Below are 140036 nucleotides of genomic sequence, written 5' to 3' on the forward strand. Positions count from 1 at the left end.
AGAAATGGGCTTGCAAAAATAAATAGTGCGGGTCACATGAGTTACTGGCTCTTGCTGGGGGGACGGAGTGTTTACACGAGGGCCTGGAGGCTTGGCTCTGCTTTGTGCTGGCGGGAAGGGTCCTGGAGGAGAGGCTGATCTCCAGTTAATTGAGGTTCAGCTGTTGTTTGGGAGGTCTGGCTCTTCCCTGTGATGTTGCCTTCTGCTGAGGACTTTGCCCTAGGAATTGGGTGTCTCTGGGTGTTCTCTGCTTCCCCAGACCCCGCTTTAGCTGCTGGTGAATGGGTCCAGCGTGGCCATGCCCAGAGGCTGCCTGGGTCCCCCCCAAACCTCACCTGGGGGTCCCACACCAGGGGGGTCCCTGCCTGGTGCTGGGGGGGAAGACCCTCAGCATCGCTGGCTGGGAGCGCTGCCAGCATCTTCCCTGCTCTTCCCTTAACAGAATTATTTGGGCTTCCCCCCAGGGGTGCCGGGAGAAGGGCAGCGCTTGTTCCTGCTGCCCGATCTTCCTTTTGAAGCCCTCATCCCCCTGCACAGACATCACAGCCACCAGCCCGCAGCTAATCGTGATGCCACGCGGGCAGCTGGAGCCCAGCTCGAGCACCAAAGCCTGCCCAGCTGTCATGAGGGCAGGGGGAGCAAATGTGCTATGGGGACAGAACTGATTTCCCTTAATGCCTCTTTGGGTAGAGCAGCGTCTCCTCATCCTCTCCCTGCCCATTGCAAGCTCTGGCCCCAGGATGCTTTTTTGGGGGGGGCAGCATCAGTCAGAGAAAGGCCCCCAGGTGCTGCTTCCTTGCAGGAGAAGCTGTGAAAACTTTTATTCCCTTTCTCATGGCCGTGGTGTCGGTAAGAAACATCCTCTAGTAAAACAGCATCAAGAGAGGTAAAGCCCAGATCTTGCGGTTCGCATCCTCACACCCTAACCTTCTCCATCCCTAAATCCAACTGAAGGGCTTCCTTTATAGCACGAAGCGAGGCCCCAGGATTTCCTGGCACCAGGCACGTTTTGTTGGCCCGGAGCTCAGCAATGAGCCCGTCCGATGGTGTCGGTGATGCTCCACGAGCCGCTGCCCCCCTGCAGGTCACCCTTTATTCCATCAGCTGTGCCAGCAGAGCTCCGCTCCCTGCCTTGCTCTGCAAAGACAACCGGGAGGTGTTAAGTGCTTATAAACGGAGCATAAACACAGCCCTGCTGGTGTGCAGCCTCGAACCTGTTTAGCACTTTCTAAAGTGCTTCAAGAAAGCCACTTCAGCTCAGCGCAAGGTTTTGGGATCCAGGAACCAGGAAGTCTTTAACAGCCCTGACTTCTTGCCTGTTCCCCCCATTAGGATAAAGCTAACGCAGCCCAGGTGCATCTGCGGAGGGTTTGGTTCCCCGTCCCAGAGCAGGGGCTGCTCTCAGATGCTGTGATATAAACGAGCATGATAATGATGGAAAGCAAATCCCAGAGGGCAAGGAGGAAGGGATGGCAAGGAGACAGCAAGGGGAGGATACAGATTTTTATTTTTTTTTTTGCATCTTCTGGGGATGTTCAGGTGACCAATTCCTCCCTTATCCATTAGGAAAGCAGCTCCAGCTCGGGTCTGAGGTCCTTTGTGGGGCTGAGCACTTCTGGGCTGGCTTGGAGCAGAGCCATGGTCCCTCTGGATAAGGGAGAGGATGGATGGGGTGGCTTGGCTCTGGTTTGCTCTCCAGGTACCAATGTAGCTGCTGGTGCCAAAATCTGTGTCGGAACCACCTCCAGCAGCTCTGGTTTGGGTGTTTTGCTGCTTCCTGTACAGGCACAAAGGTGTTTCCATGGCTTTGGAAAGTTCATCTGCCTGCTAGCAGAGCCTGAAGTTCTAAATGGAGTTGTTGGGCTGCTCCCCAGTGGGGTTGTTTTATCAGTTTTGAGGACTTAAGCTCTTTTCTGGAAATGCTGGGGCATCCTTAAAGATCCCAGCAAGTCCTGCTTTGGGTAATACACTCATTTTTTAACAGGTTTTTCCTTCTGCTACGGCAGCATGGGTAAAGCTTTCTCCTTCCCCTGCTCTTTGGTGACTGGTGTGATAATTGGGTCTAAATTGATTCAAACCATTTCCTGTAAGTCCCCAGGGAATAAATTTCCCAGATCAATGGATGCCACTAGCAGTCGCTGGAAGCTCTGCTGCCCTAAGCAGGGCTCGGAGGCGGTGTTTTATTTGAATCTGCCATGCCTCCTGCTTGAAATATTATTCCCTGTTTGAGCAAGGACCCCAGTTTTTCCTGAGCTCTGATGCTTTGGGCATGGATTTCTGTGATCTGGTGATCAGGACGAGGCTGGGACTTGGGTCACCGCTGGGTGCAGGAGCTGCCAGAACCTCTCCATCCCCAGCAGGTGGTGGCAAAAAGGCTCCGATTTGGGGGTGGAGGTGCTGGGGCCAGATGCAGGGTGTTTGGCTGTCTTGGGCAAAGCTTTTCTCTCTCTTGGAGAGTTTCTGCTTTCTTCTGGGCTTCCCCCCACCCGTGGCACAGCTTTCCCTGCTCTGGATAGACCTGTTGGCCTGGCAGCCAGGATTCATTGCTGGGAGTCCAGCCCATCCTTCAGGTCATTTTGGTTGTGGAAACAAATGGGCATCAAGTCCTCTTTTCCCAAAAATGCTTCAAAAGAAGCAAGAGGCTTCTGCCTGCCCTTGCTCACATTTCTAGGTGTTTTTTGCCTGCTTTTGCTGCAGGCATTGCCCCTTTGTTTGGATCCACTGAGCTTTCCCAGGGATACTTCTTGCCCTACGAGGTCCCTGCTGGAATCTCTTGGAAACCAGAGATGCTTCTGGGTGCAGAAAAGCTCCTGGCTTTGGCACGGACAGCGAGGGCTGAGCATCACCCCTTGGAAGTGCTGCCACTTGGCTGCTCCCAACCACATCCCTGCAGAGGGGAAGGGTCCTGGGCTGCACCTCTTGAGCTGCTCCTGCAGCTGAACACCAGCCCGATCCAAATTAACCTGGGCAGGAAGAGGATCTGGGCAGATTTCCATCCTGGAAAGGAAATAAATCCCCGTATGCTCGTAGCCATCAGCCCCTGTCCAGCTCGATCCAAGGCTGCTCTCTGCCGAGCTCGGACCTGCAGCTGAGATTTATCGGTGCTTGGACGCAGCTCTCTCCTGCTGTGTGTCTTCCAGGGGCAGCTTAAAAATGATTTCTTGCCTTCGCCTTCTCACCGGCTCTGCGGATGGTGTTTACTAAGTGTATTTTAATGTGGTCACCTTTCACCTCCTGCCTAGACGGGTATTGATCCACTATAGATCCCAGGGAAAGCTGCGGAGGGGACGGGGGCTGCAGCCACCCTGGGGCTGGGGAGAGGGGAAGGTGGCAGCTGGGACGAGCACGTAGCAGGGCTCAGCACGATGAGGAGGATCAGTTCCTCGTCTCACAGCCCTTTTTGCTCACGGGATGCTCTGCTGGATGGCAGTGGGCATAACCACTTGGGAAAATCCACTCGTGGAGCTGGTTTCTCCAAGGTTTTCCTGGAGGGTCAGTGTGTTTCTGTGCCCAAAAGATCTGCTGGAGATGTTTCCTTTATTCCTCAGGCAGCTTCCATGGGCAATATTCAGGCAGAATTTGTGAACTGGCACAGAAAAGCAGCTGTGGGGTGAGGACAATGCATGTGAAGGTGCGGGGGTATGGGGATGACACCGAGCATGGCGATTCCTTTGTGCAGAAAGCTGCTCGCTGCCTCAAAGCTGGGCAAATGGGTTCAGTCCCACTGTGTGCTGGGCAAATCATCCTGTAAAGAGCAACATGCCAGGCTGTGGGAAGCCCTGGCTCTCCCAGCCCTTGGGAGCAGGGGCAGCGAGCAGCTCAGCCCAGCCCTGCTCCGTTTGCTGCCGAGTAAGAAACATCTGCAGCCGTAAAACCCAGCCTGGAGAAAGGGGACCTGCTAATCTCAGACCCGAAATTGGGAGCGGTGGGAGGGAAAAGAGGGAAAAGCTGAGATGTCCCAGCTGTTGCCTGCTCTTTCTAACGTCACGGGGGCAGGCGTTTGTTTGGGGGAGTGGGAGTGATTTGGTGTCTGAGCTCTTTGCTGTCCGCAGGGGCAGGTGGAGGGGAGCAGCACAGGCTTTTCCTAGGGGATTTTTCCTCCGTGTCCCCTCCAGCCCTCTCCTGCGCCTGCCCTGATGACACAGCTGGATTGCAGCCCCTGTGGCCCATCCTGCAACTAATTGGGGCCAGAGAAATTTCTTTCCTGAGCTGCCTCAGCCCTGCTGCAGGCTCTCACGGCCTCAGCTCCGATCACGGCTCCGTGCTGCAGGGAGCCGGCGGGGAATGCAGAGGGCAACGCTCCGCAGCCCGCCTGCTAATCCACCCCAAATAAACAGTGCTCAGCAGTGGCACGGGAGCAAAGCCAGGCTCCTGCGGGGACGGGACCGACAGCCACCCCACAGGGGTCCCAGAGGCTTTATCCCCAGGGGGTGAGCTCGTAGCAGGGTCCCTGTCCCCACAGCATGGGGCAACTCCTCTTGGAGCACCCTGGAGCCCTGCAGTTGTTTTTAACTTCATCTCCCCTCTTCTCCCTGTGGAGGGAGAGGAGGTGGAAATGTTTTTTATTTTATTTTTTTTCCCTTTATTTTTATTTTTTTTCTTTTGGAGCTTTTAATGCTGTTGAAAACGTGGGGCTGCAGTCGCCCAGAGGGGCTCGGAGCTGGTTGGGGGTGATGGGGAGAGGCAGCTCCGCGGTGGAGAGGCAGCGGAGATGGTTGTGGGATGGAGAGAGAAGGGAAAAGAAGGGATTGAGCACGCCGCAGCCACACACTGGAGCATCCCAGCCAGGCAGAGGTGGCCGCATCCTGCTCTGGCTCCCAGGAAAGCCGGGCAGCACGACAGCTAAACCACGAGGTCGTCGGTGCAAAGGCAGCGCTCGTGGCTAAACTGGCTCTACGTTGGTCAAAAATGTTCCTCCCTCCCTCTTTTTTTTTCCTTTTCTTCTTGTAAACAGGAAGCTGGGGTTTTATTTCACCCCAAATCTTTGCAGAACATGTCTGTTTTTATAGCAGCCTTTATTTATTTGTTTCTTCCTTTCGCTGGGAACCGGAGAGTTTGCAGCTGATGGAAAGCAGGGGAAGTGTCGGCGGCTCAAATCCCAACCTCCGAGCACGAGCGGTGACTTTCACTGAAAACCCCAAACCTCCTCCCAAAGGGGAAAGACGGGGAACAGGGACGGAAAAAGGGATAATGTTTCCCTCCGTTCCCACTTGAACCTGCGCTGGACTTTGTTTAAGAAGAGGTGATGATTTACCCGGGGTAATCCCTGGGGCCGGGGGGGTGATTTATGGAGCAATAAAACCACGCAGGATTGTCTTCATCACAGGTTTTGGGTTGAATTTCTCATTGGAAAAGCTCGTATCTGTTATCTTCCTATCCCAGCTGAGCAGGAAAGCTTCTCGCAGCTTCCCAGGCCCTCCCTGGGGGGTTTTGCACCACGCTTGGGGCCACGTCCCCCCCCCCCAACCTGACCCCACTCACCTGCATCCGCTGCGGGATGGAGCCAGGTGTGGCCAGAGCTTAATTGCTTTTAAATGAACCTGGGGGAGCCCGAAAGGTGAAAGGAGGAAAAAAGGGGGGGAAATTGGCTTTCTTTGGGAAGTGCTCACCGTTCCTGGGAGGGGAGCAGGTCTGCGGTTTTGCTTTAATTAAGGGTAATAAAGCTGTGTTTTCCTTTCTCCTAAATCCCAGTGAAGTGGGGTGTAACTGGTTTAATCCGCTGCTTGTCCAGGTCAGCCTGCTGCCAGCTGAAACAGCCAAAAACAGAGAGAGGATGAGAGAGCAGAGCCGGGAGCCCCAGAGATGCAGCAGGTACGGAGCAGGGGGCTGGGTGTCGGGATCCCACGCTGCCAGCGAGGAGGGGAGGAAACTCAGCTAATAAAATCCTGCCAAATCTTCCAGGAGCTCTGCAAGTGCATTGATGTCTTGGGGATGAGACCCCGCTGTTGTTTTTTTTTCCATTTCACCTGCTAAGGCTTTTGGAGGTGCTGTGCTGGGGATGCCCGTGCCCAAACCCTTGGGGTCTGCAGGATGCTGCTCAGGAAGGGAGCTGGGGAGCAGCGTATTTTGGGAGCACCGGGAAGGTGATGGGGCCATTCCCAGGCTCTTCTCACTCTGGATAAAAACCAGGAGCTGTAAAAAGGGAAGATTCTGCTCGGTTACAGCAGAGGGGAAAGCACGTGGGGTGACGTGGTGGTTGAGCAGTGCTGAAAGCCTGTCAGAGCCATGACATGGGGAGAAGGACAAACAGCTGCTTTGCTGCTGCCCTGCAGGATGCTGCCTCTCTGCCCAGTTTGGGGCTAAATCCTCCCCATCTGTAGGCCAAAAGGGCTGGCTGTGGGTCCAGGCGGGTCCTGGTGCAAGTGTGGGGCTGATCCTGCTGCATGGCCGGGCAGAGGATGCTGCTGGCAGCACGGATCCCAAGCTCCTTCAGTTCAGTGGGCGTCTGGGGGCTGAGAGCTGAAGTGAAGGCCTGAGATCCAAACACCTGTGGATCCGGAGGCAGCTGACATGAATCCCTCTTCCAAAACCCTTCATCTTGCAGCTCAGGCAGCGCCGACCCTTTTCCAGTCCCAGCATCACCCCTTTTTTTGCCTGCGTCAACAAGAGCCAGGAGTAAGCAAGCCCCCAGTGCAGTCACATCCTTGCGTGGTGTTCCCCTGCAGGCTGAGCAGCCGGATGTGTTTTAATTAACATGATCCCAGAATCACCTCTCAGCGCTGAATTTAAGAGGCAGGGTTGGGAGCAAGCTGCTGCTTCCCCGCTGTGCCCAGAGGTGAGCGCTGAGCCCCGGCTTGCTGCCCATGACCTCCCCGGGGCTCTTTGCAGCGGCCGCCGTGGCCCAAAGGGTGGTCAGAGCTCTGGCAGAGGGGGTTTGTGTCGCTTGAATCGTTTCCCATCTGATTAAGGAAAGAGAAGTGTGACGGCGAGCGTTAGGAAATCAGCATCTCTGGCCTGATCTTGAGAAGATTCGCATCCGGAGGCAGGAAGCAGCGCGCCCTTGCAGCGCTCGTGCTCTGCTGCTGCTTCATTCCCCGGCCAGTTGCAGGGGGGGAGAGGAGCCGAGGGGCTGGGGAGAGATTTCTCAATCCCAGATAAAGCTTTGAGGTCATTTTTCAGGTCCACGTGAAATGTGTTTACATTGAACTCTGTTACCAGCACGAAACCCAGGCCGGATTTCTGCAGGGGTGGTGCTGAGCCTGGAAGTCTCAATCAGACCTGAGTTCTTCCCTCTCCTGCCTATTTACTCATTGCAAACTCCTCATACACTTATTTTTGAGAAGCTTTTGGGACCTGAGGCACCTGCTGGATGAAATATTTCCTATAAGACGCTTCCTTCCCTTTGCTTTGCTCCCCGTGGCTCCCAGCTGCTGGTCCTGGGGAAGATGCTTGCTACGACCGAGCGCTGCACAGCTGTTTCTCACTACAGAATTCTTTGGAGGTGGATTATTTGTCATTCCCCAGCTTAATAATAATAATCCGTTAATGCATTTTTGTCATCCACTGGGGAAACAAAACGCTCCCACGTGTTTTTACGGCCGCGGTGTTTTGCATGCACGCACACGGAGTCGGAGCTCGCCCTGTGCACCCTGGCCCGGCTAAAAGCACCGAGCAGCTCCCGCCGTGCCGAGAATTAAGTCTTACAACATGACAGGGTGGGTCAGAAGTGTCTTAAAACCGCCGAGTAACGAGCGTGTAAAAATAGATGTAAAAGGGGAGGGAGAAGTGAACGTTTCCGACGTGCCGGTGGCCGCGGGGACCCCACTCGCTTTGCGCTCCCTGGGAATCTTGTGAAAATATTTGCTTTGCGCTCAGCGCTGGATCCGACGCCGGCCCGCAGGCCGGGGGGGCTGCGGTTGGCTCCGTGCACGCTCAGCAGCTGGCAGGCTGATGGAGGCAGATGGCCTCATCCTGCTCCAGATGTGCTGCACGAAGCTGTGCCTCTCGTCCTCCCCCTCTCCGGGGCTGTTCCCCTCCCTGCACCCTTCCCTTCCCCAGGTGGCAGCTCTCTGTGCCCCCCTGCAAGCAGAAATGGGGTATTTAGCTTATTTTTTGTTGTTTCTTGCCCTTTCTGCAGGTTCTCAGAGCCAGGCAGGGGCTGAGGACAAGGCTTTCACTCCACACCCTGCCGTAGGATGCTCCTTTGCTCCAGCTGCCGCCAGCCCATGGGCTGAAAGAACCGCAGCGTTGGGTGGTTACAGCCTGGCCAAAACCCTCCCCGACAGCCCAGGACGGAGCAGGCTGCGAGCCCAGCAGTGGCTGCAACGCGGGGAGCCCTGGCAGAGTTGCTGGTGGGAGTGGAGAAGGCTGAGCCAGGGCAGTTTGCAGCTCGCAGCGTGCCCCGGGATGGGGTTGGGACCTCGTTTGGGTTGCTCACACAGACGCAGCACCCTGGGGAGCGGAGGAGCGGTGGGTGCTCAGCTCTGCTCCGCTCCGTGCACGCAGCCAGCGCCGTCCCCACGTGCTCCCCACGTGGCCGGAGCCAAACCCTTAGTCACGGCCACCCACGCTCCCTCCTGCCTGGGGACCTGCTTCAATCAGCACCGGATCAGCCTCGCGACCAGCGCTTTGCAGCCAAAACGCTGACTTTCCCGGGGCCGTGGCCAGGAAGGTTTGCGAGCCCTACCTCAAGTTCTTTGCTCGGGCATTTCTTTTAGTGCTCAGCCTTATGCAAACCTCCCTGTGCCCCGTTTTGCTCCCCACTTCAGCTGGCAGCACCAGCAGGTTCCAGCCTGGTCGCGGCAAGGATGCGAGTGTTAAATTTTGGAGGTGCAGCTGGGATTAAAGGAGGGCACGGGGTGGTGGAAAGCCCCCTTGGTGGTCATGCTGAAGCTCTCTCTGCGGCACACGGCTTGAAATGAAGGCTCGGATCCACCGAAATGCAACCTGCTGGGAGCTGGATGCAGAGCAAGCATCAGTGCCAAAATTTGGGCAACTCGCTGTGCTTCAAGGAAATTAAAAGGCACTCGCTCCGTTTTTTGCTTATCCAACTGCTCGCAGCCTCAGCTGACCTGGTGCGCTGAAGGAATCAGCATTTTCAGCAGGCTTGGGCTTTGATTTGTTTCTTATGGCTTCCTGTCCTGATGCGAAGGAAAAGTTATTTTGGGAACCTCATGAATGAAAACCGAGAGGTGACCGAAGCACCAGCAGGGCAGGCGGGGGCAGCCAGATACAATATTTCTCCTACCCACAGAAGAGATGCTCCGGAGGCTGTTTGCCTTTGATTCCTTCTCCCCAGTGCAATGAAGAGCAATTATCCTTCCCATAAAAGCCTCCTTCTTTCAGGGGACTTGTAGTGACTTCAAAGAAGGGGCAGGTCTCTCTCGGGAACAAAGTCGTCGTTTCAGTGGGTTCCGGGGCTCTGAAGAAGAGCTCTGCGTCGTGCTGGCTGCCTGAACCTCTGCTCCTCTGCTCCTGCCCCATCCCAGAGGGTTTTTTCAGGGCGAACATCCCCCAGGGAAGGTGCTTTCCCTGTGGTAATCCCACGCTGCAGGACCCCACCTCAGCCAGGCTGGGACCCCTGGCTTTGAGATGCCTGCAGGACATCCCCCAGTCCTCTGCTGTCAAAGGGGTTGGTGGAAAAAGCAAGAACTCAGCTGCTTCTCCAGCTCCCATGTCCCAGATAAGCAGTGCTTCCTCTTCTGAGGAAAATGCAGTGTGCCTGGGGCTGAGCTTGGCCCGGGCTTGGTATGTCAGAGTGAGCAGAGCTTGGTTGGAGCGAGGGTTTTTCTTCCCCAGCCCCTCTTCCGAGCCTCCGACTGTGTTAAGAAACCTTCCCCAAAAGCCAAGAAGCTCTGCAGTGACCAGTGGATGCTTCTCATCCCACTCTGGCAGAGCCCCGGTCCTCATTCCCGGGGCCAGGCTCCTTGGGTGAGGGCCGAGCAGCATTTTTGGGCTCATTCCCTGCAAACCACAGCAGCGTCCCAGGAGCTGCGGTGGCTGCGGGCAGCAGGCTGGGCTCGGGGCTGGTGGGCACCGGGTGGTGGGGGGAGAGTTGTAGAGGAAGGACCCTGCATTTAAACACTGCAGCAGCTTTTTGGGCAGCAGCTGGGTTTCTCGAGCCCTCAGCACAGCTCCAGGACCCACAGGATTGGAGCTGCTGCGCCCACCGCCAGCAGTCCCATGGGGATGGAGCGTGCCGGAGGCGGCCCCGTTTCATCCCTCGCCTGCAAAAGGACAACGATCAAGGCTTAGGGGAGCACAAAGAAGCCATGCAATCCTCCGTGGAAGGGGAGCAGCAGCAGTTTTGCTGGAGCCGGAGCTGCCCGGGGCTGTGCTACCCCACGCAGCGACGGGAGGAGCGGCTTGGGTTGCAAACAGGCAGAAGGCACCAGAAAAAACGCTCCGGTTTCGGGTGTCCCGAGCGCTGTCTACCTGATCTTATCTCTCCGGGCAGGAGTTATCTCTGCTCCCCAGGCCGGCAGGGGGAAGATGAAAGCACCGTGGGCCAGGCCGGGTCCCCGTTTGGGAGCCCCCCCTGCCGCCAGCCCCTTTGTCCCAGGGGTAAGCGAGCTGGCAGGGGGGGGCAACCGCAAGAGACGGTGCTGGGAGGGCGAAATGGGTGCGATTTGGTAACCCAACCCCTGCCTTTCATCCGGACAAAGGCAGCCCCGAGGTGTGGAAAGACCCGTGCTCAATCTGGTGTCCCCATTCCCTTTTCTCATTGTCCCCAGGTCGGGTGCAGGACGCCTCCGCTCCCCCAGCTCGCCCCCGCTTTTGTGCTGATGCTCTGCAGCTTCGACCTGCCGGTCAAAACCCAAATTCCCAGTCGCAGGATTCAACCTCTGCTCCTCCCCCACCTCCACAGTTTGGTCTCCATCCTCAGATTTCAGAGCCCAGTACGTTTGCCCAATACACATTTTTCTCCCACGTCCCATCTCGTTCCCGGTTTCCATTCGCTCCGGGCGTGAGAGGGGGGATCAGGCAACGAGGGGCTGGGATGTGAATCTTGGCAGAAGTCCACAGCCCCTTGTTAGGGGTTTCTGGCTCCCAGCGATGCTCCGATCTGCTAATTGAGTGCACGCAGCCCCAGCTGAGCGCCGGCTTCCAGCTTGTGCATCGCTCAAGCCAGACGCACGGATGCGGGGGACGCGCAGCATCCTCGGGTCACGTTTGTGGGGAAGAGCCGAGCTGCTGAGCAAAGCCAGACCTGCATGGGGACACCACAGGCATCGGCCCCCATCTCCCTCTTTCTCCTCGTGCAGCTTCATTTCCCTGGAAAAAAAAAAAAAAAAATTGCGGGGAAGGGGACAAATAATAACGGAGCTGGTGGCGGAGCCCTGCTGGCCCCAGTGGGGTGCTGGTGGGGGGACGGGAAGGGAAAGGGAAAAGGGAGGGGGCGATAGGGCTGGGGAGTGCTTGCTGGAGGGGATTAAGGGCTCAATCTTGAGTGGAGAGAAGGAAATGAGAATCAAATCAGCTTCTAGCGCCTGCTGGACCTTGGGGGAGGATTTATGGCCGGGGTCAGGGCGGCAGCGCAGCTGGTGATGGGACCCTGCCCAGCCCCGGGGCACCCTGCAACGAGGGAGGGTCCCCGGGGGTGATGGGGGGCACGGTCCCTCCTTGCTCCTCTCTCACCCTGCTGAGGGCTGGAGGTGGTGCAGGAGGGATGGAGAAAGGGGTGAGCACTTGGCTGTGCTGGGTAGGGCCACCCGCAGCCTGCTGCACCCTAAGGGAACAGGTACGGTCGTGGGGGAGGCACAGGGATGTCCCGGGGCAGCACCCTTGGGTGCCTGGGGGGGACTCCGAGCTGAATCCCAGAGGCTGGAGCAGCGAGATGGAGCACATCACCTGCTCCCTCTGACATTCACACCTTCCCCTTCCTCCCAGGCAGCTGTGTTTGCAAGAGCAGCGCCACGTCCCCCTCCTTCCCCGCTCCCTCCCTCCCCAAATTCCACCTTTCCTGACCCCCATCCATCACTCCGCTCTGCCTCCATCCTCTTCTGCCCCCCTCTGCCCCTTCCCTTTTCCTTTTTCCTGCCCGTAATCGTTCACCCGGAGGGATGCTGAGCTGAAGGATGCTCGTCCTCCCCATCGCCCAGCAGCACATCAGGAGACCCGGGCATCGCTGTGCCCCCCCACCAGCACCCTGGGGTGCCCTGGGGCTGTGCCCCCCGCACCGCAGCGGGGTGGCAATGGGGGCGCCTGGCAGGAGCCGCCCGTAAAATGAAGAAAGTTAATCACGGGGATAATTGAAACCAGCGGCCGCGGCTGGAAAGCGAGCGGCTTTTTTTTCTGAGCCGAGGGGAGGAAGGAAGGGGGGTGGGAAGCCGGGGCTGGGGTTTGGGGTTTTGTGTTTGTGTTTTTTAAGCCACGGAACAAATCCATATGGTTGCGCAGGCAATTCCCAGGAACCCTTCGCCTGGGTTCAATCATGAAACGTTTCAATCCTTACACTTCAAGTGTAAAATTGAGGTTCTTTGGAAGGAAATTGTTTGTTTGGCGGCGCTTTCCTGGGGCTGTGCAGGCAGCCTGGCCTTGGTAGGGGGCAGGATTTGCCCCCCCCCCCAGGTGTGCGTGGCTGTGATCGACCCCCAGAGCAGTGCCTGCAGGGGCTGAAGAAGTTTCCTACCCCGTCCTGGAAATCAGGACCGTGCTGGGTGCCCAACCCACGTCCCCATGCATGGTGTGGGTCCGTGGCACCCACCACGGGCTCAGCATCACCCAGGAGGGCTCCTGAGCCGTGAGCCTGGCCGGGAGGGCAGGGAAGGGGTGCTGAGGGCAGGGTGCTACGGGTGCTGGGGACCCAAAGCTGCTTCCCACGGGCTGATTCGGAAAACCCTGGTGGTTCTGGGCTTGGCTAGGGCCGGCTGGGATATCTGCGTGCTGCTCTGCAACTGTTCTACACCTCTGGTTCCCGACCTCGGAGCCGTGTGCGCGCTGCCTTGGGTGTTTTCCAGGGCCGCGCCGGAGCATCTCTGCAGAAAGCCCTGATTATTCCAGGCTGAAAAGCAGGTCTGGAGCAATTAGAGATGGAACAAACCCCTTCCAGCTACAAAGGGGAACGAAGGAGAATGTGCGTGGGCTGGAGCTGAGCTTTAAGACAGATTTTTTTTTCCCCCGGCCCCTGCGCGTGGAGGGTGGCAGGGCTGGGGAAGGGGCTGCTGCTGGCTGCTCCTCGCCACCTTCCCACGGCTCTCCTGGCACCAGCCCTGCTTGGAAAAGCAGCAAACTCCACTCCTGAGAGCTTCATCTGGCAGCTCCGTGCAGCACAAAGCCAGTGACCCTCGGCTGGGAGCAGGGGCTGAGTCCCGCTCACTCTGCTCGGGGAAGTCTCGGTTTGCCTCTAATGAAAATTTCATCCCTTTTTGTTTGTTCTTCTTCTCTTGACTAAAACAAAGAGGAGTTTCCAATCTGTGGCAGCTGGAGATAAAAAAAAAAAAAAAAAAAAAAAAGGATAAAATATTTATTCTAAAATGAGACAGCAATAAACTAACCTGGGAGCTTGTATTTGAGCAGGATTTACGTTCGCTTTGTTTTTCGGATGGGGAAAATGAGTCACCGACTCCCGGCCACGGGGAACTGATGAGCTGGAGGGAACTGCACACCAGGCTTTTTTTTTTTTTTTTTGGACCTTTCAAGGGAATTAAAACCCCTTTAGCCACCTTGCGGCACGGTTCTGGGGCTCAGCCAGGATTTGTCCCCAGGTGGGGACAAATCTCCCAGGACAGGACCTCGGAGCAGCCCCGTCCTGGCTGAGCCGAGGCTGCGGTGGGTGCGGAACCGGTCTCCGATTTGCCTGGGAACGAAAATCCCCCTCATCTGTCCCATGCTGCCTTTGAAACAGGAGAAAGTCAACTCTTCCAGGCCCTTTGGAGGCTTTTTCCTGCTCTCAGTGATTTTCTCTTCAGCTGTGCTTGGAAGGGAACCAATGCAGCCACTTTCTCCTGGTCTCTGTAAATCATCCCCCCCCACCCCCACTTTCCCCTTTCATGCTAAAATAGAGGAAATAATTAAAAGACCAGGAAAACGAGCTGCTGGCAAGTTTCCTACGAAGCTGCTCGGCGCTGCGAGGAGCTTGGAGCCTCGCACGGGCACAGGGCAGCCTCTGCTCACCGGAGGGCTCGGCCCCATCCTGCGCTCGCTGCTCCCATCCTGCGCGGTGCTGGCAGCTCGCTGTCTGCTCACCAGAAGAACAACAACAACAACAAAAAAGCTCTGCCTAATGCCCAGGTGGCTCCTTTGCAGCTTCACAGCGAGCCAGCCCTTGCAAACGGTCACAGAAGCGTGCGCTGCCAGTGCAGGAACCCGCCAGCAGCGATTTCCATTTCAGAGCCGCGCTTTGAGGGAAACCAGAGCATTTTTCATCCCCCCCCCCCTCCGTTTATCCTCAGGCTCAGCCTGCCCGCGGGGTTACTACGGGGTTTTTGTTCTGTGTCCTTGCTGTCATGTTCCTGGGCTAGACTCGGGATTTCTCAGCGTATTTTGGACAATCTCACACCCCTTACACCCTGGGTCTTCCTGAGATGATTCAATAGTGGCTGTGCATGCACAGGGGTGGCGGCTGCTGCCTTATTTCGGCTGCTGTATTCACTCTCATATTGCCTCCCTTGCTAACTCCCCCCAAAAAGCCTCCATCTGGGGCTGTTTAACCTCTCCCTGCTTGCTCCTGCGAGGCCACATCCATTAAAACCCAGCCCCATCAGCACCTCCCTGGGCTTTGCCCCCAGCTGCAGCGCAGCAGAAGCACCTGGGGGAAATTTAGGGCTGAGGAAGGGCAGGATCCCCCCCTTCCCCCTGCATCGTGGTGTGGCAGGGAGGTTTTTCCCAGTGCTAAAGGGACAGTTGGGATGTGCTGGGTGCCTCGGTGGCCTGGAGGTGGCTTCTGTCCCTGCTCGTGGTGGCAATGTGTCCCTTCATCCCAGGTGGGTGAGAAATGCTGCCTGCTGGCTGCGGTATTTTAGGGGTGGCTTTGACCCCAGGGGCTCTGCCACTGCTTAGATGTCCTTGTCCCTTGGTACCCTGTCCCAGGACACTTGTGCTCTGTTCCCCTGCATCCCCTACCCCATACGGGGCTGTGGGGATGCCCTGAGATGCCTTTATCCCACCTCTGCCCCCTCTTCAAGGAACCAGGGCGTGTTGCTTCTGCCCTGCTCCCTTTGCCTTTGGGGCTGGCTTTATCCCACCCCGGGCACAGCCCAGCTTTCTGCTGGAGCTTCTGGGTGCTGCAACAGCACCGAGAACCCCTTGGAGGCACGGACCCCGCATATTTCCCTGAGCCCAGTGGATAGAGATGTGCTGATGGGCCAGAATTGCTGCCTGCTTCCCATTAGGTGGGAATGCGGCTGGCGCACGTGGCGGGCAGATTTTGCCTCGCAGGGGATGAGGAGGGGAGGTGAGGCTGCCTTACAGCAGGGGCTGCGGGGCTGTCTGCAGCTTGGGGTGGCCTGGAGGGGATCCAAGCACCCCAAATCCCCCCTTCCCTGCAGCCGCTGCACCTACAAAGCTGGGTGAGAGCAGCAGGGGGAACCTACAAAAAGCTTTGCTGGGCTCTTTTGGGGAGGGAGGGGGATCCTGGGGAAGGTGTCAAGGTGAGGTTAGGGTTTGGCTGGGTGCTGTGAGCTCTTCCACTCGCAGAGCCCTGCTGCTCCTCTGGCAGCTCCGCTCTGTTCCCATCCTATAAGGGAAGGTCGCAGCTCACACGTGGGATGGAAGCATCTCGCCGCGTTGTGGGCTCGTTGTGCTTTTTGGTGATTTTTTTTTTCCCCTTTTTCTCTGTGACCGGTTTGGGAACTGAGGGATGTGACCTGGTGCTTATCCGAGACCCTGCACCGGGGGTAGCAAGGGGCTCAGCAAAGCTGTGGCACCCTGCAGGAGCTAACGGTGGCTGGAAAGGGTGTTTGAGCCTGTCCTTGTCCCCATGTCCCAGTGCTGGTGGCCGTCTGTCCTCTCTCACCTCCCTGCCCGGAGCCGCCAGCCTGCAGAGCCCCTCCAGAGCTCGCCGCAGCAGATGCGAGATTAAGCCTGGGGTCGACCTCTCCCTCCCCAGGCACCCATAAACGAGGGGAAGGAAGTTTTCCAGGGCCTTTTCCCCAGCCCGATGCAAACATCAGGCTCCTTTTCAGGTCTTATTGCTCTTTTTTTTTTTTTTTTTTTTTTTTCATTCCCTCCTGCACTAACCGTAAATCAGGTTGCTCTCCCCAGGGACCATCTAACGCAGCTGATCCCACACATGAAGACCACCTTGCAGAGCTCCTTCTTTCCCTCTCCCCTCACTCCAGCTTCACCAAGGGATGCAGGAAGGGCTGGGGGGGATGTGTGGGTGTCCCCCCACCCCGGTCCCTCCTGTGCTTCCAGCTCTTCCCAGGTGCTGCAGGCAGAAACCTCCCAGCTCCCACTTTCAGCTCCGCTCCTCTTCTCTGCTCCAGCCTTTTTCCCAGGGGAGGACGGGGATTAAGAGGATGCAGATTAAACCTAATGGATTGATTGCAATTATTTTCCCCTGTTTATTTGCAGTACCGTGTGGGAGCCTGAGAAGAAGATGGGAAAAAAAAAAAAAAAGGGAACGCTCTTTATGCGCGTGTAGCCCTGCTCCTCATTACATTTCCTGCTAGAGAGCTACCCAGGCCAGGCAAAAAAATGAAACCAGCTACATCTGAGCGTCCTATTTCAAGCCCTTATAAACTGTGATGTGTAAATACTTGTGTGTGCAAACCCACACGCAATCCTGCGTGAAGCTCTTGGAGCAGCAGCCCCAGCCTCTCCCCACGTGCCCGTCTTTGGGAAGGCGCCAGCTGCTGCCGCCGGCAGCTCTTTGTTGCAGGAGCCAACCTTTTATTTATTTTATTTATTTATTTTAACCTGTCATGGGCTGGCACAGTGCTGGAGCTCCTCCAAAGCCTGGCCCTTCCACCCCTGTGTTTTGTTTTGTTTTGTTTTCCCCCAAAAATTTGGCTACCTACGAGCCGGGTGAGTATCGAGCATCAGAAATGTGCCCCGCATCCCTTTGCCTCCCCAGGAGGGGAGCCCTCCTGCCCCTTCCTGAACTCATGGCAAAAATTGGCCCCTATGCAAATAAATCTGCCTGCTTTGGGGTTTTGTGTAGGATTTCAGGAGCCTGAGCCCGCATCTTGGGTGCCAGTGGCAGCGTTGCCAACAGCTCAGGGTGCGGGATCAGGCTCCTGGTGCCTAAGGCAGCACAAGAAGCAAGGGAAAACACCACCCTTGAAGGCCTTTGAGGTTCTTTCCTATCGTGGAAGCACAAATCTTGCTTCTTGGGGGGGTGGGGAGAAAAAAAACAAAAGCATGCCGACGCTGTGATGCTCTTTATTGGCATCCGACCGATACACAAGGATAGCTACCCACCGAGCCGGCCCCGCGCCCTGCCAGCCCCCGTGCAGGATCCCTCCCACCTCATGCTGCTCGCACCCCTCCCGGCACCCCCACAAACTCCTTCTACAACGGCAAATCGTTCGCCACAAACCTCTAATAAATCGGCGTTGGTATCACAGGGGGAGTGGGGGAACAAGTGGAGAAAACACACGGTCTTTGTACAACAGAAACATTAGAAAAGGACACAAAACGTACCGACGAGCATTAACTTTGGCTTGTTTTCCCTCCTTTTTTTTTTTTCTTTTTTTTTAAAGTTATTATTATTATTATTAGTTTTCCTGCAACCAGGGATTTGAGGCGTCCTGCGGCTTCTCTTTGGATGCTGAGTTTGTCTCCGTTTCCTCGGCCGCGAGGCTCGGTCGAAGGGCGAGGAAAGGACCCTTTGCTATGGCAATAGAAACCTGAGACCATGGCAATATTGTCCTGAAGAAAAGTGATTTGCATCTGGCACGGTGCATCCCGGGTGGCTCGGCCAGGCTCACCCGGGCAGGTTTTTGAGGAGGAGTTGGCAGAACCCAGCGCAGGCGCTCGCTTCGAGTCGCTTCACCAAAAGAAGGGACCGAGGGAAACCACATCACGGTAACCAACGCTTGAGTTCATCCCAAAGCATCCCTGGGGATGGCTCAGTCTGGAAGGAGCTGGCACCCCAGCTGGAGGCTTGCAAGCCAAAGTCAAATTTGGGGTGTTTTCCTTGGATTTCAGTGCTCTTGGTGCACAGCTGCTTTGCGGCAGGGCAGGAGGCGCTCAACATCCCAGCCTGATCCAAACGCAGCCCGGGCATTTTTATCTTCCAAAACCCAGGGAGCAAAGTTTCCAAAAGCTTTTATGGGATCGGGTGTTGAGTTTCCACCAATGTTGGCTCCAGGCCCCCTCGCGGGATCCCAGAATGGGCGAATTGGGCAGGGACCTCTGGGCCCATCTCTCCAAGCCCTGCTCCAGCAGGACCACCCGGAGCAGGGCACCCAGGACCGTGTCCAGGCGGCTTTTGGAGCTTTCCAAGGATGGAGACCAGTTCCAGTGCTCCGTCACCCCCACAGTCCAGCATTACCTCCTGATCTTCAGGCAGAAGCAGGCTGCAGGGTACCGAGCTCTCCACCAGGATCAGCCAAACCCCTCGGTGTCCCCAAGCTCCTCGCAGACCCCCTGCAGTGGTTTTTGGAGCGAGCACGCGCGCGTTTCCCCACTTCTCCATCGAGTCTTTAAGGCCAGAGGCGAGGTGGGAACGAGGACAGGGCTGCAAGAAGAGGAAAGCTCAGCCTGCAGGTGGGAAGCCAGGAGCGAGCAGCCCGGGGTGGCTGAGCAGAGGGTTTGGGGTGGGCACCATCACCCCATCACATGTAGAAACATCGAGCATTAGTAAAACAAGGCGGAATTATTTACAAGTCTTGCTTAGCTCTTCGAAGAGGGAAGGAAAATCTCCTCCTGCGCTCGGTGAGGTTTCTGGCTGAAGCAGGAGGCTAAAGGGGAAGGCTGGAGGCTCAGCCGTACCCGGCTCCTGCGCGGTGTGAGCTCACCTTGCAGTCCTTGCTCTGCAAAAAAAAACCTCCAGGCGAGGGAGATGGCAAAGCTGCCCCGTTTTGGGGGACATCCTCCAGGGCTGTGCTGGCCGGCGGCAGCTCAAAAGGAGCCCTGGGCGCTCACCTGGCAGCTGCTCCTTCTGCAGCCTCACTGAGTGCCAGGAGGGGAGGGTTGATGTGTGAGCTAGAAGGGTTGGGACCCCAGTGCCACCAGTCCGGGACAAGTACAGGCCCAGTATGGGGTCTTGAGGAGGAGCTGCCCCCCCCGGTTGCCAGCCTTGTGCAAGGGGGACAGTGCAATTGCACCAGGGTGGCTTTGCTCCTGGGGCGTGCAGCGCGGGGATGCCGGGATTCGTGCCGAGGGGAGGATGAGCAAAGCCCTTTTGTCGTGTTCCCGCTGCAGGCAGGCACTTTTGTCAGCCCTTTAGACTTTTGGGGTCCCCCCCCGTGGAGCTCCAGCACGCCCGGCACTGGCACAAGGGTGGTGGCACCCAGACACCTGCTCCCCTTTTGGGGCTGTCCCCAGCATTTGGTGGCTGCTCCCCACCCAGGCCAAAAGCTGCCGGCCCCGGGGAGCGCACCCCAAATTTCACAGTGTAGGTTGGGCTGCTGGAAGCTGAGTCCTTTTCCCCAGCCCACCCCCCAGTCGCACAGCCCAGCTTAGGGACCAGCCCCCTCCCCAAATCCCGCTGCAGCGGCTCCGCTTCGCTGTGCCCATCCCAGCCCTGCCCTTTGCTCGCGGTTTGGGGGAAGAGGGTGAATTTCAGGGCGGCGGAGGGGAGAGGAAGAGAACAGCAGCATGGGGCGAGGAGAAAGGGCAGGAGGGAGAGACCCGGAGCCCTGAGGAGGACGGGGAAGGGGCTGGAAGAAGAGAGAAGAGGAGAGACCTGAGAGTGGTGCTCATCCCTGCGCTCGCCCAGCCGCCCTCGAGGATGCTCCGGCAGCAGGCGTGGAGCGGGACCGAGCCCGGCTGGGTCAGGGGCTGCCGGGGGGGCTCGGTGGTGGGAGGGGGCGATACCGAAACCAGGAGCTCAGTGCATAGAGGGCCGTAAAACTGGGGGGCCCCAGGAGCCCTCGCTTCCTTCCCACCCTCCTCTCCGGGGGTCTCGGTGCCAGGGAGTGGAGAGGCGAGGGGGCGGCCGGGCACGGGGCCCCCGGCGGCACCTCTCCCCCCCGGGCCGCCCTTCAGACGGGCGAGGTGGCGGTGGACTCGCTGTACAAGCTCTCGGCGATGTCCCCGCGCTGGATTTTCCGCAGGGCCACCAGGAGGGCGTCCAGGGTGGCCGTCTCCTTGGAGGACCAGTCGGCCAGGAGGGCGCGGGCGGGCGATTCCTCCCGCGTGAAGGAGTCAATGAGGTCCTCTTTGTAGCCCAGCTCCCCGGCCAGCTGCCTCCACGTCTCCTCGGCCGAGCTGCTCAGCAGCTTCTCCACCTCCTCCTGCTTGCCCGGCGGCAGGTTGGCGTACAGGCTCCCGTCTCCCTTGGGGGCTGCGAAGGGTGAAGGGGGGTTAAGGCGCTGGGACGCGGTGCCCCCACCCGCCCCGTGGTCCCCAGCTCGCCCTACCTGGCCCCTGCGTGCCCTGGCTGTTTGGCTGCTGGTCGTGCAGGCTCTGGCTGTCCACCGAGATGCCGCTGTCGCTGTGCAGCTTCTCCCCCTCCGGGGAGGGTGTCTGGTTCACCGGGCGGTTGTTGGCCCCTTGCTTGTTCTGCTTGCAGCTGTTCCACCTGCACGGAGAGGAGCAGGGGGGCACTGTCCCATCCCATCCCATCCTATCCCGACCCCTGGGGCAGCATCCCCTGCGTGGCACCCCTGGCTTTGGGAGCGGCTTCGTTGCCTTGTCCCCTGCTCGGAACCGTTTTCCCAAGCAGTGTTTCCCCCGTAACCTCTGGCTCAACCCCTCCGCCAGCTGGATCAGGTTAAAGCAGCACCGAGTGCCTCTGCTTTTGCAGCTGCCCAGCTCCTGAGCATTGCAAGGGTGCGGGACGGGGCTCCCTCCTGCACAGCCCCGCTGCAGAAAGGCAGCTGCCGGGCGGTTTGCACGCGTGTGCGCACATGGAGCTGCGTGCGGGTCCCCACGTGCAGCGCTGTGCCCACGTGAAGGCGCAGCTGGGGCTTCGGCTGGGTGCACGCACCCACGTTGCCGCCTTCTCGTGGGTGGTGCACGTGGGGCTCGGTGCCCTCTGGGGCTGGAACGGGGCCACTGGGGGGGCTGGGGACACGGCAGGGACCGGGGCACACGTGGGGCGCACGAGCTGCAGGCTCGCATCTGGGCAGCACGTGTGGGGCCGGGTGGCTGCGTGAGCCTGGGCTGAGGTCCTGGTGGGGAGAAGATGCTGGGGGGACCCCTCAGGGTGCCTCCAGCCCAGGGGGGTGCATGGGGAGCAGCCGAGCCAGCCCTGACCTGCACGGGGCCAGGTGCACACCCAGGGATGAGCCGCTGAGTGTGATCGGCCACGACGGCTGCCCGCGGCGTGCCAGAGCGAGCGGGGGGATGAGCGGGGGGGTGTTTGTGTTGGGGGTGGCAGGGGAGCACGGCTTGCACCCCCAGCCTGCTGCGATCGCCCTTTTCCATCTCCTCAGCTGCCTTATTTCTCGTGCATTTCTTGGCAATCCAGCTCCTGCCCACCCACCCTGCTCCCCTCCCTCATTTCGTGGCGCTGTCGGTGACTGCTCCAAACGCAGGACCTCCAAGGGGGGTGGGCACGGGCTGCTCCCCCCATCCAACTCCCCCTTTTTCCAACACACCCCCAGGGCTCTGCCCTGCTTCTCTACCTTTTGAAGGCGATGTAAGCCACCAGCCCCACCACCACGGCCGCCAGGATGGAGCAGTAGACGGGGATGAGGTTGTCGGCGGTGCCGCGGCTCACGACGGGCTGCGAGCTGCCCATGACGGTGGTGCCGGTGTCTGCCAGGGTGCTGGCCATGGCCTCGGTGTTGAAGGGGTCCCTGGTGACGGGTTCGGGGCTCTCGGAGCCCGCCAGGGACGGGGTGTGTGTTGTCCAGCGAGGGTGGAGGTCTGCCAGGAGGGGAAAAAACAAAGGGAAGGGTCAGCCACGTACCCGGCGGTGACTTGTAGCAGCTCTGGCACAGCCCCTTGTCCCCAAGCTTGTCCTTGCAAGCCAACCTGGGCCCCCAGTCCCTCTGGACCCCGAGACAAGCCAAAGCTGTCTCCTCTTCCGAAAGGCTGATGGTGCCTGGTCTTGGCTGGGCTGCTTGGACACGACTTTGAAGGTTTTCCTGTCCCAGCACGGCTTTGCTCAAGCCATTCAGCAAGGGACAAACCACGTATCTGTGCGTCCCCGTTGCCTGTCGGCATCCAGCCTCGCACAAGCAGGGTTTGTTTATCCCCACTGAGGTTTTGCTCCAGCCCTGGCACTGGGATGGAAGAGGAGCTCTGCCCCCAGACATGCAAACCTGCTGGCTGAGCCCCGGGCTCCTGTCGCTGATCCCAGAGAGCTGCTATGGGGCTCAGTCCCCAGGCTGCAGCCCCAGATGCCTCCCACCTACAGCACATCTGCACCGAGACCTGCCTAAGGCAAAGCAGCTGCCTCTGCAGCTCGCAAGGAGCCGGGTCTGCCTGGCTTCATCTGCTGCCCGCAGCCTGGATTCACCCCCCCAGGGGGGAGCAGAAAGGGGGAATCCTCGGCTTGTCCCCTTCCCCTGGCCCCTGCCTGCTGGGTGCGCCCCGCCAGCCCAGCCCCTATCTGGGAGTGACCCCGTTCCCACCCATACATCCACACCCAGCAGATGGATGTGCCTCATCTTGCACTGGGAAGAGCTCTCACCTGCGTGCCCAACCCCCCCGCAGAGCCTGCCTCCCCCCAGACCTGCCCCTGCCCCTCTCCAGGGCCTTTCCCCGTGCCCGTGGGCAGCCTCCAGGCGAGCTCTGCAGGGCTGTGTCCCCTCTGTGCCACACCGGGGCTGTGCCACGTCCCCGGCCACCCAGTGCCCCAGGCACTTTGCAAGCTCGAGGCTGGAGCAAGCCCCAACCAACCCCTCCTGGGCACAGCCCAATTCCTGCTCCCTGCTGCACCAGCCCCTGCGCAACTGCAGGCAAACAACCAGCCCCGGTGCAATCCCCAGCCCGGCGGTTCCACCTCTGCTCGTGCACCCCGAGCTCTCCAGCACCACGACAGCACGGGGGACGCCTCCCCCTGCCCGCTGGCTGTCCCCAGGGGGGGAAGAAAGGGGTCTCCCAGTGCTGGCAGCCCCCCGTGCCGACCCTCCCAGCCGTGGCCCCCATCCGGATCCCGCTGCCTTTTGGGAGCAACGCTTCGGTGGCCACCACGGCCGTATCCGGCGGGGCCCCGCTGGCAGCTAACAAAGCTCACCCTGTGCTCCTTGACTTATGGCTCCATTTACTCGACCCTTCCAAGGGATCAGCCAAAGGGAGCTGCGCTGGCTGCCGCCTCGTGCTGTGAATCAGCGGCGTGCGGGACAAAGCCCCTTTTTCTAAGCCACTGGGCTCAGGGCAGGAACCGTGCTGCTGTTGCCAAAAGCAGCCGGGGCAGCCCCGGTGCCAGCCTAAACCCCCCACAAAAACAGCCCCACTGGGATACGGGGACTGTGCATGGCATGGGGCAGCACGGCCAGGCTGCTCTGCTGAATGATGCTGCGCACCAAACCCTCCCGGGCTGTGGGGCTGGCTGCTCCCCAGCTCTTTCTGAGGGCAGCAGCAGTTAATTCCCATTGAAAACCCATCGGCTGCCAGATTTCCTTTTGACGAAGGCTCTGGTGGCAGCGAAAGCAACATCCGAGGCTGCCGGACCTCTTGGCTGAGCATTTGCAAGGGGGCTGAAGGCTCGCAGCAAGCGCTGGCTCCTTAGGAAGCTGCGTACTGCGATGCCCAAGGGGTGGGGATCTCAGCTGGACACGGGGTCCTCTCTTCTCCTCCACCCCCAGGGCCCTGCACCCACCTCCCCATTGCTGCGGTGCAACGGGAAACCGAGGCACGGGGCACTGCAGATGGCTGTGAGACACCACGAGAGCCAGCGAGCCCTGCTCCCCCCTCAAAAGCCAGCGGTACCTCTGCATTCGGCGTCGGAGGTGGCCGTGCACTCCTTCACCATCACCTCGTTCTCCTCGCAGATGGTGCAGGGCAGGCAGGGGTCCACGAAGTTGGCCTCATCCGAGAAGGTGCCCTCGGGGCACTCCTCGCACACCGTGTCCTGCGAGTCCCTGCAGGGGAACATGAGGCCGAAGCCCACCTCGCAGACCCGGCACTCCTTGCAGCTCCCGCTCAGCTCGTCCTGGTAGTAGCCGTAGGCGCAGCGGCACACGGCGTCGTCCGACTCCACGCAGGGCGCCGACATGCTCTGCAGCCCCACGCACTGCGTGCACGGCTTGCACGGCTCCGTGGCGCTCACCGTGTCCGAGTAGGTCACGCCTGGGAAGGAGGGGGCAAAAAGGGGGTGAGCGGTGGGTCACTGGGGTGTCCCCGTCCCCGCTGGCCACTCTGCGCCCCGGCGGTGGCTTTGCTGCAGCCCCCAGCTCCCAGCCCCATCCTGCTGGGGGAGCTGGGTTTGTGCAGGGGTTGCAGGCTGGGACTGGCGCTTTTCATCGTTTTCCTCCTCCTCTGAGACATGGGGAGAGTTTGCCCCACTGCAGCCCCCCCAAAACCACCGGTCCCCTTCCAGCCCCTGGCAACTTTGTGGCCTCCCCCTGCCTGTTCTCTTCCCGTTAACAGCAAATCCCTTTTTGCAGCAATTCCTTGTGCTGAGGAGGGTGTGCAGCCCCTAACTCGGGTCCTTGGAGCTCCTGCAGCCTGCAGAGATCTCGCTGCTGTCCCCATCGCACCCATCCCAGCCATGCCCATGTCCTTGGTGCCCGTGTCCCAGAGCGAGCGTCCCTGTGCGCGGCCAGGGCACCGTCCCCATTTCCGACCTGCGGACGGTCCCCATGGCCCACACTGGCACCGACAGACATCGCATCCCCAAAGCTTTCCCCTCTGCATCCTGCCCGGGAGGTCCCTGTGGACATCTCTGCCCCGTGTCCCCCCCCTTTGGCCTTGTGCTCCCCACCGGGGAGGCCAGGGAATGTGGGAGGTGATGCAAACAGGAGGTTACAACACTAATTGCTGACTCTCCTCTGACCCCGGGGCTCCTTGCTCTCCAGTTTCACCCCGCAGGGCTGACTCTGCCGTGTAAATCAATACCCTCCCGAAGCCCGACGAGCCCCCCCCCGCGTCCCCTCCTTCCCCTGCACGGTCCCCAAGGTGTTTGAGGTTATTTTTAGCCCAGCGAGCCAGGATCAGTGCCCGTCCTGGAGGGCACAGTCGCTCTCTCTCCATCACGCTCTTTGCAGTGGTTTCCCCGTAGCCTACGCTGCTGAAACACAGGGGAAAGTCCAATCCCTCATCCCCTACGTGGAGAAGGTGTTGGGGAATGATGTGAAATCCCTCAGGAAGGCAAACCAGCCACCTCTCCATCCTTAATCAGGAGCTGGGGATTTCCTCTGGAAGCTCCCAGGGCTGCGCGCCCGCCCTGCACCGGCCAAACCTTCCCCGTGGCCTCCCGGCACCTTCGGTGGCCTCCAGCTTCTTGTGGTGGCCAAGAAGCTGGCAGGAGGAGCTGCTCTGGTGCCTCTTTTATAACATTTTCAGGACAGAGGGGAAGGAAGAGCCCTGAAGTGACGGTGACGGGCAGGGGAAGCTCCCCGGCTGCACCCCAAGGACAGGGGCACCGAGCCAGCACCGGGATGTCCCCGGGGCTCCCCAAACCCATTCCTTCTCCTTCAGGAACGGGGTCCTCTGCACCAACCACCTCACAATTATGCCACACATCGCCGTGTCATGCCCAAACCGTGCCAAAAGCAGTGGATTCAGCTAATGGCAGGGGGGCCTGGGGTGGGCGAGCAGCCCCTGCCCGGCCGAGCGGAGGCAGAGCCGCGCTGGGTCGGCTGCTGGCGTGCGCAGCTCCCATTAACCTGGCCTCGTCCCTCGCATTATTCTGAATTATTGATAGGCACCATTAGAGCGGGGAAGTGGCCAGGAAAGGCATACGGCTGAGTGGGCACATTTTCAGTGGCAGCAAAGGTATCGGAGCTGAGCAATTACAGCTGAGATTCAGCCGGGGCCCCCCTCCCTCCCGCAGCGATGGAGGCTGGTGAAGAGGGATAAATAAATCATGAGGCAGCCTCTGGGGGGGTGGGGGGGGGCAGCGAGGGAGGGAGAGAATAAAAATTATAATAAAAAAGCAAGTGGCCGTTTGGGCTGCTGCAGGAACCGCTGCCTTCAGGCTTTGACGGGGGTGCTGCTTTGATAGGAGCAAAAGTCTTTGGGAAACGATTTGGCCGGTGGGTCGGGAAGCTGTCCAAGGAGAAGCCTCGGAGGCAGCCTGGGGTGGAGGTGAGGATTTTCGTGCCCCTGTTCCCCGTAGCCTGTTTTTTCTGCCTGTTCCGGCAGCTGGGGGAATTCTGCAGGGTAGGGGCTGCCCACGCAGTGACCCTTGGAGCCGGTGGGAGCCCAGGCTGGGGGAGAAGGGTGGAAGCAGCTCCCAAAGGATCCCATCCCCATCCCAGCACAGGCTGGTGATGGGTTTGCAGGTCTCCTCTCCACCCCCAGCAATCCCCCCCTAGGCTCAGAGGGCAACTGGGGACCTTTCAGCACCTAGCACCCCCAGCACCCATCCATCACCCCCAACTCAGCAGCTCCCAGCTGATGAATTTTGGGGCTCAGCCCCTGCTGCATCGACAACAAACGCCTGCAGCTGGGAGTATAAAGCAGGACGGCTGGCAGGGAGGTTATCTCCCATTTTCTTTGTGGTTTTGGGGTTTGTTTGCTCTTCCCAGTTGATGCAATGAGGGACCAGGCTGTCCCCTTGCTGCCCAGCGGGGCGGTGGGGGCCTGATCCTGCCCTGGGATTTACACCGGGCGCTTGGGTGAGTGAGGAGAGCACTGGGGTGTGGATGCTCCCAACTGGGATGTGTGAGGGCTGTGGGGGCACTGAGGCACGGAGGGGTGCCTTTTTATCTCCATGCTTTCCAGCTCAGCTCCCTGACCCTCCAGAGCTGGTGCCAGAGGTTAATCCTGCTGGGGTGCAAACCGGAGCAGCAGCACTCACGTACAGCCCCCAGCACCCGTGCCCTGGCTCACGCACCCAGGCCGTGGGCTCTCCGTAACCTCTGCACCCACCGTCCTCCGGGGAGGGTGGAAACTCCCTTCCACCCCCAGTTCCCAGAAAGAAGGTGGGAAGGAAGCCATCCCCGGCCTGGAAACGGAGGGGTTTTGTGTGAGGCGTTCCCATCGGGAGCATCTCTGGGACACGAAGCAGCCCTGGCCGTGCCCTCTGGGTTTGCAGCCCTGGAGCCAGAGGCAGCGAGCCCGCCCCAAGGTTGCAGCGGGTGGGTTGCAGCCTCCCCGGCTGCTCGGAGGGCGAGCGCCCTTCATCGATTTTGCAGGAAGGCAGAGGTATTTTTAGCCCTGCCCTGATGCTGCTCTGTGCCGGTGCCGCTCTGGTTATGGGGTTTCTCCTCTTATAGGGCTTCTCCCCCTCCGGTCTCTGCCTCTTTCACTCCCCCCATGGCCGTGCTCTGCCCCTTCCCCCCCTCAAACCACATCCCCGGAGCGCTCTGGGCTTGGCTGGCACAGATTCCCCTACAAAGACTTGTCCCCAGCTCTTCAAAGGCTTTGCAGCAGTAAATTTGAAGGGCAGGTTGCTTACGCCTACCATGGCGTTGTTTAAACACCAAGAGTTGGGCCACTTCGTCTGTACGCATTTACCCAGCTCGCCAGCACAAACCTGAGCGACATTTACGAAGTGTTTGACATAGGCAATGTGCCTGGGGCTGGCCAGCTGAAAACTGTCCCCCCCCTGCTGTATCAGGAGCCTGTGTGATTTGCTTCTCCCTCCCCCAGCTTTATTTTGCAGCCTTTACAAGGTAAAACCAGCAGTGGTACAGGTGGCTCGCTGGGAGACCGCGGTGTGGGCAGGTTTTGGAGGGCAGTGCTGGGGGGGAGCTGGGGGACAGCGCCCTGGAAGGGGACCTGCAAACGTGCCTGGCACCAGCAGGTCCTGGAACGGGGCAGTTGTTGGATCTGGGGTTGGGATTTGCTGGGCAGATGGCTGAAGGATTGGGGGAAAATCCTGGAAGAAATCCTGCCATTTGGGCGCGTTTGTGCAGGAGTTGGGCACCGGGAGGCTGCAGCGAGCGGCACGAAGTGCATCCACACAACTCTCCCAAGGGGATGCGCACGGGGAGGACCCCGGTGCCTGCTGGTGGTCCCCGAAGCCCCCCCCTGTGCCCAACACCCTCGGTGGGGGGGGAGCAGGTACTCACTGTCCAGGCAGGGCTCGCAGACGGTCTGGTTGACCCCGCAGGGCTGCACCACCCCCTCGCCCAGGTTGCAGGCTTTGCAGCACTCCCCGCTCGTGGTGTACATCTTGGTGAAGCACTTGTCCTTGGAGCCCCAGGCGGGTCCCTGGGGGAGAAAACAGAGCTGGGAGGTGACTCTCGGCACCAAGATTCCCCCTGCAAGGGTGGGCAGAGAAACGCGTGGCATCCAGGCAGGGTTGTGCCATGGGGTGGACACCCGATGTCTGGGAGAAAGGGGAACCGTGTACTAAATGCAGGGCTCGGGAGAAAGGGGAGTTAAATGGTTTTCCTAGGCAAAACTCACTCATTTGGAAAGCCCCTCGAAGTGTTACTGATGGAGGCGATGAGAGCCTGGGGCTGGTGGACGTGATGAGGGAAGCAGGGTAATGGCACTGCGTGTTCTCATCTCTCACCTGCTCCCCCCCACCCCCTGAGGATGTTTTGCCGTCCCAAAAGGCTCAGCCCTGCCCTGCCTGGTGGGCAGCAGGGCATTGCCCCCAGCCGGGCTGCAGGGAGCCCTGCCAGCCCCCATGGGAGGGTTTGGAGAGCTGGGGTCCCCGCTCCGCACCATGCTCTTGCTGAATATCGTGATTGGAAATCAGCCCCCACGATGGAAATGAAGACTTTAAAAGGAGCCCAGAGAGCTTCAGCCGCCTAATGGGAGTGAGTGGATTTGCTTATAAAACCTGTCATCACACATGGAAGCAATAAAAGTGCCATGAGCGGTGCGGTTTGGAGCACATGCACTTTGCAGCGGGGAGCAGCGCTGGCCGGGCTGTGGGTTGGCCCCGCCATCCCTCCGCCATCAGCCTGAGCCTGGTTTTGGGGGGAAAAAACTCAACGGGAGCCTGGAGGAGCTCCCCCTCCCTGCGTCCCCAAGCATCTGGATGCCTTGCCAGCCACTTGGCCGCCTCTCTTCTTCGCACAATGCGGCGTTATGAACTCACGGGTGCATCATCCGGCATCATCCGGCCCGGCCTGAGACAATGGAGCGCCAATTATAGGCAGCTGAATGACAAAGTGCTCCAATTACCCTGCGCTGGAAAGCATGCGCTCTCCTGGCTGGCGCTGCTTCGCCAGCCTGACCTGGCACCGGGCCCCGGCTGCACGGGCGAGAGAGGGTTTGGCATGGGGGGCACTTCCAGCGCCCCCAAATACCAGCTGGGGGGGTGAGAAAGGGGCTGGATTTGCAGCAGGGACTGAGCCAGGCAGCAGGGTTGTGCCCCGCTGCTTGCAGCGACTCAGGCGGGGCGCAGGGCTGGAGCTCACCCTGCTGCTCCCTCTGCAACGATCCCCCCCCACGCTCGGGCAGGTTTCTGCTCCCCGCAGCGGCGGCTGGGAAGGAGGGAAGCATCCCAACGTGCCTGGCTATAAATAGTGCTGGGAAGGCTGGGGCCAGCAGCTGGGGCCAGCAGCAGCCAGCTCTCCCACGCCGCCCGCGCCCGAGGCAGCTGCGAGCAGCCCCGCGGGGCCAGGACCCGGCTGCGTCGTTTCCTCCGTGCGAAGACCCCGAGCCCCGACAGCTTCCCCCTGCTCTCCTCAGGCTGCTGAGGGACACCCTGTGCTTCCCCCTCCCCGCTGCCAGGTCCTACCCTCGGCGCTTCTAAATGGTGTGGAAAATGCAACTTCCAGTCCCAGGTGCAGCGCCCGCCCCCACCTTCCCCGCCTGCATTTCCCTTTCAGCTCCATCTCAAGCACTGAAACATTCGTAAAGATTAACACGCTTATGAGGGGGGGCACATGGTCTGCATTAGCCCGCTGAAATGTGCATGTTATTAACACAACTCCTGTTGACAAAGCCACAGGTATTAACACTATAAAGCATCTTGACAGCTGGGCCGAGGAGGGGGGACGCGCAGAGGGTGCGAGCAACACCTTTGTGAGCTTTTAATTGCTTTCTGAGTTGTTCCTGTGCGTTTCTCTCCCCAAGCAGACGCCGCCAGTTGAGGAGATGGCCTTGGAGGAAGAGCTACGTGGAGTGATTTGTGCGAGGCACCATTATCTCCCCAGCCCTGGCACAGAAAACCGCGTTGCGCCGGAGCGGGGAACGGCGGCGACGCTGCAGCTGGAGATGGGCCCAGTGGCAAGCCTGGATCCGAACCGCCTGCGAGCCTGACAGACGGGCTCTGCATTTTTTGGCTATGCACCCTGTCTAGAAAAGGCCAAACCCCTGGCTCCGAGCACTCCCCAAAGTTTGGGCAGCACGGAGAGCCATGTCGGAGCTCGCCGGGTCCGGCCAGCCCTCGGCACGGCAGGACGGGCAGGGCTCTGCCTCCTCCCCTGCTGAGCTCCCGTCCCAGCAGCACAGGTAACAAGCCATGAAATTGGGGTTCTTGGGGTTTGGGGCGACCCTGGGGCTGTGGCCACAGCTGTGGGAGCACCTCTAGACCTGTCCCGGTGAGGGATTGGAGGGGCAGTGGGGTTCCCCCTCCCCAGCTCTGATGCGGGGCTGGGTGGGCTCGGCAGGTGCAATCCTCGGGGACGCATCCAGCCCTGACCTGGAGAGGTGGCTGCAAGGTTTGGGGGACCCCCAAGCCCTGCCTGGCTGCAGGAGGCTGCCTCAGGAGGGAGGAATTTCCCAGGGTTGAAATCATTTGAACCAGTTTGGCTGGGCTTGCATCTTGCTTTCTCTGCCACGGGTCCTGGGGAGCTCATCCAGCCCGGCCCCCACCCCACGGGTGTCCAAGGGAAGGGGACCCCCTGGCACAGAGCCCCCAGCCCCGCTCTCCTCCTCGGTCTCTGAATGAAACCACTGAGGCATGAGGCTTAACATCTGCCCAAAAGGTGTCCTGCTGCCTGCCGAGCCCTCCAGGACACCCCCCTCCCATCAAATCCTCCCGCAGCAAAAGCCGCGTTTCTGCCCCAGGTAGCTCCGTCTGTCCTGTGCGCCCAGTCCGTGTGTCCCTCTCTGGGGGTCCCCCTCTTCCCTGTCCCCCCCAGGCTCTGAAGTTTTGTCTGTGGCACGGGCTGAGGCTGTGCCTGTCCGGGGGGGCTCACGCTGCGGGGAGGAAAGCTTTGCCCTTCCTACAGGGCACTGAATTTGGAGCTGGGCAGGTTTGGGGGAAGGTTTGGGGCCATGGGGTTCAGGAGATGAAGGCACAGGGGTGGGGCTGCTCCTCCCCACACCACCACCACCCTTTTTCCCGGGAGAAAAGGGATGGCAGAGCCCAGCTCGGCGCTAGCGGGACGCGAGGGGCTGCACAAACCATCCCGGCGGGGTCCCCATCCCCACCCACCTCCCCGCTCCCCTCCCTCTGCGCCCAGCCGCGCTCTGCTTGCCCACCCGGGGGACCCTCCAGCCCGGCTGCCCGGTGCCTCCGGGACCCTCCAGCCCTCTACATTTGCCCTCCCCGCCTTCCACTTGCCCGGTACCCCCGGGACCCTCCAAATAAAAGGCTGGAGAGCCCCGGGGGCGCAGCGCCGGGGTACCCCGGCTCCTCTCCATCCCCCCTCCGCCTTGTGCCTGCGGGACCCGGGGACCCCCCGCGCTCCTTCCCCGGTCCCTCCAGGGCTCCGGGTCCCCCGGGCACCTGCCAGGAGCCCTCCCCGCCTCCCGGCCCGGCACTCACCGCCGGCAGCAGGAGCAGCAGCAGCGGCAGGAGCCCGGCCATGGTGCGCGGGGGTCGCCTCGCATCCCCCGAGCAGCGGGTGCGCGGCCGGGCTGCCCTCCCTCTGCCGCCCGCCGCCTCGGCAGCACCAGAAAAGGGCTGCAAGTCCCTCCTCCTCCTCCTCCTCCTCTCCGCCCCCGGAGCATCACGGCGAGCAGCAGAGCCAGCACCCTCCTCTGTCGGCACACAAAGCCCGGACCCCCCCCCTCCACCTCCTCGCCCCCGCAAGAACCCGCCGCCCTCCCACAAAGCGCTTTTGGGGTGCGCGCCCCCCAGCCCCTCCGGTGTTTGTGTCCGTCTGTGCACCCTCCTCTGCTGTCTGTCTGTCCATCCATCCCTCTGTCCATCCATCCCTCTGTCCATCCATCCCTCTGTCCATCCATCCATCCATCTCTCTCCATCCCCTTGAACGCCTCCATCCGTCCATCCCTGCACGCCCCTCTCCAGCTCTCCACCAGTCCCTGTCCTCACCACGGGCTCGTTAATGTTTTTTTTTAATTATGCTGCAAAGGCTTGGAGAGAGGCTCCGGGCAGGTCAGCAGCTGTGGACGGAGGGCTGAGGCTGGGGTGGGCTCACCAGACTTCCTCTGGCTGCAGGGACAAGGCACAGCATCCTGCAGGTACCGGTGACACCCCCAGGACCATGACCCCTGCCAGATCTGTGCCAACCCTCCGGGTGACAAAGGGAAGTTCCCAGCAGCGAGGAGGAGATGTTGCCATGCCCGGAGCGGCAGCCACCTGCTCCTCTTTGTAAAGCCACCTGCTTCCCTTTGTAAATCCACCCTCAGGTGTAAAAACCCATCATGACATCCTTAATTTCCTAAAAATCTCCCCGCGTGATGCTCCCTCCGCTTTCAGCTTATTCCAGGACAGCCCCGTCCTGATCCTGCCCAGCCCCGGTCCCGTGGTGGTGAGCTGTTAAGCTGCGTGTAAGGGAGAGGGAGTTGGAAATGTCACGGCCTTTCCCCAGCTCGGTTTGGCCCCCGCCTTGGTGTGTCAGCACCAGAAACGCTCTTTGTGGGGCTTGTTGGAAAAAAAGCAGTGGGTTTTGTGTGGCTTTGGTGAGGAGCTTTGTTGGAAACTGCCCAGAACCGCTGGCGCCAGGGGCGGCTCCTGGGGCTGGGACAAAAGAGGGGCTCCTTCACCCTACGACTCTGTCACCCTGCCCCAAATGCCTTTACCTAGCACGGGATGGAGCAGGGGGTGTCCTTTATGGGGCCGGGGCTGCTGTGGGGCTGCCTCTCAGCTTTGGGCTGCGTTGGGATGGGGGCTTTGTCACGCTGATGGGTTCAGGCTGGAATTCCTCTTGAGCTACCGACCTGCCGAGGTGTGTGGGGTCAGCAGCTCCCGGCTCACCCCGCTCCAACGGGCAGCCGGGAAGGGCTCGGAGGAAAGTCCCTCTTTAAATAGGATTAAACCGAAGCCGCTGTTTGTTCTCCGGCACGGAGCTGTGGGAACACACGTGTGAGCCACATGGTTATGGGTTTGCCGGCCAGAAAGCTGTGCTGGGGCCAGGTGGGGCCAGGACAGCGCTCGCCAAAGCCGGGGCGTGGGGTATGGGAGTGCTGCCCACCCAGCCGTGAGCTCAGCATCCTTCTCTCTATCCCGTTGTTTCAATGCTTGGAAACAGGGCAAAGCTGCCTGCGGACATCTGGTGAGGCTGGGGGGAGCAGCCCGGGTCTCTTGCAGTTTGCTTTGCCTTTGTTGCTTTGCTGCAGCGCGCCGGGCTGCTTCCTTGGGCCGTTTTACGCATCCTTCCATCCCAGAGCGATTTGGGGTCTGCCCCCTCTCCACAATGGGATGCACTCGCTGGGCTCTGGGGGCTCTGTTTGAGGGCGCAGCGTGTGCGAGAGGAGCTCCCCGACCCCAGCTCCGAGCGAGGGTGTTGCGGGAGGGTCTGACACCGTGGCACGAGTCACCCCGCAGAAAAAAAAAACACCATCAGGGCGACACAAACCAGAGCCAGGCGGACAGAGACGGCCGCTCAGCTGGGCCGCATCTGCACGAGGTTGGGCTGGCAGCCAGCGAAGGTAAGTGAAAACTTCTGCTCCCATCCCAGCCCCGCGCGGCTCCTTTGGTGACGGGGTTCGCCAGCGCTTTTTTTATTAAATCCCACCCCCCCGCTTCTTTTTTCTTTTTTTTTTCTGTCCCAGAAAGGTTGTGGCCCTTCCCTGGCTCCACGCAATGACAAAAAGCCTCTTAAAAGTCTGCTGTCGCCTCTCTGAATTAAAACCAAAGGCTCCAGAGGTTTGTTCGCTCCGGGATCGTCCTTTTGGCTGCCGGTGGGGGTTGCAGGACAGCCTCCAGTGATGTCCTCCAAGTTTTACCGAGAGCCACATCCACCCACGATCGGCTCCGTGTACCAGCACAGCTGGCCATGCTCCTGGGACAGCTCGTGGCTGTTGGGTTATCCAAAATTGGGTCTTGGTGATGCTCCTGGTCCTTCTTGGTCACGGTGGGTCGATGCCACATGGACCGGCGCAGGGCTGGGTTTGCCTTCTAGCACGGTGGTGAACGGCTCATCTGCAAGCTGCCTGTAAGGAGAAAAAGGGCTTTTGGGGTTTGTGCTGGCTCCTGGCCTCCTTTCGGGCTGGGGGAGTCACAACCGGGGGATTTGCTGCCGGAGGAGCAGCGGGGGGCTCCTGGCTCCAGGCAGCTGGTTGGGCTTGCCCTTGGTGGTAAATGGGGATGAGCAAAAAAAGCGTGGCTGGGGCTGAAACCGAGGAGCAGGGGGGCGAGGTGGGAGAGGAGAGGAGAGGAGGACGGGGCTCGGAGCAGCCCAGGAAACCGCGGCTGCTTCGCATGTGCTTGGAGGGGCTGGGGGCCAAAACGCCTCCGCGGGGCTGGTTTGGGACCGAGCCCACGGCGGCCCCAAGCGAAGCATCCCATCGGCAAAAACATCACCCCTGGGAGACACAGCTGCGCCTGCCGTGCCTCCCTCCCCCGGGACGGGAAGGTTTAATTAGCAAGAGCCCAATTACAGCTCGGGGAAGTTTTGCATCAAGTCCCTCTCAAGGCCAGAGCACCCGTCTCGAGCTCTCGTTATCTCTCCTCAGGCTCGTCGAGGTCTTCTCCCACACGCTTCAAAGTCCAGAGGTCTCCAAGCAAACACGAGCGATGTTTTCCCTCCTCTCCAGCTGCCCCACCAGGACTTGTGGGGCCCCCAGAAATAGCACGAGTTAAACACTGGGCGCGAGTCCCTGCCTTCAAACTTTTTATTGATTTTACTAAAAAGCACAGGTAATTACTTTCCCGACAAAGACAGCGACGCGGTAATGGTAAGTTATAAATAACGATGAATAAATAATACACGTTGGGAAAAGAGCAGCGTGCTGCCCCAGCTGTTCGCAGCCAGCGTGGAGAGCATAAATAAAGGGAAAGGAAAAGGCAAAGAGAAGCCCGGGCAGGGCGCGGGTGCCGCCGTGTTACGGGATGGGCTTCGAGGGCCGTGGTTGTGCTGGGAGCAGGGAGGGAATTAGGGCTGGAAATGAGGCTGGGGGCTCGTGCTGCCAGGAGCCACCTCCCCCAAGGACCATCCCTGCGGGGCGGGGAGGAATTCATGCAAACGGGGAACAAAAAGCCCATTCTTCTGCAGTGGAAAAAGAAAGAGGAGAGGATTGGTTTTGGGTTGTTTGAACCACCTCGGTCACTTTTGCTGAGAAATCTGCACCTTGAGCCACTTGGCAAGGGCCAAGCCTGCCTCTAGAGAGCTCGAAGCCACGGGTGGAAGCCAAGGGCTCCCTCCGGTTCTCCGGTTGATCAGTGGGATTTGGGCACTTGAAAGCTTTTAAGGCTCGAGGCCAAGGTCAGCTCCCGTGCGCTGGGCTCGTGGCCGTGCTGCTCGCTCCCATCCGCTGCTGGGTGCCTCTGGCAGCGTCACAACCACCCATTTGCTCTCCACAAAGGAGCTGGCAGGGATCTATGGGGTGAGCAGCTCCATCTTCAGCAGCGATTTAAAAACCACCGAGCACCTTCTGCGGGGAGCTCTGGGTGGCCCTGGGCTCACGCAGCAGCTTTTTTTTTAATTTTATTTTTATTTTTTTACCATTCAGGGGAAAACTGCTCAGGGGGTGCACGCAGCCTGCAAAACGTGTGGAGTGCTCCAAAACCCTGAGCCTGTGTTCAGTGGGGAGTTGTTCCCATGGGATGGGACTCGGATGGTGGCAGCATCTCAAACCTGGGGCTGCTTTCACCCATTTGGATATTCCCACACTGGCCTGGGGAAGAAGCTCCTGCTGTCTCAGCGTGCTCTCGGTGTCTTTTGTACTCACCGGTACCGCCGCAGCCCGTCGGTGTTGGTGGTATGGAGCTGGGTGGATCATGCAGAGATCGAGCATCGGGCTGGGGATGGTGCACAGCAGCCAGGAGGGCTCAGGAAGATGTGGGGTGTGTGGCCAGGAGCTGTGGGTTGAGGCCATGGAGCTCCCCGGTGCTGCCTGAAGGTCCTGAGCAGAGATCACGGGTTGATTTTGGCTCCTGGGTGTCCTCCACGGTGGCTTGGAAATGGGGGTGAGGGAAGGGGGTGGGGGGCTGCAGCCTCTCAGGCTGGTGTCCAGCATGGGGCAAAGGCTCCAAGCACCCCAACTGCAGGTCTGCAGGGCAGGAGGGATGTGACGTTCCCCAAACTCCCCCAAACCTGATTTCCATTACTATCAAAGTGTCCCAGTCTGGTTTCGATTACACTCCTCGATTTCCATGCCTGTAATTTCTCCTAATGCCTCTCTCCAACCGTCACTCACCCCCCCCCTCCCCACCACCACCACCCCTTGTCTTTTTCACTTGTTAATCTCCAGCCCCAAGGCTTCCCATCCTCCTTCCCTTCCTTTTTTCCTTCCTCTCGCTGTCTTTCCAGCGTGATCCATCACCCGAGCGCTGCAGGGGGGGACTCGCGGTGCTGGCGGGGACGAATCTCTGGTGCCTTATAAGGGCCGAGCGAAGGAATCTCCTGCGAGCGGAGCCCACGATGTCCAGGAAACTCGATCCCTCCTCGGGATGGAGCGATGGCAAAATCACGAGATGGTAAAAATAGACCCGGCTTTGCCTCCCCGAGCAAGCGAGGCGATTTTGTACAATTTACAATAACGCTCTGCTCAGGGCCAGGCAGGGGGGAGAAACTCTCTCTCCTCGTGGCACGCATAAGGAAGGACATAAATATGTCGGCGGCGGCCACGTTATCAATATTGTTCTGCTTAAGGTATGGATTGGTTCCACATGCCAGGAGCAGGGCTGGCTTTCTTCTCACCAGCCTGGTTTTTGGGAACCGATTGATTCGGGTTTGCTGCTGCTGGATCAGGAGCTCTGCTGTTAGGAGGAGATGAGCGAGCGTCAAACCCTCCATGGCGGTGATAAGGATGGAGCAAGGCAGGGCTGGGGTTTCTTCGCCTTGACCCTCAGATGGGCTTGGTGTTTTCTTTTTTTCTTCCTTTTTAAAAATAAAAATCTTTTTGGAAGTGGATGTTTATTTTAGCAGTGCTCAGCCTGCTGTGGGCTGCTTTTCAAGCTGCTTTCCAGCACGCACAGCGCCCAGACAAGATCCAGGGGCATTTTGCCTCCCTCCTCTCCCATCATCACACCAGGTGGGCATGGAGTTAGAGGATGTGTTAGAAATATCTCCAGCTAACTCTGCCGTGCCTCAGTTTCCCCACATGTGAAGCAGGGAGCTGATCCCTGCCCCTCACAGACACCAGGGAAGCTGAGCAGTTCCTTGCCAAGTGCTCAGAGATGCTGCTGCTCTATTTATTCATAAATTAAAGCTGCCAGCCCACAGATCAGGGGATTTTCTGCCCTGCCCCTCAGGGGGCTGCTTTCTGTGTCCATCCCAGTGCACGGTGCTACGGGGATGGAGACATCGCGCAGCATCCTGGATCTGGCCGGTCCCCCACAGAGCATCCGCGGTGCTTTTCTTGGCCCAAACTTCAGAAAACCCAGCGAGCAGCTGGGAGCTGCCCAGCAGAAAGCGCTGGCAGCGCTTTGCCTCCCCTCCTGCCGTCCCCTGGCTGCCAGGAAGTGGCCCAGACGCCTCCCAGGGGCTGCCGTTCCCCTTTTTCCTCCCTTTGCTGCCAGACTCAGGAACTCAGCCCGCTGTGGCCACCTGCACGCTCGCCCTGACCGCGTCCCGGACCTCTCCCGACAGCAAGATTCATCGCCGCGCTCGCCCCGCTGCCCATCGCTCATCCTGCCAGCCCGGGTCGCTGGCCCCAAAGGCTCGGGGTCATTAAATCAGCCTCAGTTCCCATTTCTAACCCCCCTCCCTGGGTTTCTGGCACGGCCCCGTGACATCCGCAGTGAGCAAGGGGTGGCAGGTTTGGGGCAGGGGATGGGGAAGGGGGGTCCGAGCCCCAGCCTGGAGCCGGGAGGGCTTCATCCTGTCCCGGTTTGGGGTGAGGAGGTGACGCAGCCTGGCTGTGAGCTGAAGGGGATGGGCTGCACCTCAGGAATGCCACCTCCCAGGGACAAAAGGAGCTTTTCCTCTGGGATTTCCTCCAAGCCAGGTCTGGGATCCGAGTCCCCTTCGTGCAGGGCTGTAGCTCGGTCTTTTTGCCCAGAACTGGGGTCAGCACCAGGCTAGGAGAGCAGGATGCATCCATGAGGGGGGTTGGAGCATCCCAAGCACCGGGTGCCAAATCTCCCCCCCTTCCAGCCACCGCTGCAGCTGGAAGCACGAGCAGCATCCTGCGCCCTACCATGCTTTCTCCACGCCTCGAAGCAGGGGAATAAACCCCATCAGCTCACCAATTCCTCACGAACTCATCCTCGTGCCCATCCCAGCAGCCAAATCCCTGTGTGTGATGGGCATTGCCCTGCTGTCACGGCTGCAGGATGAACCTGAGCACGGGGAGCTCAAATATGATCATTTCTGCTCCTTTTACGTGCCCCAGGCTCGCCGTCCGCAGGGCCGGGAGGGGAGCGTGGGATGCCCTCAGCATCAGGGGTCTCCTGTGTCCTGTGGTTTTGATTAAAATGCAAAATATTTTGGAGCCCTAAACGGGAAACAAAGTGAGCCATGGAGCTGGGTTTGTTTAGTCGGGACAGTGATGCTATCGGTGATGTCAGCTAACCGGGGGGTCTCGAGTAGCCCCCGGCGGCCCCGTTCCTCCCATCGCTGTGTGGTTCCCCCAGACCTGTCCCACTGATGGATGAGCCCTTCCCATTGCCTTTAGCAAGGGCGAAAGGTGCCTGCTCCTGAGATTTGGGGTGATTTGGGGGCTTTTCGGGGCCAGGCTGGGGGACACGAGGTGTGTGCGTGTGGGGGCAGCTCTGGCTGCTGGGTCTCTCCATCCCCAAACCTGCTTCTTGTTACTGCCCCCCGAGGTCAGCCCGGTGCTCCCGCCTTTAATCAGCGCGCTGGGGCTGTCTGCTTGCATTTCCCTCCTTGTCACCACCCCCCTGTTTGCTTTCATCAAGGGGTACAGCTTTTTGGGAGCTGTCTGGCTGCATTTCCCTTCGCTCCCCCCTCCGTACCCTCCCCATTCACCCCAAGGCTCCCCAGCAGCCGACGTTTTCCTCCCCCAGCCACCAGGTGCCCACCGGTGGCTCCCTTGGCACAGGGGGGGGGATTTGGGGTTCACGCCCCAATTGGGCTCCTCACAGAGCTGCAGCCAGGGCTAAAACAAAGGGGGGGAGGCTGAGATTTCCGACGAAGCCCAGGCTGATGCTCGCAGATACGGTCCCTATGGCAACTGCTTTCAACGCCCCGGCCGCAGCATCCTCGCCTTTTCGTCTCCTTTTGTGCGCATCCGTGCGCAGAAGTGGGGCAGGAAACCTCCCAGAGAGGGCAAAGGGGGGCTGGAGGGGGCTGCAAGGGGAGGAAGGAAACAGGGGGGTGTTCCTAGAGAGTTATGGGGGAGCCAGACTGGGAGACCCCCCCCCACTGACCGCTGCTGCACCCACATGCTGCTCCAAGAGCGCTGGATGGGGACACCACCAAATGCTTCCCCTTCCAGCTCCGGGGTGGGGGAACAGCTTGCTTGGGGGTTTCAGCCTTTGTGTCACCTGATAGGGACCCCTCCCCTTAGTTTTTTTTCCCAAATCTTCCAGTCTGGAGGATGCTGAGGCCCTGCACAGCCCATGCTGATGCGGGCACCGAGCCCGGCTGGGCTGAGTTAGGGACTTGGAAGGTGGGGGCAGAAAGGGGATGATGCTGGGAGGGGTAAGGCACCGCACCTGCTATAAAAGCAGAACTTCCCCTAACGAAGAGCAAGTTTTCTCGGTGTTATCAGGCTGTTGTTCCTGCCTTAGATTTCTAGAAAGCTTGCAGGCTTCTTTTTTTATTTTATTTTATTTTATTTTTTTTGTGCAAGCGTTGCAGGTGGCGGCAGCGCTTCCCAGGGCTCGGCTGGCTGCATTAAGCAGCAGCGATGTGGTCGGGAGAAATGCATTTCCATCCATCTCCCTGCAGGAGGTGGGGGGGGGGGGAGCTGATTAACGCCTGGCAGCGAAGTGCTCCTCGAGGTGGAGAGCGCGGGGGCGTGATGGAGAGAGGGAGAGGGGCTGCGCCGCTCCTTCCAGCCTCATCCAGAGTCCTGCAGGGAATAAATCCTTGGGGAAAATCGTGCTGTGAGCCGAGGGAGAGAGGCAGGGAGCTGGGTGGGGGTGAAGGATGTGGGTAAAGCCATCTGCCCCCCCCATGGGAGGTGTCCCCAAGCTGTGGGGCTGACACAATTTGTCCCCAGGGAAATGCCAACCCGGAGCGGGAGCCCTCGTAGCTCGTCCCTATGGGGTCTGGCAGAAGCAAGCCTATAAATATATAGGGCATGGGCTGAGCCACAGCGGGGTGGGGTGGTGTACTGGTGTGGGACTGGGGAGACTGGGAACGCAGCTCCTGGTCCCCTCGGGCTGAGTCTGGTGCAGCTCCAGAGCCGGTGCCCGGCCGCTGCCTCCCCCAGCTCCCCGCGTCTCCAGAGCCTCTTCCCAGCAACTGTGATTGAATCAGAAGGGAGCTAATTTCCCAGCCTGCTGAGACGATGAGGTAAACTAATTGCTGCCTTCATTCCTTATGCAAATGAGCCAGCCGCGGGCCCCTGCAACAAAGCCCAAAGCATCTGCAGGGAGCGGGTGGGAGCCGCGGGGGCTTCGTGCTGCCCCCCCCCCCCCCCCCGACCCTATAGCATCCATAGGGGCCCATCGGCGTGGTGCTGCCAGCTCTGGCCCCTCCGGCACGCTGACCTCCTCGGAGCCAGCTCAGCTCCTGTCCCTTTAGCTCAGTGGGCTCGATTGTGGCTTTTTTATTCTTATTTTTTTTTTTGGAAAATAAGAATATTTTCTTTCCCAGTGGGTTCCGGCCAGCTCGGTGGCTGTTCGCTGGGTGGCCCCAAAACGGAGGAGGGAAAGGCAGGGAAACTGGGTGGTGCAAACGTCCTGTGCCCTGTGAAATCAGGTGAGGGCTTTACAAAGGTCAGATAAACGAAGATGAATCGGATAAAAGTGATGTGATTGGGATGAGCAGCGCTGGCTGCGGGAGAGGCAGGCCGCTCGGACCTGCTGGAATTCTCCGAGTAAACAACGCCGAGGACGAGGAGGAAATTGGTAAATGCAATCTTCTCCCGGCTTCTAGAAAGACTTTAATGAGCTCCACGACATGAGAGGGGAAACGCAGCTGCTGAGGTTTGCAGCGGTGACCTGGGTGAGCAGGAGAGGGGGGTCCGGGGGGGGGATTAATCTCCACGGCACCCCCCCAGCTGCAGGTGCCGATGCCTCAGTGAGGTCCCTGTGCCCCGCAGGCTGCTGTGGGATGGGATGCTTCAACACCCATAGAAATGGTGGTTTGGTTTGTCCCGAGACCTGCCTTGTCCTGATCCTCGCTGCTGCAGAGGAACCGGGGGGGGGATGCGTGGCTGAGCCTGCAGACTCCCCGGGGAGGCTCGAGACATGCTGAAAGCAAACAAACCATTACCGCGGCCGCTGTCGCCAAAAGCTCGCCTCCGTGCTCGCTCCACCACGAGCAAAGAGCACGACGAACCCCCCCGTGCCCGTGGATGCAGGGTGCAGGTGGGAGCTGGGGGCTGCTCCTGCAGTTTTGGGGGGGTCCGGGCTGAATTTTGGCTGGAATTGGCTGAGTGAGGCATGGGAAAGGCAGGAGGGTGAGGGAATGGTCCTGGAGGTCGGGGATGGAGCAGGGGGGAGCCTCGGGGCTGGGTGTTTGGGTGGGCTGTAGGTCAGAGCGTGGTGCTGCGTTGATGCAAGGAGTCAGAGCAAGGCTCTGCACGATGCTTTGTGCTGATCCAGTGCTTTGAGAAGGGTAAAAGCAGCTCAGGGCGGCTTTTCTTCTCCCATCTCCTGCCCCATCCTCAGCCTCTGGTGCAGGGGATCCCTTTGGCCCTCTCTGGGCTGGCTCTGGGGGTGGCAGAGCCCCCAAACCACCTCCTCTCCATCCCAGCAGGGCCAGGGGGGCCACGATCCCCCCTTATTTTGCCCTCTGGGTCCCTCTGAAGCCCTGGGCAGCCCCAGCTGGGGAAGGGACCGACCTGGCACCCCCGGCTGGAAGGCGAGCCGTGGCTGCTGGCAGTGACGGATGGGCTGGGGGCCGAGGGCCGCTTCTGAAAATCTCCTTGTTTTAAAAGCATTACCGCTCCCCGGCTAATAAAGCGAGGGATTTGCTGAAGCCGCTTGAGGTCCCATTTTCTCTGGAACCCATTTCCATGGCATGAATCACCGAGAGGAATGAACTCAATTAGTTCAAACAGAGGCAGGAGATAAATCAGGGTCCCATTAGGAAACCCTGAGGTTAATTTATGGCCTGAAGCAGCGCTGGCTGTCTCCCTCCTCTCTCTCCCATATGTAACCTGCTCCGAAGCAAGCCAAGAAGCAGGGTGGGATCGCCGTTATCTTCCCCTGCGATGGGAGATGCACCAGAGCTATTCAACCAGCTCAGCCCTCGCCTTGACCAGATGACCCAGATCTGCCGGAGCAGCTTTTTTTTTTTTTTTTCTGCAGGGAGCGTTCATTCATTCGTTTGTTCATTCATTCATCGCGCGTTTCCCATGAAGGGGTGCTCGTAAGAAAGCCGTAGCCTCCCAAGAAATCTGGGTTCCCCTTCCCATCAAAGCCACGGACAGGAGAGAAGTCCCAGGGACACATCCTGCTCCCCTCACTTGCTCTCTCAGGGTGCTGGTTGGGGTGCTCAGGTCCCAGTTAGCAGCAGAGGGGTGCTGCTCGGGGAGAGTTTTGGTGTCTGCCCCATGCTGTGAGCCTTGGAGCTGGAGCTTGGTGCTCAGCGAGCACTGGGAGCTGTGATTTTTCCCCTCCGGCACCAGACCGAGATGCTTCCATGAATAATGCAGCTGCCCTGGTCTCCTTCCAGTCAACGGAGAGGGACAGGAATCTTCTGAGGACAATTCCCATCTCAGATGGGCTGAATCATCGCCCAGGGTGGAAGAGGCATCTCCATCCATCCCCGTCCCTTGCTGAGGGATCTCCACGCAGCCAGCAGCCTGGAGTGGGCACCGACACTGCTGTTCCTGGGGGATGGCTGCTCCTTGCACGCTTCTCCCCCCTGGGAAGGGCAGCAGGCTTCCTTGGAGGAGCCCATGCAGGTGGGCACGGTGCCTGCTTGCTCTGCGTAATGAGCAAAATTACAAAATAGCTGGTGCATTTAAACCATTAGCATGCAGGAAAGCTGATTAAGGAGCATCCTGCTCCTTTCTTTGCGTGTGCTCCAGCACGGCTGCATGTTGCAGCCCCGAAGCCGAGCCTGGGCTCATCCAAGGGATGGCTTCTGCCTCTCTGGAGCAAAGGAAATGTTCTTCTTGCTGTGGCTGCCAAGAAAGATCCCAAGATTTTCCCCCCTTGCAGCCAGGACCCCAAGGCTGAGCAGCTCCTGCTGCTCACGGGCTAACGGGGAGCTCCCCTGGAAATCAGCTTTTTTTTCACCCATTTATTTCTGAGAGGTGCGGGATCGCTTGAAAAATAGGAAACGTTGTCCTCTGCCCAACTGCTTAAATTTGGAGATTTCAGTTTGTTTTTGCTGGAGGTCTTTGCTGAGGATGGGAACATGATCCACTGTCACGTCCTTTCTCATCAGCTTGAGCACTTGGCTTGATTATGCTGCATAAACAACTTACCCCAAACTCAGCAGCTACTCCCTGTTCCAGATTTCTGAAATAGCCCTCGCTTCCTCTTCTGTCTGATGCCGTAATTTAACAGGGCAGCTTTTGGAAAGCTTTTAATGATCCTTTGTGCAGGCTCCCCCATGTCAAAGGCTGCCTTGTGGTTTACCATCCTGCATCCTCTGCTCGCAGCAGGTTTTCTTGGGACGTCCAGGCTTGGGGTGGTGGAGTAGTTCTGGGGGTGAGCAGCACCTTCCATGCCTGCCCCATCTCTGGTGTGGTCGGAGAGAAGTTGGACACGGGGCTGGGGCAGGAGCTGCCCTTTGGCACCTGCATCCCAATCCCCATCCAGCATCCCAATCCCTATCCAGCATCCCGCTCTGTGCCCTGCTGGAGACAGCAGCCCCAGGGAGATGTGAACCAGACGATGGCAGCCTGTGCTGGCCAGGTCAGCTCCAGAGGCTGCATTAATTGTGGGAAGCAGCACCGAGGCCGGAGGGCGCAGACGGAGGAGCTGGAGGCAGCGATTGATCCGTCTGCTGCACTGCCCTGGAGCCCCACATCGTGCTCGGGCACCCAGGCGGGCTTTGAGGGTGCTGGCTGGCTCTGCTCGAGGCTGGAGGTGCTGTGCCCACAGGGGGTGGCTGATAGCACCCTGATGGCACCCAACATTTTGGGAGGGGAGGCTGGAGCAAGGTGCTGGAGATGAACTACGTGGCTCAGCACCGAGCTCTGCTAATGCCCTCCCAGAGCCTCCCATGGAAATCGTGTTTTCAGCACCTCCAAAGGATATGAAAATCAAACCAAGCCACCCTGCCTGCTGTTATTTTTCCGCCTCTTGCTTTATTTTTATTTTTAAAAAAAGGAATCTGGGCGCTATTTCCATCTCTACAAAGCTTTGGCACAAGCCCTTGGGCCCAAACCTTCTCCAGCCTGCTCCATCCCCTGGTGTCACACAGGGAGCGATTCTCACCCCTTCCACATTCACAAGGGTGGCTCCGAGGGCAGCAAAGCTGCCATAAAATGGAAAACCTTGGGAAAAAGCTCGCGTTAACGCATCCCCAAAGTAACCGGAGCTGGCCCCACCACGCAGGCACTAGGAAGGGCCTCTCTGCCATGGTGGATTAACCCCCGTTCCCCGGGTAGTGTTGCAGAGCGGGGTGGGTTTGGGGCAATCTGCTCCCAGTGGAGTTTCTCAGAGATGTTAAGGCCTGGCAGGGATTTGGGGAAAAGCAGCAGCTTTGCTCCGTGTTCTGGAAAGAGCATCTCCGCCCTGGCAGCTGCCTGCAGCAGGGAGATGTTTCTCTGGGATGAGCTGTAGGAAGGTTGTGGGGTCCCCTATGGGGCCAGGCAATGGGGACAGCTTGCACAAAGCCCCCTGTGACCCCAACCTTGGCCAAGCCCTGTATGGGGAGCCCCAGTTCATCCCGATCATCCCCTCTGCCTTCTTTCATCTCACCGAGCTCTGGGACAGGGGCAGCGTGCAAGAGGCAACCCCACCATGCAAGTGGTGCTGCTGCCGAACCGCTACAACCAGGACCCCAAATATCCCCCTCCTGCAGCCCCAATCCCTGCCCAGCCTTCTGGCAAGCGGCGTTTGGAACAGCTACAATCTCAATATTTATTAACACTCGTAAAACCTCCACTCAAAGCCCCTAGGGAGCAACGCTGCTGCAGCGCAGACTTCCGAGCCCCTACCCAGGGCTGTAGCCCCCCACCGGGGAGGTTTGCATGGGGGACGTCGGGAGTGGGGGGAGCAGCTTCTATTAGGGAAAAAAAAATAAAAAAAATCCCTCCAGCCTTTTTCGGCTTTTATTATTTACTTAGCAGCTCGTGTTTAAAGCTTTTTAATGTCTGCGTAAAGGCGCCGGGGCAGGCGGCCGCGAGCATCGCGCTGCTTTTACGGCACGTCTGCTCCCACAAACCAGAGGGGATTTCAGCGGGGAGCGCTCAGCCTCAGCCTCTCCTTGCCTAAAATCCCACGCGAGGAGGTGCGGCCGTCCCAAAGCTGCTCGGGGCCAGGGCCGAGGCTCGGCTCAGTGCCGCTGTCCAGGCGCTGGGGACCCACCTTTGCTCCCGGCGGGGTGGCGACTGAATTTTCGTCTGCACACCTGAATTTTGGCAGCCGAACCCCCGCAGCCGTGCCTCCCCCCGGTGCTTTGCAGCCCTCCCGGCTCCAGCAGGGAAGGCAGCGCTCGCTCGGTGGGGCTGTAAAAACTCCCCTTAAATCCTGCTGCCGTTCTCCAGCCTGCGAGCGCGGAGAGAAGAGGGGCACCTTCGAGTTTTGGAGAGCACTTTGGTACCCAGAAAACTCACCCGGAGCATCCCCGCGGTGCCTGACCCTCCTGGCAGGATGCGGCCCCCGGGGCTCTGGCCGTTCAGTGCCACCCCTTTATTTTTTTATGGACCCCTGTGGAGCGGGGTTCAGCCTCCTTCCCCCCAGACCTGGGAAAAGACTCGAAAAGAAGGCTCAGCTTTGGGACAGGGGGAGAGCAGAGGTCCCAGCGATCAGTCTGTTTAAGCGGCAGAGGCCACGAGGCTTAATTGAATTAAATGATTTAAGGATTTCCCCTCGGCCGCAGGGGCGGTGCCTGGTGCTGGACGGCTGTGACCGCATCCTGCCTTTGGCGCAAGGTGCTCGGGGAGGGCGTTTCTGCTCCTCCCTGTCCTGCCACCCATCCCGAGCACCTTCCTGGAGAATTAACCCTTCAGCCGAGCGGTGAAAAGATGCTTTCCCCTCTTCTGCTTCTTTTGCAAACGGAGCCCAGGCTCTGCTCCCTGCCCGCCGAGGCTCCTCTCAGCCCCGGGACCACATGCGAAGGGCTTCGCGCCCCCCAGCCCCTCTCATTTGCTCTGCCATTAGCCCGGCAGATTGCTCAATTAGCAACAATTGGAAAACCGAGCTCTGGCCCTAACGCAGAGCCCCGGGCTGGGCTAATCGCTGCGTAATAAACCCCAGCCGCGGCTGGCTCCCCTGCGCCCCTGGCTCCTGCTCTCCTTCGTGGCTGAGGATTTTTATTTTATTTATTTATTTATTTATTTATTTGGTCTCTGGGTGTGTGAGCTGCTTCTGGAGCCTCCCTGGGGAGCTGCACCCCAAAATGCCTCTGCTGGGCGCTGTACATCAGCTGAGCCCCCCCCCCACAAGCCGGGGGTCCCGGTGCCGGAGCATTCAAGCAGCGCATCCCGAGCGTGTCCCTAATGTCGCAGCCTCCCCTCGTCGTGGTCCTGAGCTCTGATTCCAGCGGGGACGTGGTCTCCAGCCCCTGTCTCTGGAGGAGCTGACGGACCTGAGCTCTTTTGAGGCCCCCAGAGGGCTCCGGCTCCCTTTGCTCCATCCCCTGGGACCCATTCAGCCCTGGAAAGTCTGGCTCCAATAAACTTCAAAGCCTCCTCCATGCGCAGCCATTAGCCAAAGTGTTTTTTCATCTCCGTTTCATGCTCGGACTCATTATTGCCGCTCGCTGCTGCTGAGGCTCCCCCAGAGCAGCTGCTGAGGGGCCGTGTGGGGCAGGGCTGGGGGGTGCAGGGGCACCCCCACCTTGCCTGGGGCACGTTTTGCTGCAGAACGGGCAATTCTGATGATTTTCAGCTCTGCCTGGGGCAAAGCAAAGGCTGGGGACAGGGCAGGATGTGTCCTCCCTCTGCGCAGCCAGATCTGGGGGGGCAGCAAGGAGTTAGCCCACAGATGAGCATGCTGAAGGGTGATAAGGGGGGGTCGCCCTCTCCGGAGCCCCCCCCCCCAGGGCTGGATCCCCAGGGCTGCGGGGGTCTCGAGGACCTGAATTTTGCCGTGGGGCTGGCAGCGCAGGACGGAGCCGGGGGCTGCCCAGCGGATGTCCCCCCAGCCCCACAGCGCCCGGCCCCGGCAGACAAAGAGCCTTTTAGACGGCTCAGCCGACCGGCTCGCAGGAGGCAGGGATAAAAATGCTCATAATTGGCTTTCTCAGCATCTTTCGCTTGCTGCTCTGTGATCTGGCTGAGTGCAGACGAGTTAAAGCTGGATTCGCGCAGCCCCCGAGCTGCCTCTTCGCCGGTATCCGCGAATTAAACCTAATGCGTGTCAGCGGGGAATTTGGGGGATCAATCGGCAGACAATTACGGCGCGTTGAGATTTGGGTGTAGGGAGGAAGAGGCAGCAGAAAGGTTTCATCTCGGAGAGGTCCCGGCGGTTCAGCGATGCCAGGGAATGAAGATGCTGGGATTGAGCCACGGGGGGAGTAATACCCGGGGACCGATGGAAATGCATTTGGCAGAGAAAGCCCCGGCCCTTTCAGAAGCTCGAGGAGTTAAAAGGGAGGGCTGCAGGCGACGGTGCTGAGCCAGAGCTCCCGTGGCCCCTCGCAGCCCCACGGCAGCTGCCGAAATTCTCCCCTTGGCTCAGCCGGGCTGAGCTGTGGGGCCGGGGTTGGGGCCGGTCGTGCCGAGAGCCAGGAGCAAAAGCTGAGGGGGAGGCTGAAACTTTCGGGGTTTGCAGCACCGGGGAGTCTCAGCCTCAAAATATCCTCAAAAACACCCCCAAAATGCCCTCTGCTGCACGTTGCCGTGCTGGCCACTGGCACGGCGAACCCCAGGAGCTGCCGGGGGTCCCCCAGAAGGGTCACAACCCCCCCCTCGATGTGGGTCACGCTGCCAGCACGGGGCCTCGCTGCCTTTTGGGGTCCGGGCGGTGACTCAGGGTCCTATCGCTGCATTTCCCGGGGAGGGGGGCGCTGGGTGAAGGGGCCCTGCGGTTTCTCCCCCCCCCCCCAGGCACCCGCCACCAGCCAGGGCCGGGCTGTGCCCGCAGGACAAAGGGAGCCCCGAGCTGCCTGACCCCAGCCAGCATTTTGGGGCCGTCGCTTTTCACGGCAGCCCGAGCTTCCACAAAGCCCCGGATTGTTTCCTCCGGCGCTCCGCGAGCCCCCGAGAGCGTTTCTGCCTTCTGCAAAGGGGGGAGGAAAGGGGGAGGGAGGTTTTATCTTATTTTATTTTTTATTATTTTATTTTTTTTTCAGGGAGCTGCTCTGTCCAGCGACAGGGACTGCCCTTGTGCCCGTCACCTCCTGGCTGCCCTTCGTGGCCGGTTCTTCGCTCGCCCCCATCGCCCGGCACGGATCAGTCCCCTGGGGAGGGGGGTGCTGTGCCTGGGACCCCTTCCCCCGGGGGGACACGGGGCCGGGTGGCTGTCCCCAAGGCTGGTTTTAACGGGCTCCGTAAGCCACGGATGTGCTGGGCGTAACATTGGGGGGGTTTCCAGCGCTGCACCCCCTGCCTTGTCCCTCTCGTGCGGGCACAGAGGGACACCGGGGATGAAATGCCACCGGCAGGGATGGGGGACAGCGCCAGGGAAGGGGGGAGAAGCCACACGCAAACATCGCCGCGGCCCCGGGAGCCGATCGATGCGGCAGCTCGGAATAGCCCAGCAGGGCTGGGGAAGCATCCGTCGGGGTCACGCAGACAAGAGCAAGCACCTGGGACTAATTGCACTAAATAAATGAGCAATTAAGGGTATTACAGGAAGACTAAAACAGCCCAGACCTCTCCCTGACCCCCCTCGCAGTTCCCCTGGAAACAGCCGCCCGGCCGGCGGGGCTGAGCTGCTTCGCCCGGCTGTTTGCAGCGGGATGGGGGCTTCGTGGCCTCCCCCCCACTGGATGGGACCTGCTCCCAGGGCCGTGGGGCATAGCTGGGGGGGCAGCTGCTGGCGGCAAGGTGAGACTTAGGGGCTATGGTCCGAGGGGATGGATGCAGCGGGAGAGGGCAGGATTTGTCCCGGCGCAGGGTGTGCTGAGCCCAGCCCATCCTCATTTGGGCTGGGGATGGAGATGGGGCTGGTGGGACGAGGTGGTCCCGGTCCAGAAGCACCAGGTTGGAGCGAGAGCATCTCCCCGCGTTGCTCCAGGCTGTGCACAATGAGCCAGCGCTTCCCAGGGAGGGGTCATTTCCCCCCCCGAGAACACCCCAGTGTCAGAGACCCTCACCAAAGCCCGGCCGCGTCCCGCCCAAATGGAAATTTTCTTCTTTTATTTTTGCTTTAAATGAGCTGGGGACTGCTCCTTCCCTTCCAGCACAATTCAGGTAACAGCACAAGAAACCCTGCGCCTCCCCAGCAAAGCAGCTCCCACCAACCTAAAAAAGGGTCCTAGGGCTTTCCCCCAGCCTCCACCAAGCCTTTTCCCACCCTTGCCAGCGCAGGCTGGCTCCTTCCAGCCCTTCCTGCAACGTTTGGGCTCAGATGGAAATGCTTTTAGAGCCCCTCCGAGATAGGGAGCTGGGCTGAGTGCAGCTGGCAATAAATATAACATGAACGGCAGCGGCACAGCCATCGATCGCCCGCGGCGGGTGCTGCCTTTCGGGTGGGTGCAGCCTCGGGGGAGCCCCAGCTGAACGGGGGAAGTGTCAAAAAAGGGAGGGGGGAAAGAGCAGGCAGAGCCCACCGCGGGCTGGGGTCTGCGGGACCCCCCCAAAAAAAGCCAGCGGGGTGAGAAGAGGATGAGGAACCTCGGCAGAGGACGCTCCTGCAGCTCAAAGCATGAGCATCCGCGGGGGGGGGCACGGTTGTGCCAGGCTTTGGCGAGAGGAACCCCCCTCCCCAGCTGCTCCTCAGCATGTGATAAGGAATTAATGAGCAGTTAATGAGCTGACGAGGAGGAGAGTCCAGCCCTGTCCAGATCTCGTGGCTGCTCTGCTGGGGCTCTAAGGTGGGCGGTGTGCTGGAGGGGGCCTGGGGGAGCTCATTTTGGGGTTTTGCGAGGCTCTGAGCATCACAAAGGGCTTTGTTTCCTGCGGTGCTGCCGATCCTTATCAGCAGGGGATAAAGGAACTGAGGCTGGAGAGGGGCCGAGGCTTCAGGTCCGTGCTGGAGCAGGCTGGGTGCTGGGGGGCTGCCTTCCAGGGTGGGCTTGTCCTGTCGTCCCCCACCTCCAGAGCCCCCTTTGCTCCCCGGGCAGGCTCAGGCAGCAGCCAAATCGCCGGGAAGGAAATAAAAACGCATCCAATTAAAAAGCTGGTAGCCGCAACGAGAAAGGGTCAGTGGTTCAATGCTAATGCAAGCAGATTTTGTTATGATTCATTAAGTCATTAACTCCCTTTTAATTGGAGCTCCTTTATGGAGCCGGCGTTTTACCTTTGCAGGGAAAAGGGGAAGTGAGGAGCGGAGAGAACTGCCCTGGGCTGCTGGGGAGCCCAAATCCCTGTGCTGGAGGCTCAGGATCACTCTGAGCCCCCGTGTTTTGGTGTCAGGGACCTCAAGGGACCCTGAAACGTGTGGGGCAGAGGTTTGTGCACGTGAGAAACCCCTAAATAAAAGGGGTCTGTGGGTGGGATTGATCCTAGCAGGTGGCTGCCTCTGTCCTTTTCCTCCTTTTACTCTGTTAAGTGGCCGTAAAATGAGTAGAGGGATGAGGAAGGGGTCGGGGAGCAGCTGGAGGATATGGAGTGATTAAAGTTTTGGGGTTCGGGGTGCCGAGCTCTTCCCAGCCCCAGCCTCCTCAGGCTGCCGGCCGGCAATTCCCAGCCACCACGGCCTCTCTGGGAGCGAAGCGGGGGATTAATGCGGCTGGTTTCAGCTGCCTGCTCTCTGCCAGCGAGGAGAAAACTTTGTTAAGCGGCGATAAGCATCGGGGAGCAGCAGCCAGGCCAGCAGAGCCAGCCTGGCCCCAGTGCCCGCGGCCCTGCCGGGCTCTGGGAGGCCCAGCACGGGTGGCTTCACCCCAAAGCAGCCCCCTCTGGGATTAGGGATAATCTGTTTTCTCCAAACCCTCCAGGATTTTCCAGCCTCCGACCCTGCCCATGGGCCAACGCTTCTCAGCGCGGCTGCGCCAGCCCTGGGGGGGCTTTGTTTCCCCAGGGTGAGTCAGGTAAAGTTGTCCGAATGAAAGACAGGCTCAATTTTAAAGCAGATTAATTAAACTGCATTAAGGCCCTGTGTGGACAGAGTTCAGAATGAAAACAGCCTTTAACTCGATTTCTCTGACTTGCAAATTGTGGCAGGGAAGTCAGCTGAAATCACATTAAGGCCGTTTCCACTCTGAACCGTGTCCTCACAGGGGTTTAATGTAGTTTAACTAATTTGATTTAAATGCTCATTGAGATTAACTGGGTTATGTGCCCCTGCATGGGGCTCAGATCTGCTCAGGCGCGGGTCCGGGCAGGCGGGAATGCGGTAGCAGCTTGAGCCCTGTCCTGTTGTGTGCAAACCAAAACCACATTTTAGGGCGGAAAAATCTAATTTCTGCTGCAAGCCATTCTCTCATTTGGAGGCATGAAGCAAAAAAAAAAAAAAAAAAAACTCATCTGTGGAAACAGAGGTGGTTTAGGGAGCACATTATTCATTAAAAACAATACAAGGGGAGTTTTTTTTTTTTTAATATATAATATTTTTGTGTACAAATGCTCTCTGCTCAATGGTTTCCAACTGCAAGGCTCAGGCAGGACCTGTGGCAGCCTCTGCCACCTGCCTTCGAAGCCTTGCACCAGAATTGCACATCCCTGGGGGTCACCGGCCGAGAAGCGCTCGAATTCTCCGGTGTTTGCAGATCTCATGCCGCAAATTTTTTTCTGGGAGCGCTCAGGGCAGAGCTGGCCCAGCTTTGGAGGCTGCACAAGAGGAGGCTTTTTGTTCCCCAGCCTCGCCGCGGCGGCCAGGGCTGGCGAGGGCCGCCCGGCCCAGGCCACTGGGCCTGAGGACAATGAGCCATTTCTTGAAGGCCAGGCTGGTGTTTTAGCCTGCTGAGGGTTTGCCCTGAGGAGGAATGTCCCCCCCAAAACACGGCAGACGGCTGCAGCAGCGCTGAAGACTCAATGAGGGTCGCAGCTCGCAGCCTCGGGAAAGGCAGACGTTGCCTTTGCTGCCTGTTAGCGGGCTCAAGCTCCGTGCTGCTGCAGGGTGAACCTCCGTGGCCTTGTTCACATCGACCCCTGGGGCACATGGAGGTGTCAAACGCTTCTGGCTGCTTTTCTGTCAGCCAGCAGGAGGGTCCGGGGGGGCTTAACGCAGCTGTTGTGTGTTGCGATGGCTATCAGATCCTGCCTTGCGCTGCTGGTGGCTCAGGGCTGATGACATTGGGTGTGTTTTTTTATCAGCCACGTCAGGCTGTTTTTTTTTTTTTTTTTTTTTTTTTTTTTTTTTTTTTTGCAATGCCTGTGGATTTTCCCTCTGAGTTGCCCTGGGCTAGTTGGTGGCTACTGGCAGTGCAGCCGAGCTGGGGATTGCAGCCTAAAAAGACATGGGTGACCATGTAGCTTCAACCTTCCTGAATACAGAGCCTCCGTGCCAGCTTCAGCAGTGTGATTCCTTTTCCCCAGCCAGGTCAACAAGGGAATTTGAACCTCACCCCCCCCCAAATTTCCTCATTTTGAGGCTGGATTGGAGGGTTCTGCTTTGACTGTGGGAGATGAGCTGTGTCCCCCATGCCACAAAGCAGTGTGTCAGTTGGTGCCGCTGGTGTCAGCTCTGTCTGAATCACCCTCAGGCAATTTTCTATACAAAGGGCCCATTTTCCTCTGGTTTTGCCCTGGTGGAAAGGGGCCGTGCTGCCAAGCCTTCGCCCCTCTGGGTATCACTGGCTCCAAGACTGTGGCTGCAGGGAGAGGAGACTGCTGAGCTCCCCAGGAGGCCGGGGTCCACCCCATGGGATCTTGTGGATCCCCAAGTGGGTTTTGGATGGCCCCACTGTGATTTTAAGGCTTGGGGAGGACCTTGAGGATTATCATTGCTGGCTGATAAAACAGCATCGCTCCAGTGATTTGCGGTGTGGCGGTCTGAGCTCAGCAGTGCTTGGGGCTGGATCTGGCCCTTGACCACCAAAACACCATTTCCACGAGCTATCTTCCCTCTCTGCGTTAATGGGAAACACTCATGCTGCATGGCAAGGGAAAGGGAAACTGCAGCAGTGAATGCTCCCGTCATGGTAGTTGTGAAATGTGAAGTGTGGGGCCATCCTGGTCAGGGGGATGCAAATCCCTGGTCACCATGTCCATAAATCCTGAGCACGATGATTGACTTGTGCCCTGCGTGAACCCCTCATTGTAGGGGTAGAAATCTCTTGGTGTTTATAGCCCCATCTTTGTCACCAATTAGGATGTTGTTATTGGATTAGATGCAGCAAGATAAGAAGCCTCCTGGGGCAAAGTGATCCTCTGGGGAGGCCGAGGCAGTTGGTGAGGGATCCACCCAGGGAGCAATGTGGCCACCACCGAGCGCCTCCAGTTCATCCTTCCCCTTACTGGCATTCATTTTGCAGGGCACCCCTCAAACCGCCACACCTGGGAATGGGCCTACGAGGCCTCAGTGTCCCTGTCTTGGTAATGCAAAGGGAACTTTGTTCTGCAAAGGACAAAAAATGTGTCCCTGGCTCTCTTGCAGGCTGTGTGCATGTGCCCAGAGATGGCGGTGTTGGGGATGTGGGGCCATTTTGGGGTGCCTTGGCCATTTTGGGGGACTTGGACCCCTTGCTGGGTATGGGCCAGCCCCTTTTCCCACCACAGTAGGGAACCCCTGAGGACAGCAGGGGCGCTGTCCCCACAGGAGGAAAAAAAAATAATAAATATAATAATCAACAGTAATAAAAAACTACAATTCCCAGCATGCAAAGGGGCGCAGCATGGCGGCCCGAAACTACACATCCCAGCGTGCCACGCGGCCCAACATGGCCGACAGCAAGCCCCTCGCCAGCCTACATATCCCAGCGTGCCGCGCGGCCCAGCAAGGCGCACGGCACCCCCCTCTTCCCCACGTACTACATTTCCCGGCATGCTGCGGTGCGCCCCGAGCATGCGCAGTGGGCCTCGGGCGGCGGGGCCGCCGCCTGCCTCGGCCTGCGGCGGGCAGCAGGGGGCAGGCGGCGCCCGCCTGAAGCCTCCCCAGGCTCACGGGGGCCGAGAGCCGCTGGCAAAACGATTTTGTCGCCGTCTGTGGGAAGTGGCAGCACCTAAGGGCCGTTTTATGCCAGTTCTGGCCGTGCAGAGTCATTGCTGGGGGTCTGAGTACGCCAGAGTAGTGCATTTAGTGTACAGAAGCAGATTTCGGCGTGTGTATAGCGCTCGAGTTGGTGTTGGGGGCAAAAAAAACCACACCAAGCAAACCCTGACCTGTGCAATGTATCAGTGTGAACATGGGCAGGAGATTAAAAAGAGTCAGTAGTGATTTATCCAAGCTACATGCGTCTTCATCTCCTTTTCCTCTGCCTCAGTCACACAGTACACGTTGCCATTGCTGGGACTGCAGGATTCCCCCCCTAATTTGATCAAATTCTGTCCGTGTAGCCAGGGCAGAATTGGGTGGTTCTGTCACGGAGGGTTCTGTGAGTGGTAAGTGCCCCATAGCTGCAGAATGTCGTGTCATACAAAACAAGGTGTGGTTGTGCTCGCTCACGACCCGCTGGAAGAAAGCTGATCGCTTTCACGGGTTAAGACAGGCAGCAGGATATCTGGAGAGAATTGTGATTATTCTGGTGGAAATTTAAGAAAATCAAATTCTAGTTCTCACCGTTTTGTGACATCCAGTAAGGCAAATGGTTGCCATTATGCAAGATTTGTTTTAAAGCCAGAAGAGTGTTTTTCCCTCTTATTTGGGACAGTCACCTAGAAAATGCTGTATGTCACTTTAAAGAAATAGTGAATACCAAAAGCTGTTGTGTAAATCTTCGCTGACATCTTTTTGGTCATTTCATCATATATTTTGTGGATAATCGAAAATATTCAACTATTGGAATTACCATGATTAGCAAAAGCACTTTGAGAATGACTCTCTTGACCACGCACTTAACATGTTACAGACCTGTGATGTCTTTTGTTTCACTATCTTAATATATTTATTTAATATTAATTTACTATTATTGCAGAGTTCTACCTTGCAATAAATTGCATATTATAAATTTCAAATCCACAAAATGATTGAGAATCATACACGAGTAGGGAAGGCAAACATAACAAAAGAGAACGAGCCACATCAAAGACCCTTACTGTTGGTGAAACTCTGAGGTGTGTGCATGGTATTGTCTATTCCTGTAATGGCTGAAAGTTTAATTAGTGTTTTGTTTTCATCTACTTACAAGGAGTCTCCAAACTAACAACTCAGGGAGTTGAGGTATGAAACATACCGCTAACTTGAGGTATTGACCTCTGAGCTACTCACCTTGTGTTCCTTTCACAGTGAGTGGTGATACAGCCATTAATATCCAACTTGTAATCCATGCAATCAAACAGTGGGGTCTAATTTTGGACAGAATAAATCATCCTGACATTTATGAGAGCTTGTGCAAGACCAATGACACAAAGGGCTGTTGCAAACCGCCTCCTTTACCTGCGTGACAGTGAAGGAGGCTGTGGGCAGGGAGCTGGCATGCCACAAACACTGAGAAAGAAGGATGCGTGCCTCTCGGCTTACAGGAGGGCAGCCTTCCAACAGGATAATGCAGGGAACTGGACTACAACTGAGTAGCATCACAGATTCTTCCTGTGTTCAGCTGTTACAGCAGGAACAGTCCAAGATCTGACCAGCACAAGATTCTGTTTTAGCTGGTTTTACACCTTTTTTGCCTTGATCTCTGAATATATTACTCTGCAATAAGGATAAGGTCCTTGCTTCGTGAAAAAGCATCTATAAATATGGAAGACGATGTGGATTTGCAACGAGCATGCTGATAAATGACATTAGGGCAGTGACCTCTTTGGCACAACAGTCTAACCTTACTGCCCCTCAAATTCCTATTATGCTACCTAAATTAGATGTGTACAGAACAATTATACAAAAAGGATCATTCTTCCTGAATGTAGCAAAACCAAATTATTTCATTACTGTAAGAAAACTCTTTCAGGTCAGCAGTCTTGCATGTAGTTTATGAACAATGACTCATGTTGATTCTGCTCTTAAGAGAGGTGATCAGAGTTCATTTTGCAAAGATTGGCAGGCAAATAATCTTCCCATTTCATCTCTAGAACACGTGTAGTTGGAAGCTTCTTCTGGAACTTGAGATCGCTGTTAGACTGAGTCTAAGCCTCAGCATTCATTTTTAAGGCTTTCAGCTGTATCCTCTCATCACCATCTTCACCATTGGAGATGGGACTCATTTCTTGAATATTCAAGAGATCTCCGGTACTGCAAGTCTTCCCCGTGTTACTGGAACTCATTCTCAGGGCTCTTCTCGGAAGGTCTTCCTTTCTCGAGCTGATCTTCTGAAGTTTAAAAGGGAGCTTGTTTTTCTCTCCTGCAATGTCAATGCAGTCAAGTGAACAAACCTTTTCTCTTCTGGTCTTGTTGTTATCAATAGGACTGTTCAAAGAAGATGACAGAGAGAGGTTTTCTTCTTGCTCTTTAACACTGTAAGGAGGAGTGGGGACTTCAAATGTAGCATGAAACTGAGAATAATCGACACGGAAAAAGCCATCTTCCAGGGACATTACTGGCAGGAATCTGTGACCCCAAAGAACTTCATCTTCTGTATACGAGGTTCTAGCTTGACATGTCATTCCTGTGGAAACAGAGACAAGAGCATGGCATTGTAACACGAGCACGCAGACCAGCAATGGTCCTTAATACAGGAATCACATAAGGGTGTTGTACTCCTCTATATGCCATACTCAAAGAGTGGCAGGGTGCATCTCTTCTTGGCTGTATTGGCCATTTTGGGCACCAGTAATGGCAAAGGGAGGTCTTCTGTAGCCAGGGAATGTCAGTAACCTATGGCAGGATGTTCTGGAGCATGCAGGAGCCTGCAAGGATTGACAACGGCCTCGCTCAAAATACCAGGACTGAAGACAAAGACTGAAAATTAGAGCATGCGTCTTACTCTAAAGCTTACCGGTAGTCTCAACGATTCCTTCAAGGATGACAACTATTTCAAATTGCTCACTTCTTAGTGATCTTTGTGAGAGACAGAAAAAGGGGCTCTTTGAGTTAATTTCATGACAGATGGTTAATGGGGAAACTAAAAACAGCTGGTCAGCTCCAGTTCCAAATCCAACATCCAGTTCACACTGGTCTAGTGGCAGAAATTCCCCCTCCGGTGTCTGTCGGGACTAAAGATGAAAAAACAGTTCAGTAAACACTGTGTGAAGCAAAACGCAAGAAGCAATGCAATGAAATTTAAACCTGCCTCTTTCGTGACATTGTTATCCCTGTATCAGGTCATCATACAGAGATACAAGTAATGCTAAAGCCTACGAAGCTAATGTGTATGACTAACTCTGACATTTCTCATCATTCCACCAGATCTCAAACTGGATTATGACATATACGTATTTTACAAATCCCTGACAAAAACATCAGGTACTACATGCCTGATAACAGATACTTGCTATGCAGCAAAAGTTGTGATTAGTGAGAACACAATCGACGAGCCAGGCATATTTTAATCCATTGTCTGAATTCCCATTGCATTACTTTTATGTTACTCATTTTGGTTTGCAGGAACTGTGATGTTCTCAGGACTCAAAGGACTTTAAGGTAAGCAGCACAGTAATAGTAGAGCATGTCTGGTGCATCACAGTTCCACAAAATCATCCGAATCACTGTTAGCAATGCTATCATCACTTCCTAATTGGTATGTACCACCTACTGTTCAGTATTTCTTATGGTCATTATTAAGCTGAGTGCTGTGTTTGTATAATTTCCCAGGTCCATTATAAAATACTGATAGGTTAGCTTTTTCTTTCCTAGCTCCCTACGATTTTCCTGGTATTCAAAGTGTAACTGAAGGCGTACTGCAGTCGACCAGGCAGATCCTCAGCTGATTGCCTTGAAGGTCTCTGGTGGAAATTGCCGGGTAAAACTGATGCTTTGCAGAGCCTATTGAAAATCCCATTTAAATTCCTGTCTGCTTATTGCTTGGTTAGAAAGCACATAACTCTTTGAGAAGCTTATTATTGATGATAAATGATAGCTGATGACATAGTTACTAAATAGTTCTAGCTGTGTTGCATTAGTACTGACAAATGTATTGGTTGCATTGCTTGGAAACTCCATCCATTAGTCACAGGGGACAAGCTGAAGCCAGCAGTTTTGCTGTTGACTTAGATTGGATTGGTTTTCCTCAATGAAAGTTTCTGTCTTTAAAAAAAAAAAAAATTAAAAAAAAAAAAACCAACCTCTAAGCAACTGCCATACTTTCAGATCATCTCTCTGCTTCACTTGCATCTTAAAAATGCTAAATATCTGCCTGCCTGGCGTTTCCTGCCATTACATAACCAGTTAGGTAGCTGCTGGAGTGCTGCTCCTTACTAAATACAATGCTTTATTTCATTTATGTGCTATGTGTCTGCTTTTATGCTCAGGAAAAAAAAAAATCTTCCCATCTAAATAACCAAGTTCTCCCTTAGACAAGAAATGGTTTCTCCACTAGCGATGAGGACAGGGAAAATGTCGGCTGCTTGCTTGTAAAAATGTTCTTGAGGATTATTAGTGCTCTGAGAGGTAAAGGAAAGCAATAGAAAGTAATAGGGATCAAATTCACTACTATTTAGCAGTCATGATGTTCTGTGGTACGCAAAGTGTAATCAAACTACTGCAGAAATAGCCCTCCTCTTTCCCTGAGGGAGCCAGCAGAACCGAGCTGCAGACTTCGCCGCGGCTTTTGTTGCCTGGCTACTGTTCAGCAGGTGCACAGATCAGCTGGCGATGGATGATCTTTGCTCGAAGGTAACGAGGCTCAGCATGAACTCTGTGAACCCACGTCTAAACCTCCAGTTCTTCCAAAGTTTTATCGAATACAATTCCCTAGCCAAAGACGTGTGTGTTTGCAAAAATCACTGCCTGGATGAGTTAAGACCTGTTTCATCTAGAAACCGTTTTTTCTCTGGGGAATAGTTTTTGATCAAATTCACTCAACAGTAAACAAATCCAGCAAGGATTAGAGGTTACAGATCTGGGAGAAAGCAAAAGGTTGTGCTTGAGGTATTCGGCATCTACACACATGACTGATTTATGCAGGGCATGGAGAATTTTCAAAATAAACTTATTTGTTAAATGAAATGAAATGAACCTAAACAAAATAGTTTAATAGCCATCATTTTTTTTTTTTTTTTATATTTTTATTTTTTTCAGAGGAGCACAGAAGAGGGCACAGGGCTGTAAACAGTCAGCAATATTTTCTCCTGTAGTTTTCTGCCACTGGATTTTTGTTTTATTTCTTATTACAAGGCAGATTTGCATCACATCATCCTTTAGTCTGTTTTTGTGTCTGGCCAAACATTTTATGCCCTCTTACTCTTCGCTCCTGTCCTTCATTCATTCTTGGTACTTTTCTAAACCCTGTTTATGCACATCCTTCTTTAACTAGACATGATGCAGTTATATTATTATAATAATATACTATTACAATAAGGTTGGGCTTTTTCAGGCCAAAGAAGAGATGGCTTCGAGGGAAATCTAATAGCAACCTTCCAAAACTGAAGAGGAATGTAATTAATAAGATGGAGCCAGGCTCTTCACAGCACTGCACAGCGGGAGCATGAGAGAGAGCAGGCATAAGTATAAACGTGAAGTTCAGATTTAATTTAAGAAAAACTCCTCCACTGTTTGGACAGTTAAGCAGTGGAAGAGTTTGCCCAGTAAGGCTGTGCAGTCTCTTTCTTACATGATTCCAAAATGAGACTGGATAAAGCCCTGAGCAGCCCGGTCTGACTGTCTAGCTCACCCTGCTTTGAGCAGGACTGGAGACCTCCTGAGGTCCATTTCTAACCTGAATGATTCTTTGATTTTAAAAAGCATCTCATTTGCCCCATCTGCATGCGCCCTGCTTATCGAGTGATTGAGATCACAGTATAATTGGTCTTCTGACTTATTTGCCATGCCTATCGCCTGCCATCTGCAAACCTTTAGTTACAGTTCTGTTTGCTTCCTGCTCATTCAAAACTGAATTAGGACAGCTCAAAGAATAGGTGTATGCCAGTCATAACTCACACTGCACAGGCTGTTTGACTACCGTGCCTCACAGTTCAATTTTAAAACTGTTACTTAGCACATGCTGAAATCAGTCCATGATGATTTTACATTCCTTGGCTTTCTGAATCAAAATGTCCCATACCACCAGCTGAAATGCTGTGGTGTGAAACACCAACACTATCATGTTTATCAGTGAAATCTGTAGTCCCATCAAGAAAAGATACAAATAGGTATTACGGCTAATTTAAAAAAAAATCAATCACCATATGGTGGATGCTGCTTGTTGCTGTTATCACCAGGCTCCTCAGGCACACTGGGAACTAACAGGCTGTGACACTGAAAAAGCCAGAACCTGGAACTGCACTTTTTCAGCAGCTAGTTCCAACCAGCTTTTTTGTGGTTCTTGCCCCCAGAGTTTGCTTTTCCCCTCTTTTAGAGCCCTCAGTGTAAATTAGAAAGACTCAGGTTTCTGGAAAAGTTGTTATTGAAACAAGCACACGTAGTCTTGTAACTGTTCTCTAACTCTCCACAACAGAGTCCAAAAAGGGCTCCAAACCTCTCTGTGCCATCAATATGCCACATTGCTAGGCAGTGCCCTGGACCAAAAAAGAGCCAGCACTGCTTGATGGCACCAGTGCAATCTGCTGATTATCTGAGGGTGTGTAAAATGCTAGTAGTAAATGCCATTGGGGCAGACTTCGATTGGTGTACTTTCTTTGCAAAGGTAAATCCGTGGGGCTCCCTTGGTCCCGCTGAAACACTATGTTCAGTACAAAATACGGCTTCTGTCTCAAGTGGGAAGGCATGATAAGACATATCCCTTCACATTGTTTCACTGTGACACAAGGAAAAACATCTCACTATCTAATCGGATGCAGAAGTGTAGCAAGATCAGCTGTCAGCAGTGCTGCACGCAGCACAGCTGAAGGCACAGCTCGCAGGAAGGCAGGACTTGCTAGAGAGAAATGGTTTGTCAGCTACGTCACATTCACCATCGGTTTACAGGACACACAAAGGAAGCTCCTGCAAGGCAGCTGATGTGAATTCACATGCTGCTGGAACAGCCGCTGCAACTGCTTGGAACAGCGTGTCCAGCTGAAGGAGGCACCTCGACAAACCGATGAGGATTTAAAAAGAGACCGGGGAACCAAGAAGAGGCTAGAAAACAACCCGTGTAGTAAGGACTGAGGGTGCAGGTAGTACACAAACATCCCCTTTCAAACCTTCTTGTGTCCATAGCTCAGCTTTGCCAAAGGTCGCAAAGCAGCTTGCAGTCATGGGCATGATGCTAATGTGTAAGAAATCAAATATTCCTCAGTGATCCACTGCCTCATCTATGAAACAGCGATTGTGGGAATCAGCCAAGCAGGTCTCTCGAATGCCCTCATGTTTTCTATATATACCAAGCATTGTGTAGCAACTGAACTGTTAGCACCAGGCTGCGTGCTCAGTGTCTTATTTCAAAAGAAGTTTGCAGTGAATTACTGTCATTGTCAAATCCCAACTGTGGCGCTGCTCCTATTCCACCTCGGCTTGCATTCCATCTTGGATGAGGGCCAGAAATAAATACTTTAGCAGAGGCTTTCTGCTCATTTCTAATGCTAACGATCAGGAAAAATAATGGATTATCTGGCTTGCTGATTCCTACAGAAATGGCTCTTCTATAATTCTGGGCAGTCTGTTTCCATGTACATATTCAGACTCTTTTTGAATCTTAGCAGATCTCCGAGGTATTCTGTGACAAGCCAAATTCGCAGCTAAGTCAAGCATTCTGCACAAAACAGAGGAAAAGCAGCCCTCCACATTTACCACTGTCCTGTCATCTCCTGTATCAGGCTTGTTCCTGCAGATTATTAAAATGGCCAAACAGTTGTTCCAAAAAGAGGATTACCATACAGAATACGGAACATTTCTGACACAACTGCACACAGTATTTTCCTTCCATGCTACTCTTGCCCGGTGTATCTGAGAACTTCTGTGGCTGCCAAACCGTCTCCTTTATTTTCTTTATTTTTTTTGGATGTGATCTCCTTTGAATTCCAGTCCTTTCTTGCATTCTGAATTACACTGACCACTGTCAGTGCCTACTAAATGGATATTGGTGACAGTTAAAGGGCTTTTCCACTCAAGCTCATGACACAGACCCTCTGCAATGCCGGAGGGCCACTGGCAGGACCCGTGGGGTAAGGAATTGCGAGTTAGAGCTCCCTGAATTTCCCCATGGGAAAAACAGGGTCAAGGTTGATCTTCATTCTCAGCAAATGCTGAGATTGATTCCTTATTCACCTGTGAAGGGGCATGCCTTGGTATTCCTCCCTGCATCTTCACACATCCTTCCCGAGCAAGCTGGCTTCCCACCAGCCTCACAACCCCCCTCTGGTGAGACTGTCTTTTCCCCTCCACCTGCTTGCCTCTTCCCTGGCTCCTGCTGGAGGCAATCACCGCAGTTTCTTCTGAAACTCTGTCCCACCCCAGCCAAGTCCCCTCGCCCACGCACAACCGGGCAGGGCATCAGGGTTGCTCTTACTGCGTGTGTTTGCCCTCGAGCCGTGCCCTCCCAGCATCGCCCACCACAACCGGGGTACCTCAGCCCTCCTGCTGCCTCGCCGAGCCTCACCTTGATCAGCTTGCAGCGGATCTGGGCAGAAACCATGTGGCTGTTGCGGAGGTTGCCCACGCGGAACATGAGGCAGAGCTTGCCATCCCGCTGCGAGACGACTGCGGCGCGGCTGAACATGAGGGTCTCGGCTCGCTTCTTGGGCTGGGACATCTTGATGAACATGCAGCCGATGAGGAACGCGTCGACGATGGAACCCAGCAGCGACTGGAAGAGGAAGAGCACGATGCCTTCAGGGCAGCGCTCGGTAATGTAGCGGTGCCCGTAGCCGATGGTGGCTTCGGTCTCTATGAAGAAGAGGAAGGCGGAGGGAAAGTTGTACACGTTGGCCACGCACGGGCTGTAGGTGTCATCGTGCGCCCGGTGCAGGTCCCCTCGCAGGTAGGCGATGCCCCACCACATCGAAGCCATGACCAGCCAGGCGACCGTGTAGGTCAGCAGGAAGATGAGCAGGTTCCAGCGCCACTTGAGGTCCACCAGCGTGGTGAAGAGGTCGGACAGGTAACGGCTGCTCTCGCCGCCCAGGTTGCCGTGCTGCACGTTGCAGCGCCCGTTCTTGTCCACGAAGCGCTGCCGCTCTCTGCGGGCACCGCCGCCGCCTGGGCCCACCGCCTGGTACTCATCCCCAAACTTCCTGCGCACCGCAGCCATGCCGCCGAGCCCTTCGGTGGGCCACGGGGGGAGTGCAGGGATCCCCACGGAGCTGCAGCCAGCCGGCGAGGCTGCGCAGCCAGCGGGAGAGCCGGAGCGGTGGGCGGCAGCGGGGCGGAGCGGAGCTCGCTGCCGGTGGCCGGGGGCTGGCTCGCTGAGGCCTGTGGGGTCCGGTGGTCAGCTCGGTGTTGCCCGTAGACAACGGGGTGCTGAGCGTCGCTCCCAGGCTGGGCAGGAGCTGGCTGCTGTGGTTTGGTCCAAGCTGCTCGCAGCCGGCGCCTCGCTCGTCGCTCTGCCCAAATCTCGGCTCACTGTAGCACCCCGGTAGCGGAGTGAGAATAATGATGGGAGCGGCAGCGAGGCATCCGCCGAGAGAGGCCGTGCTGCCAGCAGCGCCAGGGATTTTAAAAGGAATTCCTGAAATAGGTCAGCTTTTAAAGGGATGCGAGCATGCTAATCCTCAGCCTGCATTTAAAAGAAAATAAGTATTCCGAGCAAACACAGGCAAGTCTATCAGAATTAGACTGTGATTATGTCTGGGAGTTATGCTTACAGTCCAACTAGCAGAGAAGCTGCTTGAAAGACAGCTCCCTAGAAGCTTAAGTGATTTTAATGCAGCTCTTGTTTTTTTATTAATGGACAGAAAAGGTCTGAAATCAGCAATGGTAATTATTACTTGCATTAGAAGCTCTGCATAGGGCTAGGCTAGTGACTTTTGTGCCTGCCATATTAATATTTGTAATGTTTCTTTCTGAAACATAATCAGTATTTGAATTTAATTCTCAGTTATATAAGAACAGTATTATTATTCAGGTCACTCATTTCAACACCTGATTTTCAGCAAATCATCTTCATTACAAAGTAGTGGCCTGCAGTTAATGACATTTTTAGAAAACAGTCTGTAACAACGGGTGATGGTGTGTTGCTTCAGTTCTAGACTGAGAACTGAATAAACTATCCGTCTGCCCAAAGTTTAATTTTGGATGTTTTAAATTTTTAATAATACTGTTAATTTTTAATGGTATCGTTTCCAGAATAATCTGAAAGAACTAAACATGTCAGCCTTACTGGTTTAATGATTCTTAAGATATTGTGTATTTAACACTTCGTTCTCATCCATTCTTTTACTTTTCCTCATTCTTTGTGCGCTACATTGAAAATAGGAATACAAGTATATGGGAAAGGGACAATATTTATCTGCTGTTAGTGGCACAAATCCCATCTTAACTAGGCTCAGCTTAAGTAGATGGAGTTTAGAGATTTTGGGTTACGTTCATGAAAGGCCACAAGTACCAAAGTTGAAACTTAGGTCTTTAAAAATTCCTGCCTCGGTCACTGCCAGGTCTGGATACTTTCAGGCTTTTGAAGATGAAATGGGTGCTGTGTTTCAAGTGTTCACCCAGGGTAGAAGAGTACGGTTTCAATTCCCTTGAAGATAAATCTTCAACTTGCCAGGGAAATGCACCATTCAGCAAACTGTCTGCTTGCGCTGTACAAATCTGGCACTTGTTAGCCTATCCAAATAGTAATAAGCTCATTATGACTCTCTGTTTACCACTACAGGTAGCAGTGTTACTGCTACACACAGTGGTGAGGCTGCGTTCCAAAACAGCAAGATTACTGTGCAAAGAGTACCTCAGGGTGTGTTTGAGGTTAATTAGCAGAAAACCCATACTGCTTGCCTGTAGATACCATCTTCAGTCATGGGCCAACCTGATGCTCTTTTGTTCAAGCACACGATACTGGGTATGCCCATCAGGGCAGCACATTCCTCTGCTTTCCCTCTTCTGTTCCCCCTTCCCAGGTTGTACATGCATGTGCAACCATACACGTTCCCCATACGTGGGGATCCATCCTGACCTTCAGCTCTAATAGATGCTCTTCATAACGCCAGGTAGAAGGCAGAAGCCTGGGTCTTTCCGGACAAACTCATATTGCTTAGTGCCAGGATGGATGGAATTTGTAGACAAAATACAAGACTAGCAGTGACATGCAGAGTTGTGTCTTGGGATAATATAATCTGGGGAAAAGGAGGCTGAGAGGTGACCTCGTTGCTCTCAGCAGCTTCCTGAGGGGAAACAGAGAGGGAGATGCCAACTTGGGCTCCCTGTGAACCAACGGTGGTATTCATGGGGACAGCACAAAGCTGCACCAGGGAAGGCTTAGGATGGACATGAGGAAACATTTCTTTACGATGAATGTTGTCAAACACTGGAATAGGCTGTCTAGAGAGCTGGTTGATGCCCCATGCTTGTCAGTGTTTGAGAGATGTTTGGACAATGCCCTCATTCATATACTTGAACTTTTGGGTAGCCCTGAGGTGCTCTGGTACTTGGACTTGATCATCGTTGTAGTTCAATTGGAAGTGACCTATTCTGTTCTATTTTCCAAAGGATGTGTACTGGGGCTTGAATATCCATTGCTAACATGCTGGCCTTTCAAAACAGGAGGGCTTGTGTTTCCATTGAAAGAACAATCTGGCTGCTCCCTTGATGCCTGGCCACCAAACATCCCCCAATTTATCCTGAAGTATTTTCATGTGTGCTCCAATTCCACATTAACCTCCCCCCGTGAAGAAACAATCCAGAAAGCCACCGCCGGCTCCTCCAAGCCTCCCAACACCCCAGCTGCCACATGTGACAGGGGCTGGCCGGGGGCCGAGGTGGCATCTCGGTGCCATCGCTCCCTGGGGATGCTTTGGGAAAGGGCGGCTCTGGAACCTGTGGGACACCGGGCAGGGGAGCAGCTCCGGCCCGGACCCACCGGGAGATCTTGAGGAGATCCCCCCCGGGCACGCCGCCACCTCACAACCACCCCGGACTCCGCCGTTGTCGCCCGCCCAGCCCCGGGGCAGCTCGGGGGAGGGAATGAGGGCGGGAGGCGGCGCGTAACCGGCTCTAGGGGCGCATGAGCGAGGCTCGCAGCGGGCTGCAGGGAGGCGGGCACCGGGGGAACCGCTCCGCCGGGGCGGGCAGGCAGCCAGCACCGCTCCGGGCCCGGGCTCGGGCCCGCAGCCGCAGGTAACGGTCGGCCGGCGGCAGCACCGCTCCCGGAGCGCCGCTCGGTGCCCGCTGAGGGGAGCGGGGCGGCGCCATTTTGGGGCCGGGCCGGGCTCTGACGCGGCCTCCGCTGCACGGAGCCGCCGGGGTTCCTCGGGCGAGCTCCGCCTGAGGGAGAGGGCTCGCGGGAGGCGGAGACGGGGTCCCAGAGCCCTTCGCAGAGCTTCGGCTTCGTGGCCGGTGAAGCGGTTCTGGAGCTGCACCGCCTCAAACCCCCGCCGTGGGTGTGCGGGAGCTGCCTCGCTCCGTGCCCGGGAGCTCCGGGGAGCGGTGCCGGGGCAGCCGAGCCGCCTGCCTGCCCTCGGGTTATCGCTGAGCCGCTGTGGAAAAGCCCCTGTGAGGGTTCCCTGCTTCTCTCAGCCGTCGGAGCAGTCCCTCTGCTAGTGCTGAGGTGGGCGAAGTGGCAGCTGAAAGGCTGGCTCGGTCAGCCCCTGACACTCGGTGGGCACAAAGGCAAGGAGAAGAAAAAATCCACATCGTAGCCATCACCTATGAGCTTCTCGGTGTGCAGGTGCCTTTCCTGGCCTCCTCATCAATAGGGTAGTTTCTGGGAAGATGTTAAAGTGTCCCTGCTTTCGGAAATGGGCTTTTACTGCTGTGGTATATCTGGGTTATGGAAGCCTTATGAAGGCTTTGACCAATATATCTGGGTTACAGACGATTTATGTAGGCTGTGAACTGCAGTAGGTCTATTTTCTGAGGTAATGGGGGCATGACGAAGTATATCACATCTCTGTTTAATCTCTGACCCCATGAACAGCATCCATGTGTTTAGCCCTTCCCACATATCAACAGGCCTCTTCCTGGGCAAGGGAGGTGGCTCAAACATCTGGGCAAGGACACACACACAAAATGAATTGTGCTGTAGAGTTTTAGATGAATCTGTTCACATATCCCTTTCATACCGTATGGCTGAAAGGGTAGATAAATGATTTTGAGCCCCCCTTTCAAAAGTCACATGCCCGTGGCTGAATTTAGTGCCTTGAAGCCAGCACTGAGTATTGACAGGAGGATGGCAGCGATGAATTATTGAACGTGAAATACTTTTCAGTCTTCTGAGTGTTTAGTCCAAGCAACTGAGTCTTAACATGGATTTTACAGAGCATGGGAAAGGCCTCTACAGGAAGCCACCATTTTGACTGCTGTGCTTAGCTCATCTAAGCCTAGTGCTCTTGAGTTTTGTGCCAGGTTTTTGAGATCTTAAAACATATATTTTCCATATTGCCGGGTAGGATGCTGTTTGGCTAAGAGTCTGGAAAATAACCTGATTTACTTTGGTTTTGGTGCTAAGTGAGTTTGTCTGCAGGAAGCACGCATTCTCACAGAGTGGGCAATTAAAGCTCTCTTGATAATCAGAGAATATTTCAAATATGTGTCAAATTAAATGGAGTAGTAAATGTACCAGAGGGATGGGTTGAATGAATTGTGTGTCCTATACATTTCTTCTGGCATGAAGTGGCAAGTAGAGGATGGAATTTGCATATTTCTTCAAAGCAATATGTAATACGAATAGTCTTGAAAGTTAATTAAATGAATTTTCAGCCTGTGTTCTACAGTGGGGTATGATCCATAAATCAGAACAAAATTTCAGCTGCCTGTGAGCTCACCAGTTAGAGAACACACATAAAAGCACAATATACATCCTTTATTGCGTTCAGTAAAGAGTGAAGTACCTCTCTTTCTTTTTGTGTGTATGCTGTTATGGCTGTTTCTTTTTCTGCAAGCAAGAGTTTGAATAATTTTGTGAGCACAAACAAGATTTTAAATGCCAGGGAGGACACAAAATGTTCTATCCTGGACTATTGATTATAAGTGTAGATTCAATTTTGCAGTTTGAAATGAAATATTTCTGGAGTCATTTGCTCTCAAGAGAAATCCACAATAAAAGCATCTAATGGAATTTTTGGTGCAAAGGAGTCAGCCTTATTTGTTGCAGCATCCTTAGTACCCATGACCAAGGCTGATGGAGTGACACTCCCGCTGGCTTTAATGAGTTGCATCTAATCATAGCACGGTCTGCATTGGAATGCCAGAACATCTTCTCATGATGGCATCTTCCTGCATGCTCTGTCTATTCCTGGGCATACGGTGTTCATTGGTGCTTTTAGCCATCCATTCTGTACTGTGCTTTTTCTTTTCTTTTTGAGAGAATTACTTAGGCCTTCTAAAACTTGAGACTAGAATAGGGAAGCATCTGTTCTCTTCAGCATTAACTCTATCCAAGATATTGTAAAGTTATTATATAACACAGATCTTACATTCTTGTGTGTTATTGCGTATGTAGAAGAATAACCGAAGGACTCTGCCTGATTCATGTTAAACCAAATGCTTAAAAGTTGTACTAGGAATTTGCTATTTTTACATGATTTTCATTTTTCTCATGTGCTCAAGCTTAGATTTTATCTTTACTCATTTCAGGAGTGCCTCTGAATTGCAGTCCAGAAAGAAGAAACAATCGTCTTGATTTAAGTTGAACGTTTGTGTCTAAGACTAAGAACAAAGCCATGCCAGTGCTTTCGGAAGACTCAGGTAACTAATCTGCATGCTTTCAAGAGACTGGTGACTGAAAACTCGGTGTAGGTGCAGGAAATGAATTCATGTTGCAGTTAAATAAAATAACATTAAGATGGCTCAGCTAGATTTCATGGGAGTTACATGAAAGAATATACAAAGACAGTCGAGTATAAAAGGTGGAATTGAATAAAGTTATTAAGATTTCAGGAAATACCTGGTTTCATAAGAATTCTTGAATCCCTGAATGAGCGTATGCTAGTAACCAGGCTCCTATGGACAAACCTCTGTATAACACAGGCTCCTATGCATGCTTGTTAAATATCAGCCCTTACACCTCTGCTGCTTGCTGTGCCACCTGTTATTTAATTTTTTTTATTCAGCCATGGTCCACCAGGAAAAAACTAATATTTGTCTGCCTCTGTACACTGCAAGATTGGGATATTGACGGTTTAAGCACTTAGAAAACTAGCCACAAGCTTTGCTTTCAGCTCAGCACCAGGCCTTTTCTTCTCTGGTCAGACCTGACTTCCTAAAAGTTGCCTCAGAAGTAGAAATGGCAGGGTAACACTTGTAAATAAAGTTCCTTGGGAAGCAGAGCTGGTGGCTGTGCAACAAAGGAGGTGGCTCAGTCACCTTGTGAGTCTGCTGTGATGCTGTAATAACTCAAAGTTTGTTAGAGGGCCAGCTGTTACAGGAACAAAGGGAAATGACTTAAAGGGGAAAACTTCAATTGTAATAACTTTTAAAAAGTGCATGGTTGTAGTATTTTTTTGCCTTAGTATATGTTGTGTCTCAAGCTGTATTTACTGCTTAAGAAGGAAGCACTAAAAATGAGTGGAGGTTAAGCACTAATCTATGTGCAAACTTAATAATAACCAAGATGGTACCCAAGTAAATGTAGTTGACACTTAAGTTTGTAATGGAAGATCCTGTGAGACGTGCCATTTACAAAAGTTCTATTCTGTCTTGAATTTAAACCTAGGTTTACATGAAACTTTGGCTCTTTTGACATCTCAGCTAAGACCTGATTCAAATCATAAAGAGGAAATGGGATTCCTTAAGGACGTCTTCAGTGAAAAGAGTCTCAGCTACCTGATGAAGGTAAAAATTTACCAATTTACATTTTCCTTACAGGTTTATTTATTCTCTGTTCCCTCAATTTATCAACCATTTGCGTTGGCAAAGCTAACTTCTTATGGCATAGAACTCTGTTCTGACCAGAGCACATATTTATTTGAGCACAAACATGGAGAACATTCAATGAAAATTGAGAAATTTTGTTCAGACAAAACCATTTCAGCCTGGTGGTGGGTGGTCATGTTGATTTGTGTAATTGGAATCAGATTGGAAGTGCCATTCTTAAGGTTTAGTTGATAGTTGGATTGAGAGCATTTTATAGGTTACTTGATGTGATTGGGCACTGCACGTGCATTTTTGCAATAGCTAAAAAGCCGTGTGAAATGCCTTCATTTTTCTCTTATGCTGCTGAAGTCCTAACAGATCTTTTGGTCTGTGAAACTAAGATTAGCAAAAAGAAGACTCAAAAACTCCTAGACAAAAAAATGACCTCAAGAGAGAATATTTTTCTGATGCTAGTCTCAGAAAAGTTATACGTAAAATATTCCATGTATATTTAGGAAGTTTTGTATCTCTCTGTGGTAATATACTCGAATAATCTTTTTTAGATTCATGAAAAACTCCGTCATTATGAAAGACAGAGTCCAACTCCTGTTTTACATAGTGCAGCGGGATTAGTTGAAGATGTGAGTAAAAATTCTTGTTTTTCTTTTTTTCCCCCTTTCTTCTTTAAGCCTTCTCTTCTAACAAATGAAAGCAATTGTGCTCTGTATTTCTCCTCTCTCCTGCTTCCCCTCCTTCTACCTTCCTCCTCCCTGCCCCTTCTCTATCCTCCTAAGCAATCAGTCTAGTGCAAGAATGCTTCCATTGTTTCTCTCTTGTTTGTTTGTTTGTAAGGACTGGGACTCCAGGGTGCATTTTGGTATCCAGGCTTTGTAGGGGTACAGGGAGACTTCTATTGTGTGATGCATGCAGATAATGCTGCCTGGTTATAGAAACAGTGTTAAACTGCTTTATCACAGCATAAACACAAGAGTGTTGTTTCACATACCACTAGTGAATTCTGTATCGAGTGTCTAGAATTACGGACACCTTTTATTTTCAAGTTGCTCATTTTTATTTTAAAGGTAATAGAAGAATTGCAGACTGCACCAGTGAATAATGAAGAAAAAGAGCTGCTTCAGCTGTTGTCAACACCACATCTCAGGGTAAAAAAATACACCGCAGACCTTAGTCAAATTCTTTCGCATAACTCCCAACAGTATTCTGTACAGGAAGAGTTACTTTGGGGAGTCTGTAAGAGAAATCAAAAGCCTCCTACAAACTAGTTCTGTTCCACTGTGATTTCCTGCAACAGGCTTTAGAAAGTGAAGGGGATTGAGAAGACACAGTATTAATGCCTGGACTTACTTTACGGATTGACATATGCCACCATATAATTTACATGGTGGATAAGATAATCACTGTTAAGAGAGTCTCTGACTTCCCTCTTTTTCTGAAGTGTATAGACACAATGAGACAAGTGCAAAGGTGTGTAGACTAAATGAAAAGAGTAACTGACAGATATGACTGAAAAGCATGGGTCAGTCTGTGAGTTCCTGTCTTTGAAAGTCCAGGAGAAGGGAAAGGAAACACCCTGTGTTCTTCCACCATGTATATTAGTGCTTTGACAGTAGATTAGCTTCTTACTTCTTTTTATTAATGTATAAAGAGCAGAGTTTAACACTAAATACAGGCCTTTTCAACATTGTAGCCAGAAGACCAATAAGAAATCACTTATTTATGCTACAGGAGTTCTGTGTAGGATTTTCCTAAAGATAGCTTTTTGGGGTGTGGGTTTTTTTGTATGTTTTATTTTTTTTATTTTTCAGTTTGCTGTAATGTCTGAAACATAACTGGAAAGCTGTGATACTCCATTACATTACTGTTTCTGACTTTCTTTAAACAGGCAATGCTTGTAGTACATGACACTGTAGCACAAAAGAACTTTGACCCAGTCCTTCCACCTCTTCCCGATAACTTTGATGATGATTTTGATGAAGAATCAGTGAAAATTGTTCGGCTAGTGAAAAATAAAGAACCCTTGGTATGTTTAAGATAATCTGTGTCTAGTCATACAATTCTGTAGTGCAAAAGAGTTATTGTAAGTACAGAGGAGGTAGGTGAAAGAATCTGAAAAAAATTAGTGTGCTGAAGCTAGTAAGATAGCATGAGAAGAAAACTTTGGTAAACACACCTTCACATCTTGCATGAGATACTTTATAGATATGTGTTCATACCTTAACTTTGCGGGGAGTATGACCTCTGAAGAAGCAGTATATGTTAAAGTAATTATGCTTATTATACATATTAATTATTTTATTTTTGTAGCTAATGTAAAACGAATACCTTCATTTACATGAATGTCAGTGATGTACGGTAGGAGTATATTTGATGGCTATATGTAAACCGTATATTGATATAATATTAATTTATACAATTGGAAGTGGAAGAATTAATTTCCTAAGAAAAAATAATTGCACTGGGGAAGAGATCTGCTAAAGTGCTTTTTGAAACTGTACATGACAGTAGGTAGTAGAAGAAAGCAGGGACTTGATTCCTGATTAAAGTTTTATATTGCCAGCAGAGCTCGGAAGGAAAACAAACACATGGAAAAAAAAAAACACCTAATACTTGGTTTTCCTCCCTTTTATGCTTAAAAGGGCTGGCTCTACTGTATAAAGATTCAGAAGACACATAGAGAAAGCTCATTGCAAGGTATTGCTTTGCACACTTGAGTGACTGATCATGACTATAATGTGTAGGTGTGTGATAAACACTGAGCATAGTGGTCAGAAAAAGAGGGTGCACACATCTTCCTGCAATCATTTGAGATGGGCACTAGCAAAAATTGAATAGTGGTGAAAATTGTCAAGGAGGAAGACAAAAACTATAGTGGAAATGAATTCCAATTTAGAAGACGTACTAGCTTACACGTTATTTTGTTGCTTAGTGTATCCTAAGGAAATTTCTTATGATGGTTTCTTTTTTTGGGGGGGGTTATGTTTTATTTCAGGGAGCTACCATCAGAAGAGATGAGCATACAGGGGCTGTGATTGTAGCAAGGATCATGAGAGGTGGTGCAGCTGATCGCAGTGGTAAATTTCTGAAGAAAGGGGGATTTAAAATAGCATTTATAAACTGTTTTAAAATTCCTAGAATCATGCACACACACATGCACTATATACACATAGCTAGAGCAGTAACTTCTAGCTAAATCAAATGGTGTTTATTTAAATATATGTAGACTATTTTGTTAAAAAGATACAACTTGCCTAACTCTTCATAGGCAACTGTTAGAGGTCAAGTCTGAACTACTATGTGGGCTCTCTGTGTAGTCAGTGGAGAGAGATGGACATTGCTGGAGAATGAATCATCCCAACAATGTTGGAATGGGTTTCCACTGCTGGAATTGCCTTTCTTTCCCATTGACTCTAAGGGGAGCCTATGTGGTAAGCTCACCTGACAACTGAATTTCAGGTGTCTGATGGCAGGAGAGGCTTCCTTGCACAGGCTTCAGCATGCTTTCAGATTCTACAGGGTTAATTCATGCAAAGTTTGACCTTTTGTTTTCTAGAAGGTGCTCATCCAGACTTTATTAAATTAAACTGAATTGGCCTTATATGTGATTCATAGAATCCAAGCCTCATGCACTTCTCTAATATACAGGTAATACAATCCCTGAATTAATGAATTACTGTGATGAAAAAATATTAGCTAATTACAGTTTTTTCTTGACTGTTACCATTTCTCATATTAGCATAATCTGATAAATGTAATGCAAAATGACTAGAGCGTGTGCTTAGCATTTCCATATTTCATCAGTAATCTATTATTTTAATTAGATACATTTTTGTCTAAAAGAGGCACTAGGAAAAATGCCAACAGAGATGGGAGAGGTAGGTTTAAGCCTTAGAAGAAAGGGAGGAAAAGAGATTTTTTATTTTTTTTTTTACTTTTTTTATTTTTACATCTTGGTATGCTTGGCGTTTTCAATGTATCGTGAGTTGTTTTCTGTTTGCTTTACCGACAAAGTCTTATAAGTCACTAAGTAGTAGTTAGACTGCATACAAATGCAATATTTCTTACTTACCTGAGTAAACAAACCTAAAACTCATAAGGGCCTTTTCATGGCTTGTGTTTTTTGTTGTGGTGCTGTTTTGTTTTGTTTTTAAAAAAAAAAACCTCCAACAGTCTTTCAGGGAGCATGTGGTGTTGATTTGTCAGTTGACAGCCATGTTATTCCTGCCTTTATAGTCAGCAGCTTGTCTCCTGACCTTACAGAATGTGATCGTTCTTAGGAAACTGTTCCGGTTTTGCATTCTTAATGCTAATCCAAATATAAAGACAGTGACTTTTCCAAAGTATCTCACCACATGTGCTCTGACTCCACATTGGTCTCATATGTGACTGTGGTGCGTCAAAAAAAAAAAGCCATGTGGATGAAGAGCACATTGCCAACAGAAACGCTTGGCTGTAGTAGGAAATCCACCAAGCTGAGGGGGAAAAGAAAGGGAGTTATGTGCTATTGACATAGGTCAGACATCAGAGGAGTGGTGCTTTCCGGTCTGTAGACTTACTTTAATTTACTTGTCTTTTCAGGTCTTGTCCATGTTGGAGATGAACTGAGAGAAGTCAATGGTATTGCTGTGCTTCACAAACGACCAGAAGAAATAAGTCAGATTTTGGTCTGCACTGATTTTTGTTTCAAGATCTTTTCTGTTGGGTGATCTAGTAAATACAATAGCTGATGAGATATAACCATGAGTTTAAGCTGTATGTATAGAGCTAAAAGATGGAATCCCTGCTTGTCTTTGCAATAAGAGTTGTTCTTCTCACCGTGGATTATTTAGTCCTCTTCTTTTGACTTCAGAAACTTCCATGGAACTGAATCGGTACCAAGTAAGATACAAATATAAAGTTACATGTTGCATTGTCAAGAAAGTCCCCTTCATGCTTTGTTTATGACAAGCAAATTGCAAATTAAAAGTGTGTTCCTAATACAGAAGCAGTTTATTCATAATATGGTATGTTGGGAACCAGAAGGAAGTCAGCTGCGTGTCCGTTACAGCTGCCAGTCTGTTCTGTATTACCAGATTTCTTGAGGCATTGCCAAATTCGTGCTTCAAGCTTCTCTAACCCACAAATATTGATAGCTCTTTCTAAACCTCCACATCTGTGGTCAGCCTGTTGTGTTGCAGAAAGTGTCATAGCTCTTACTCGTCTCTGACTCCCCTCTTGTGGCTTGGTTCCCCCTTGTCTTGGTGTCAAGTGGGGTTAGTGACGCATTAAGAAGAAAAACAGCCCTCAGAGACAGAAGTATTTGGCAACGGTTCCATCACCTGATTTTAATTTTGATCAAAATTATACTGAATAAGGAGAATGACCCCTTTTAAATCAGGAGGGGGAAATCAAACCCATCCTTTGCAATAATGTATAAAGTTTATTTGTGGGGGCCCTGGGATGGTATTCATCTGTCATGTTTTAAATGCCTGCAATGTAATTGTTTCCTTTTCATGGTTTATTTCTGAGGAAGAACCACAAATATTTATCCAAGCTGATTGTATAGCTTTTTAATCTGTACAGAACAACAGGCTTCTATGGGACACAGTTCATCTCATGCAAAGGAATGTATCTAAAAATAGATTAGATAAACCTATTGTAAATTTCCAAGCACCTAGAAGCACTTTTAAATTTACTGTAGCAAATAAGTGAAATTTGTTAGCAAAGATGCTTAGAATGAATGTAGATGTCTGTATTTGCACCCTGAGCAGTTAGCAAGAAGAGCTGCTATCTGTGAAAACAAAAATATTTTTAAATGGTGTATGTCAAAAATATTTAGGCTGCAAAAACTTAAGTTTGTATCAAACTTTAAGCCACAGAAGTTTTTCATGACATATGAACTGTAATCCAGAAATTAATTTGGTTGCTAAAAGGAAATGAGGGAATTTTAATGCACGTCTTATTATGTTCTAGCTAAGGAGTTACTGTCGATGAGTGTCTCCAATAGGGAAGACGCTGTTTTGGAAGATTCATGGAACATCATGATAGCCTCTATAATGAAGTTAAATAGTAGGTTAGCTTTGCCTGTTAAAGTTCTGAGAAGAATAGAAAGGCACTTACTCCTAAATTGGAAATTGAATGGTTTGCATTGTGTCCTTATTGTGCTTTCAATGTTTTAAAAAACACATAAAAAATAAAAATCTCTTTTTCTCAGGCTCAGTCTCAGGGATCAATAACATTAAAAATAATTCCAGCCGTTAAAGAAGAAGATCGTCTAAAAGACAGCAAGGTATGTAACTTGGTGGAATACTGAAGCACAGTTTTCATACTTGCATTTACAGGGATGCCAGTATTTTCTAAGATTCCTGCTGATTCAGTGAGGGGCAGCACAGAATTAGACCCATAATCTAACTAAAAAGATAGTAGGGCACTTTCTTGACGTAAAAGATAGTGCCATCTTATTCAGTATAATTACTTAGATGACTTCTGTCTTCTTTATCTTGGCACATGCTCATTCGTAGCGTTTCTGAAATCTACCCTCTTGGTTTGGTTCATGTAATTAAAGCCAGTGTTCATGCCAGTCTTCTCTTACCACATCCACTCTTATCTGTCCGTTATCTCTGGGCATTTTGCCACCTACTTGAGTTAAAACAGATCTACCCATGAGCAGAGCTGCATTCATCATCTGACCACGTTAGGTCATGGCAAACTTCAGCACACCTCTCTGAGTGCTTCATTTGGCCTCCTTGATCAGCAATGATGAACTGTTCAACTCATCCCTTCCAGGATTCCTCTGTCAACCTCTGTTGCTGCTTCCCTGCTCTCAGTTGATGAATTTTTCCTTGAAGTGCCTCAAATTACTTGTAAAAGTGGTTCTGCTTTGATGTGTTAAGTAGTGGCAAGATGCAAATCAAAAGATGAATAGTAGATTTTGATGCGTTAAGGGATCGTTCTAAAGACAGCCTTTATAATAAGGCTACTTTGCCTTGAATCCCTCTTTACTGTTTTCTCTCTCCCCTTAATTTTTCCTTGCTTGTTGTGTTTTGTACTTATGTAGACTGTGAAATGTGCTTACTTGGGACTTTGACTCTTGAGTCTCATGTTCCACGGTGCCAATACATAATGACTGGATAGATGCTTGAAAGTTAGTTTATTTTTCTGCATAGGCAAGTAAGTCAAAATACAGGAGCAACTTGCTGGGATTCAATATTTTTGAGTAGCCCAAGGCATAAAGGAGAGATTGAGAGCGTATAGTTTCCTAGTTAAGGATGTGTTAGGAGAGTGCCTTCTAACAGTAGTTTGAAATTCCAAATAGGACAAGAAGAAAGGATATGTTACTTTCTTTTGAAGGTGTTTATGAGGGCCCTTTTCTGCTATAATCCCAAAGAAGACAGAGCCATTCCCTGCCAAGAGGCTGGTCTGCCGTTTAAGAGACGACACATCCTGGAAGTTGTAAGCCAAGATGATCCTACATGGTGGCAAGCAAAGCGTGTTGGAGACACCAACCTCAGAGCAGGCTTGATCCCCTCAAAACAGTTCCAAGAAAGGTCTGTCAGTGAACATTACAAGCTTTTTTTTTTTTTTTTTTTCCTTATTTTTCTTTAACTAACCATATGGTGTCCCACATTTTTATGTTGCTTTTGTTCACAGGAAATGAAGGGCAGGATCATTCTAGGGAGAATAGCAGATGCTTAGAGGAAAGTGCTAGAAGGCTCCATCTTCTCCAATTATATAATAAACTTCTAGCTTTTGGGGGATAGTTTGTAACTGGCTTATGCTTTGTAGCATGACAGAAGCACTTGCGAAACATATTAGAAATGAAATGTGGAATATCAGTCTCTTGAGCTTCTTGCCTAATAGAGACATTGTATTTTGCAAACTTGTGCTTCCATAGTATGAGGAAATACTGATTTATTCTAACAGTTCTGAATTTAATGCATTAAATGCATTAAATAGTTGTTTGTTTGTTTGTTTTTATTAAAAAAAAAATAAAAAAATGTATCTGGTGTTTCATCTGGCTCCTAAGAGTGTCTTTAGCTTAGACCCAGGTATCTGCAGCTAGAAGCTTTCTCTGTTTTCACAGCAGGATACATGTAACTTGTAAAGCAGTAATATACCCAATGTCTTATATTTACAGTAGTATGGGATTTACAGATTTAAGAAGGAATCTGATTTTGGCCTCTGGTTTTATTATGTGATTCTTACTCCAAATTGCTGCTTGTATCTTCTCTGGACTGTGCATGTTGAATCAGAGATGTTTTTTTTTTCCAAGGAGAAGTGCCATTTTGTTCTTTATTTTCAGTGCTATACGTATAATGTATAAACTCTATAATTCTGAACATAAATGGCTAAATTGTGATTATTTTCTATTTAGACGACTGACGTACAGAAGAACTATAGGCACTCAGCAGAATCCCAAAATTGTGAAGAAGCCATTATGTAAGTTCCTTAAGCGATGTCTTAGTTGATGCTGACTTAGCAGTAATTTTTTCTGATTTCAATAATGATGCTTTTCAACATGTTTTGTGTAATCTGTCACTGATTGATTTGCATGGATATAAGCTGCCACATGGGAGGATTTAGCTTTGAGCTTTATTCAGTGCTGCGGGTGCCTAGTGTTTTAAAAAATGGTCATGGCTGACTGTCTCTTTCTGCTCTAGAACACGAGTCTGTAAATGTTTTTTTTAGGTGCTGTAAAATTTGTTAGTGTTCACATCTTTCCACAGTTTGAAACTTGAAAGCTGCAAAAATAACCCAGTGCACACTTCTTCAAATTCATATGTTAGTACATGAAATGACTGAGCTCATAGGAAAACAAACTGGGGCTTTAAGGAGGATAAAAGCCATTTGAGCTGTCAATACCATCTGCATTTCAGGCTACAGGAAGAGTTCAGCTTTACTGGTCCGTTTCTTAGCGTTACAGAGATGGTCTTAGGCTTTAAAAGGGTTCTTGTTTACAGCTCTGAAGCCTCTGTCAGTGAATTATTCACACAAAACCTGCCACTTGTGATGAAATTGATAGTGATGAAAGGCAGGAAGCATTCTATTATCCCAGAATACAACGTTACTTTTGCTCCTAAGGTACTTCAGCCCAGCTATTACTGATGTGTGGGAGAGCCATGAGAAGCCCAACTGTGCTAGGAGTGCCACCCTCATGTAGACTAGGAATCTGGAAAGCATCCCTCTTCAATGACAGAAGCCAGCTTCTGCCCCATGATGCTGGTGTATCTCATGAAGAAATACTCTTATGCTATGATGCTGAGTGAAGATGCTCAACCTAATTATAACATTGCATTATTCATTCGATTGAAGCTTTTCAGTATTAGTTTCCATTACATTCAATGTTAGGAGGCATGTAATGGGGATTGTTACTTAGGCAGACGTTTTTGAGACAATTAAGCAGACAAATGGTTTTAATACTAAATTATTTTTTTACTACTAAATTTTAGCATAAAGGTCTTTGATCAGTTGGTAAGGATATATTACTGCGTGGGTTTTTTTTGAGATATAAAAGCCTGATAAGCAAATCAGACCTAAAGAACCTTCCTTAGCATGCTCTCTAATTCTACACAATTATTTGTCAGTCTGTAATCATATCGACTCTGTCTTTCATGCTAACTGCAGATGATCAGTCTTCTGATAAAGGTGGGTACTCTCCTAACTCATTTTCTCTCTGAATGTAAACAAATCTAAAAGGTTTGGTAAGACCCCAAGCAAAGGGAGTAGTAGACATAGCTTATTCCTACAGCAGTTTCTTCCTTATATATTACTTAAACTAATTTAACTTGGATTGGCTTAGGTAATCCAAAGCTGGTTGTTCTCATTTGGGAATTATAAGCACTCAGTATTGATCTTAGGATTTCAGTATAGTGTTTTGCAGCTAAGGATCATGCTTTCATTTTTCATAATTCAGGGGCCTTGGAGGTAGTAGGTAGTAGTTGGGAGGCATTATTATTTTATTTTTTTTAACCTAAATATGCATCATCATATTATTATTATTTTGTGTTGGCATGTGTCTGATAAAAAGCATGGTGTCATTGCCATTTTAGTAAAGAATAACTCAACAGTGATAATTTAACTTAATCAAAATGAAGACATTTAGAGAAGTTATTTTGGTCATCTCTGATTACCCTTCTTCAAGTCCAAATATCTTTGAAAAAGTCAGAAGAGGCAATGTAATCGTATCCATTTATAAATCCGTTCATTAAAATAGAGCTGTGTTTGTGGAGTCTTCTTGTTTTACTTAGTCTGAAAAATACACTTTTCAACAGCAGCACTGATCAAACATAAAAGCTGAAGGGTATAAATTCTGGAGACCATAAATACCGAGACATACAATAGTATTGTGCAATATTGACATAGAGGTTGTTGTTGTTGTTTTTAATAGAAAATACTAGGTAAGGCAAATACTTCTGTGTGTGTGTGATTCATATTTGTGTTAGAAAACAGTATACGCATATAATGCTGGATATAAAAATTTTCCTTTCCTCACCAACCAGCCAGATGCATACAGAAGGCACTGTTTAAGCTATCTCCTTCCTCTTCTTTCTCCCTCCTCTTCCCTGTGCCCTCCCCACCTTCTTTTGTTGCAGAGGACTGTGACTGTGAAGGATATTTCAATGGACATTACATAGGTGAGAAACCAAAATTCCCTTCCTTTTCCCTGTAAGAAAAAAACCCAAACAATTAAAAAGAAAAAATATTTAAAAATATATTTTTCAAAAATAATAATAATAATAAAAAAATCTACATACATAAACATTTCATAAACTAGATTATTTTTGTGTGAAGGTGCTTGGTTTTCTACCTGATAAACAGATTTGTCATGGATTAGATTAGCATACGTGCAGTGATTTGATCTTTAAAAAAAAACAAACTATGAGACTAACTCATATTCAAAGACTGTAGCTACTAACTGAACAGGAAGTTTAGATAAATGAAGACATGGTTTTAGTGTTTCTTATGTTTTTTCCTCTACAGCTGGTTTACGCAGGAGCTTTAGATTAAGTCGTAAAGAGAAGGAGAACAATCTGAATGACACAAAGCAAGCAGATCAGGCAGATGCAACAGAGTTCCTAACGTATGAAGAAGTCACAAAATATCAGCAGCAGCCTGGTGATCAACGGAGGCTGGTTGTTTTGATTGGTAAGATACAGAATTGGTTCAAATTTTTAATATACTTCCTTCTTCCCATTTTTACGCCCACTCCAAGAGATTTTAATTTTTTATCTATTTTTTAAGATACCTATTCTTGGTCAGCATTTGTTATCGTCTCTTAAGTGACAATCCTTTAAAACACAAAAGCAAACAAAAACACCAAATCCTTCAAGAAATAATGACACAGGACTGTGTAATTTGCTTGATTCACTTTCAGTGTCGGGGTCTGCTTCTCAAACATGCAAGCTTATGCTGTCAGAACAATAATGAAAAGCTGGATGTTGGACAGAATTACCTATCAAAATTTTGCATGTAATTCTAATTCAGTGTGCTTAACAGCTTTTTGCTTAGCCAGTTTTTTGGAGAAAATCAAGCGTATCATACAACACTGACTGCTAGTATTAAAGATTTTCTGATTTACCGCCTGACAAATGTTTGTCCAAAAGCTGTCATGGATTCGATTTGTTCCTGATAATATTCTTCAAAGTAAAATGTGGCAGGTCATGAGGTGTTTCATGGACAAGTTTCTTCAAGAACTCTCCTGTATTAGATTGTTTGTGTAAAACAGATTTATTTATTTTTTTTAACAGTATTTCATTCCCCACAAAAATCTGTAAGTCATTTCTATTTTATTAGGTTGCTTGGGGGCCAAATTAAATGAGCTCAAGCAGAAGGTTGTGTCAGAGAACCCACAGGAGTATGGTGTTGCAGTTCCACGTGAGTCAAATTTACTGACATTTGTGTGTTGCTGCTTTATCCCATAAATTCTGTTTAATAGTGTAGCACTAGTTGCATTGATGAATGGTAATTTGTATTTCAAATGTTGATTATATGCATATTTCATAAGTAGTTGAAATTATTTTCTCATTGTAATAAACCATGCTTGCCTTTAATAGCTGAGTAGATGATTATATAACTCGATGCATATGCAGTCTGGAATTTTGTCAACTCAGTTGTTTTTTTAACTGTGTTTTTCCAAATGAATAGATTGCATTTTTCTCAAGGCACATTAAAAAATAAAAAAATAAAAAAGAGAGAGAGAGAAATTAAATACAGAAGCTAAAAATAAGATTGTGAGCTGCAAAAAAAGAACTTATGTGGAAAAGCTAATATCTTAAGATTCAGCCAAAACAATGCAGTATTCAGTATATTTGTTTAAAAGAGGATGCTTTTTCTTCAAAATGTAATAAACTACATTTAAAGAGAGCAAAAAACAGCAATTAATATGTACAGGGGAAAAAAAAGTCAAAACTTTTACAAGGTTTTGAATTGTTGATTACTGTATCTAGTCTGTTCATACGAGCCAGTTGCAGTGATAGAGGAACAAGATGCTTTTGAAATTTAAAAAAAAAAAAAAAAAAAGACATTGAGGGCATTGTTGATAAAGGACTGTTAGGCAGGTGTTCAATCAGGTGAGTAATTTTTACTTGAATCTAAACGTGCACACAGAAAAGACCAGACATTACTTCCATGCCAGGTATAGATTTCTAGAATGATCACCAAAGCTTCTCCTATATTAATAACAAATATTAAATGAAACAATGTCAAAAGCAGGGGATGTACATAATTGTGCAAGTTTCACAGAAGTGTGGGAACAGTGCTGACAGTAAAGGAAGCATTCTGAGCCTACTGCTGACAGATCAAGCTGCTCTTCTCCTGCATTAGCACGGAATCAACTGAGCTGTAGCAGGAAGGCTTAAAGGAAACAGTTCAATGGGAAGAACGTCGGGGAAAGGTAGAGATGAAATAATAAAGGTAAATCAAAAGTCATCTACCTGTAATGATTTTCTATTAAATGTATCATTCTTGGTCTACAAACTAATAATGTTACAGTTCTGGTCTTAATATAAATTCAAGGAGTGTAAATGGGTAGGAAAATCTGACTTGTCTCCTATGTTTTGCTTCCTCTCTATTCTAGATACAACCAGGTCAAAGAAAAGTCATGAGAAGGAGGGGGTAGAATACAATTTTGTCTCTAAGCAATCATTTGAGACAGATGTGCAGCAAAACAAGTGAGTTAATTTTAAAATACTGACATAATTAGCAACATTTTTAAAACATGTTCAATTACATTTCGTGTAATACGAATACCAAAATCAGATGTAAACTTGGAGAAGCTGTTTGAGAAGGGTTCCACTTGCCAGTAAAGGTTTTTACTCAGTTTGGACTCTTAGTATGAACCCAGAAATCTAGTAAGAGACAATTCAGAAACAACAAAGGAGTGGTAGGAAGACCAAAAGTTAGAATTGTAAGTTATATGATTGGTCAGAACTGAATCTAGTGAAAGTAACAGATAATTAGTTGGTCCTACTCTATCCTCTGTTTAATGTGAAAGATAGCATTGAGGAATTTTATTTGCAATTCCACTTTAAAGTGAATTGTAGACTAAATTTGTGCATGTAAAGGACTTTCTGGAAGATGAATTATGTTTCCTAGAAATGCAGATTTTGGCTAGTATCCCAGAAGAAGCTAAGTCCATATCCTTGTTGGCCTTGCTCTGTTTAATGTGAGAAACAAGTTTCTTCTGTTTGGCTTGAACATCAGTCAACTGAATTAATGCAGCTTCTTCCCCTGCTGTCAGTAGTGCTGATTCACTATTAGTGACATGTGAAGAAGACACTTGCTACTAAGCAACCAGAAGGAAAAAAAATAATTGGAAAAAGAAATGTTTTTTTTCCAGACTTCCCTCCTCCCATGTATTTAACTACTGTGACTTTGGGAAACAACTGTCAAATGATGAAAGTTAAATATACTTTCTGGACAGTATTTAATTATTTTTTTTAACTTTTTAGATTTGTGGAACATGGAGAATACAAAGAAAACCTGTATGGCACAAGTCTTGAGGCAATCCGGTCTGTGATGGCCAAAAAGAAGGTTTGTTTGGTGGATGTGGTACCCGAAGTAAGTTCTGCAGTTTATTTTAAGGAAAGCAAATGTTTCTTATTAGGCTGCCAGCCTAAGTAACGAATGTTGTTCACTGTTTGTGGCTACTCACTCTGCAGAGAGCAATGATAATCTTGGAACGTGCATTTCTGACAGGTGGCCTGGCTGCTAGCTGAGCAGAATAGGGCTCTTCAGAAAGCAATGAACTGTGTACAGTTACTAGATGCCTAGATGATACAGCTCACTGTGCGGTTTTATCTTGCTGTACGAGAAGTGCACATTTCTGTCCTAGCCTGCTGAAGTCCCAGTCTGTGTTTACAGCATGGATGATTATTTTTTTTCCATTCTTGTTCCTTCTTATTACTACTGAAACACTGCTACAGTTGTAACCAGTATACATACTAAGGCATAGCACGCTAATCTTTCTTTGAAATTTTGATGCAGATCGTGCAACAAGTCAGGAAAAGACTTCTAATGTTATCTCAGATAAATTACAGATTTAAAATAAGTGTTTGTTACAAACAGTAACTTATCTGTCAAACCCATTTTTTGTCCTTTTCTCAATGTTTATGGCTATGTCTTTGTTTTGGAAATTGCAGATCAAAGCAGGGTGTGTGTGCAGTTAGACTGTGCTCCAGGAAGCATACATATGCTTGTAATACCTTACAGGGCACTGACATTAATTTTTCTCTTGAAGAGCAAGAGGTTATAGTGGTCAGACGTATACTGCACAGGACTTAATATCATAGTGTGTACAAGTGAAATCATTGATCCCAGCTTGAGCAGATCATTGGCATTCTATGCAGCAATAAATACAATATGGATTGACAAAAAATATCTGTTCACAGGCAGTGAAACACTTGAGGACTGCTGAATTTAAGCCTTATGTTATCTTCGTGAAGCCTCTCATTCCAGAAAAGAAAAAAAATGTCCTAAAATCTCCAGTGTCAGAAGAAATCTCAACGCCCTTCGTAAGTATTCTAACTTTACCTTTGAAACACGAAAGAGGTATTTGGGCTAGTATTTCTATTGTATGGAAGAGCACCTTTCCATTACAGGGAGCGTCATAGTTAGGCACTAAGTAGGTCCTGTGGACATCCAGCCTGTCAGATGGAACTTTAAAATGAGGTTTTGGACTCCCCTAAAACTTGACTATATAAGTAATGAGAACACACAAATTAATGAGAGCACATCTTACATGTGGATCTGTGTATGTTGGTGAAGGGTGCAGCCTTGGAAGATGCTACTGAATTCAGATAAACAGCTTTTCAGCTTTAGAAGAGTACAATTTCCAGATGTTAGGTTAGGCAGCACTTCTAATTTTGTAAAATGTTGTGTTAGTGTCTTACTTCCCTCTTGTAACATGTTTCTTCCCCCTCCCTAACACGTCTTGAATTTTTGAAACAGCCTGCCAAATTCCAGCTGTGGCATACGTCTCCTTAATCTCAGTTGTAAGATTTTTACATACCCTTTCCTAGTGGTAGCAGCTCTTGTTTTGTTTCTTTCAAAGTACTGATTTAGTGTGCTAGTATACTTAAAATGTTGATAATTAATTAAAGAAGCTTACTGAAAACTTTGTTTTATCTTTTTGTGTTGATCAGCAGGATGAAGAACAGCAAGAAATAATTAATTCAGCAACATTCATTGAAGAGCACTATGGCCATTTGATTGACACTATACTGGTGAAAGAAGATGTCCAGAGTGCATGTAATCAACTTAAAACTGTGTTAGAGAAGCTAAACAAGGATTCCTTTTGGGTGCCAGTCAACTGGGTTAGGTCATAGCTTGCTATCATCTATTTAAAGGAAAAAATTGTATAAAAAGTATCTTGTAAATATATGGATTAGAGAAGGGAAATATGTCAGATTTGGTTCAAAACTGCCATTCTATCTAGAAAGTAATACATAAAGACTGTGGAAAAAAATGAAAGTCAAAAGCTGACACTGCCCCCTTGAATTGGAATCCTGAGTAGCAGCTGTCATTTAAAAGTGTGTACTCAGCCTAAACAGATGAGTAAAATGGACTGGAGTAACTTTTAGACTGTAAATACTGCATTTTGTAAGGTAAAAATTCACAGAGGGTCCCGTGCTTCCAGAGCGTTTAAGCAGGGCCAGGACATTAACCAGCTGGAAGTTTCAGTCTTCGGTGATGCTTTGTGTGGCCAGGTACGTCTGAACAAGGTACTCTTCCAGGAACAAATCTACCTACAGAACAAACTACTTCAGGTAGGTGGGAGGAATATTCTTTGGAGAGTGCTTATATCCTGTCAGTTACTTAAAAGTTCAGCAGACTTCCTTGCACTTAAGATCACTGGTTGCAAATCCTTTCCAGTCAGGCAAAAAACCTAGATCAGCTATGTAAATTGTATATGTGTTAGCAGCTGAGAAATGGGGTGGTTTTGTTGTTGTGGGTTGTTTTGTTTGTTTGTGTTTTTTAAGCCCAGCCTACACTTCCCAGTGCTTCTGGCTGTCTTGCAGAGTTAGTAATTAGTATGCTCGTCCATGGCTTATGCCCACTTTTCCCAGTCTCTTCCTAATGACACAGGACAAATGTAAAGCAACCTGTAAACAAACCTGCGTGACTAATCGATCTCATAAACCAGAGACATTTCTTTAGTCTACATTAAAATTGCATAACAATGTAAAATAGGACTTTAAGAAGCTTATTTTCTACAAGGTATCTTTGCAAATGCCACCTACTTGGGTACCACATGGACAGCAACATAGCAGCTCTGAAAGGCTGCAAAAAGGAAGAGGCAGAAGTACCAAGCAGGTGAGCTACAGCACTGAATAATTATTCTTCCAGCACTTATGAATACCTTTGTTTGAAATCAGGTAAAGGCTTCCAGAGCATGTAGTTGTCAACATCAAGTCCTAAGAGGAAATCTTAACTGTTAGAGGGCTTTGCAGGTATTGCAGGAAATGTGAATATGAAACCTGTATAGTTTTTTTTAGGTGGGCAAGACAAAGAAAACACAGCAAGATCATTCTGGAAGTGCCTGTACCTTTTAATTATTTGATGAATGTGTGGGTCTTGTGCAGGTGTGTTAGCTGAGACTTGTTCCTGTTTTCTATTGCCTCTTGAGTTCTGATCTTTCCTATGTACTATGCCCTTTAACAAAACCTTCTGGTGCACCAGTCTTATTCTTTTAATCTTAACAGTATGATGTTATTCTTGGTCCAGTGCATTCAGCAAAACTAACACCATTGCTTATTAAAAACACATTTCTTACATACCAGTGTCACTGAATCTACGTTAACTCCAGCCTGGAAAAGTTGTGCATCCATCCCCAAACCTGTGCGCCCTGGCAACTTCTGTGTATCATCCTGCAAGGATAGTGCTTTTCACAGTCTGGTAGATCTGTTCTGGCTTGTCAGAGTAGATATGCTGCCAGATTTGTGGCCTCTCGCCAAATGCACAAGGATTCCTTCACACACTGGTGGCCTGTCAGCTCTGCCAGTAGGTTGCTATAATCTTGGCCCAGCACAGCCACCAAAGATAATGTGACGTATTAGAGGCACACTGACAAATCTAGTGACAGATGTGCCTTCATCCTGTGAAAATCTGAGTGTAATATTTTAAAACTATTTAAGTAACAGCATCTCAAACTAAGTAGATTTATGAAAGTATCAAATAGGCAGATTGATCTCACCATAGATTTATATTGCAGTTTACACTTGGTTGTTTTTTTCCTTTTCTTTACAGTCTGTAAAACATCAGATTGTTTAGAGAACAATTTAAAGAAAAAGAGGTAAGACAAAGGGTCAGAATTTACTTAAAGCAATGTTACTATCTAACATCTTAGCATATTCCAAAGGACTAGTGATAACTTAGTTTATGATCTAACATAGTCTAATAGTGAGATGTGCAAAGAATGCAAATTCATAAGTACAGTTGAAGTTACATTAACTGAAAATTTAAGATGTTAAGATATACTACAGCTGTTAAATATAAACTAAAATATTCAGTATGAGTTGAATAATCTTTTTTGAAATCTGTGCAGACACCCCATATTGATGTACAGTCACAGAGGTACTAACTTGAGATAGCTTCAGAAATACTTCATTTTTTTGATGTAAGGAAGGCTTTTTTAGATTCAAAGTAAATGATGGTGAGAGAATACGTAAGTATCTGCTAAAGCTTGAGGGTAGCTAAGATGAGCTTCTCTCACAGGAAAAAAGAACACATTTGATGCTCTTATTTATTCTAAAAATCCTAGGAAAAGGGTACATGCAGCAGATTGCTGTTACCAGGACAAGATTCCAATCCAGACAAAAACACTGAGTCCTTTCCAGGCCTGGTATGTGTTCCTGCCATTAGTGAGAGGAAAAAAAGAAGAGATTATAAAGAAAATCAGAATGTAAAACGTAATTCAAAGTCCTGTTTTTTAAGTGGTGCCAAAAACCCTAAGTCAAAGCACTTAAGCAAACTGAACTATTTTTCCCTTTCCCTACTTGCTCACACCTAAAATTAATGTAGCCTTTCATATTTCCTGTTAGGATTTGTAGTTACTGAATGATGAGCCTTGGCTAACAGCTACAGTGCCTGAAGTTTTCAGGCAGCTTTCCATCCATACTGGCTGTATTTAAAACTGTTTCCCTTTCTAAAATTAGTTGTGTAGTGTACATCCAGGGCACACTGCAGTCAGCGAACTCAGACGTACTCAGCTGGTTTTAAGTAATCCATATCTCCAGCCAAAGTTCTAATAGGATTAAAATAACAACTTAAAATATACACATTTCACATGACTATGAAATGTGCACAGTCTAGAACCCTGATACCTTGAACTCAGCTTACGATACATGCATTGTTTTTATAAAGTGAAACCAGGTGTAAAACAGCATACCTAATTCACTTGAGAGGAGATACGGCATTTTATAGTCTGTTTAAAGTATCTGGTGGTCTGCCAAAGGGAAAAAAAATATTACAGGTTTTATCATCAAGTGTTATTAGGCATTGTTACAAAACCACCTAATTTATAGAAATATAATTCATGCTATATTTCCTACTCTTACGCATCCAGTTCTTTTACACCAATTAATAATAACATTCATAGTCAAGTCACCTATGCATTACTTACTCAAGCAATTCAGTAGTTATGTATGGCCAAGCTGGGCATAGGTTTTAGGTATTGCCATATCTGAGAACTTGAGTTAGGATATCTTTACCTTAATTGTCAGAGAGTCAGAATCCCAGAAAGCTAGCATAATGGGCTTGCCATACAGAACCTTTTAAAGCAAGCCTAGGCTTGCCTGACAGTTTTCACCAAATATGAATCATCTGTAGCTATTGATTACAGTCAGTGAGTTAACTTCCACCCCCTGAAGCTTACCTGGCATGTAACATGCCCTATAGAATAATCACAGCCATGGTCATTGCCAGGGAGGAATCGGAGATAAAAATGCATTTAATGTAGCCCAACCTCCAGCACAGAGCCATGGCCCTCTGAAATGCTGCTAGTGTGGTTAGGGAAAATGAAATCTAGGACCCTGGTTGAATCACTTAAACATCACAGGACAGAAGCATAAGAACTTGGTCATCGGGGTTTACATCAGCTTCTTTGACTAAAATAAAATGAAGCTATGGGCAGTCCAAAAAAAATTATAGTGATTGAGTTGTCCAAAATGGGCTCACAAATTTACTTTGTTTTAAAAGTTGTTAGAGCTGCACATTAAACAACATGCAAACAAACAAACAAACAAAAAAAACCCTGAGTAGCATGCCTTCAGCATTTATGTTTCTGGGACACAACTTCTTGCACTTGTAAATCAAAGCCTTTCAGAAAATGAGAAGGGACGTTAATTCTGTTGACAGGTAAATTACAACTTTTTTTCTAATTCTGAAAAAAATTAAAAACTAATGTACTTTCAAAGAAGCATGTATGAGAAAAATCCATATATAACAATGTTAATCTGGAATGTATATAATAGCAAATTGTTCTTTATACTAAAATATATACTAGGTAATAGGTAATACTTACTGAGAATATCAGAATAAAATAGCAACAAAATTCAACTTCAGCAAGGCTATTGCCACTTAGACCATGCATGCTTTTTTCATACAGTCAGCACTTTAGCCCAGATTTCTAACTTAGTTTTATTCTAGAAAATGCTCTGCTTGCACCTAACACTTCACTACGTTGATTTTAAGATAGTTTTCTCTAGTTCAATATACAGTTAAATAGCTATCATAAAAGCACACAATATGGTATGTAATATTATTTAGAATATATAATATACACAATATACTTAGTTTGAAGATAGAATGTAATAGTATATATACAAGAAGTCAAATACATGCCTGCCACCCAGTATCAGACTTCTTTTGGTAACTGGTAGGCTTACACTCAAGAAGCCTTTTCAAAATTCCCTGATTTTCCATGGTGATTGTCAGTATTTTCCTGTTCTGTGCATCTCTGTTTGATCTGTAAGCAAAAATGAACACATTTGCAAACACAGATTGGGAAGGGGGAGAGAAAGGAAACAGAAAACGTTTTTTAAAAGGAAGGGACTGAAAACAGAAGTCTGTAAGGAGCCTGTAGCAGACAGTGATACAGGCTTTGGTTTCTAAACTAACAGCAGAATAGAACTCTCTTTGCAGGAATTTCTCTTCAGGAGAGGAGGTAGGAAGGTACAGCCAAGTAGCAGGTGCTAATTCAGTGCTTTAGTGTTACAAATGGTTCCTTCCCAAGCTGAAAGATTTCATCAAGGACTCCTACAAGAGCCCATCTATAGCTGTAATTTTGTCGGGGCAGTGCAGCTTTTCAGAACCATTATGAGTGGAAGTAAAGGGCTGGTGGCGACAGTTCTACTTTTGTAAACTGTGGATCCATCCCATAAAGTGATGCAACAAGCTTTTTACTCCTGGAACAAAGGATAGCACCAGCTACCTCCTTTGAAAGTGTTCATTCCAACAGTCTACAGTTGCTGGCCCTCGTTGTATCGCAGCTAGGCGCTCCATCAGCTTCTTGTTCTCTCTCTCAATCTGATAAATTCGCTTTTGATCCTCCTGTGCAAGAAATGCCAAGTTTGCAATGTCATTCTCATGAGAATCTACTAGGCTGGCTCTCACAGATATGTTGCCCATATGTATAAAAAAAGAAAAACACAACAACACTTCTTATTTCTGCACTCACCCCATCCCAAAATCACCATGTTTTCTTGCTGTGCTTTGTCACTATTTCCTTGCTGTCCTTCTCCTAGCACCCCCTTGTATCTCTCTCTCTATATATATAAAAAAGGATATAAAAGCAGCATTGCATTCAATTTTTTTATCCTTACTCTTTTTCTCATTAACTTTCATTTTTTTGACTCTGAAAGGATAAAGAAAGCACCCTTCTCTTTATGTTCCTGAAGACTTCCTTGCTGTCTGAGGCATTACCATGACACAGACATAGGTGTACCATTACCTGAATCCTGCGCTTGTTAACATGTTGCCAGGTCTGTGCATGTGAAAGTTTTTTACGCACACGTGTTCTTCCTTAAAGGAGGAGAAAAGAAGAAATGTTTTAAGTGAAAAAGTTTTGTGAAGCAAAGCTATTGAGCCCCATATCCCTTCATCCAGCCTTTCCTTTGCAAGCATTCCCCAACAAACAGTGAAACAGCTTTCACTGGGGAAAGCACTGCAGGTCTGCTGTGGTTTTTTTTAGAAGCAGTAGAAACAGAAACAATGCTTCAGACCTGCACAGACAGGAAGGGGAGTAGCCGTTTCACATTTCCCTAACCACTGTTCATTAATTTTTCCTGTTTATGTGCCAGACAAGACATATTGCACCTCAACTCACAGTAGATGAGCTGTGATATTGCTTAAAGAGTTTTCTGCTCAAAAAAAAATAAGAACATGGATCAAGATTTTTCTTCTCAAGCTTCATTAGAAGTCAGTTGTTTGCAAACAGAAATTCAGCAAGTCCTCTTCATGACATGCTAACTAGCATCTAGCAGTGAAGAGGACTGGAATTTCCCAGCAGGACCTCTACAAACCCTTCATGTTGATGGCAACTGCTATTTTTTCCACTTCCGTTCAACTTACAGGTTAAGATGCTTACTAGTATTCAGTGAAAATATCATTTTGTATTAAAAAAAAAAAAAAACAAACAAAAAAAACAACACACAAAGTTATTGACAGGAATAAGGGTGAAATAGTTTTTAAAACACGCCACATTACAGCTTGTTACTGCAATTCAAGCAGTCAACAACACCTAGATAGTTATCACAGCTCTTTGCAATTTGGACCTATGACAGAATAGGCTAAGCACTGCACCGTGCCCATCTCTGCAAGAACAATTTGTTCATTACAGGACTTCCATTGTGGCACAGACTAGCATCTGATGTTACAGCAAGAGTATAGTAACTTCTAGTGATGCCACCTATCAAATTTATGATGTTGCTTTCATCAACAAATGTAAGGTTAGGAAAACGAAGTTAGACAACCAGGTGATACCCTTTGTACTGTACAGAAGCATTCCGTACCAGGAATAACTCATGCCTAAACACCCAAGTTTACATTTCATTTTGTAAATCTGGGACTGTCGATGTGTTTCTTGTAGCCTCCATTAAGAATGGGTGTGGATATCTACATTACCACTTTCAGACCTGACTGCATTTCAGAATCAAATGAAAGACCAGTTCCTATAGCTTGTTGCCCTCAAGAAGTTATGCTCATGACTATAAATAAGCAGAACATCTCCGTAAACTAATCAAGATGGGTTTGGGTTCTGTTGTTTTTTCCCCCCATCCCTTCCAATACGATAGTGGAAATCTCCATTGAGTGGGATTGCATTTGCAGCCAGCTGAAGCGTGATGTAAAGGGAAATTATGTTCCTTTTAAACAGACTGCCAGCTGTTTAATTCTTTCAGAAAAAGAACTCACTTAAGGGCACAATGTCCTTCTACAGAACGCAGACATCAACTGTAGCACAGAAAAGCTCAGCAATTTCACCCACATTCAACAGGACTACATGTAGTCTTCTCTCTCATCTCTTCCTAAACCCCAGGAAACATAGGAAAGAAGTGACTAACTTGTTGACAGGCTCACTGCAAAGTCATTTCCATCACCAGAACAATAGACAAAGAGCGGAGAATGCACCAGGACCATTTTACAGCCTACTGCTCAGAGGCCATTCATCTCAATCGTCTCATGACTGTCTCCTTCCCAGCCTTCCCACCTGTTTTTGTGGTTTTGGTATAGTTGCCACGGCCTCCCATCTTCTGAACTTGACTTCCTAGTCTTGTTTGTCCATGTTCTGTTTACAGCGATACCTGGAGATTCCAGACAATCTTGCATTATGACACACTCGCATTTTGCTCACAGACATTTGCTCACTGATGAGTCCTTACCTTTTGTGAACTGCTTGCAGAAGGCCTATCCAGCTGCCATAGGTCAAGGCAGCAGAAACTGCTTTTTCTTGTACTTACTCAAAAGTATAAACATCATTCTAAAGGGACACTTTACAGACTGAAACCAGGATGTGGTATAAGAAGCATCCTTCATGTAGCTGCAACCAGATGTGCTTTCCATTGCTAAAGACATTAAAAGCCACTACAAATTCTGACATCATCCTCCTCCTCACACTGGTTTCAGCAGAGAGAAATACATAGAATTCATATTCCATCCATGCAGCCATGTATATCCAGTGCAAGACAAACAGACTTACATTCATTGCAAAACAAACAGAAACAGATGTAAAAACACAAGGCAGGTATTTTATTTACTTACTCCAGAAAGAATTATATGCACATACTTTTCACAGATGAAAACAGCTCCAAAGAGCACTGTATAGAGAACAAGGGCTAGAATAGTTCCAAAGTAAAGCTAAAGTTTTTACACCTTGTCTTCAACAGTGGTTCAGTAGTGGTGTTAGTCAGGAAAACACTCTTATTAATAATGTAACTTAACTAGATAGCAATGAATCAAGATACCCATCCTAAGAAAGGCTAACCATTTCTGTTCCAATTTGACAATGTCCTGTAATAAGAGTGTCTTTGGCTTTGTCACTTGCTTACAAGCAGCTTATATTTTAAATGCTGTCCCTAAATTTTTGGTTACCTTTAGTTTTTGGTTACTTTAAGTTTTTGGTTACTTTTACAGTGTTGCAAGCACCCAACCAGAAGTCTCCTAGAGGCATTGCTACCAAGAGCAGACAGAATCTAGGTTAGCATCTTCCATGACTCAAGGCTTGTTTTCAAGACAAGGCAGCGAGTCCAACGGGGATGGAGGGAAGGTAAGAAGAGGCAGCTATCTGGTAGCAATAGACTCTTCCTAGTGGACAATCGTCTATCTCCAGCACATTTTATATTAAACGTAGTTTTAGCCCTGCAGTTGCTAAATGAGGGCAGAAACACGGGTTTGCAGAAAACTAAAGGAAGGACCCACACTGTAAGCTGGCCCAAAATGATGACTCTGAAATGCAGGTATTTAAGAGCAGCAAGGTATAACCTACAGTGTACTGCAGAGGAAGCATTTTCTTCCTGCAGAATGTTACTGAATATTATAGTGAATACTATAACCCTAAAATTTAGTAGCACCTCAGCTTGTTATCTGGGGGCACGTAGGAATTTCCAGTGCTTAAAACTATGCGAAATAGAAAAGCAAAGTCACTGTTCAGGTTGACTCCTGACTGGTAACTACATTAAAGCGAAGCTGGCTGCCTGAGAAACTCCATTGTCATTCTGGGCAAGATAAGCTTTTCACTGATATTCCAAAATGGAATACTGTTTTAAAGCAGGAATGTCAGGAAAGGAACATGTTGGCTGCTGTACTGCAAAAGCATAATATAAGAAGCACTATGATTTACTAGTGAAAAATCTGAGTTATCAAAAGAGCGTAATACTGGTATCTGGAGATATCAGAGGCACATAACTGAGAAGTAAATTGTTATGGAATAAAAGAGTATTTTGCTGATCAGCTTGGTTTTCAGATCTACACAATTGGTGGCAAGTCAAACAAGGCACTGTTTAGTGCCTGAAATTTCTTAGTATATATTTCAGCAGTCTACTCAGCTTGGACAGAACAGGCACCTGTAGATTTAAGAAAGTGGACAGTATGCACTACATAAGCTTTTCTCCTTCTGCGAAGATTCCATCAGCTGGAATCCCTGCTTCTTTGTGTTTTTATCCCAAAGATCTGGTGTCTGCAGGATCTTTATGACTAGTTCCTCAAAGGCATGCTGCACTCCATCCTCTGTTTTGGCACTTGTCTCTGGGGGAAAGGAAAAGAGAGGGGAAAAAAGAACACAAAATAATATTTTTATCATATTTGCAGAGCACTCCTCTTCGTAAAAAGTTCTTTTAGGACCAGAGAGAAGACTGTAACTTTTTCATCTAGTAAACCTCATCTCCTTTATCCCTTAACGGCACACCTACATTGATAACGATAAACAGAAATGTATCCCATCTGTCTGAAGCATCTAATTTTTCCACCCAGAAAACTTCCACCATTCCCCATTCTCTCCTAGAAAACAGGAATTGTTCTTAGGTTGCAATAACATATCTATTAGATGATTATTCCAGAACTAAGTTGGGAAACACAGAAAGCAGAAGGAATAGCAATTTTTTTTCCCCATGTATTTGCTATAGATCCTTCTCCAAATCTTTTAAGATTGAAACTTCACCTAAAAGGTGCCTATTTTACACAATTTGTTCCCTATCTTTCCACATCATACATTTTACTGTCTAAGCAATATTATATTATTAATATTATAGCACTATATCTGTCTTTTATGTCCCTGCAACAAACTTGGAAATTAAAAAAAATATCCATGGTCCCTGCTAGCATTAATTAGGAGAGAGATTTCAGTCCCTAAGACTCTGAGTTAAAAAACATTCAAGAAAATATAGAACTCATGCCTACACAGTACATGAAGGAAATCTCACTTTCAGCAAAAAGTATTTTCAATTACAGTCAGTGCAGAGCATCTCTGAAAAAAATAAAACCTACAGCCATGCATATGGAACTGCTGCCACAACAGGAACCCAAATTCACTTCCAAAACAAAACAAAACGATGACCTGAAATCAGCTTATTTATTGATGCCAAAATATATACATGAACTTACCAATTTTTTGGCACAGTTACTTACCTATAAAAAGCAGCGAGCGTTTTCTAGCAAACTGGAGTCCCTCTCTTCTCTCTACTTCACGATCAGGCTGCAGAGACGAATGAAGAACATGACTAAAATAAGCTACATTTGCCAGTTTTAGGAACTCCCTGGAAAAGCACCACTGCAGAACTGAAGTTTGGCTGAAAAGAAAGAGAAAGTCTATAAAGCCATGTAGCAATGGATTTTCAACTGGATTTTCCCTGTTCTACAGTCAGCTTAAAAGCTGCAAAGAACTACTGCTATTAGGCAGAGCCAATGAAGGAGGGTCAAATTGAAGAGCAGCAACATCAGATCAGCAGGAAATAGATGTATTATTATCTTCTAAATTAGCAGGTAGCAAGGTACATGCCAGAAAGGAGGCTTTAATTGTCAAATAGCTGAAGAAGCAGACCAAAGATAACTGAAAAAGATGGCAAAAGAGGATAATGCCACCAAAATCTCAAGACACTAGTAGCATTAACTACTCGATACAGACATGCAGCCAGATAAAAATTCCAGTTACATAGTTCAGGATAGCTACACTAGAAACCTCTTGTAGTAAAGCAAGAGTGAAATACATTTCACTAAGCTGCAAGCATCTAAGATATGTCAAAACCACCCAGATATATGCAGTGACTTCCCTTCATAGAATCACCCTCATTAATTGCATCTCTCCAGTAGCATTTCCAGGAAGCTAACAAGATCTGCTTCCCAAATGAGGTAATAAATGGAGCCTGCCTAGCCTAGGTTCCTCAGTTACAGAGCATATCACCTCCTCACTCAAGAGATCTGTTAGTTTCAGAGCTTATCACCCATTTATACTCCATCATGACTGAGCAATCAGTGGAAGAGTGTAAGATGATGCATTTCTAAACTGACCTTATCGGTTTTATTGCCAACTAACATCTTCACAGTGTTGCTTTTGTTGGTGTACGTTTCCAGCTCATTCAGCCAGCTCTCTAGTCCTGTGAAAGTGTCTTTTCTTGTAACATCATACACTGGTAACAGAGGAAAAGGAGCTTAACAGATGTAGAACCTTGATCAACGTTTACTTCATCATGGCAGAACTTAGTCCCTACTGTCTCATATTGCCCCAAATAATAAGCAGTATTAGGGAATTGGAGAAAGATGCAGCCATATGGTCTTTCCAGAGCTGGAACATATTGGCTGTTCTCACCCAAAGTCACCAGGGATTACAGAACATAAGCATCTCTGCAACGCATCTGTGACTGGAAATCAGGCTTCACAGCTGAAGTCTTTTACCTGTTGCTAGTTCTGAATTGGGCCACACAGAATATTTTAAAATATTCTGTATTTTCTCACCTCATTTAAAATATAATTACATGTATGCAGTGCTGTTAATTAACACCATTCTGGGTGTTAGCAAAAAGTGACTTTTGGTCACTTCATAACTGCATTCATTTAATCACTAAAGTTAAAAAAAGCTGCATCATGTCCAGAAAGAATATTTTGTACAGCAGGGTGTTCAGCTGTCACAGTCCCTGAGAATAACACTGCTCTCTTTTTCTAAATTGGTAATTACACAGAAAAGGAGTAGCCATCTATAATTTGAGCTGTAAACCTCATGTTTTATGGTAATCACATATTCTAATCACAGTTTCTAACAAAAAATAAAAAATAAAGACATTAGAGAAAACAAAATACAAAAAACAATGTGCCTTATGACCAGAAATTCACCAGAACAGTTATTACAAAGCTGATAATTCATCCCTTGCCAAGTGACACTGCTGTATTTTTATTTTAAAGTATTTTAAAGAATCATTATTTCTTGCCAGTAGTTTTGCATATTCAGTGTTTGAACTAACAATTCAGAAATGCTGTAAAGAACACTGAGAATCACAGGAACAACATGTACATTTAGGTAGTTAGACCACGCTTCTGCAATCGTGTTTCTCATCCATATGCTTCCTACCTAAAACAACCCCTTGAGCTCCTCGGTAGTAACTGGGAGCCAGTGTTCTAAAGCGTTCTTGTCCTGCTGTGTCCTAGAGGCAAAAACAAACAAACAAACACATATACCAAAAAAAAAAAAAATACATTTAGAACAAAAAAGGTAACTTAAATTACACAAAATAACATTTTTCTGACCATCAAGGACAAACAAAACCGTAACAGAATGAGGGAAGCAGTCAGAAAACTTCAGCAGTAGCAACAGAAAATACGGGGTAGAAAAGCCTGGAGAGGACTGGATTGAAGGTTAAAGTGAGAAGCACAGATACTTGTACCACGAGTGAGACAACAACTAAGTAAATGGGATGTAAAAGAAATAAATAAAGATTATTCCTGCAAGCCAAGCAGCTGGGTTTAGTCAACTAACAGTCAGCTGAAGTGAACAAGGTGGGGAGTAACTGGTTTTCAAGTCAAGAAAGGAGAAATGGTGGTTCCCCCAAAAAGTAATGCACCTTTTGTTCCTTCCAAACAGGAAAGGAAAATTCAGTTAGAACTATTCCAAATTTAATGAGACTGTAAACAGGCAAGAAATTTAAAAGAAGTAATTTTATTAAATTATTACTGCATTATGTCACACTCTCATGAATCTTTCAAATAGTTCCTATGTGCAATGTGAAATTCAAAACCCCACAGAACAAACAAGGAGGCGAAGAAGTTACACAATTTATTATTATTATTGTACAGAGAAGAATATGTACAGATTACAATAGACAGACTAACAGCTATGTTATCATTTATTTCTACTTTGCTGAAAAAAAAAAAAAAAAGAAAGGGAGTGAGACTAAAACCAGCAATACATTGACTTAGTTCAGGCATCCTTACTAAGAATATTCCAAGGTATCCATGAACATGTGGATAACAAAGTAAAAGCCTTGATGCTCTGTACATGCATTGGAGTTTTTATTTAACACACACAACTGCCCTGCTTTTTCCCCCTAATTACCAGTTTCTCCTGATGCTGTTACAGACTGCTGCAAAGTGCCTTTTCCAGCTATACGACTTGTGCAGGTTCTGGCCCTGCTTTTCATTGCCCAGCAAGGAGGCACACCCCTGGGTAATTACGAGGCCAAACATTTCTTGGTTACTCTCAGCAAAGCTTCTGCTTTGCACGCAGCATGTTGAGAATACAGCCAACACACATGGTCACTGGCTAGACCAACCATGACTTCAATACTCTTGCTCTACATTCTGTACAGAGTGTGAATGAAAACAAAGAAATAATGCCCATTTTGATACTTACTTAGTTTCGTTAATACCAGCCCAAGGCATGTTGCTGTCCTTTCAGAAGTCCCAATTACTTCATCCTGAATAGTGTGTTCTTTCTGAAATACCTATGACCATGCACATAAAGCCTCCTCTTTCTAGGGCTCTTTCACTCCATTTAGGAGAGTACACATGGAACTATAGCAATATTATAAATAAGCCTGAAAATATAGCTGCAATCTGATTTCCCACTTGTCGCATTCTGGAAATATAGTTCAGGGCAAATGCTGAAGTCTCCCAATAAATCCAGACCAACCTTTACATAGTTCATAATTATACTCTTGTTTCCATCATTTTAACCAGAATAAAGTGTCTGGAGTGTTTCTGATATGCTACAGAGTGTGTATCAGCACAGTCCCTACAGGAAATCATGCAAAACATTCACCAAAACATCACTTTTCTGCAATTGACTCGACCTGAGTGTTGTCTGTCTTGGGTCATACAGGCATGCAATACCTGCCTTTCTTGCAAGGCCACATCTTCATAAGTCTAACAGAATTACTGAAACACAGAGGTGCAGGAATGAGCACTTGATCTCTACTGGAACTGAAGGAAATCTCCAGACCAGAGCAACAAAGCGTTTATCTGTGTTTTATAAGAACCTCGCCCCCCAATTCCTGTGTTAAGTCTGACAAACGTGGCGTACATATAAATGCGTGTATAAAAACTCTAAGAGACTAAGAAAACAGGAAAAAGGTGTACTTCCGAGCAATGCTGCAAGTCAAGATTTGACCTTTTCAAGACTGACTTTTATACCCCATGTACATTGGCACAAGTGCACAACCTCAGCATGCAGATGTTAGCGAAGAGGGTGGAAAAAAAAAAAAAAGAAGTTCCCACATCTGTCCTGAACAGAACCTACCCATATTGCAAGCTGCACTGCGTGGCCATCTACCACCATTTTCTTCACTTTGAAATCAACACCTGCGACATGAGAAGAAGGGAAGACCTATGACAAGGAACCGGGTGGATGGCAGCCCCACAGCCAGCCCCCTTCTTCCCTCACAGCCCCCTGCCATCTGCCCAGAGCCCCCTGTTCCCCTCATAGCCCCCAGCCATCCCCTCAGAGCCCCCTGTTCCCCTCACAGAGCCCCTTATTCCCCCCCATAGCCGCTCCACCACCTCCTCACAGCCCCCCTCTCCCTTCACAGAGCCCCTTGATCCCCCATAACCACCCCACCACCCCCTCACAGCCCCTTTAATCTCCCCTCACAGCCCCCTTAATCCCCCCATAACCACCCCACCACCCCCTCACAGCCCCCCCAAGCCTCACCGATAGTGGGCTTCAGGCAGGGCTCAAACGAGCCATCGGTGAACCTCAGCAGGAGGCTGCGGGGCAAGCAAAGAAGCCAGAAATCAGCCCGGTGCCCGGAGGAGCTGAGGGGAGGCACCCCCCAGGACCCCCTCCAGGCCTCACCTGGACTTCCCCACGGCGCTGTCCCCGATCAGGAGCAGCTTGAGGGTGAGGCCCGAGGCCTCCATCTCCCACCCGAGCCGGGGGGTCGCAGCCAAATGCCCGCTGCCCGCCGGCGGAACCAGCTGACGGGGAAGGGGCGCTCCGCCTACCGGGCGGCGGCCGGTGCCAAGCGGGGCGGAGCGGGGCCGGGGCCCCGGCCGAGCCGCTTTGAGCTCCGCGAGGCCCCGGCGGTGTGAAGGGGGTGAAGGGGGAGGGTGGGGGGGGGCCGGTTTAGAGGCCATGTCCGATTACGAGATCTCGGTGGAGGAGCTCAACGACCTCCTGGCTAACGGCAGCGGCTGCTACAGCCTGCCCAGCGCGCACAGCAACGAGGTGGTGCCGCGCATCCACGTGGGGAACGCGTGAGTGCGGGCCCGAGGCGAGGCGAGGGGCCGCGAGGGGTTGCGAGGGGCTGCGGGGGGCTGTGAGGAAGCCGGAGCCGGGGTGGGGGTGTTAGGGCCTGGGGTGAGGTGCTGGGATCTGCCGGGCCTCCGGGAGGCTGAGGGTGCGAGGCCCGGCTGGGGGCTGCTGCTGGTGGTGGAGCCTGGTGAAGTTGCAGCCCCAAAGTGGCACCCGCTGAGGTGGCACCCGCTGAGGTGTTTGGTGTCTCTGAGGTAGCAGAGAGATGAAGGAAGGTTATATCAGCACGCCGGGCTTTTATTTCTTCCCGGTGTTTTCCTAATGTTGCTCGCACGCCGTGGTCAGCGCCGCCAACCCGCACGGAAAAGGGAGGAGAGCCGGGATGGCCGAGGTGGACGTGCAGGAGCATCTCCTGGAGCCGTGTCCGAAGCCAGTGCAATGACCCTGAGCCAGAGGAAAGAGGTGGAACGAGAAGAACGAGCCAAGGAGCCATGGGCATGTTAGGTCGCAGTTTAACCATGTGCAAAATGACATAAGGCAAAGGTTTAATAGGAGTCGCCTCCCCTCCCCAGGCAGCGATTGGTCAAATGAATGCTTCTGCACTCAAAGACCTAACTAACCTCAATTAAATAGCAATAGACATGAGCCAGAGGCTTACAGATGTGGCTAGGATAAAAGCACTTAAAAAGGGGAAAAGCTTGTTCAGGGTTCACCAACCACTCTTCCCTCAGCCATGTGATGTTTATTTTTTGCACCAAGGTTCTTTCAGTTAGCAGTTCCATTCCCATCGTCTCCTGCTGACTCTCTGCCTGCCTTTGCCCTCTTGATATGTGTCTAGAACAGCAGATTCTCAGTCTTACGTGGAGTTTCTAACTCCTACAGAAACATAAGTCAAACCCATCAGTTTTCATTAACATTCTCCCAAGACAAACCAGACTTGGCCTTGGTCACACCCAGTTCATGTGGGACACACTCATCTAGAGATAGGACCCAAATGATGGTCTGCTGACAGCCACCTTCTTCATATTTTTAGCAGTTACCTGAAGATATGAAGCCATTGCCCACAGGGTCTGAAAATAAGTTGTTTGTGCAGTAAATAATTAAAAATAATTTTAAGGGTAGCAAGCAACTAGAGGGTAGTTTTCATTGTTCAGTAAATTAGTCTAATTATACACTACGGATTTTAATATATTTAGATTCAAGATTGCATAATAATGGAGGATGCATATGTAAGTTCCAAGATGGAAAATGTCTGTTGGAAATCCTTAGCTCAGAGAAGGACTTTTTATGTAATAATTGACAATCAAAGTCATCCTGAGCACTAGCGAAATTTCACAGAATCACACAGAATCACAGAATTTCTAGGTTGGAAGAGACAAGACAACAGTTTAACTGCTGGGTGGACTGACAGACAATGTCCGATTCTACTGTCAGGGTTTTTAAAAGGATGCTGAAGAACTGGGGAGGACAGCTAGAGGTAAGAAGTAACCGAAAACGTTTCACGGTGGAAACAAACAACCTACTTCATCTATCGAGCCTTAGTAAGCAATAATATATGTGAAGCATCCACAAAGAGCTAAGATAATGCACTACTGTAACTGAATGCGTGGCTGTGTATTGCGATTCGGTCACTGCAGGCTGAATTTGATAGCCCCAGATGGGAGATAAGACCAGCTCTTAAGAGGGTTTTTTGTACCAAACAGGGTTGTGCTATAGTAGTTGTCATTCTGCAAAAATTCGAGCTGTGCAGGTCTGTTCTTGTGCCAGTCCCAGCTCCGTGTCCCTCTCCTGTACTCTCCTTGTGTTAAGGCTAACGAGAGAGCTGGTTTTATGACCTGACTCATTCATCCACGAACTGCTGGGGGAGTAAACCAACGCTGCACGCGGCCTGTCAGCCTTTGTGCATATGTGGGCCCAGCAGTGTGCAAGGCATCGAGAAGGCTTTTACTGCTGTGCACAAGAAAAAAGCCTCAGCGTTGTTTGGGCCCCGTATTTGCAGATCATTAGTCTGTCTTGTTCCTTCCACAGAGCTTGAGGTACAGCTCATATTTTCAGCCGCCTCGGTGCAGTATGCATCAGACTGGCACTCGCCTCATATCTCGGGTTTGGCCTTTGTTGCACAAATCTTCTTAGCGAATCTCTGAGGAGCTGTTGGAAGCACTTTGCGTTGTGCTACAGGGAAGTCAGGGAGAGCAGTCCAGCAGAAAAAAGTAATGCGGTCATTAGCTCTGACATCCAGATCTCTGCTTTGACTTGGACGGATCAAACGCTTTTGCAATGTCAGGCCCCATTTATGGCTGCAGATGGCAGAGATTTTGTAACAATCTGAATTTACAGACTAGCCACATCTGTGGAGAGTTTGAATGTGGGGAGATTGGAGTCCCAATATCTGGCATAAAAGCCATAAAATTTGAACAGGCTTTATGCAGGAATTCATAGGAAGAAAGTAAAACGTCTGAGTGAGATTCAGAAACTTCTGTTCAAAGCCATTTAAAATATTTTGCATTGGGGTGCTGCTGGCTCTCCATATGAGTGACTCATCTTTGGATAAAATTGACAGTGCTGAGACATTAAAGAGGATGAGATTAAATTGGGTCAGAGTGTCAGATGCTAATTTATCTGTCAGGTACTGCATCTTGGCGTGCAATACATAAAAGTTATAATTAATGAAACACAGAGATAAAATGATAAAGTACTTTGAAAATAATGTGTTTGCATCTCACAGTAGACAGTTCTAACCTTTCAAAGAGATTAGACAAGGTTCCTGAAGATGAGTCAAAATGTACTATCACTAAAACAAGAATTATGATATTGGTGACATTAGCACAATTACTTATTTTCCAAGCAACAGCACAGCAAGACAATTCAGAATATGTCAGAAGTACAAATCATTTCCTATTACTGCAAAAGTCAAGATGTCTTTGAGTGTAGCATCTTAATCAATGACTGGGACGGCTGGACAGCATGCATCTTTATCAGGTTGGCAGATGACACACCTGAGTTTTCTGGCTGCTTGAGTGTGTGGGAAGGAAGCAATTATTTGTTCTTAAGGGGCATGCTGTAAGGAGCATGAAAGACATTCTCCCAAAATTAACATTAAATTGAGTGACTCTAAGGGAAGAAGTGGTGAGGAAGCAATTTCACATGAATATAGCAGTAGAAATTAAAATGTGTTATCGGATGGTTTTTTATTCCATATTAAGGATTTGGTTTATTTGCTTAGGTTATTTGCTATTTGTTATTTTTATTTAGGTTTATTCGCTTGGTTTATTTGCTTAGGTGACCAGGTGCATGGATAATGCCATATGGCAATCCTTTACAGCCTCACGTACCCTTAATTCCAGATGCACCATTTCCTAAGAATTGTGTTTTGTGGTTGGTAAAATTGTTCATCTCTACTCAAAGAAACACTTCTTAATGCTGTTACAGGGTGAGGAGCAGGGAACTTCTGTATTGAGAACAGACAAGGTCCCATGAATTCTCCTGGGGAAACAGAAGAGGCTGATGTTAGCTTCTCTCTACTACCTGTAGGAGCTAGCATTTCACCACTGAACACCATGCAGCTGGACTGAAATGTTAGGGAGAGATCCGACTGTGGGGAAGGAGAAAAAGAAACGGTACACAAATATTCTGTTTTTCACCAACAGCTGCGTAAGGAAATCGGCTATAAATCAGAAAAAATCATTCACTGAGAATGTGGTTGCCTCCAGGTGAGCCAGAACTGTGTTGCCAGACTCAGCCATGTCGTTGGACACAAGCTCCTACTGCTCCCAGCCAGGATCAGATATGTACCCATCTACCTACTGCTACTTATACCAGACAAAACATAGGAACTCGCAACTGAATTAATGCTTTCTGTTTTGGCCTTGCCCTATAGGAGTTACTTTTGTGTTGCAAGCAGAATTCCCCTGGCACTGGTACTTTTCCCCTGGCACAGATGATGTCCTGCCAGATGGAAAAATCTGTCAACATTTGTTTGGGTAATGAAGTTCTTTGCAGATATTTGGCCCATCGCCATAGTTGTTTGGCACAGAGAGCCGAAAATGTAGGAGCTTCACTCATGCATAAGGATTCATGTGCTTACATTATAATTTAAGGGGTGAAGAGTCATTAGGAGAAAAGGAACGCTCTAGATGTTCATATAGCCTTGAATTATGTGCAAATTGTGAGCAAACGCACGACACTCAGAGATCCATATAAATGCAGACTAACTCATTTGGGCGTTATATTAATTTTTAAAAAAATTGCTAGGTGTCCAGCCAAAACCCTGAGGTGCATTGCCGTTCCTTAGAAACTTGTCCAAAAATATAATACACAAATGCTTAGCTGAGCTTAATATTAAGATTCCTTGAATTTGCAGCTTATGAATTGAGCCTTGGGGAGATTTTTCTAAGATTTCTCTTTCCATATCCAGTAACACACAGTGAAAGCTGCCTTAAAAAGAAAAAAAAAGAAAACAAACAAACACAAAAAACATTTATGTCTGTTGAGGCTACATCTTTTCATAGAGAGTGCAGGAACTGAGTTCTCTCTGAAATAAAACCTGTCACTTTCTGCGGTGTTGACCAGAGGGCTCACATTTTACTAGGCAACCACACGCTGTGATCAACTAGATCTCCTTTATGTATTATTTTTTATGTAAAGCAAAGTTCGGATAAAATGAACGTTCGGACCATCCGCTAGAGTAGCAAGTACTGCTACCTGGCCCTTGCAGCAGTGGTCGTAGGCAGCAGAGGCTTTTTATAACTGGTTCTTAAATTAGCGTATGTAGATAGTGGTTAATCTTCGGAGTGACTATCCTGGGCTTTCTCTTACCTCCTGTACTTTCTTAATTTGGTCAGAATTTTATGTTCGGAAAGAGTAATAACTTTATGCTCTAGTAGCATCTAAGAGATGTTCAGGTGTTCTCTGCTCAGTTATCAGCCAAGAAAGCAGCCTTCTCTCACGTACAATTAGTGACTGGGGCTCTAAATACTTCTGTGGATGTAGAATATGCAGTTAATTGGAGCACTGTGTATTTAGCATCTATTAACAGAAAAATAAAAGCTTTTGGTTAGCTTCTGGGGACATCATAAATACTGAGACCATTCACCGAGTTCTAATCATTTTCTTGACACTTTTTATCGTACAGGTTCATAGCCAAGAACATTACGAAGCTGCAGCGCCTGGGGATAACCCATGTTCTGAATGCAGCAGAGGGGAAGTCGTTCATGCATGTGAACACTAATGCAGAATTCTATGAAGGCACAGGCATCAGATACCATGGCATTAAAGCTAACGATACACAAGAATTTAACCTCAGTCGCTATTTTGAGGAGGCAGCTGATTTTATTGAGAAAGCACTTTCCCAGAAGGATGGTAAGGCAAACTGAAATGTCTTTCTGCCGTGTTTTCTGTGCACTGCATATGTGTTAGTCATTTATTTCACTGTTTAAAATGGTTCGTTGCTCAGATTTTCAGCTGAACAGGCAAGTCAGTAATTCAGATCAAGACTTGGGATCAAAGACACCTGAGTACACAATAAAACAATCTTCTGTCTGTATTTGTGGACGTCCAGTATATGTTAAGTGGAAGTCTGTCATTGTAGGGGTGACTTTGCAAAGTGAAACAGCAACTGCATCCTAAAATAGCACCTGTCTAGGAAGACGTGTCCTTATTTTTCCTTAGACATGGTAAATCATAGGAAAAATCCAGAAAATAAATGCAGGATCTAAATGTTGTTTAAGAACACTAGAAGGTAGAGACAAAAATGATACAGGTACTGCATTGCTGTAGAGTACTCACACAACCTCTTATGTGCTTTCTTTCCAAATGTACAGTAAGGATGGAGACTCTAACCTTAACATTTTTTATTTTATTATTTCGTGTGACAATTACCTCATTATTCCCTAGCATTCCAGGAAGCTTGGAGATGAAATTTGCAGTGTTGTTGATTGCCACATTTTTCTAGAGTTTCCTCAGAGCAGAAATCTGAGGACATAGTGCAGTGGGCCAGACAGTGTTTCGTGTCTGACTGTTTCAGCATACCACTTATTTCTACATATGCTTGATTTCTTTCTTGCTTCACGAGTGAATGTGAAAGAAGAAAGTGGGCAAAAGAGGAGCTAGAGCTGTGATGTGCTTTGGACAGATTGAGAGAAATTTTACTTCCAGTTTGGTAAAGTATAAAAATTCTGAGAATTAACATACAGCTCTTGCAATTTGCTTTTTGACCAAGTGATACAGGCTGCAGCAGGAAGAAGAGTTTTAACAGTGCCAGCTGTGCCATGACTGTTCCCACTGAGTTAAACTCATCTCAGTCCTCTGAATAGTTGCAGAATGGATCTGAATTTACAGTACCGGTTCCACTTGGTGATTCTTTCAGCCTTAATATTGTCTACAGTGCCTGCCACTATTTTCTTACTGCAGTAGACAAAGAGCAAACTTGTGGCTGGGTGATGTTGGAGCCAGTTTTAAGATTAACTTCCTACTGAAATTAGATAGTCGTGTTTGACGGTGAAGTGTAGAGTAAGGACAGTGAAGCAATGAGGGATGCAGTGGTGTTGTCTCCCACAGTTTTGTTTTAGCAGTGTAGCTGCATGAAGTTTGGGAAGGTAGCTAAATGAAGGCAGGTCTGCCCTTCTAAAGACAGCCCCTAAGACTTGCTGCCTTTCCCAGAGGAAGGTTAGAAACCCTTTTGTATACAGGAAATAAATTCTCTTCTACAAACCTGCTTAAGGATCTCTAAAGCTTGCTAATTCATGGCTACAGGCCCTCAGGAAATATAAAGAATAAATTGTTTTAGCTGTTTGACTTGCTTCTGATTAGAGGTTTGCCTTGAGCTGCAAAGCCTCTGCAACTCAGAGCAAATGTGGTAACGGGCTTTCTGCTAGTGTGGTTCAGAGCAAGTTGTGGTCATCATGAAAAAGTGTATGTACAGTTCATCTGTTCTCCTGTCTCGGGAAAGAATTTGCCCTGGAGAGTAGCCTGGGACTGTATTTTATGTCTGGAAAAGCAGGTCAAAGAGGACACAGCTGAGAAACAATAAAAATGAGTTAAATTTCTCAAGGGGATTAGTGGCTTGCTTAATTCTTGTTGGACACCAACCTACAGCATTTCCCCAATAAATATGAGGAATGATTTCCCTAATCAGTTAGCTGGAAGCATTTTATTGGTGCTGGCAGTGGTGTGATTAGATACTCCTGGTTCTTGTTGCTGCATAATCAGCGGTTTCATTTACAAGAGTGTTAGTGTGACTTCAGAAACAGCCAGAGAAGTAGCCAGGTAGGATCCAACATGGGGTTAGCATAAGAATTGCCAGCAGTGCACCATAAAGGCTGGATGTCTTTGAAGAGATGCAGAGTATGACAAACAGCATGTTGCTGTCTTCAGCATATTTTAAACTGCATTATTTACGTATGCTCCTTGGTACTGGTCATCTTTAGGGGCAGGATTTGTTCTCAAATACAAAGATAGGAGAAAAATGGACAGGCACAGGTTGGCCTTTGTAATATGGTAGCAAATACATTTTAGTAGAGTGATGTAGAACTAGGTTTTTCTGCATTATTCGTGATGACAGACAGTAGCAACCAACTATGATAGCCCCTTTCTTCCAAGTTTTACATAGCTTTGGCAGCATTCTGAGTTTAGAGTCCTCAAGCTACCGAAGAACTAATTATTACGCTTTACATCCTAGCTATTTCATGTTGCCTTTCAATCACATACTCCATTATAACCCACCTTGTGACCTGTCTTCCCTGCAGGACAAGTGTTTGTGCATTGCCGTGAGGGCTACAGCCGTTCTCCTACCCTGGTCATCGCCTACCTCATGCTTCGCCAGAACATGGATGTCAAGTCTGCTTTGGTCACTGTCCGGCAGAAGCGAGAGATTGGCCCTAATGATGGCTTTCTAAGGCAGCTTTGCCAGCTAAATGAGCAATTAGTGAAGGAGGGCAAACTGAAGCCCTAAGACAGAGCGCTCTAGTATTTTTGAAAGTTTCTCAAATCGCCAGAGGATGTGTTAAGTGCTTTAGATTCCCTACCCCCAAGCTAAGCCACAGAATGTGAGGGAGACAGACAGCCTGCTCTTACCTAGTGAAAGTATCTTTCTCAAACCGTAGGTCTGTCTTTCAAGATGGCACCAAATGGTGTCACTTGAGTCTTGGAGCTGTTGCAATAAAGAGGTGTGTTTGGAGGGGCAACTCCCGTGATAACAGCTGTTTTCTCAAGTATTTCAGAGCCCCCTTGCAGACCGTATAACACGTGCTTTGCATTGACATTGCATTGCCTCATTAAGCTTTGTGTTTTCTCCCACCAGAGCACCATTTTCTGAGAGCCACAACACATCTCTCACTCTTAATTGAAGTACTGTGTTTTCCAAAGCTTCTTCATGCACACAGGTGCCTAAAGTTTGAGTGTAGGAGCTTCAAGGAATGGAGAAGCATATATGCAAATGCACAGGTGCACTCTCTTGTGAAATGAAGTATGCAGTGTTGTGTTTAGTGTGGATATATGCAATACACAGTGTGTGGTAGTAAAGCCATGTAGCGCCTGATCTTGATGCACACTGTATTTCCAAGACTATTTGTACCTCTTGCTGTTGTGATTGACATGAAAGTCTGATAAATGCTTTTTTAATCTTTGTTTTAAACTCATACTAGAAAAAAATGTTGAGTAAATGTTGAGGATCAGACTTCAGCAAGGAAGAAATAATGTCTGTATTTAGGAGTGCTTGCACTGGGTGTGTGAAAAAGTCCTAAGTATCAGAATAGAAGGGCTCCTGAGGTTTGTACTGAACTACAGTCTCTCTCCCTCCTTTGCTTTTGCTGTTTATTAATGCAGAATGGAACGATCACATACATAGATTCCTTCCAGTATTGCAGTACAGATGTGCTTACAGAACAGTTTGTTGGTACACTCTGACTCGTTTCGTTGTTTGCATGGTTCCATTAAATAGAAATGAACATTGTTACGTACCACGTGGAACAGGAAACGTTTCCTTTTATTAAAATAAATCATGTCTTGATGCTGTTTGACGTGGAGATGAAATGAGTCATTGCAGTGATGGGAGAGGAAGCTTTGTTTACAGTATGCCTGACTCGGGGTGTGTGTGCCTGTCAGTTAGTGTAGCACTATTCATGCAGAGGATCTCCTACTGCAAACCTAGAATTGTTGGTTAAACTGACAAAACCCTGAGATGTTTGTGTTCCTTTCTTTTCTGTGCTTTTATGTAGATCTAGATTTTAAAACCTAAACACTATTTTAACTAGAAACACTGTTGTATTAGTAATCCATGTAAGCCCAGAGCCAGTTTTGTGCACTCATTTCACTAAACAACAAATCACAAAGGACATAGATTGTTTTTCTTCTAATTGATTTGTTTTTTTGCTACCTATATAGCTATATAACTTGCTTGAAATTAAACTGCAGATATATTTCTTCTGGCTGAAGACAGGACTTATTTCTTTTTCCTTGCATAGGATGGGAACTGCCAAATCAAGAAGCCCTTTGCCTTTTGTGGCCTTTAAAGGGGCAACTGGAGAACATTCTGCGTACATAGGGTTGTTTCCTTTCACCTTCCTACAGTCAGCCAGTATTTAGTGCTTGCTTTGAAGCAGAATGTTTCAGTAATAATGAGCTGTAGTAAATTTCACTGGCAAATTACATACCTGTTTGCTTTCTCCCATTGTATTGGGATTAAATGATTTGCTGCTTCAAAATTCCTGGTTACTACTTTCATACTACATAATTTCTGGAATAGGAATATTGGCCTTACCTATTCTATTCTATTTCATCCATACTGTAGTCTTATTTACAAATCACACTCTTAATTTTTTTTTTACTGTGTGCACAGATCTTTTTCCTGTCTCATCTCACACCATATGTTCATAATGCCTGTCCACGCTACAAATAAAAAAAAAAAAAAGAGGAGATCGATGTGCATGCACTGTGGCTTTGAGCTGTTACATAGAACTCAAAAATTCCCGTCCATTAAAGAGCTAAGAAAATATTAGGCATTAGATCTTTTGTTACCATTGCACAGACTACAAAAAGGCTAATAGTTGTCTGAATAAAAACAAAATGGTTTGTTGAAGTGGAGTCTGTTTGCTATGTGGTGATGTTTTTGTACAGTTCTACAAGTCTATAATGAACTGTATGAAGTGTTGACAAATCAAGAAATACTGCCACATCAAAAATAAAGGAATTTGTTCTTATGCTCAGTATGCCCTTTTAATTGGGAGGTCCCTGCTTACTTCTGGTGGTAACTTTGGTGATACTCTGGCCCATTAATCTGAGTCTAACAAAGCTTATTTAACAAACATTTTGGAATAGTTGGTGGATTTAAATAAAGAAAACACCATTTCAATTTGATTTAAAAACCCGAGCTCTGAGACCGTATATCCTATTGTGTGTTACTGATGGATGACTCAGTAATGAAACCATTTCTAGCTTTGCTTTTAGAATAGGCTAAGTAGGGTCTCTGTAAAATTTGCATCTGTCATAGAACAAAGATAGCTACCGTGTCAAATCCAGCACAATGCAAGAAAATGCAATAACTTGGGGTTTTTGTACTTAAGAGTTAGAGAACTTAGGAAGTGGGGAACAGTGGGGGCGAGAGCTATTGTCATTTTATAGCAAGGAACAAAGAAGAAAGTTCAGCTACATAATAAGCCTTCTAAAATGATGATATGTGTAAAAACAAATCCGCCCTGTACCTCGTGCTGAGCTAAGTCTTTCAGCCATTGCATAAGCTCAGGAGAGAAGTTTATATCCTAGAAATAAAATTCAAAGCAAAAACAACATTTTCTGAGTGCATCCTCACCCTTTCTTTGGTCCTGCAGCTAGGACTACATCTACCCCCTTGGCAGCAACCATGTTGCATGTAGCATGCTCCTCTGAACTGCAAAAGGAGAGGATGTTGCAATGGGGCACTGCTGGAAAGCACACATTTTGCAAAGTCCTTTCTAAATTAGAATTAACAGCACCCAGAGTCAAGACTAGCAGCTGTGACACATTGTATTCCAATTCCATTTTTCAGCTGTGAGCCTGTGTTAGCATTGGACACATTTTTCTCCCAGACAGGAGTATATCTGGCTTACCTCTCCTGGTGCCAGGAGAATTAATCTCCATAGAAGGCTCTGAGGATGAAAAGCACTCTGTGTGACAGCACTACATGGTCCTGGAGCTGAAAGACAAACTTGTGTCAGATGCTTCCTCCTGCTGAACAAGAAAAAAAACACAACAGGATATTCGCAATGTTTATTATCATCATTTAAGTAGTTTTACTGAGCTGTCTTCTTTTGGCCAGAACTAGTTAAATCTCTGATGCTAGTACTGGAACTTTTTTTTCCTATTTTTTTTTTATTAGTTTTGCTAGTTTATTTTAATAGTTTTAGCACAGAGGGACTGACTATCGGAATCTCACTTAGTATAGCACAGAGGTTTCTTCTAAAATTACTTTCTGGGCTCTGCCAATGAGTCGATCTGAAAATAGAACAGGCCTGAGGAGGTAGCTAAAAGGACTTATAAGTAAGCATTCGTGGCCTTATTCCTGTGCTAGCTGAGGCATCCTGTGTATGGCATTACAATTCGGAACCCGGATGAGCATTTGGGACCCAGTAGTTTTGTTTTGGGGGCTATTTTTTCATGAGGAGTTGGATTTGGAAGACTACAATACCATTCTCAAACGATTATTAAAATCTATAAATCATATAAAGGTCAGATGGACATTAGCAGAGAGAAAAAACCTGCCTTTAACTTGAAACAGATTTTATTTTCCATGTCATTCATTTTTGTCAGCTGTTCTACAGGATTCTCACAACCCCTGTTCTTTCTCTGATGTATTCTTGTATCCCTGGAGCTCTAGAAACATGTTTAAATGTAAACCACTCTGGTAAATAGAAAAAAGAAAAGAAAAAAAGCAACAAAAAATGTGGGACAATTATGATGGCATTGACCTAACATTAAGTTGGTGTCAGAGAAACTGCTGTATGGAGACAGTTGTATTTTTTTTTTTTTTTTGGTAACTTCTGAATAGGCAATAATTATATTCCAGTTCTCATTCTTTGGACAAACTATTCATTTCTTCTATTTTGGAAATAAGCCCTGTAAATGCAGGTTGTGAGAGTAATTCAGTTGAGGGATTTTTTATTTTTTTTTAATGTATTTTAATTCCAGCATGCCAAGGTTGCTGGCCAGCTGACTCACCAGATGGAGCTGTAAGCTTGCTATTCATTCTGCAGACATCACTCCATCCCTGAGCAGAGCTGTTGTGGGAATCTGATGTACCCTTATCAGAAAGGCAAGCTGCTGGAATGATTTAGCAGTGCATTTGCTGGTCTCTGGTGGGACAATAATAAGATTCCATTTATTCTTGGCTACTTAGAAGCCATATCACAGCGTCTGGGCTGCTGCATGCAGAAGGGACGTGGCTCAGCTGAATTCCTGGGAGACAAGAGTTACGTGGGCAGGGTGACTTAGCAGCATCTTAGGAAAAGAAGTGTTTGAGAAGCAAACGAGCTCTTCAGAAACAGAATTGCTGGGCAAAGTGTAAATGAAGAGCCAGAGTTCAGAGGTGAGCTCAGACTGTGCGTGGATGCCTAACGGGACCGTGCACCCCCATTTCCTAGGCCAGGAAAAGGGAATGGGGGTGCTTGGTGGGCACCAGGAGCTACATGTGGACTGAACCAATTGCAGAAACTGTTTCTTCTGGGCATGCCTTCCCAGGACAGCGATGCAATGCAAGCACTTTAGGACCAAGGCTTGAGTCAAGAAAGCAGCAGCAAGGGATTCAGGCTGAATATAGGATGTTAATTCCCTCCTTGTATCCCTTAATAACTTAGAAGTGTAGAATCATGTATCTGATTCTTTATTAGCAACGCTAAGGATGGTGTTTTTCCAGCTCAGAAAACAGTATCCCAGTTCTGATTACAGTGGATCCAAACTCAGGTCATTCTCAAAGTGTCCTTTGATATAAGTCACAAATATTTTTTGGTTTTGCTCCTGTGCTTCATTAAGAGAGCAAAAATCAATTGTTCATGGGGGCCACAGCCCGGACTGTTCTCCTTGATTTGGTTCAGAAAGTGCTGCGAGCAGGCAAGCAGCTACAGGATGTGGAAGAATGTGTTTGTAGTTAAGGAATCTGAATGTCTATGGGATTTGGATTCTTTTCTTGCCTCTATTAGGCTGCTCTCCTGGATCGTGGACAAGAGGTTTGAAGCCAGAGGCTAAATATAGCTTCTGGTTTTGACTTTCATAGTTCTCGTATTATTTCCCCACTGGGTGATACAGATAAATGTTAAGACAGTTAAGAGAGGGGATTGTTTAAGTACTTAGAGAAACTACCTGAAGAAACTTTTTATGTTTTATCTGGGAAGAGATTACTGTGAGTTTGCTCCTTTGTAGTAGGATTAGGCTGACAGTGATAACTTCTGGAAACATTCTCCATGCAGACACTACATGAAAAGAAATTAAAAGAAACTGAGCTTTGACAGGCAAAGACATACAGTTTCAAATACATTTAAATAAGGTAACAAATAGCAAAGTTTCAGTGATTGTGAGTACTTAACTTTCTCGTGCTCCCCCGTTCTGCGTTTTGGCCGTATCCTGCAGAGCCGTGAGCTGTGTGGGGCCACTTTGGAGAAGGTCACTGTCCTAGTGGTGTTCTTAGCTGACAAGAAGAATAACAAGTTACAAACCCTGTTAAGTTCCTGGTCATTCTTACCTCCTTATTCAGTACAAACAAAGAAAAAGATGACATATCTATATTATAAGGCCTGAAAGCAGAGCTCAAGCAATCATCATACACGATTTCAAGTATAACTTGAAATACATATAACAGTCTAGCCTGTTCTTGGAAGAAATAAATAAACAAAAATAGAAACCACACAAATCCTACAGGGCTGATTCCACAGCTTTCCAGGCTGCTGTCTGTCCTTCAGAAACCTTTTGATTTGGTGGGCAATCGGGTGATGCCCTGCGAAGCTGTGTGCCCCTGGCGTTGAATTGATTTCACCTGTAGCTCTAAGCCAAAAATAATTATTTGGAAGTGAGGGAAATTATACTTGGAAAAACCTTTGCACTGGCTCAGTATTCGGGCTTGCCAGACCATCATTAACTGTTTAGAGTAAAAGAGGAAGTTATTAATGAAAGCTCATCAGTGCTGTTGATGTTGACTATAGGGAGAAAGGAAACAGCACATCTGAGGCAAATTGTGTGACAACAATTGTGTTAAAGAATCACATTCTGGCTGTTCAGAAAGAAGTGTTATGTATGAAGAAAACTGTGTGCTGCATGCCCCCTAACAACAGTGTAGCACCTGAGCTGGTAGGATAAGATTTGGGCTGTGGGAAGGGGAAAGGTGAGGAGAGACAGTGAGTGCACGCAGCTGTAAGCACCGCAATGCCCCACTGCTTTTAGAGACTCTGTGGAGGATTTGGAAATGAAGGCTCCTCCGAGACTTGCTAATCTCTCTGATGTTGGTCGGAGAGAAGGGGTAGGAGAGAAAGCATGCCACAGGATATTTCAGATGCTGGTATTTTAGGAAAAGACCACCAGAACAGGTAGGCTAAAGCTCATCCAGCGCAGTAGCAGCAATATGTCTGCTCTGTGTGTGTCTGTCTGTGAGTGTGGAAGGCCAAAGAGGTGAAATGTCCTCCGGTCATTACTGTTGTTTGTATTATTTATCATCAGGGTCACACCAAGGGAGAATCCACCTCCACTTTAAATTTGGTGACACCTGTTTTCCCTGCCGGGTCAGGGGAATTGTCAGAATGGAATGTAAGCCTTAGGTAACGAGTTCCCTACAGTAATAAGGAAAAACCAGACAGCCCCAACTGTTTTCAGCATTCAGAGAGAGAGAGAGGAGAAGTCAGAGGCTGTTATTGACATTCCGAGTAATCTTTAAAATTACTGAAGCTCAGTGAATCACTTTGGAATCTCTCGTACATGAAATATTTTCACGAGGATGTATGTGACAAACATTGCAGTAACATGCTCAAGTGTCCCTTTACTGCTCTAAGCACACATTTGCTTTCAGGAGCTATGAGGAGCTTGGTATCTAATCTTCCTAAAACATGAGGTTCTTTCTGATTTATGTATCTAGCCTGCCATCTTTTGTAAATACCTCGGAAATGTTTGTGCTCTTTAACTGCAGAAGTTATGCAACTGGCCGCATTATCATCTTATTTCTGCAAGGAAAAAGAATACCATAGATGAGATTTTAAAACACAATACATTAATAAAGCTTAGGCATAGGTGCCTGAGGCATAAGGTCACCAATTCCCTCTCCTTTTTTGTTTGCATCATTCACAGAAATCAGTCTGGCTGTGTTCTTGTGTTTAGAATAACCAAATGTCCTGTATTCAACACTTGTGCAAAATGTCAGCAGAAGTAATAGTAAGTAATGATATTACAGCCAATGCATTAAAAAAAAAAAAAAAAAAAAAAAAAAAACAGGAAAGAGGAAAAAAGGGAGAGCACCTCAGAAAGCATGGTGAGCACCATCCTGGCTGCTTACCCTGACAAACACACTGAAGCTAAATAAAACAACTTCTCATTTTGAAAAGAAGCTCTTTCCTGTTTCTTCCAGTACATTTATGACACAAAATGTAGAGCTCCTTTTTTGTAAAGGAGGAAAAAAAAAAAGCAATTCCCCAATCCTTTGCCTGCAGGGACTGAAAAGCATAACTCCTGAGCTACTGTTTCTAGGTCTGCTTCCTCTATACCTGGAGGTGGAGGGGAGAAGAAAAAGATTTAAAAAAAAAAAAAAAAAAAAAGTCTCAAAAACCTTTGCAAAAGACAATAGCCAAAGATTCAAATATGGTGGTAGAAGCAGGTTTTAGTTATAACATTGTTTAAACAACCAAATAAAACAAAACACAACAACAACAAAAATACACAAAACAAACATAGAAACCTGCAGAAAGACTTGTCAGGCTGCAATTCACCCTATCTTGTCAATTAGCATCGTTGCCAGGCACAAAAATGAAGAATATGAGAAGTTTTCATGTCAAAGCTGTAGAATACTGTCAGTAAGCCACCCCCACACACCCATTTTATTTCACACTGACAAAAGCTGAGATGAATGAGTTGTTGTCTGGCCCTTCCCACTTTGTATAGTCATTGGCTGGCTTGCTTCTAAAAAGGATTTAAAAAAGGGGAATAATTTGCCTTTGCTGGGAACTGAGGCTGTCAGGGTGCTGAAAAGCTGATCTGTGGGCTGCCACCATGCAGATCTCTTGGGCAGTGTGCTCTGTCTGCGTCCTAATCCAAATCGCCTTTCGATCCGTGGAAGGGTGGCAAGTGTTTAAAAATGATGCTACAGAAATCATTCCTGAGATCACCGAAAATACAGAAACACCGATGGAGCAGGCTTACAGCAACAACAACACAATGAACCAGGCAAAGCATGGGGGAAGACACATACAACAAGCTCCAGACCCTAATGGTAAGAAAAATAACATTACGTTACTCTTTTGGACCCTAGCAGGCAGCTGTAAGAGTGTACTTGTTATCAGATTGTTGTTATTTATTAAGGAATTTAAGTAGGAGGTGAAAATAATACTACGGTTTCTAAGTGTTGAGGTAGGTTCTGACTAGGGATGTTGGAGATCACACAGCAGAAGAGGCACGGGGAGGTTGCTCTCAGCCAGTTGAGAGGTGTGCTGCTCGCTGCCCTTTGCTAACAGCCAGATTTTCAGCCACATTCCAGTAGCCAAAAAAGAGTTAAAGCCCTCCCAGTGGGAATTCATGCCCAAATGAATTGGAGGGGATCCTGGTTTGCAGGGGTGTGCAATTTTGGGAGCGATTTGGCTACTTTGAAGGCACCAACACACTTCAGAGATGAGCTGGTGCTGCATTTGGGCAAATGTCTGGCATTAGCAATGGTGCAGAACACCAGCTTTGTGAGGAGGGATGGAAGGCAGGGAGTTAGCATCAGACAGGTGGTTAGAAAGAGAGCCCTCCTGGCAAACTGGGCAAGCTTGGTCCTTCAGACCAACACATTTGGCTGCCAAATGCACGTAGCAGCTCATCAAACATATGGTTTCCACTACTGTGCATTGCAAATCTGAGCTAGCTAATTTTTTTTTTAATTTTTTTTTTTTTTTTTTTTTTGAGGACAGTTGGAAGGGAATTGTGGTTTTCTGCTCTAGCTGTCAGTTAGGGTGTTTATAGCATAGCACTAATTTAAAAGGGAGGAAAAAAAGAGTAATCTTTTTGAGAGTGCCACTTGATAAAAGTCTGAAATCCCCAACAGGGGAGCACTCTGCTTCCCACCAACCACCAGGTCAAGGCAGGTCGGTTTGGCAGTGACATCTGAAAACCTTAATTTTCCAGCCTCTGACCACTCTGGCAGCAACTGGGGAATCTGTGCCACTGAAATGTGCATGGGTTTTCAGGTGGAAAAGAGCAAGAAAAGGGGATTGGACATTATTCAGGATATGCAATGGTCTCACATGCTTACTTTAACGTCTTTAACACAAGAAATCAAAACAATCCCCCAAAAGCAGCCAGACCTTCCAGGGACACATGAGGTTGCAGAACACCATAAATGATTTTGCAGCTTGTGGAACCCATGCACATGCAAGATAGGAGGTATATGCACAGAAAAGAAACCTTCATAGCTGAGGCAAATATCCTTATATTCATCTGTATCTGCCTATGTGCTATGATGGTACAAAGCACCTGATTCAGACATGGACCATTTCATTTCATTAACACAGTCCTTAAAACTTCTAAAACATCCAGTCTTGCATGCTGTACTTTGATGAATATAAACCTGAGCACTAAAAACATGTTTCTGCTCTCCACGGGAGAAACAAGAATGAAAACATCTGTATAAATACTGGTCTGCTGCTCACAAGTCAGGGTCAGAATTCTCTCTGGAGGCACAAGGGAGGGGGGGGAGCACCTTGTGCACAGCAAAGAGACCGGGACTGACAGACACAGCCTTCCATTTGTAAGCTGACCTTGAGGATTTCCATCCCAAGCGGTGTTCCGGACTTAAAATCATTCTTTTCACCAACAGAAGAACATCACTGTGTGTTTATCTAGATAAAGTTCTTTGATAAACACCTTCAAAAATCAAATTCTGTGCCTTGCAAACATGTCAAGAGGCAAAGCATCCCAGCTGGCAAAAGAGACCCCTCTGGAAAAGGGGCCCTACAATAAAAAACTTTTTCTTAATCCTGCATGCTAAAAAAATAATATTTATTTCCTAATGTTTCATTTGCCAATAGATATCCATTAAGGAAAAAAAAAAAATGGAAAAAGAGGAGGAGGAGTAACCACCATAAAGCTCTTAATCAGCCAGGAGATGCCTCTAGCTGTCTGAAGGAAATTATGTGGGTTGTGGGATTATTAGAGAGCAGTAAACTTAGAAAACATAATGCCTGAAGAGTGGGAATCCCATAGCACTGCTGTTATCTGCTGCTTTCCCTCACCTGGAACACGTTACACTAACTAAAACTCACTTCAGGAGCACTTTCCTTGTTGCAGAAGAGTTTAAATCAGGAGCGAACCTCTGAGGTCAATAACGTGACCTCATGTGGTGCTGTAGGCCTCACATGAGGAGCTGTAGGGGAAGGTTTTGCCTGTTGGTAAACGAAGCCAGCAGAATCCCAACAGAACTCCCCTCAGGGTGACCACTGCCACTGGGGTTGCACTCAGAAGCTCAGCTGCCCACTGGCACAGACTGGTACAGAGCTTGCCTGGTGGCAAGGGCAGGATCTTGGTGGTCACTTGGTGGTCAACCTGTACTCAGCGGGTCACAGCTAGAGCAGCCAGACACCACGAGTGGGTCTTTGGGCTGCCCCCTCCCCAGATCCATCACTGGGGATGTCTGAGCTAGGTGCTGCAGACCCGAGAAGGCTGATTTCTCGGGGATGGGGAACGAAGTAGCCAGATGTTAACGGGCTTCTCATTTTCAGATGCTTCCGACTTCAGCTGCAGAGAAATGCGAACCACCCGCTACCTGACGGAGGGGCCGTGCCGCAGCATCAAGCCCGTCAAGGAGCTGGTGTGCTCGGGCCAGTGCGTCCCTTCCCACCTCCTCCCCAACTCCATCGGCCGGGGGAAGTGGTGGCGGCAGAACGCCCTGGATTACCGCTGCATCCCCGCTCACACCCGCACGCAGCGCATCCAGATGGCTTGTCCCGAGGAAGAGACTCGGACTTACAAATTCCGAGCTGTCACGGCCTGCAAGTGCAAGCGCTACACTCGCTTCCACAACCAGTCTGAGCTGAAGGACTTTGGAAAGGAGACCGCCAGGCCGCAGAAGAACAAGAAGCCCCGTCTGTCCAGAGCCAGGAGCAGCAAGTCAAACCAGCATGAGCTAGAAAATGCTTACTAGAAGGTCACTCCGAGTGGGACAGCCTAGCAGCTCTGGATATTTTACAAAACATCAACCGGCACTCACAGGCCGCAGAATGAGGTTCTGACTGCAGTGGGTTCCAATTCCTTCTGCTAAGCTGGGTCAAAGGCTCACATAGTCAAAATCTGTCAGATTACAGCAGTCACGGTCTGCTAAGAGAATGAGATAAACCGAGCTGGTGGTAGCAACACCTAAATTCAGTCTGAGAGGAGAGGTACACCTGGGAGATTCGCATGAGGCCTCGCGGCTTGTGCACGTAGGGAGGTGGAGGAAGGCGAAGCTGTTACGGTGACAATCACTATCACACTTTGTTAGGGGTCGTTCAGCTTCCCTGTAAGTGATGGGAGCACCACGATCCCTTTCCCACTTTTCCAAGTGCCATGATGCAGGACAAGCGTGAGGCGGGGGGAGCACCGGGGGAGGCACCATGCTCTGAATTTGCTGCAGAAAGTTAGCAGTGAATGTGACTCAACCCCGGCTGTTGGGAAGTGAGCAGCTTGCCAGGTGTCCTCATGCCCCAGTTGCTTCCTCTAGGGAGGAAAACCAAAATACAACACTTGTTTTCTCAAAATGAAAGTGTGACAATTCTATTTCACACTTTTAATTAGAATACTCCAGGGTCAACAGATTCAAAACTGAAACTTGGCAACTAAGCCTCCTTATTTGTTTTAGGGGCAAGAATTTGTTTTAGGAACAATTACACAAATTTTATTAAGCGGAGCAGTTTTATGAAATGGATGCTCCCCTCAAACCAGATAACCTCACTGATGTTTGTCCTGTAAACAGCTAATGATGTGCATAATTTAACATAAAGAGATGTTGCTTATTCCTTATTTCCTAGCACACAATTGACTTTAGTGTCAACCTAGATATCTCAATTTACGTTTTCTATTCTGTAGTTTGAATTATCTGGCCACACACTTTGTAGCGCTAAGACCGTGCAAGCCAAGTTCTGGGAGTAAGGTTCTGCATGAAAAGTGAGCCTCTGCTAATTTGAAAGTTGTGAATTCCTCTAGGAAAGTCTTTGGTATGTGCGGCTTTGGTAAGTCTTTAGTTTGACAGCAACTTTACTTTACTTAGCTTCTCAACTTTCAGACTAATGTTTGTGTTTTACGTTAAAGAATATTATTGGGAAGTGAATAGTCTCGTGCTGTATATATCCTGTAGTAGTGCTAGGCCTAGTATCAGATCAACACAATTTGGGATAAAGACAGTTCCCCACTGTTCTTATTTTCTATGTAGAATATATGCTGAAATCATATAAACTATGGAAATTTGCAATGTTGATAGAATTTTGCAATAATTTTATGTGGGACCAGAATCTAGAGAGAAAAGCTATTGTTTCACAGAGTGAATTACGTATTTATTTTTTCTCAGAAATTATTTATGCAATGTTTTTCCTTGTAGAAAATGAGAAGTAATACTGCTTTCAAAATATCAGTCTGTTATTTTGAATTTTAAATACATTGTTAATAAAGTAGAAACAATGATTAATTATAGGATGTCTCATTGATTTTCAGCTGGTTTGCTGTAAAGCAAGTGACTTACAGAACAGCCTGGGGCTTGACTCCAATCAGGCAAATACATATCTGTGATAGAGGACATCAAGGTCCTTAATTTTCAATTAATAACCTACACATTTCTAACGAAGCTCTGTCCTGTAATTTCTCACTCATTGCATGACATTTGTCATGAAAAACATCCACTCGGGCAACTCTGAGCTCCACATCAATAGTCTCATTTCTACTTCTCCAATGACAACAAAAAATCCTCAGCAGATTTCAGCTCCCCTTCTCCTCCCAGTGACTCTTATTCAGATGCTCACAAACTGGTGAAGCCACAGAAAAGGAGAAGTCCATCAACTTTCAGTCAAGATTTCTTAATTGAAATCTGATTGCTTCATATTTGTCTCATTGGGAAATAAAAATACAGAATTCCCTTTCAAGAGTTGCAAAGCAAATGTCAATTTTTTTACAATGTAATATACCTATGCCTATCTTCATCTGTAAGGCCACTTTCTTTGAGACAAAGGCCTCTTGCCATGAGGTCAGGAAGGGCTGAGGATGCACTACACACTGGGTTAGCACTTTCAACACTGCTGTGAAGATGAAGAGCCTTTCCAAGACAGCCAGTCCATAAGGTGTGCTTTCACTACCACTCATCAACGTCTTGTGCAGAAACCTAACACGAACACTGCTCAGCACCAAAACTCTAATACAGCTATGCGTAATTTTGGGCTCGGATTGGCACATATTATGTGTTCTATCCAAATTCTACCAAATCTATACACTTCCAGTTCTTTCAAAAATAAAAATAAATACTGTACCCAGAGAAATAATTGTAAACAGAGTAACTCTGTAGATTGTCCTTACATGAGAGAAACATTAATGAGCACAAGACATCCTTGGGACGTTGACATGGGACACAAACTCCAGAGGGGTTTTTCTAAGGGACACACACTCCATTTATACAATCATTAAATTATTTTGCTTCAGGACTATAAACTCTTCAGGCCTGAGCAACTTTCTTCAGCATCACTTTTGCAATAAAATAGAACAATGGTACATCATTTAGGTGCTGCTGAGCTAAACCAGCAATATGTGAGTCAGTGATAGCAGCTGTCCCAATGGGCAGTCCAGAGGGAAAAAAAATCAAGTTGCATTTTCAGACAGGAATCATGATATTTCTCCAAACCAGCTTTGAGCATACATTTGTCTCCACTTTTTACTGCTAACTTGTGTAGACAATGAACCACGCCACATTGTCTATGACATACAATAAATGGTCAGCATTCCTACTTCATTCTTTTTTTCTTTTTTTCCTGGCAAAACCCACCAAGTCCAAGTGATTTTACATGAGATTCAACTTCATAATTACAAATTGCAGAGCAAAGAACATACCTTTATCTGGTGGGGCCCTGGCCCAGCATGGTATGTATGAGTTCTACAAGGGCGATTGAGAAAGTCAGCGTCATGAAACACAGAAGGAATAAACATGTATTTCTTTCAGCCACATGACATCAACTTGTAATTAGCTTGTTGCACTCAAACTAGTGCAGTGTATGGAAGCACAGAACTACTTTTCTATGCTAAACATGCTCAAAATTCTTAATTTTTCACAGATTTATATGTAGTATGGATTGAACATACCATACATCTGAATAGACTGAAATCGCTGTGATAGGCAGTTATTGGAAGCCCACCCTTGAACCAAGCCATGATTTGAAGTAAAGCCAAAAATCTCAAGTAGAGCTGCAAAAATTGCAGCTCATATTACTCCAGTACAGAGAACAGTGCTACTTCTCCCCTTCTGGTCTTGGGAGCAATCAAAGGACAACTCTGCACAAAGTTGTTCCAGTTATATAATAACCATATAGCTCTCTTCTCTTCCCAGATTTGTGGGAATAGTTTTCACTCTGAATGCTGGAAAGCTGTAATGTCCAACTGCACTGTTCCATTGCCTCGTTGTCTTTTCACTGAATTGGGCATCTGGTGTTTTTCTGTATTTTTTTGATGCCAGATTGAATTTTGTTCGCACTAGAGCATAATAAACACACTGCACCTGAAGACCAGAGGGAAGGAAGTGATGTTGATACCTCTGTCTCTGTTAACTATTCCTGACCCTGTATGATGAAAAGCTGTTTCTTTCAGCTCTAAAAGCTCTCTGCCTTTTATGAGGATCAGTCAGTACAGTGATAAAAGGAGACTAAAACTAATCTGTAAAACCCAACTCAAGGCAAAACTCATTAGCACAAGCCTTGATAAGTCTGAAATAAAAATATAAAAAGCACAATCTTCAAAACACTATCTCACCACTGCTGCATCACAACGTATGGCTAAATTGTACTGTAATGCTCATAGGAAAGGGCAGGGTTATTTTAATTTGCACATAAAGTGCTCTGCAGTGTTGTGGTGCTACAGCAGTGTAAGAAAGGAAAGGGTAAGAAGGCTTCACTTGAAGATCAAACAATACCACATAGCATTTACACAGCATTTTTCACAACCAAAGCACATTACCATTAATTATTCTTTACAAACTCCCGAGGAAACAGGTTACAATTAATATCAGGCTTTATAGACAGAAAAAAATACAATAGTTCAATGAGTCAGGTCAAGTCACAAATGTCGTTGTGGCCAAAGATCAGCTTAAATTGATCCTTTCTTAAGAATTTAAGGATGTAAGAATATATTTGTTTGTTTTTGGTGTCTGAAGAAGTAACACCATCACCTCCATCTCCAAGGGAAGGATCCCCAACTCTTCGACCAAGTTACATACCCAAATTCCAGCATCCCACATCAGGCCAAGTTTCTGGCATTAACCTTCAGGCTTGAGCTTTTTATTTTTTCTTCATTGCCTTGCAGGCAACTTAAGATGCACTCTCAAACCAAGGAATTAAAGCATATTTATTTAGTGGTTATCAAGCCCCTAAATTAAACAGACATCTTTATCACTTTGCCAACAATTTAATGCCTGTGGCATGAGGTTATTTCAATGTCTTAAGAAAACAGCTTGGCTCTGGCTAAATAAATAAGTGAGGTCATTCTTCATTCAGGCTACCAGATTCTTTGGTGCAAAAACTTCCCTTTGGAGAGGCCTTGGGACATAGTGGCTCCTCTGAGACTATTTCCATCTGTCAGATTCTCTAATCTCTTCTTCCTTCCTTCCTCCCTTCTATTTCCTTCCCTTTCACTATAAAATGGCCAGTATTTAACTCTAATGTCTCCAGTCTGCACAACATGCTTTTAGAATTGGATGGGTATTATTTTTTTTTTTTTTGTTAAACCAGAAATAAGGCTTAATTTAAGGTAATTACTCCCCCATTTGGAGGGTTTTGCTATTTGCAGGGCCTTATTTTATTTTATTTTTTTCTAGTCAAACTAGCAGGAGAAGTTAGTTCTAAAAGTGATAGTTTTCTTCCAAAATTGTTCTTCAGATTAAGGGTGGTGGTCAGAACCAGAAACTTTTCACTCATTATGAATTTCTGGGTGTCTGGAAACAAAAGTAGCACTCTTAGGAAATAGTTTTTGAGGGGAGAAGGCTATTATACAGCCTTCCAATGAAGGGATGGATTGCATGTGAAATTTCAGTCTGCTCATCAGTTCATATGGGCCTCAGAATAAATGTGCCTTCAGGTCAGAGGGGTGAAGGTCCTCCTAGGAGCCAAAAAATGGAGAGACAGATTTTTCTAGAATGAGTTTTGTCATTAACATCTGCCATGTGGCATCAAGAGCTAGGAACTGGTCCTAAGGCTTATTCTTTGCACTTGCAAAAGTGCCCGAACAGCAGCGCTTTGGGGAGAGACTGGTGTTAATAAATGGAAACTCTCAGTGGAGCACACATCAGTGACAAGAACTGGTGAAGAGGATGATATGTTTAATGTGAAAACTGGCGCAATTTCAGAATTTGAGCATCATATCCTTGAACATGGCCCCTTTTTCTAGTTGGGAATGCCACCTGTCTTGAATTGAAGGGTTCTAGCTACCTTTCTGTGATCTGGGGATGCTTGGAACCTCACAGGCAGATGTGGAGGCAACTGATTTGTAGCATGGGCTGAGCAGACGGTCTGCACTGAGCAATAAACTCCATCCACGTACCATGTACTTTTAAGCTACGTGTCCTTCAAACATGTAATTCTGTCTTGGTCAGCAGTACTGTCACCCTCTATTTGCTGAAACACACCATCATCATTTTGAAGTACATGTTTCATACAGACAATACACTCAATTACTTGAATTTGCTTGCATTTCTCTGCAAACAGCAGTGAAAATATAACTTTTAATAAAGAGAGATGGTCTGCTATTTAGCAGGCAAACAGGTGGCCCAAGAGCAGTGGAAATGTCATGCCGGGGGGCACTCCCTTAACCCCCCTGACTTAGTATAGAAAATGTATGGATGGTCTTTGGGGAGGTGGCAGCTCTATTAAACTACATTCAGTAGTAATAATATAGTGATTCTTCACATCTGCAGCACCTGACAACCTAAACATTCAAAAAAAACCACCTAATAAAAAAAAAATCAGAGAATTTCTGGAGTCCATGGGCTATGAACACCTGGACTCCAGGGATTGCTTCTAAGGGGCGTGAGGGCTGGAAACTATGAAAAATAACCCTGCACTGAGGATGTTCACTACACAGCAGAGCACACTTCCAGTGGAAATTTCCAGGTGTGTGGAAAGGAGCATTTTAGTCCAGTTACCTATGTGGGCACGACTTGCATCTCTTGAGAGCCAAGCCTGAGAATTCTTGGTAATGTTTCATCTCTAAAATAAAACCTTGACACACATAGCAGCTAAGCTTCAGCATTAAACCCAAATATTCTCAAAGGCCTCTCAGAATATGAACACGGAAGGATTAGCTTGCCAGGTGGTTTGAGCTGAGCTCTGCTGTCTGACAATTTCAATAACATTTTGGTATCTGAGCAAGGCCAAGGCCAAGTACCCAGTTTACCTTAAACACAAACAACCTTCCTACAAACTTTGTAGGAAATCATCACATAATTGTGTTACTTTGCAACAATTTTACTCAGATCTGATATTAAACTCTACACAGACACCAGATAGGATTTGTTTCATTTTCTTTTATGATCATATTAACAAATAAAGCTCTTTTCCTTTGCACATCCAATATTTTACTTTCTCATTTTCATTAGGAAAAAAGTGTGGACATTTTTTTTCTGACTGAAACTGCAGGAAGACCAATATGGCATTTTCTTAGGCACATGGTTAACAATCATAGAAATTGTGGCAACGTTGTACACACGGTTGTGTATCGACAACCATAAAATTGACCTGTGTCTCCTAATTGCAAAATAACTAATTAATTAAATAAATAAATTAGAACTTACTGACCTGATTCACTGGTTTGTTTCTTAAGAAGAAGACCCTGGTCATGAGCTGCCTTCCAGGGGTGTGTTGAACAAATGTGCTTTAAAAACTAAATAATACAGCAGCAGGATTTACCCTTAAGCTGACAAACGACCTATACGTCCAGTATTGCTTTTTGTCATACACGTTAAGATGCTGCCACTGTTAAAAGTTCAATTCATTCCAGCCTGTTAGACAAATCTGAGAGGTCTAAAACCAGCCGGGATATTTTATGTGATCTTAGTTATGGAGGTCATAGCACTCACCTGTGAAAAACACCAGATACAAAAAGCATTTGCTTTGCTGTAGATAAATTATACTAAACACAGAGCATGGTAAAATATAGCCTGCAGGTATTTCAGAAAAACTTTCAGGCTGCAAGTTCCTTGTGTACCCAGCGAAAGTACGGCATAAATACAAAATAATAACAGAAGAAAATAACAAAAGAAAAGCAAGTTAGACATTCTGGCACTTCCAAGAAAAACCAAAGCCTTAGCCTGAGAAAGGCACACGGTGCCCTTCCAGAGCGTGTCGGTGCTGCCGCCAGCCTGAGGGCTCTGCAAGATTTAATTGCAGAGTGGGTTGTGAGTCAGGAGCCCATCACTGCAAGGGGGGGCGACGTAGGTAGCAGCTACTTTTTGTTTCTGAGAACATCCAGTTTTTTTGCTTGCTTTTTTATTACATGGGGGACAGTTTGCCTTTTTTTTTTTTTTTTTAATGTGCCATTCTGTTTTCAAATAAGTTTGCCTTTAAAAATATTGTTTTTTAACAACTGTGGAAGTGATAAAGCTGTGAATGTATTTCTAGAAGACCCTCTTTGTGTGAGTGTCATGGTGAGTGCCAAAGGCTGCTGCTCCGGAGGAAATCATTTTTCCATTTCTATACAATTTTCATTTCCATTTCTATACAATACATGTTTCTCTATACAATAATATTTATTTATTTATTTATTTATTTATTTATTTATTTTGCATTGCCTACCATAGATCTCATGTTATTTTTCACGCAGTGCCCGAATCCAAGCCTCCTTAGTCAGCCATGGTCTTTTCCCTATTGACAGCATGCTTGGTGGTGCTAACTCACACACACACAGAATCGTCTAGGTTGGAAGAGACCTCCAAGATCACCCAGTCCAACCTCTGACCTAACACTAACAAGTCCTTCACTAAACTATATCGCTAAGCTCAACATCTAAACTCATTGCAGCTCTTTGGGAATGCCCATGCCCAGATCCCATGGTGGCTTCCCCACAAAGTCAGTGCTTCTCCTGCACAGCCTGGCAGCAGCCCATGGGTACGCGTGGTTATTTCCTACCTGTTATATGTTTATGGACAGGACAAGCCTGCACGGTCATTAAGGTTTATGTGGCAAAGCACTGCCTGATGGCAAGTCACTGTGCTCCAGTGCTGCAGGAATAGGATGCACAAGGGGGCCCTTGCTATGAACACCTACTCTCCTGGTGTTCCAGTGCTCCACCTAAATCATTGCCAAAAATCTTCTGTCAAGCATCACAGACCAAATCCCTCCTCCCCCCATTATTTTTTTTTTAAATTTGCCATAGCAAAATGACATCAGAATAAGGGACAGCAAACTTTCAACGTAAGTTTAAATAATTTCCCAGAAAGATGGAAAGTTTATATTCCATAAAGATACTGATCTGGTGAGAGGCTTGAAGCCGTATATCAGTCCTTAAAAAGAAAAGGGCGCATAGATCTCAATTTTTAACTCATCCGATAGCATGCAGAAGACCTAAATTAAATTATACGTTTGAAATGTATAAACTTCCCATTTAGAATATTTCTTTTTAACTGGGACAGGTGACACAGAGAGGTTGTGGGTTCTCCATCCATGGATAAATTCAAAACCTGGCCAGACACTGCCCTGGGCCACATGCTCTGGCTTACCCCACTTGAAGGGAAGCTCCTGTTATTTTAAATAGTTTTTAATAATATTAAATATTTAAAATATTTTAAGTATTTTAGATATTTTAAATAGTAATGATTCATAACTAGTAGCTACAGCACCAAGAGTTTACTTATTGCTTTAAGTGGCAAATACAGACAAAAATCAGCAGTCTGTTGAGGTAGCTCAGCAGGCTGTTCTTATGCAACAGTTTTCTTTTTAGAGTCCCTTTCAATTTCAAGACTTTGCTAAGTAAGCAAGCTGGTGAAAAATTAGGTACATATTAAATTCTGAGTAATCAAGCAGGATATATATATATATAAATCTGCAAGTAGAACACACACATAAAGGATATAGACATGAAAGATAGACATGAAAGTAGAATAAGATAAATGCATTGCAGTTATGGGGCAATGATTTTTTTTATTTTTATTTTTATTTTTTTTAAGGAAACAAAGCTGGGATACCGGCAAGTCAAATCAGACAACCTGAAATGGGATGTAACTTATTCCTTGAGCCCATTCTGTTTGGCTGACCAAAGGCTGGATGCCTGCATATGCCTGGTGTTTTGTATCCTAAATTACAATATCTGGCAAGAAAAAATAAATAAATAAAACAATATATATATATATATAAATTGCCTTTGATCCTTAGTTAAAGCAGACTGAGAAAATCCCTTTATAATTACTTAATGGTTCACAGGGCTAAAATTGTTATTGTAGCTCAACCTGTGGGAACAACACAGGAGAAACTTTTCCTGCAGAAGGAATGCCAAAGTTTAATTACCGCACATCGCATGGGAGAGGATTTCAATTTTTAGGGCCCCGTGCTCAGGCAGTTACTAGGTAGCCAGCTCATGCAGGAATATTGATGCTTTGGTCTAATCTCTGCTGTGCCCGAGAACAGCAGAGGGGCCTCATTCTCATGATGGGGTGGGAGGAATGCTGCACATTGCGCCTGCCTGGGCCTTATCGCCTACATTGCTACGCCGGGCAGTTTAATTAATAACTGTCGACATCTTGTCATTTATCATTACCAAAACAGGAGGTGGGGACCCTTCCGTATGCATGCTGTACAAATAAATTAAAGTTTTCTCAACCAGTCCCACGGCGTTGCTGCTGTCAGTCACTGGTATTGCTCTCAGGGCTGTGCACCAAGAAGCAAAACCACACGCGTGCAAGCCTGGTGCACAGCCAGCCTCAGCCAATATCATCGCAGAGAGCCCAATTACCAAGTGCAAGATAAGCCATTTGCTATTAGATTGAAACAGACACCAAGAAAATATGTTTCTGGAACAAAAACATGTGTGGAGATGGGTTCTCGAGTTGGGGGAAATGCTGCGGACAAGAATGAAGCCACTGTAGGCTTTGTCACCAACTTCTAATTCATTGCAGCCACATCTCAGTTTCACATCACGCAGCTCAATACAAAGTATTGCAGTATATGTAAATCCTTCAGCTTTCTCTGAAATCGGATTGCCGTTCTGCACTTGCCTAAAGAAAGCTCAGAGCGGCTCTGGGGTCTGGGCAGGATTTAATTTCTCATCCTCTGCCAGAACCTTCTCATGAATGCCAATTCTCAGTGGCATTTCATAGCAAAGATGGATGCATAGGTGGACATAGGTCGAGTAGCAATGTAACACACTTCCAAACACACCCCGTCTTTAGAAAATAAAACTAAACTTGTTAGAGGTGCTGCTGTATCTCCAGGAGCACAGCATAGCAGGGGTTGCACAAAAAGATCCCACAGATCTCCTTGTTTGAGGTAGAAGACATTAAACTGATTTTTTTGTACAGAAAACTAAGCTGTGAGAAATTTCCCTGTTGATTTGTGGATGCAGACAGAGCTCCTCGTGTCTGCTGGAGCCGTGATGGAGCACCTCTGGGTTGGTTTTTGGCTGTCGGAGCCTATGGGAAGTGTTGGATTCAGATTCCTGTAAGGGCTGCCAGTATCTCCCTTCCAGGGGAAGCGTGCTGGCTGCCTTTAAAGAACACATTAATCTGCAACTCCCTAAAGGGTGCGTTAAAGCCGCTGGCACAACTCGGGTCACACTGGCACTTTTTCAAGAGAAGAGTTAAGCAAGACACAGGGTATGGCAGTTTGGCCATACTGAGTGTCCTGGCTCCGGCCTTGCAGGGCTTTTGCGTGGGGTGACCCCACGTAGCACTGGGTGACCTGTTTCTTACAGAAACTCTGCTTTACAGTGAGACATCATGAGGAGCATATGATCAAAGACCCCAGCATACAGCGAAGAAGAAAATCCTGCACCAGGGCTCGCACACTTCCCCTATTTAAAAAAAAAAAAAAAAAAAAGTCAAAGGCACAAAAAGGGACAGGCATTCGAGAGGCCCAAAAGAAGGAGAATTTCACATGCCATCTGTTGCAGAAGCCCATGCTAGAGCTCCTGCTCCGGGGCCAAGTGGCTGAACTAGGAGAGCATTTTAATAACGTGACAGGGTTGTAATGCTGGCCCCTCCTGGCCACAGCTAATTGCCCTGTTTGGCTGGAGCCGAGCTGAAATAGCACGTTGTGCATGCACCAGGAAATGAGCTCATGATCTACGGAGCCTCGGTCTGTAGGTGATAAGTAAGGGCCCAACAAATTAATCTCATCAACTGCATTCATCTTCGGCTGACACTCGGTGCCAGGCCACAACGTGTGGGCTGGAGGCTATTTTTTTCATTTGTCTGACTTAAACAGGTAGTTTGAATGACTATGATACAACTGTTCTATTCTGTGCTGTCTGCGTCCTCGAGCCTTCTTACAGAAGTGGGAAGAAGTATCAGGTCATATTTTACAGACAGGGAGACAAATTATTGTGCTGACAGCTTGCTTTTGTCCATGTATTTTGGATTGCACACGCTGTAAATCTAACGAAGTGAATTTATTGTTTTCCTTAATCTTTTAATTTTAATGGCAAGATTCTTTATTAATAATTGTAATTTAATTATTTATGAAGCCATTCAGAATGCACTATGTTTTTTAATTGCTTTCCTCACCATATTATTAAGTCCTTGCAAGATCAGAAATCACATCTATGTGAAATGGGAAGGAAGAGTTGCCTTAGGCTCAGGAACAGGATTTATGAGTTGGTATGCTAATCAAAAAACCACACCAAAAAACTCACATTAATTCAAAGAGAACAACCACCCCTGATGTTAAAGAGCGCATTTTTTTTGCCTTTTTTTTTTTTTTTTTTTTCCCAAATACACAGCTAAGCTGTCAGTAAATTTTGCTGTCACAGGAATGCTCTGCAGCAGAAGGAACCAAACCCTCACCTCCCTCTCCTTTTTCCCCAGCTCACGCAGCAGCCCTGTTGCAGGCACAAGGCAGGCGGCAGCTGACTGCCTTCCCTCTTTCTGGTGTTCATTTCACAGTTAGCAATGAGAAGATTTTTGCTTCTCCCAAACATATTATTTGTTCTCAAACCCAACCATTTTTAGGAACATGAAAACCAAGCCTGTGTGCAGAGTCTAAAGATAAATTTATGAATATGTGCGCGACACATGCCCAGACCACACATTGCTGTGAGAAATAACCATTTTACTGCAACATCGGAGTGCTTTCTGATGAATTCCTAATCCTTGGCAGATGAGAAAAAGCCTGACAGCAACCAGAGAAGAGTATCTGTGATATCATTTGTCTTGCTAGCTTGGATTCTTCATTTTGTAAACAGCAGCAAACAACATTTAATAATCATAGTATGCATGACATATAGCAAAATTGCCCACAACCAATGTATGCACAACACTATTTAGTCCAAGATCCCCTGATAACTGTATCAGCCTCCAAACTAGAAAATGCAAAGGTGATGATGGAGTTGGACAGCTCGTGTATCCACCCAAGTCCATAGCTCTGCAGTACGGCGGTTGCCTCTATGGTGATTAGACCGGAGGCAAGAGCATTTATTCAGCTCTAAGAGAAAAGGGGAGAGAAAGGCTCAGGAGCTGATTAGTTCATTAGCAGGTAATGACATTTTGAAACTGTCACTGAGATAACAGACAGCACACAGGGCAGCTGGAATTCAAACATCAGGACAAGAAGCTTGGTTTTAATTCTATGAACAAGGAAAAGAAGTTCAGGTTCAGCATATGCTTGCTGTTGTTTTGTTTACGCTTTTTCCTGCTGCAATACATGGCATCAGCCTTGTGTTGGTCTGGCTTTTGGTCGTCTGCCTGTTATCCACTGGGGACACTACATCGTGTTGGAATTGGTGAAACACCCCGCGGTCTGCTCCTGGTGGCAGGATTGTAGCAGGAGAACCCTCAGGGGAGCAAATTCCTCCTCTGCATTGTCCCTTCTGCACCCTCGGGTGCTGCTGAAGGCGCTTGCAGCTCCTCTTGCATGACAAGCCAGCCAATTTGGCTTCCGCAAAAATTCCTGTCTTCAAACCCTAATTATTGCGTTGGCACAGCGTGCTGAGTGGTTTCCTGATTGTTTGTATTTACTTGCAAAGTCTCTCCTGCACAGGGCTCTGTGATAAATATAATTCCACTCCTGGCTAATTTGGTGTTTTTTGGAGGGAGGGGGGGAGAAGGGAGGGTAATTTCATGGTAAACCATAATTACCAGTACAACTAGTACCTTAATTGCCAATAGGGGGTAGCTGAGGCTCAAATCAGCTTAATTTGAATTCTACTTGTTCGTAATAAATAAATAGTGATTGCTAATTGGACCTAGCCTACATTGTTTTAAAATGGAAAACCATTGTCAAGTGTGAAATTTTACGTCCGTTTGTCTTTATTTTTGGCCTTCTCCTAATGGCGTTGTGCTGACAGCCCAGCTCAGAGCAGAGCAGAGCAGAGCAGGCATCCAAGTCCTCCACGGCTGCTCCTGCGAATAGTTCCTGATGGCATAGAGCCCTGGCAGGACCAGGGACCTCAGCAGGCAGCCTGTGCCCTCCTCCTTCTCTCTAGGAACTGCAATAGCTGGTAATGGGAACGTTATTCCGGCCCTATAAACGCATTCTGCCTTCTGCTCAGTACATGCATTCAGCTGACGTGAGTCGCAGCAGCTTTATGTTGTTATGAATCCCCTAAAAACATACAGCTAAGGAGTGAGGTGGAAAGTAGCACAAGCAGCATTTTGTAGCAACAACCTGAAGACTTCCGGCTCTTTTTAATGAGTAAGGATAATGCTAACTGCAAGAGCGACTGGCCAAAAGACAAAATATGCTCTCCAAGTCCTATCCCGTACATTTGCCCTTAATATAGTCTAGAATCTTTAATTTATTAACATGTTACACGTGTCTTACAACACAAGTGAGTCCTCTGATTTCTAAGTACATCTGAATGCACAGAAGATAGAGAAAAAAACCTGCATCAGGGTGCATAAACCTGCCAGTGGCAATACACGCTCCTAGCCACTGATAGCATGGTAGAATACACACTTTGGATTGGATGGATCAGTAGCTCAAATTAGCCCCATTTTTAGCTTTTTTTTTTTTTTTTTTTTTAATTATTATTATTTGTTTTTGAGTTTGGGATCCTTCAGTTGGAAGGATTGCTATTTATTTACTTATTTATTTATTTTCAAGATAAGGGTCTGTTCTCATAGCTTCTGGGCAAATACCTCCTCATCTGCAAGAGGGCTCGGGGCCCTGGGAACCCAGCAAGGGGCAAGCGGAGGAGCTGCTCGCGCTCTTTCTTACCAAGCTAAAAATCACTTCTTCTATCAATCAAACCCTCCATGAGGCCTCCTTCAACTTGCAGCCTCCTCACCTTTGGACGATTATCCTGCCAGCCACTGTCATGGCAACTGCAGAGGCTGTTCCAGCAAAGAAAACGGCCTCGGAGATTAGGGCAGAGCCCCCGGACCAGGACAAAGCCTGCACAAAGATCCGATCCCTGCCCGGCCAGAAACGTGCCCTCCTCACTGCACAAGCCTCCCTGCTCGGTAGCACCCACTGCATTCTTTGAAGCATCCCCAAAGATAACTGTGCCCTTCACCACATCCTTACAGCTGCCTGGTTTGGTCCATAACAATTCTGGGGTAACAAATACTATCGTCCTAGAAAGCTCACACACCTGCCTGGGCATTCAGTTGAAGCTCTGATTTAGATGAGGCTTTTATCAGACACTTTCCCATAGTTAAGGCAATGGCTGTACTTCGACTTTTTGCATCTTCTTTTCACTACCCAAACTTGTATTTACTTGCCCTTCTCTTGGGAAGCTCCCAAGAATCAAAGATAGCTTTAACCCAGAGAAATTACATTCTCTCTACTGTTTGGGGAGTTTCAAGAGACAAATATCTTCAGGAGAAGAGAGAACTTTGGCATGAGCAAACACTTCACAGCACTGTAGATAACGGTGCCTACTTTGCCTTCATTGTCATGGCCAGCCTCACTACTTCTGTCCTTTAGCCCAAGGAGGACTAATAGCAACAACTGCAAATCAGCTAATTCAGCAGCCCAGGCCCCTGCAGAAAATGCCCACTGCGTCTTTTGGAGTGCACTGATTGCTTTTTCTTACTCTTTGCTTACAGAGGTCACTGGCAACAGCAGGACAGTGTCCATAATATCTCATTTGAAGTTTCTGCAGCACTAGAACTGATCAAAATTTCCAAAAAGCTTTGTAAGCACAACATAGGCACACCTATGGTCCTTTATGTAAGATATTAAACCTTGAGCATTCGGGTAACAAATGATGCAATGCGGCAAATTCTGAAGCAATAAAACCCAGCTCACTTCCACTCAATGTTTTTCAATGTTTTTGCTTGTATTGCTTCTTCGTGCATTTTTATTCTCCTCTCCCGGGCAGAGAAGGGTTCTGTGCATTAATGAGAAACACTTTCAGTGTTAGACCAAGACCTCAGCACCTCAGGCTTGATTTCTTGTTTACAGACACTTCTGCCACTAAGAATTCTGCCACAGAAGCTGATACAGCCATTTTTTTGGCAAGAACCTTGGCTAAGTCAAGGGATTGATACACAAGTGTCAATTCGGTATCTATTCAACCTCTTGCATTGGTTCTCTGTCAAATTTAATAGCGATTCCTTCCCTCAGTGGCCAGTCACAGCAATCCCTCCCTGTGTTGCTCCTTGCTCTGGCCCATCTCCTGCAGTTGCCCTGCACTGGTGTAAGAGGCTTTTTGTTCTAAGCTATCCCATAGCATCATTATCCTGTACACTTGGGCTTTTTCTGCAATTGCACCTTAATTTCACCGGTCTCATAATTCACAGGCTTTTTGGGAACCAGTTGCTTACACCATTAGAATCATTTTTCCATTTTTTTTTTTTTTTTTCTTCATACAGGGAACTAAAAAGAACAAGACATGTAGTGCCCAAGAAAACGTGGAAATCAATTTTTTTTTTTTTTTCCTGCATTAACCATAACAGCTACATCCTGAGTCACAGCAGAAACCATGGTGCCTTGCTGTCTTCGAGCAATGAACCACAGGAGTGACTGTCGCGGTCACCTTCTAGCAAAGGATTTTGTTCCTCAGACACATTTTTCCCACAATAGCAACAGTCCAGTGACAAGAAAAAAAATAGCTGCTTCCCTTAGGCCCAGACAACAATCTGGCAAACACACTTATAATTTGCAGAAGGGGCCTAGAGCGTAGAAGCTATAAACATAAAATAAAAACAAATGAGGCTACAGCCATGGGGCAAAGGATGGAGGTGGGGAGGGGGGGGGAGCACGAATTCAGCAAATCTGGGCCCAATGGACACACAGGATGCAAGAAGCCAAAAAGCTCAGCAGCTCAGGAGTTTGCCCTCGCCCTCCTGTTGCAAAAACAAGCCTTGACATTTCTGCTTTGAGAAACCCAGAATAACTGCCTTGCCTGGAGCTGTGATTTCCTTCACCCTTCACCATGAGCTGTTGGGGCTGAACTCTCTCACTTTTGCTAGCTGATCACCGAGGCATTCACTTAGGGTTTTCTGAGCTACTCTACATGCTCAGGGTGGGCTTCTTTCACGGCTTTGGTTTGCGGGTCCACAGCCAAGTTTTGCCACTGGGGTCGTGCAAGGGCCCTGCAGCTCCTGGGACTGCTCCCGGAGGCTTTTCAAAGAGCAAAACCAAATAACGTGCAATAACATAGCTTCGTAACACAGCATCTGCAGGCTCTGTGCTCTGCTGCCTTCTTAGTTTTCAGCAGAAAGAGGGAGGAGGAAGGCTGCGTTTTATTTAAACCCTAGCAGCAGCTTTACTGTTGAAAATCGGGGTCATTTAACCAAGACTCGCAGGTGGACATCTCCACCTGGTGGTGGAAAAGGAAGTAGCTTTACAAAAATCTGAAACGCTGTTTTATCCAAAGGTGAAAACATAATTAAAATTACCTTTGTAAATGATCTTACAAAGCAAACTATGCTCTTTAGCAGCGTGCTAATGCAGAAAGGGAAAACTTTCTGTGGAAAACTTTTTTTTGGAAAACTGACCTCACATCTTTTTGACAGTGCATCATATAACAAAAGGATGCTGTGCTCAGTTTTCCTTTTTATATACAATGTATCCTGCACAGCATGAATAACTTCCTAATTTCTGTGTTTAAAGCATTTTTAAGCTATTTTTAGAAGCATTTAAGATAGTTCTGTGTAATTCCTTACAGAAAGCAAGGCCTAAGTCCTTGACTTCTCCTCAAGCCACTGTTACTTAAGTATTTAGGCACTTTTAAAGCATTAATAAGTTAAGCACAGCCTATTCAACCTGGTTAATTCTGTGCAGTTCTGCAATGTATATGATTTTTTTTGTAACTGTATTCTAGACAGCTCACATCCCTAGGTCCTGTCCCCTTGGCTCCACCAGCTCTATTAAAATCAGTTAAAATTATATATATATATTTTTAAGTGATTAAAAAGTCTTTAGAAAAAGGATATTTTGTAATTTTGAAAGACCTCTAACTATATAAACAAGACATTGCTGGATTGGCAGCTCATTCTTTTGTTTATTGCCCAGCACAAAATGGAAGCGAGCTGGAAGGCGTGGCGAGGCCAAGGGGAACAACTCAAAACCTCTTTAAATGTATTTAGTCCTGGAACCTGATTTCTGCACAGCAGAACTTCCACCTCACGTTTCCTCCACGCCAGCAGATGTCCAGCCTGGGGGCTCCCACCCTGAGCAAGGACGCGATGCCCCAGCCTCAGCCCACCCTACCCAGGGCAGTTCCCTTGCTTCTGGTAGGAGCTCGTGGAAGTTGTCTGCAATCATTTGAGACAGTAAATTCCATGATTTCATCTTTATTTAGCCTCAGTTTTCAGACTTTCGGATGATTTATTCTGCAGCATGCAGGAAGCTATAAATTGCTCCTTTATGTGTTAAAAAAATTTAAAAAAATCAATTGCCATTTGACATTTTACCTTACTATTACCAACTTCTTTCAACTGCAATAAAACACCCGTCTGCTTTTTATTTTACAGGCAATTAGTAAGTCACCTTTTAAACATTTCTTTCCATTTTCTATTAAACAGCTCCAGAATTAAGAGAAAAGAAAGCTGCTTTATGGCATTGAATTTACTGAAGAGATTTACCTGTAGCCTTGCAGAAACTTTCAGCTGACAGCCCGTCTATGCCTGCTGGTTTGACCATATTACCTCAATCCTTCCAAGTGTAGGTCATAGACAGGCTGTCACACTGATTTCTTTGTTATTGAAACTCCTATGGAAATTCTCACAAGTGTTGCTGGTGCTTTTCACTGAAATTTTCAGGTGTCAAAAAAAACTTTTTTATTTTTTATCTGACACAAAAGCATATCAGCTATGTTTCACATTCTCTGAATTTTCCAAAGGCTTGAAAAGACATCAACAGCAGTGAGGGAATAACCCTCCTGCTTGATTTCTCGTGGCACTGGCTGTATGTGCAAAAGAGTTTCTATTTCCCTGTCCATGCAAAGATTTATTTCAGACCCCACACCTTAACCTTTCCATTTTCCATGTTCTCAGTCTTAATCTCTTTCAACACCTTTTTCCACGCAAAGAGAGAGGCTGAAGAAGGGTCCCACAGCATCGCCTCATTTTCTGCCTGATGCTCTCCCAAAGCTTGGTGGAACAATTAAACTTGGGCACTTTATTAAACAGACACCACTCAATTGCATTGACAAGAGCTGCCAGCGGAGGGAGGTGCGGCACCGCTAACAATTAATTCCAGAACTAATTAGCAGCCTCAGGTCCCGGCTGCTCCAGCC

General features: G+C 48.3%; 6 protein-coding genes across 6 annotated transcripts; 3 read left to right on the plus strand and 3 right to left on the minus strand.

The window, feature by feature from the left end:
* Nucleotides 1-17368: 17368 nt before the first annotated feature.
* NGFR (nerve growth factor receptor) lies at nt 17369-31815 on the minus strand. Its single transcript, XM_082778776.1, has 6 exons — nt 31730-31815; nt 28125-28266; nt 23875-24234; nt 21621-21864; nt 20412-20572; nt 17369-20335 (listed from the first exon to the last, which is right to left on the minus strand). Exons 1-6 carry the CDS (start codon nt 31769-31771, stop codon nt 20034-20036), a joined length of 1251 nt encoding a protein of 416 aa, XP_082634902.1. The 5' UTR covers nt 31772-31815; the 3' UTR covers nt 17369-20033.
* A 23751-nt stretch (nt 31816-55566) lies between these two features.
* LOC309887516 (G protein-activated inward rectifier potassium channel 1-like) lies at nt 55567-64285 on the minus strand. Its single transcript, XM_082779282.1, has 3 exons — nt 63294-64285; nt 57597-57813; nt 55567-57266 (listed from the first exon to the last, which is right to left on the minus strand). The coding sequence occupies exons 1-3, from the start codon at nt 63942-63944 to the stop codon at nt 56788-56790; spliced, it is 1347 nt and encodes a 448-aa protein (XP_082635408.1). The 5' UTR covers nt 63945-64285; the 3' UTR covers nt 55567-56787.
* Nucleotides 64286-66855: 2570 nt separating this feature from the next.
* Nucleotides 66856-88144, plus strand: MPP3 (MAGUK p55 scaffold protein 3). The gene is made up of 19 exons (XM_082779118.1): nt 66856-66964; nt 69422-69532; nt 70500-70618; nt 71203-71280; nt 71722-71802; nt 72543-72680; nt 73650-73731; nt 75236-75321; nt 76851-76925; nt 77987-78183; nt 79011-79075; nt 80261-80281; nt 81229-81270; nt 81617-81781; nt 82430-82510; nt 83712-83805; nt 84586-84694; nt 85525-85647; nt 86278-88144. Exons 2-19 carry the CDS (start codon nt 69508-69510, stop codon nt 86458-86460), a joined length of 1764 nt encoding a protein of 587 aa, XP_082635244.1. The 5' UTR covers nt 66856-66964; nt 69422-69507; the 3' UTR covers nt 86461-88144.
* A 5942-nt stretch (nt 88145-94086) lies between these two features.
* LOC309887467 (ras-related protein Rab-18-B-like) lies at nt 94087-101530 on the minus strand. Its single transcript, XM_082779197.1, has 7 exons — nt 101403-101530; nt 101259-101314; nt 100848-100909; nt 98685-98757; nt 97631-97749; nt 96752-96818; nt 94087-95872 (listed from the first exon to the last, which is right to left on the minus strand). The coding sequence occupies exons 1-7, from the start codon at nt 101465-101467 to the stop codon at nt 95700-95702; spliced, it is 615 nt and encodes a 204-aa protein (XP_082635323.1). The 5' UTR covers nt 101468-101530; the 3' UTR covers nt 94087-95699.
* A 136-nt stretch (nt 101531-101666) lies between these two features.
* On the plus strand, nt 101667-111223 carry DUSP3 (dual specificity phosphatase 3). The gene is made up of 3 exons (XM_082778894.1): nt 101667-101803; nt 106933-107159; nt 109544-111223. Exons 1-3 carry the CDS (start codon nt 101682-101684, stop codon nt 109747-109749), a joined length of 555 nt encoding a protein of 184 aa, XP_082635020.1. The 5' UTR covers nt 101667-101681; the 3' UTR covers nt 109750-111223.
* SOST (sclerostin) lies at nt 102051-121273 on the plus strand. Its single transcript, XM_082778893.1, has 3 exons — nt 102051-102263; nt 118014-118227; nt 120710-121273. Exons 1-3 carry the CDS (start codon nt 102123-102125, stop codon nt 121129-121131), a joined length of 777 nt encoding a protein of 258 aa, XP_082635019.1. The 5' UTR covers nt 102051-102122; the 3' UTR covers nt 121132-121273.
* Nucleotides 121274-140036: the final 18763 nt, after the last annotated feature.

The sequence above is a fragment of the Aythya marila genome, assembly GCF_965140915.1.
Source record: "Aythya marila genome assembly, chromosome: 25".
Taxonomy (NCBI): Eukaryota; Metazoa; Chordata; class Aves; order Anseriformes; family Anatidae; genus Aythya; species Aythya marila.

Excerpts from the sequence above, each read along its gene's own strand:
- MPP3 (XM_082779118.1), top strand. The coding sequence starts at position 69,508 with ATGCCAGTGCTTTCGGAAGACTCAG. Across the intron at positions 80,282-81,228 it reads TGATCAGTCTTCTGATAAAG|AGGACTGTGACTGTGAAGGA; the intron begins GTGGGTACTCTC and ends CTTTTGTTGCAG. Across the intron at positions 82,511-83,711 it reads GTATGGTGTTGCAGTTCCAC|ATACAACCAGGTCAAAGAAA; the intron begins GTGAGTCAAATT and ends TCTCTATTCTAG.
- DUSP3 (XM_082778894.1), top strand. The coding sequence starts at position 101,682 with ATGTCCGATTACGAGATCTCGGTGGAGGAGCTCAACGACCTCCTGGCT. Across the intron at positions 101,804-106,932 it reads CGCATCCACGTGGGGAACGC|GTTCATAGCCAAGAACATTA; the intron begins GTGAGTGCGGGC and ends TTTATCGTACAG. Across the intron at positions 107,160-109,543 it reads AGCACTTTCCCAGAAGGATG|GACAAGTGTTTGTGCATTGC; the intron begins GTAAGGCAAACT and ends TCTTCCCTGCAG.
- NGFR (XM_082778776.1), bottom strand. The coding sequence starts at position 31,771 with ATGGCCGGGCTCCTGCCGCTGCTGCTGCTCCTGCTGCCGGCG. Across the intron at positions 28,267-31,729 it reads TGCTGCTCCTGCTGCCGGCG|GGACCCGCCTGGGGCTCCAA; the intron begins GTGAGTGCCGGG and ends TTTCTCCCCCAG. Across the intron at positions 20,573-21,620 it reads GCTTACATCGCCTTCAAAAG|GTGGAACAGCTGCAAGCAGA; the intron begins GTAGAGAAGCAG and ends CTCTCCGTGCAG.
- SOST (XM_082778893.1), top strand. The coding sequence starts at position 102,123 with ATGTTGCTCGCACGCCGTGGTCAGCGCCGCCAACCCGCACGGAAAAGG. Across the intron at positions 102,264-118,013 it reads CCCTGAGCCAGAGGAAAGAG|ATCTCTTGGGCAGTGTGCTC; the intron begins GTGGAACGAGAA and ends GCCACCATGCAG. Across the intron at positions 118,228-120,709 it reads ACAAGCTCCAGACCCTAATG|ATGCTTCCGACTTCAGCTGC; the intron begins GTAAGAAAAATA and ends TCTCATTTTCAG.
- LOC309887467 (XM_082779197.1), bottom strand. The coding sequence starts at position 101,467 with ATGGAGGCCTCGGGCCTCACCCTCAAGCTGCTCCTGATCGGGGACAGC. Across the intron at positions 100,910-101,258 it reads CTGCCTGAAGCCCACTATCG|GTGTTGATTTCAAAGTGAAG; the intron begins GTGAGGCTTGGG and ends CTCATGTCGCAG. Across the intron at positions 97,750-98,684 it reads AGCTCAAGGGGTTGTTTTAG|TGTATGATGTTACAAGAAAA; the intron begins GTAGGAAGCATA and ends CTCTGTTACCAG.
- LOC309887516 (XM_082779282.1), bottom strand. The coding sequence starts at position 63,944 with ATGGCTGCGGTGCGCAGGAAGTTTGGGGATGAGTACCAGGCGGTGGGC. Across the intron at positions 57,814-63,293 it reads TCCGCTGCAAGCTGATCAAG|TCCCGACAGACACCGGAGGG; the intron begins GTGAGGCTCGGC and ends TTTCATCTTTAG. Across the intron at positions 57,267-57,596 it reads AGGAATCGTTGAGACTACCG|GAATGACATGTCAAGCTAGA; the intron begins GTAAGCTTTAGA and ends CTGTTTCCACAG.